The sequence below is a fragment of the Chanodichthys erythropterus genome, chromosome 19 (assembly GCF_024489055.1).
Source record: "Chanodichthys erythropterus isolate Z2021 chromosome 19, ASM2448905v1, whole genome shotgun sequence".
Taxonomy (NCBI): Eukaryota; Metazoa; Chordata; class Actinopteri; order Cypriniformes; family Xenocyprididae; genus Chanodichthys; species Chanodichthys erythropterus.
The window spans coordinates 30086283-30230461 of record NC_090239.1 but is presented as its reverse complement, the minus strand read 5'-3'; the positions used below and the strand labels follow the sequence as shown (position 1 = coordinate 30230461).

At 35.8% G+C, this 144179-nt stretch overlaps 8 protein-coding genes across 14 annotated transcripts in view; 3 read left to right on the top strand and 5 right to left on the bottom strand.

The window, feature by feature from the left end:
- The window catches only part of uqcrc2b (ubiquinol-cytochrome c reductase core protein 2b), an 11512-nt gene extending 6979 nt beyond the window's left edge, over positions 1-4533 (bottom strand). The window contains exons 1-6 of one of the 2 annotated variants that reach the window (XM_067369052.1): positions 4404-4533; positions 2602-2688; positions 933-1082; positions 777-841; positions 435-491; positions 223-347 (exon numbers count right to left, since the gene is read on the bottom strand). In XM_067369052.1, coding sequence (XP_067225153.1) covers positions 223-347; positions 435-491; positions 777-841; positions 933-1082; positions 2602-2688; positions 4404-4436 — 517 coding nt within the window. In that variant the 5' untranslated portion in view covers positions 4437-4533. Of the gene's footprint in view, positions 1-222; positions 348-434; positions 492-776; positions 842-932; positions 1083-2465; positions 2568-2601; positions 2689-4403 lie in introns of both variants that reach the window. The other variant, XM_067369051.1, reaches the window with a different exon arrangement.
- Positions 4534-4771: 238 nt separating this feature from the next.
- On the top strand, positions 4772-7691 carry snu13b (SNU13 homolog, small nuclear ribonucleoprotein b (U4/U6.U5)). Its single transcript, XM_067369035.1, has 3 exons — positions 4772-4978; positions 5158-5278; positions 7325-7691. Exons 1-3 carry the CDS (start codon positions 4976-4978, stop codon positions 7585-7587), a joined length of 387 nt encoding a protein of 128 aa, XP_067225136.1. The 5' UTR covers positions 4772-4975; the 3' UTR covers positions 7588-7691.
- A 480-nt stretch (positions 7692-8171) lies between these two features.
- crym (crystallin, mu) lies at positions 8172-15525 on the top strand. Its single transcript, XM_067369033.1, has 8 exons — positions 8172-8883; positions 8971-9121; positions 10238-10300; positions 10381-10482; positions 10562-10745; positions 13852-13973; positions 14117-14201; positions 14913-15525. The coding sequence occupies exons 1-8, from the start codon at positions 8717-8719 to the stop codon at positions 14975-14977; spliced, it is 939 nt and encodes a 312-aa protein (XP_067225134.1). The 5' UTR covers positions 8172-8716; the 3' UTR covers positions 14978-15525.
- Positions 15526-23876: 8351 nt separating this feature from the next.
- Positions 23877-31352, bottom strand: rac1a (Rac family small GTPase 1a). The gene is made up of 6 exons (XM_067368811.1): positions 31058-31352; positions 30441-30512; positions 29051-29168; positions 28437-28499; positions 27906-28065; positions 23877-25224 (listed from the first exon to the last, which is right to left on the bottom strand). The coding sequence occupies exons 1-6, from the start codon at positions 31090-31092 to the stop codon at positions 25094-25096; spliced, it is 579 nt and encodes a 192-aa protein (XP_067224912.1). The 5' UTR covers positions 31093-31352; the 3' UTR covers positions 23877-25093.
- A 1423-nt stretch (positions 31353-32775) lies between these two features.
- Positions 32776-60048, bottom strand: sun1a (Sad1 and UNC84 domain containing 1a). Of its 5 annotated transcripts, none has more exons than XM_067369451.1 (21): positions 59945-60048; positions 52598-52774; positions 52107-52306; positions 51962-51988; positions 51546-51773; positions 51150-51254; positions 49528-49659; positions 47895-47975; positions 43719-43767; positions 42984-43039; positions 42740-42882; positions 41430-41702; positions 40448-40540; positions 40179-40252; positions 39924-40068; positions 38046-38309; positions 37825-37909; positions 35080-35195; positions 34792-34959; positions 33728-33820; positions 32776-33402 (listed from the first exon to the last, which is right to left on the bottom strand). In XM_067369451.1, exons 2-21 carry the CDS (start codon positions 52699-52701, stop codon positions 33286-33288), a joined length of 2553 nt encoding a protein of 850 aa, XP_067225552.1. In that variant the 5' UTR covers positions 52702-52774; positions 59945-60048; the 3' UTR covers positions 32776-33285. The 5 variants fall into 5 exon arrangements, with proteins under 5 accessions (XP_067225552.1, XP_067225550.1, XP_067225553.1 ...); XM_067369449.1 differs by lacking the exon at positions 59945-60048 and adding an exon at positions 55034-55170; XM_067369452.1 differs by lacking the exons at positions 49528-49659; positions 59945-60048 and adding an exon at positions 55034-55170.
- A 3135-nt stretch (positions 60049-63183) lies between these two features.
- On the bottom strand, positions 63184-102509 carry myof (myoferlin). Its single transcript, XM_067368919.1, has 55 exons — positions 102339-102509; positions 102187-102242; positions 101825-101916; positions 96356-96464; positions 93375-93468; positions 92959-93092; positions 92725-92853; positions 90469-90531; positions 90312-90362; positions 90186-90216; positions 89986-90101; positions 89404-89530; positions 88285-88388; positions 88140-88208; positions 87999-88042; positions 87620-87702; positions 87451-87486; positions 86030-86158; positions 85812-85921; positions 85549-85726; positions 85329-85453; positions 82836-82945; positions 82479-82671; positions 82082-82237; positions 81855-81986; positions 81602-81765; positions 80412-80526; positions 80099-80201; positions 78791-78930; positions 78538-78708; positions 78343-78445; positions 78163-78240; positions 77875-78056; positions 77453-77611; positions 77262-77363; positions 76907-77068; positions 76568-76733; positions 73158-73234; positions 72992-73048; positions 72185-72193; positions 71953-72051; positions 71498-71626; positions 70779-70934; positions 70569-70660; positions 70311-70481; positions 70075-70223; positions 69840-69979; positions 69651-69739; positions 69480-69575; positions 67296-67437; positions 67116-67215; positions 66830-67017; positions 63944-64053; positions 63688-63835; positions 63184-63589 (listed from the first exon to the last, which is right to left on the bottom strand). The coding sequence occupies exons 1-55, from the start codon at positions 102424-102426 to the stop codon at positions 63551-63553; spliced, it is 6195 nt and encodes a 2064-aa protein (XP_067225020.1). The 5' UTR covers positions 102427-102509; the 3' UTR covers positions 63184-63550.
- An 8710-nt stretch (positions 102510-111219) lies between these two features.
- The window catches only part of tubgcp2 (tubulin gamma complex component 2), a 58951-nt gene continuing 25991 nt past the window's right edge, over positions 111220-144179 (bottom strand). The window contains exons 1-18 of one of the 2 annotated variants that reach the window (XM_067369059.1): positions 129017-129152; positions 128670-128853; positions 128461-128589; positions 126485-126664; positions 126241-126400; positions 125582-125789; positions 125214-125413; positions 123657-123846; positions 122697-122842; positions 121816-121996; positions 119852-120032; positions 118836-119008; positions 114305-114433; positions 114100-114220; positions 113625-113768; positions 112003-112086; positions 111681-111844; positions 111220-111492 (exon numbers count right to left, since the gene is read on the bottom strand). In XM_067369059.1, coding sequence (XP_067225160.1) covers positions 111417-111492; positions 111681-111844; positions 112003-112086; positions 113625-113768; positions 114100-114220; positions 114305-114433; positions 118836-119008; positions 119852-120032; positions 121816-121996; positions 122697-122842; positions 123657-123846; positions 125214-125413; positions 125582-125789; positions 126241-126400; positions 126485-126664; positions 128461-128589; positions 128670-128819 — 2616 coding nt within the window. In that variant the 5' untranslated portion in view covers positions 128820-128853; positions 129017-129152 and the 3' untranslated portion in view covers positions 111220-111416. Of the gene's footprint in view, positions 111493-111680; positions 111845-112002; positions 112087-113624; positions 113769-114099; positions 114221-114304; positions 114434-118835; positions 119009-119851; positions 120033-121815; positions 121997-122696; positions 122843-123656; positions 123847-125213; positions 125414-125581; positions 125790-126240; positions 126401-126484; positions 126665-128460; positions 128590-128669; positions 128854-129016; positions 129153-144179 lie in introns of those variants that run through there. The other variant, XM_067369060.1, reaches the window with a different exon arrangement.
- The window catches only part of LOC137007554 (galanin receptor 2a), a 31098-nt gene continuing 22557 nt past the window's right edge, over positions 135639-144179 (top strand). The window contains exons 1-2 of the mRNA XM_067369092.1: positions 135639-135958; positions 141305-142555. Of these exons, the coding sequence (XP_067225193.1) occupies positions 135639-135958; positions 141305-142555 (1571 nt within the window). The remainder of the gene's footprint in view (positions 135959-141304; positions 142556-144179) is intronic.

Genomic DNA, 144179 nt, shown 5'->3' with positions numbered 1-144179 from the left:
TCTTGGTTGATTTGTAGGTTGTACCCCCCGAAAAATTGCTTGTTATTTTTCATTTTTCCCATTCAAGTTTAACTATTTTTAAGGCCTTTTTTCTAAGTCATCAAATGTGTTCATATAGCAAGTGCCACAAAAGTCACCAAGTTTTGCACATTCAAATTAAGTAAACAATTAAAAAAATTCATAAGGTCTAAAGTTACCATCAGAGGGTTAAAGACTTCATACCAATCTGTGGAGTCTGCTTGGCAAGTTCCTTATCCACTTTCACCCTGGCAGTGAGGTCTGACACTTCCCAATGACGAAACTCCGGTGCAGTGGTCACATTGATCAGATACTCCATTACAGTGTCACTGTGAGAGGACACACAGAAAACATGTTTCCAGTGAAACACTAATCTTTACACATTATCAGACAAACTAATCATGTGTACAACTCACATATGATCTCTCAGGCAGTCTACGGTGTACACCATGTTTTCCCTTGAGCTTGACACACTGCACATAAAAAAAAAATATTATATACATTTACTCACAAAATATACCATAACAGATATGCTTTGTGCATAATGCACCATATATATTATGCCAGTTGTTCTCAAATGCTGGCTTGCAAACCAAAAGTGGGTGGACTGATATGGTCTTAAAACAGCATAAGGGCAAAAAACAGAAGTTAAACCTGGATCCTGAAGCGAAACCAGTTGAGAACCACTATATTATGCCACATATTTTATACATAAAAGAAGTTCAGAAGACGGTGTTCTGTGACATTGTTGAACTGACCTTAAGCTTCCCCCTACAGCCTCAACACCGCGGCAGATCCTGAAGGCAGATGCTCCCTTGGTTGTCTGGAATCAGCAGTATAGAGAAGTGAATGCTAACAAGAGTCACTGTACACTAGCAGTACAGCTGTCAAACAGAGTCATGATTGATGTATACCAGAGAGGCAGCCAAACGAAGCATGTGTGTAACACCGAGGTTGTCAATTGCCTCATATCGGCTTCCGGCCCTGACGAGCACACCAATCCGAGAAGCAGGAGAATAGTTTTCCAAGGAAGCAATCACTAGCCCACTGGGCAACTTTGTCACCTGGAATGGGGAAAAGAATGAGTGCATTTACACCAATTTGTACCAATTACTTACTCACATCATTGTTTTGGCATTTTCAAGTTAGGCTAAACAATAACACGTTAACTCAACAAACTGATTCAGCTAAGTTGTAGAAGTGTACTGATTTCGTTGATTGATGTCACACTATTTTGTTTGACTTATAAAAAAGATGTTAAACTGTCACTAAGTTTTAACAACATTATTTTTGTAAACTCTTTTTTATTTTCATGTATACATGTATATTTTCAACAATTGGAGGACCTCATTTTGTTGTGTCCAAATGGGGATACTAGATTTAAAGCACAGGTGATGGAAAGACTTTCTTGATTGTTGTCATTATTCATCTCATTGCAAAAGCTAATGATAAGCTGCTTTTATTTATATATATTATTAAAACAACTGGTGTGTGTTTTTTTATTGATGTTCCAACTGGGATACAGAATTTGCCATTCTCAAGGAGTTTAAATGTTCATTTTATATTTTGGTTGTATATATGAGTTCATTAAAATGTAACTATTGTGTAAAAATAGTCACATAATATCAATATATCAATTGCAGGGCTCTACTTCTTATTAAATTGCAATCATATCACAGTATGTTTTGCACTATGAGGATAAATATGGCTAAGAAAATTGATGAAATGTTCAGTTTATATCACTAGTTCAGTGGAATTTTCCAATTTAATTCAATATTCCACTATAAACACACAAATAACAATAATACTTAAAAAAGCATCCATGCAATTTGGATTTTTTTTATAAGGAATGTGGAATAATGAATAATTTAATTTCTCAGGTTTAAATAAACCATAAACGCAATCAAACACACAACATAGGAATCTAGAAAAAAAAATATTAATAATCATCAAATAACACTGTAAATGCTGTTTATAGAGATATAATTCACATATATTTTATAATATTAATTCAATTAATAATTAATCAATTAATTAAAATGTAAATTAATACTTAATCCTCATTTACAGAAAAACATTCACTGAATTTATGGACTATGAAATTATCTAATGTTTAATATTAGTGCACTTATATAGCTCAATATATTATGCAATCAATATGTTAAAATATTGATGTCAATATTTATTTTTATAAAGCTACCTGAATACAATATGACCAAAAAAAAATAAAATTTCTTTGGAACATATCTGCTCGGTTTAAAAAAAGTTGTATTGTACGTTTCAGGGAATAAATAAGCATAATTAGTTTAATCACAAAACTTGCATTGGTCTAATGAACATCTTTCTGGGATTGCAGTGCAAATTTCAATTCACCATGGGCACGGCAAATTTAATTCAAATTCTAATTCGTAGTCAGAGCAGAAACCCTTCCCAGCACCCACACATACATGAACATCCTGGTACGTGTGAGGGGCACCTGCCGAGACCTTGACCCCCGACAGAGGCACAGTCAAGGGCTGGTCCCTTTGAGTGGCCGCATAGAAGCGTCTCTGTGGAAAGAGAGACATATCATCATCCACTGACCTGCACTTCCTGCGGCAGAAACTTTAGTGGCTCCGCGGCTGCCGCAACCTCCACCTTACGGGCAGCCTGGGCGGCATAAAGCCTCCTCTGAAAATCAGAAAAGACATCACGCCTCTGAAGAAAGAATGTGTGCAAAAAGAGTAGAATAAAGAGGGGAAGTGCGAGGCACGGGATGGCTACTAAACCCAGGTTTCATAACGGGTAAATAAGAGTGCTACAGGCCAAGTCATAATGACACCAGAAATATGCAATTAAACATTCTAGGCTGTATAAAGTAATGGTCTCATCTAATAGAGGTAAGAAGTTAAATTATCATCACAATGTTGCTACTCCTACCTCTTATCACCCTATAAAAACGAAGTCATGCTCATTAAGGCTGCATTTATTTCATGATAAAAACTGAAAAAACAATAATATTGTGAAATATATTATTACAATTTGAAATTATGGTTTTCAATTTTAATATACTTTAAAATATAATTTATTTCTGTGATGCAAAGCTGAACTTTCAGCATCATTACTCCAGTCTTCAGTGTCACATGATCCTTCAGAAATCATTCTAATATGATGATTTGATACTCAATTATTATCAATGTTGAAAACAGTTGTGTTGCTTAATATTTTTTTGGAACCTGTGATACTTTTTTCAGGATTCACTGATGAATAAAAGGTTAAAAAGACAGCATTTATTCAAAATATAAATCTTTTCTAGCAATATAAATCTTTACTATCACTTTTTAACTATTTAACACATCCGTGCTGAATAAAAGTATTAATTTCTTTCAACAAAAAAAAGAAAGAAATATACACACAGTAGTGTATATTGTTACAAAAGATTTCTATTTTTGTTAGATTTCCAACATTGATAATAAATCAGCGTATTACAATGATTTCTGAAGGATCACGTGACACTGGAGTAATGATGCTGAAAATTCAGCTTTGCATCACAGAAATAAATTATATTTTAAAGTATATTAAAACAGAAAACCATAATTTTAAATTGTAATAATATTTCACAATATTATTGTTTTTCTGTATTTATTATGAAATAAATGCAGCCTTAATAAGAATAAGAGACTTTGTTCAAAAACATTAAAAATAGTAATGTTTCCAAACTTTTGACTGGTAGTGTGTGTGTGTGTGTGTGTGTGTGTGTGTGTGTGTATAATATATTTATTATATTTATTATTGATATATTTATTTATTAGGGGCAACAAGGTTTAATGAATTGCATGACAATTAAGATAAGTAAACCTTTCTCTAACTAAATTTTTATTCTGTTATTCTTCCTGCTGTAGTACTGCTGACCTGAAAGTGCTGTCATCACACTGGAAATCAGTGTATAAGGGCCTATGGAAATATAAATGATAGATAGATAGATAGATAGATAGATAGATAGATAGATAGATAGATAGATAGATAGATAGATAGATAGATAGATAGATAGATAGATAGATAGATAGATAGATAGACTAAAAAGCCATACATTGAACAGTACAGTACTATAGTGAGTATAAAAATCATCTTTGGTCTTTAATACAAACAACTAGATATAAGGCTTTTAGGACGTGGTTCTGTTGCATTGAAAAGACTGAAAGCCGCTGCTCTACATAAATGAATTTAAACCAATTTGTTAATAAATTGACATGTTGAGAGAAAAACTGACAACTGTATCGTTATCTCTCATCTTGAGAACCAAGGCCAGCGTCTGTTTTATCTGGACCGCCTGCACAAAACAAGACCCAAAACTATGCAGCAGAACCTCTGATAGTCATCGTTAACCCCGTTAATCAATGTCTCACCGGTAACTGGCTTATTCCCCGGATCCCCCTCATCTTCTCTCTCTCCTTCAGATAGACCACAGCAATATGGCTGACCTAAAGATGTCCTACCCAAAATCCTTCACTCTCTGCTTCTTTACGTCGAAACCAAAATAAAGCGCAAGTGCATACTGCCACACGGCGACTCGGAGTAGTGACTACTTCCGTTTGCATAGCGTACGCAGTACATATCTGAAAATAGAAAAGTCTTAGCGCTTTTAAAATATTTTATTATAATAATTTTTTAAATATTATTTTGATGTTTAATATTATATAAGCCATGACTTTAACATAAAATGTAAAAAAAAAATAATAACTACAGGAAGTAGTTTGAATTGTGCGCATGCGCAGTGTGTCTATCACAAACACGTGTTGCGAGTCGCGGTTCTAGTGAAGATCTTATAGCTGCGTTAGTCATTATAGCGATTTCTTTTGTTTATTTGCTAAATTCTCGACTTTTTCTGTTTAGTTAAATAGTACTGTCCTCCGTGAAGCTATTGCCGAGAGGACCCGTGTGTATTTACGTTAAACATCGGTTAAACACAACAAACACGATGGTGAGTATCACGTGTGGGGCTTCTTACTATTTCTCATGTTGGGTCACTACAATCACTGTTTAAAAGTGTTCATACACCGAATCTTATATTTTGCGTTATGTTTTTTAGTCGCTGTTAACTTAATGTAGTCGGGTGTCTTGCTAATAACTCTTTGCTCTTGTCTGTCCATCTTTACACAGACTGAAGCTGAAGTGAATCCTAAAGCCTATCCTCTGGCAGACTCCACGCTCTCCAAAACCATTCTGGACCTGGTGCAGCAGGCTTCCAACTATAAACAGCTGAGAAAAGGGGCCAATGAAGGTAAAGTTCCTCCACATGATGAATGTTTCTCCATTAGGACCTTTAACAATATCCATGATGAAATAATCTTGCATTATTGTCTGCTGGTGATGGACGCTTTTGAAACTCTTCATGAAGCTTCGAAGCGATTTTTTTTTTTCTCGAATCAGTACTTCCGAAGCTTGTATGAAACTCGCCAAACGGCGCTATTTCAGCAAATTATCCTTAATTACCTCGTGCTGTTTTGAACCTTGAATATTTCCAAATTTTATTTGTTTATATGCATGTTATTCAAATAAATAAATTGAAAAAAAAAAAAAAAAAAGAGAGAGAAAAAAAAACTTCCGATGGCGCGCCGGTGGATGGCGTTGGTCTGGGACGAGTGTCTAATTTTTTTAACTGATCTCGGGTCAGTTTTATAATGTAGATTAATACATTTTAATACTTAAGTGTTTAAAATACCAAAAGGGTAATATTTAAAGGTGCAATATGTAAGATATTTGTAGAAATCAGTAAAATATCCAAAAACCACTAGGCCAGTGTTATATATTTTGTTCAGTTGAGAAAATTGCAATTTTAGGCCATGTCCACACTAATACGTTTTAGTTTGAAAACGTATATTTTTCTCTCTGTTTCTCTTCGGTCCACACTGAGACGGGGTTTTAAGTCAACGAAAACATAGCTTTTGGAAAGCGCTCTCCAAAGCGGATAAATTTGAAAATGCAGTCTTCGCGTCGTAGTGTGGACTGTGAAAGCGGAGGCTTTTGAATACGATGACGCATTTTTAGTCATGTGATTCAGTCATATGACCAATTCAGCCAAGACACGTCTCCCAGTCTACATTCTCGCTTGCTTTGGCTACGTTATACTCCTGTGTTACTCGCAGCAACAACTCCACCACACTGTCAGTCCATTTAAAAAACTCAGTGCCTTTCCTCGACATTGCCTCAAAGTTTCAAAGAGCCGGAAAGTAAATAAACGCCTAGCGGGAATGATGCAGGTCGAAGCTTTACTCATGCGCAGTAGGGGGGTGTAAGCGTTTTCATACGTTTCAGTCTGGATGAGCAACTTTTGGAAAGCGTTTGAAAATGATAGTGTGGACGCAGAGCGTTTTTAGACAAACTCCGTTTTCAAATATATATCCGGATTAGTGTAGACGTAGCCTTAACCAAGGCTCTGGGACGTGTGAGGAGTCGCCTGTCAGTTGCGTCAAACCCGCGTTACCCTCGGTTTCCGGTTTTGTAGAAACTATGAACACCAAAGACGCTTTAATATTTACATGTTTTAATAGACAAGGGAACAACTGTTTGGTTGTTTATAGACAGAAAACTAATTATTGTTATATAGCTCATCACATTTAGTCTTATTGTTTAAATCTAATTTTCTTGTTGTTTTTTTTTTTGTTTTTTTGCGAAAAATGTTTTACCATTTTACACTATTTTGTCAAGTAGCTACACCTTTTTGAATAGGCCTCTAGCGACCCTCACTGCAAAACACTGGAGATCCAGGGGGCGGAGTCGGGTTGGTTAAGGGAAACGTAAAGTGGGAGGAGTTGGATCTAGATCCAACCCCACACCCTGGATCTTGTGTTCTGCAGTGAGAACCATCTCTTTAATTGACCTAATTTGCCAATCTCTACCAAATAACACAAAACAAGCACTATACATTAACAAAAGAACATGCTTCTTAGATTCTTTATATTTAATGTATTATATGTAGATTGTAGGTAATACATTTGTTGCATTTACATTGTCTAATGATCATTGTCATTATCAAAAATACAAGTGATCAAGCTCCTGCTAATAACCAAAGTTTGAATGAGTGATTTGCTTGTCTTTTGTTAGTGTATTGATATACAATGATACAAAAAACTTGCACTTTCAAGCTCTTTGGTGTCAAGTCAGAATGAGAGGAGAAAAAAAAAACTCCAATAACCAAATAAAATTTACACACTTCAGTGAAATGGGTAAATTATTAAATATAAAGTAATATAATATAAGATCAGATAATTATCTACGTATTTTGAATGTTACTTTTGCCTGCACTGATTTTCGTTGTCTTTCACAGCCACTAAAACTCTTAACCGTGGGATTTCGGAGTTCATTGTCATGGCGGCTGATGCTGAACCTCTAGAGATCATTCTGCACCTGCCGCTGCTGTGTGAGGATAAGAACGTGCCGTATGTGTTTGTGCGCTCTAAACAAGCTCTTGGACGTGCGTGTGGAGTGTCAAGACCTGTCATTGCCACATCAGTCACCATCAAAGAGGGATCGCAGCTGAAACCTCAGATTCAGTCTGTGCAGATGGCTATTGAAAGACTCCTAGTTTGAGCTCATACCTTTTACACTTTTGTTTTCCCTTTTTTTTTTTTTTTTTAACGATGATCTCTTTGTACAATCCTTAAGGATTTTTTTTTTTTTTTTTTTGTATGTTAAAATCAAACAATGTTGAGTTTCTGACAGCCGAAATAAAGTTCGGTGAAAACAAAATGACGTTTGGTTGTTTGTGCAGTATGAACATTAATCAAATGCTTCTAACATTTAAAAAAACAATGGTGTTTTTCAAATAGAATATGGTCTTCTATTTTTCTGATGTTATGCAATGTCCTGTCACATGACACAGAAAATTAAAAAAACGTATAAAAACTTGTTTTTAATTTAAATTAATCACAAAAAAAAGTGATTAATCTAGTTCATTTTTTAATTGATAGCACTAACAATTTTTTTCCCTCTCCATAGTATAGGGAATATAAAAATACAATAAATAGTAAGATGCACACAAATATATAGGTGAATAATGCATTTTAATTGTTTATTAAACACTAGAATTCACTGTAGTGGAATTGAGATTTGAAGAATTTTTTTTTTTGGTACATTTTTAATCTTGTATTTTATACTTTATCCTAGATAACTTTCAAAAGTTACCCAAAATGAAAGTAAACAAAACTAAGAAGCATTTAATCTTACTTCCATTAAGTAAATGTTTTGTCTTCAGACAGCGTTTGCTCATATAACGAGTAAAACATCTTAGGTTAATTGTCAGAGGGTTTTGTCATTTTTACTTTTTTGTGCATTGCATTTAATTGGGTTTATATGGAAAAAAGACCAAGACTCAGTTTTATTTCGATGTACATTAAGTAATGTGGTTAACAAAAAGGAAACTATATTGTTTTTATATTTTCGTTACATAACTTTGGACTATAGGGTCCGACAATGACAAAGTGCTATTCACAAACAAGTTGTGACGTCACGTGTTCTGTGGAGGTATTAGTATGTGGATTTTTGCATACTAGTTTAATGTAGCAATTCAGATTTTGTTTTGTATGAAGAGGTTTTTATTATTTTTATGTTGATACAAGATGAAAAACGCGAGCTGGATTCGAACGAGCCACGTGACTGAGGAACTAAAGTCCAAAACAAACCGAGAAGTTTCTGAGCAAGACAGACGTGTGAAACAGCAATGGCAGAGTCTCCCGTTTTATTAAACAAACATGAGGTGGAACGTTTGCTCAGTTACGATGATCTGATTCCCAGACTGGAGTCTGTCATGGGAAAGTTTTCTAAACGGGACAGTGCAGAAATAATTCAGCCTGTGAGATCTGTGGTCCCAATACAGCAACACAGTGGGTATGAATGAATCCATGTTTCAGAATATTGCTATTGTTTACTGACATAAATCTATAGAAGTAAGTAAACTCTTGATGCATTTGTCAGGTTTTTAGGCGTGATGCCTGCATATATGGCCGCTGAGGGTATTTTATGCACTAAGATGGTGACTTTTTACCAACGTCCAGAGGGCTCCAGTTTGCCATCAACTCAAGCCACAGTGTTACTGTTTCATCCCGAGCATGGGCATGTCACAGCGGTGAGCCACACAAACATGATTTATTTGGCAAACAGATTCTGACTTCATCTCCTATGCACATCTGTTTATATCTGGGTCAATCACATAAGAGTCTACAATAAAGAAAATGAAAATAATATTGAAAAAATGTGTTTTAATAAAACATGTACCTAGACACATTCATCTTTGTTTCGTATGGCTTTGAAAAACATACTACATTTTATATATATTGTATTGTTAGATATTATATATGTTATTAAAAATTAGTAATTTTTACTCATGTGTTGGATACATCTGAGAATACTGCAGGTATTATATTAAAAAGTGTTTTTGGTTGAAAGGTGTTTATTTTTAGATATATACACACACACACACACACACACACACACACACATATATATATATATATATATATATATATATATATATATATATATATACATATTATTGTTATGGCATGTTTATACACACTATATTATTGTAATTACATGTTTAATGGCATTAGTTTGGTGTAATAAGTTTTTCAAATATTAATAGTAATAGATTTTTTTTCTTTTACTTAGCAAAGTTTTTATTTTTAAGAATGTATTATTTATTTGGTTTATTTTAATATAGAAGTTAAAATGTTATATTAAAATTACTGAATGTATGAACTGCATTTTTATTAAATGCCTTATTGATGAATGTTATGTGGTGTAACCTTCAATAACAGAATGTTGGAACCATTAAAATAAAAATTTATAAAAATTATTTTTATTATTGATTAATAATAAATTGGTTAATTGATTTATTTCAGTATAGAGGTAATTCATGTTCATCAGAGAAGAGGTATATTAAAATCATTGTATGTCGGAATTGCATTTTTATTTTAATTTATCCTCCCAGCCATCCATTAGTGATCAGTCCCAGACAGCAACATAATGCGGCCCAGATCTGGCCCACATCTGGTACATGTGGATTACACGCGGACCGGATATGGGCCTGATCTGGGATGACACTATGTTGCTGTCAGGGATCATTTTACTGTGAAGGATATAACTGTGTAAATTCAGAGTATATTAATGGAAAGTAAATGTTAGAACAGCATAATTCAGCTCTCTAAATGCTTTAGTTCTGTAACTGTATCTCTAATGTCAGATCATGGATGGGGAGGCCATCACAGCCAAACGAACCGCAGCAGTGTCAGCCATATCAGCTAAAGTAGGTTCCTCAACAGACCCCAAATTTTTTATGGTGTAATGTATAAAGTCTCTTATTCTGAATATATTTTCTCTCTCCAGCTTTTCATGCCAGCTCTTTCAGAGGTATTGTGCATCCTTGGTTCAGGGCAACAGGCTAGAAGCCATTATGATGTCTTTACAAAGGTCTTCAAGTTCAAAGAGGTAAGTAGTCTGGACATGGGAAATATGTCCAGGTTATTGAAAACTATTTGTGTGTCATCCAGTGTTGTGTTTACTTCAGGTCCGTGTGTGGAGCAGAAGGAGAGAAATGGCTCATCGGTTTGTTAATGATCTCCAAGGCCCTGTCAGAGTTTGTTCTTCGGTGAAGGAGGCCGTGATGGGAGCTGATGTTATAGTCACTGCCACAGGTGCTAGTGAACCCATACTCTTTGGCGAGTGGATCAAACCAGGCGCCCACGTAGCAGGTCAGTTGCCCCACAGATTTCCAATAGAGATATTTTGTGAGTTATCTAAGCAGTATGCTACAATAGACAATGGCATATTGTGAATATACAGTATCTCACAAAAGTGAGTACACCCCTCACATTTCAGCAACCATTTTAGTATATATTCTCAAGGGACAATACTATAGAAATGAAACTTGGATATATTTTAGAGTAGTCAATGTGCTGCTTGTATAGCAGTATAGATTTACTGTCCTCTGTAAATAACTTAACATACAGCCATTATTGTCAAAATAGCTGGCAACAAACGTGAGTACACCCTAAGTGATAACTGATGTACGTTGTTTAACCATGCAAAGCCACATGTCCTATTCATCATGTTCATGATTTTGTCTGCTTGACAGGACCATACAAATGTGTTGATCTTGTATTAGAGCATTTAAAATGGGGTACTTTGAGTACAATTCTCTCATACTGTCCACTGGATGTTCAACATGGCACCTCATGGCAACACTCTGAGGATTTGAGAATTAGAATTGTTGCTTTCCACAAAGATGGCCTAGGCTATAAGAAGATCGGTAACGCCATCGAGTTACAGCACAGTGGCAAGGGTCATAGAGAGAGGTTTTCCAAGACGGGTTTCAATTCAAGCAGCTTTCTGTTGGTCATTGTGGCAAATTCGCTTCACCGACTTGAACAGTTCAGGGAAGAAGGAGCAAAACAACAAAGCAAAAGTAAAGCAGAAGCCATCGCGGCATTACTCTCGCCACTGGCCTCGCTCCGTTCCCAAAACTCTCGGCCCCGTCCTGCTTCTCGTCACATACCCCATCACCCTTAGCAGGCCAGGAGGTATCTTCGAGACTGTGTTCTACCAAAGTCCCTTTCAAGGAAAGTCTGTTCACTCAGCGGCCATTTTTGCAACGCCTCCGGGCTGCTATTTCAGGCATCCAAGACCAAGTCTTATCTACTTGAATGGGGGAATCCTGACTTCTCAAAAACTGTTTGCCGAACTCACAATTAAATTACATATTAGAAAACAGCAACAAAATCTGACATTAACTGTCCCATAAATGTGGTTTCTCATGCTCAGATAGTGTTAAAAAAGCTTATTTTTCAGGCTAGATGCGCCAGTGCGCATGTGCAGTCCCAAGCCCGAGTCTCAGGTTTTTATGGGAACCGGAGCTTCTAAGGGCAGCTTCTATAACGCAATGACTTTTACAATCGGAGATTGGCTCTTTTGCTTAGAAGGTGGAATGCTTTCCGCCATATTGTTTGTTGAAGTTTCTCCCATTCATAAGTAATAAGAGTGAACTGTCTTTCTATATCTATAGTCTTTGGTCCAGCCCCAGTCACTCCATCCCACCACCTAGAGCGTCCATGGTGGACTCTGCTCAGCCCTATTCGATGATACCGCAGATTTCCCACCGTGGCGAGGGCTCTTTGACTGTGTGTTCCTCCTTTCTCCAAGTGAACTTAACTATATAATTATAATTATATAAAAATAAACAACAACACAAAAGTTAAGTTTTAATCTTTTCATTCTTGCAACTGGGAACAATACAAGTGGACACCATTATGACAAAGTTTGCTTAGAAGTATTTCCTACTATAGCAAGATGGTATTTGACTCTGGTAAGCTTAGCAGACAGGTGGGAGTGACCTTGGATGGCAACATGCCCAGTGTATTATGGGTATTATGGGAGTTTTCCTGCCTGTTTAACAAAAGGGGGAAGACAGCAGCCTTATTTTTCTTTTTGTCTAGTCAGGTAGCACAGATTTCAAAAAATGTTTCACTTTTCTACTGTATAGGCAGCCAAGTTTTATTGAAAGCCCATTTTGCCAGCGGTGAAGTACCCCTTTAAAGTCGGCATAAAATAAAAATTCACCATATTTTCTAATTGCATGTTATAGATCTTATTTTTCATCCATGTTTAATTTAAAGGTGCCGTAGAACATCTTTTAAAAAAGATGTTCTACGGCACCTTTAAATACCTTTAATACACCTTTAATATAAGTCTAAGGTGTCCCCTGAATGTGTCTGTGAAGTTTCAGCTCAAAATACCCCATAGATTTTTTTTGTATTAATTTTTTTAACTGCCTATTTTGGGGCATCATTAAATATGAGCCGATTTAGGCTGCGGCCCCTTTAAATTCTCACGCTCCCCGCCCCCGGAGCTCGCGCTTGCCTTAAACAGCATAAACAAAGTTCACACAGCTAATTTAACCCTCAAAATGGAACTTTACAAAGTGTTCGTCATGCAGCATGTCTAATCGTGTAAGTGTGGTATTTATTTAGATGTTTACATTTGATTCTGAATGAGTTTGATAATGCTCCGTGGTTAAAGCTAACATTACACACTGTTGGAGAGATTTATAAAGAATTAAGTTGTTTATGAATTATACAGACTGCAAGTGTTTAAAAATGAAAATAGCGACGGCTCTTGTCTCCGTGAATACAGTAAGAAACGATGGTAACTTTAACCACATTTAACAGTACATTAGCAACATGCTAATGAAACATTTAGAAAGACAATTTACAAATATCACTAAAAATATCATGATATCATGGATCATGTCAGTTATTATTGCTCCATCTGCCATTTTTCGCTATTGTTCTTGCTTGCTTACCTAGTCTGTTGATTCAGCTGTGCACAGATCCAGACGTTCTGCCCTTGTCTAATGCCTTGAACATGGGCTGGCATATGCAAATATTGGGGGCGTACATATTAATGATCCCGACTGATATTAATGATTCCGAACAAATGAGATTTATATAAGGAGGAGGAAACAATGGAGTTTGAGACTCACTGTATGTCACTTCCATGTACTGAACTCTTGTTATTTAACTATGCCAAGATAAATTAAATTTTTAATTCTAGGGCACCTTTAAAAAAAATCCATTAAACTCATATGTACTTCATAATATGGAAAATAATATCCATTGTAAATTACGTTTCATGGTGACTTTAACTAGTATTGAAGCAGATTTTTTATTTATTTTTTTCAAAATAAAAAATTACATAACCAGAATAATTTCGCTGACTTAATAGTTGCCACTCTGAATGCTGTGCAGTAATACAATAGCACTACATTGTGTTTTTATATAATGTGGTGCTGTTTTGTGACAGCGATTGGTGCTTGTCGGCCAGACTGGAGGGAACTGGATGACGTCTTGATGAGAGCGGCTGTGGTGTATGTGGACAGCAGAGAGGGGGCTACAGCAGAGTCAGGAGACATCATTCTGTCTGGAGTATGCATCACTTCCTTTAACACTGTCTGATCAATAAAATACAACTGATTTCACCAACATTTCTTTGAGTTACCTTATTACCTTACAATACATGTGATATGCCCAAATTCCTGAATGTTTAAATGCTCATTTTTTTCCCTCAGGCTCAAGTTTTCGCAGAGCTCGGAGAAGTTATAAACGGATCTTTTCCTGCTCGGCGTGAGAAGACTACGATATTCAAGTCACTTGGTAACTTGTTGTTTTTCCACAGCTGTGATCAAAAAATCAAGTTCAAGATGTCCTGAAGATTTAAAAAAAAGCATTCTCATCACTGATAGAAATTCATAGTAGCTGAATGTGCCTTAAAAAGCTTGATGTTTGCATTTCAGTCCTCTCAAGAGACAAAAAAGGAAATATTTCTATTTATAACTTTTATTATGTAAGCTCAAGCAACCCCTACTTAGCCAGAAAATTGGGCCTGTCATGACAGCTATAAAACACAAATGCGATCGGATTTGATTCTGAATTCAGTGAATATCATTCTACGTCAAAATTGAGGAACGAATTACAGAATTTTTAAAGGCAAAAATTGATGTGAAAATGGTATGTGTACGCCAACTGAAGAGAATGCATACAAACCTTTTGTGCTTATCTATACCAGTAATTAAAATAAATAAATGTAAAGATAAATAGACAATCACAATATGCATTTTTATTAGTTGTAGTGAACTGCTTATATATATACATATATATATATAGCCTAGAGAGAGAGAGACTTACACATACAACATCGATACCCATGCGCTTGAGTTTAAGATGATTTATAAAGTGAGATGCATTTAGGAAAATTTTTGTGTGGAAATTGTTGTACATTTATGTTTAGGGTCATTGGCATGTGTCAGAAAACTGGAGGAAGCTATTTGTGATGACTAGCTGAACATTTTGCATTTTTAAATGCAGGCATGGGGATACAAGATGCTGTCTCGGCCAAACTTGTGCTGGAGAAGTGGAACAGCGAACACTGAACAACCAACCAGCACGATTTCCTCCACTGATTGCACAATTGTCTTATCTACCTTTTTTCTTTTTACTTTCAAAACTACAGAATTCAACAGAAATTTCTTGACAAATTTCACACATTTTCACATTTTGTAAATATAAATTGAAACAACATTAATTTAAATAAAAAGAAACAAAAATTAAAGGGCATCACGAACGTGTAAAATGTAATTTAGCAAAGATACAGTTCTTTGGGCTTTTCGATTTTTGGTAAACTTTACAGATTCTAAATAAACTTTAAAGGCTGTTTGAAGATGAGCAAAATTCGGTTTTGAGTTACTCCATTTAGTTTGATGAATATAAAATGATCCTAATAACAAAAATAAATCGATAATATATATTTTTCTTTTGGAAAAGTCATTCATTTGAATGAAATAAAACACAAATAAATGCATAATAGACTCTCTTTCACAATTACAAAAAGAGCAGTTGTAATCAATATCCAGATGAAAACGCTCTCTTTCACAGGATATATTCTGTGAGCAATTTTAATTAAGATAAATAAATAAAGATAAATGCAGTAACCAATCGATTAGGTCTCTTTTTGTTAATATCTCTTCTCCTCCATCTAAATTTGTTTGGTTTAAAGGTGTACTGTGTAAAATTTAGGAGGGTCTATTGACAGAAATACAATATAATATACATAACTATGTTTGCAGTGGTGTATAAATACCTTACATAATGAACCATTATGTATTTATAACCTTAGAATGAGCCATTTCTATCTACATACACCAGGGGTCCACCCTCCATGTCAAGTTGCCATTTTGCGGCGGCATGTTTCTACAGCAGCCCTAAACGGACAAACTGCTCTGCTGAGCGTGTCTCATCTCAATGTTCGTTGGTGTTTTTAGAGGCAACTTGCATCCTCGCTACTTTGAATACGCAGGAAGTAGTAGTAGTAGTCGTCCGGTTTATTAGAAGCAGACCGTTCTTTGTTAGAAGTAAGAAGAAACCTCATTGCTTGCCTGGCTATCTGCTGTCTCAGACAACAACCTTTTTGTCTGTGTCGGCCACCGTAGCTTCTCTAAAAGTGCTTAGTGAGCGCAATTCGCAGCCTCACGGCTAGATGCTGCTAAAATTTACACACTTACGTACACACTGCACCTTTAATACATTTCCCTCATGTGAGTGGGAACATTTTTGGGGAGTTCTTAGCTGATATTGTGTAACAAAACCAAAGAATTAATGTCGGCCATGGTGGTCACGTCATCTTTACCTCAATTAATGATAGGGATGTCCCGATCACGTTTTTTTGCCCTCGAGTCCGAGTCCGAGTCATTTGATTTTGAGTATCTACCGATACCGAGTCCCGATCCGATACTTCTATAATACATGAAAAAGAATAAAGAAGGGCGAAAAAACAGATCCAGGAACAGTGCTTTTCAGGTTTTTCATGTATCTAACAGTCGTTTTCACGTACAGAAAATGGATAAAGTAATCAAATATAAAATATCACTGCAAATTATCTTTACTGTATAAAATAAATAAAGATTAATCATTATTGAAGTTACAAAAACTATTCAGTCAAGAGCAGTAAGTAATTTCTTTGTTATTTGTTGTTTTATTTAACATTAAATACAGGCAGCAGGAATAGTTTTTCTCCCTTTAAGACATGCATAATTCAGTACATACCTATACTGTTCCACATGCGTTGTCTTTCTCGACTAATATACGTTCACTTAAGACATAACCGACTATGTTTGCTAGGATACTCGCTAGGACGGGCATTTTTAAATAATTTTTGTATGAATTTGTACGCTGAAGCGCAAGACGTGAAAGAGAACTCAGTATTTGCGCGCTGACTGGAATAAGCGTGTGCGCGCTTCGGAGGAGCGCACACAAATCTTCTCACAGCGCGTGCGAGTTCTCTTTCGCGTCTTGTTCTTGAAGGTTTAAATTAAATCAGCAACTCTTAAATTAGTTAGTTTAAACACAGATAGCAACTTGTGCTGTTCAGGTCTCACCTGTATCAACACCCGGGTGATGACGGCGTAAATGACTGGACATGAGAGCAGACGGCACTCGCAGTTAACAGTTTACGTAGAGTACGGCGGTAAAGTTAGTTTAACGTTTGACATTCGTCAGACATTCGGTTTCATACCCAATTAAACTCTAAGCACATTTCACGTTTTCAACCCAAACCAACTCAGATATGCATAAACAAATGTCCTTTGCATTGCACAAGGCTTAATTTCACCAAATAAAATATATAATAATTAGCCCTATAAATCAATTAAACAATTTAACTATATGACATTATGATATCAAACTAATGGCAAAATGTTCAGAAAAATATCCCCTTTATTGCACAAGGCTCTGTTTTTGGAATTAGCATTTCACTTTTATAATTTTTTTTTTTTTTTTTTTTAATGTATACAATACTGTAAATCCATTAAACCACAACACCATTTGACCTGAAAGTATCAAACCAACTGTAAATTACTCAGAATATTATTCTCTATGATGCACAAGGCTTATTTTCCAGAGTAATAATCTGGTATTTTTTATACGTCTTATTTTCCAGATTATTAATCTGGTATTTCTCATATACAGTACTAAACCCATTTATATCCATTAAACTACAACACCGTTTGACCTAAAACTGTCAAACCAACTGCAAATTACTCAGAATATTATTCTCTATGATGCACAAGGCTTGTTTTCCAGATTAATAATCTGGTGATTTTATATTCAGATTATTAATCTGGTGTTTCTTATATACAGTACTGTACCCATTTAAATCAATTAAACTACAACACTGTTTGGCCTAAAACTGTCAAACCAACTGCAAATTACTCAGAATATTATTCTCTATGATGCACAAGACTTATTTTCCAGATTAATAATCTGGTATTTTTTATACGTCTTATTTTCCAGATTATTAATCTGGTGTTTTTTTATATGCATTACTAAGCACATTTAAATCCAATAAACTACAACAACGTATGGCCTAAAAGTGTCAAACCAACTGCAAATTACTCAGAATATTATTCTTTGTGATGCACAAGGCTTGTTTTCCAGATTTTTAATCTAGTGTTTTTTTTTTGTTTTGTTTTGTTTTTTACAGTACTAAATCCATATTAATCCATTAAATTACAACACCGTTTGGCCTAAAACTGTCAAACCAACTGTAAATTACTCAGAATATTATTCTCTATGATGCACAAGGCTTCTTTATTTCAAGATTAATAATATTATGGCTATTATTTTTTTGACGGCCCGCTTTTACGGTTTGATAATGAGGGGCTCTTTTAGGCTCTTTTAACCCTAGATTCTATCCTTTCATGTGGAAAATGAGGAATCTTCGGTCTTCGAGCCGCAGGAAGGTAAGCTGGGTATATATTTTATATTTTAAAATATGTCAACCTTGGTTTTCCTGTATAGTTTTTTTTCTGAACATGTAGACAGCCAGGAGGCTGGTCCATCTCTAGCTGAGGCTCAGAGACAGGACCAGAGGTCCAGTATGGCCGCTCGGGCGCCTCCTCTGTCTTGGAGCAAGTCACAAAGATGGCGGGACCCGAGGTGGAAGAAGCAGGTTATAAGGGAGGTGATCGATCACAGACGCCAGCACCGTCGGTAATCGATTCCCTCTCTTTGCAAGGGTGACTTCACACCTGCCCTCGCCCCTTCTTCCTCCGCCTCCTGGGTTTTGGACTCGTTTAACATACTCAGGCACTTCTTAAACAGTCAGGCTGAAGGCTGGGCCCTTGATGAATATTTTTCTAAAGGCCTGCAAAGGGCTTGATAGTGAAAGAGGCTCTTTTACTCTTCAAAGAACCCTAGATTCCATCCTTCCTTGTGAAAGAAAAGGAAAAGAGGAATCTTTGGTCTTCGAGCTGCAGGAAGGTAAGCTGGGTTTATGTTTATGTGTATAAATATATTGACCTTGTGTTCCTGCTTGGTTTTCCTGAGTATGTAGTCGGAAAACGTTAGGGTTTTTTGGGCAAAGTTTGTTAGGTTGGCTAGAACGATATTTGTGCAGGCCACAAAATGGCCGCCTCTTAGCCACCATTGTACAGAGTAGGTTCTCCTCTGGTGTTAGCTAGAATAAGTTTGAGTTAGCACTCGTCACATCAGTTAATAGTTATGACTAGTGTTGGCCTTAATCAGCCAACTCACATTGTTTGCATGTTGAGTTTTGCTTTATTTCCTCTTATTTGGCTCTAATGGATTAAGCCTCCTTCTAGTTTAGCAGCTTGTTCACAAGTGTTGTTGGTCATGAGTTTTGCTCACTTAGTTTAGCACTGCCAGAGGTCTATGCTCGTGTCAGTTTGAGGTAGTAGGCCATTTGTAGCCCTCCCTTAGACCATGATAGCATTTCATTCATCCCCTGTAACTGTGTAAATTCCTGTACATTTCCTGTTGGAATGTGCAGACTTAGCTCAGGTTGTGTTGAGATAGTTTCCCACAACTGTTTGTTGGGTTTAGAGCCCTTTGAGCTTTATCCCCTTTATAACCACTAGCTGGCGCCATGTGTTGTTGAAGTTGTAGGCCCCATTAAGGCCTCCTTTCAGATTACATGTTGGCACAGTTCTGTGTTGGTTTTGTATGGCCCATCACCGCCACTGGCCACGCCCCGTCTCTGCTAAGAGTAGGTCCTAGGTAAGGCCTCTCTCAGAGTATTGTGGTGGAGTGTGTACTCCTCTTGTTTTAAGAGTTTAGGAGTTTTACTGAGTGCATGAAATACACTCAGTAAAAACTGGTAACTGGTATGTTCATGATTGCCACTAGCAGATGCCATGTGTTTACGAGTTGTAGGCCTTCTGGGCCTCCTATGTTGCATGTTGGTGTAGTGAACAGCACATTCAGGGCCCAGTTTATGGCTGGGCCCCACTCTGTCCGTAACAGCAGACAAAGGTTTGCTACATTTAGATTGGATCTTGGTGGACTAACACAAACAAACTGTCCAACTCCATCAGATAAAGATGTAAGGACAACATCAAGACTCTCTTAGAGGGCAAGAAGAAGACCTCTTGTACCAAGCCTAGGAAGGACAGGACTTTGGTCCACAGGCAGTTTCTGCCCTTCACCCATCTAGAGACTACCTCCTAAGGTTGGCCACAGACCGCCATAAAAAATTCCACGAGACCTTAGCAGCAATAGGTGAAACAAAGAGAAATCACAAAGATCCATCCAAATCCATTCAAAATGATGTTTGAAAACCTTAGAACTGATGCAAACTACAAATCAATTTCATACTTATTCAAATAAATAAGTATTCTAAGTGACAGCTATTTGTAGTGCAACATCTGACACAAATTCAGCTGTTAATCTACAATTGAATGACAGTTCAATCTTTTTTCATCATGTTTAGTCTCTATTTGTTTAGAATATTGCCAAATGTATTCTGGTGGTGGTTTTGAAAGTGAAAAATGCATTGGTAAACTTTAAAGACACTGTAAAGACTTCCAACTTTGTGCTTTATGCAAATGATTTCCACAGGGGAGAGAGGTGTGGGGATAGACATACAGGGATAGACATTAACAGATATACCAAGTCCCGGCTTGCGAAGCTGAGACACTAACAGATACAACACCGTTCTGAGCCTCTGGTTCATCCAGAGATACAACAACATATCCCATGATCTGAGTCTACAGCTTGTGAGGCAGCAACAGAGACGACCTCGTTCTGAGCCTCTAGCCTGTGAGGAAAGAGACATTAACAAACACTACGTTCATAATTTCTGTCCAGCGAGACAGTAACAACATCTGCAACAAGGTTAAGCTCAGGAGAGCACACCTTTAATCCAAGGTACCTTTGTCTGCGTGTTCCAGATTGTTAAGGACCTTCTGCACCTACACCAGATGCTGACGCCACGTGTCTGTCTGAAGTTGTAGGCCCATTTTTGGGCCTCCTTTAGATCATGATGGCGTATGTTGTACTCCTCTTGCTTTAAAGAGTAAAAGGTGCTTTTACTGAGTACACTGCTTGTTGGATTGTGTTAGGTGGACTGTTATGTGGGCACTTTACAGTCTTATCTGTCTTGTAGTTATTTCTTGCTCCCAGCAAGATTGGTGTTCAAGGTGAGTGGCCTTTACAGGCCGCCCTTGGATTTTCCCACTCCCACTTCTGGGGTTGTGACTTAAGCAGAATGACATGTATGAGTTTCTACTCCATGTAGAACTATTGTCATGTTGTAGGCCCCTCTCTGGCCTCCGTGATTATGTGCCTACTGTATGGTCTATCTGTTAGGTTGAGCTTTATACTCCCCTGCTAGGGTTGTCTTGTATAGTCCTTAGTTCCCTAAGCTAATAATTGGTTGCAGGCTTCCATGAGGCATCCCGTTAAGGATCAGCCCCCCAGACTGGTTTGTGCTCCCCTTTATCAGGATTTCTTAGCACACAGCCTGCTCAGTGCAAATAATCAGGCGCTGAGTAGATCCTAGGATTGAGCAGAGTATACTCCCCTCAATAAGAGGGTCCATAGCACTCAGCTGAGTTCTGCTCTACAGGATGCCTGTCTCTACGTGTAGGTTTGAGTTACTTACTGCTTTTTTCAGTCACTCTCACTTGCTGTCTTCTCTGAAGAATGCATTGTTGAGACTCTGTATTCAGACAGGGTTGGCCAAGACTAAGTTTGTCCTCTGTCAGACCAGGTCGGGACCATCTTTCTTTGGAAGATTTGGTCCCATAAGCCTTGGAGCAGCTTTGGTAGGCTCTCTGCGGAAGGCCTCTTTGAGGTTCAGCTTGGGCTATTGGCCATAGGGATACTGTCACTGACAGCCTTTGTGTGACCTGAGGGTGAGTTGCTATCTGGCATTTCTTTTGAAACTGCTTGACGTTTGTCTAGCCATCTTTGGCATGCACTCTCCTCAAGCATGGCGGCGTGGGAATATCGTTCCCCAAATGCGGTAAACGCAGAGATGAGTTCCCTTTCGAAAGGGAATGTCTCCGGTTACGTATGTAACCATGGTTCCCTGAGAACAGGGAACTAGACTCTGCATTGCTTAGCCATGCTTCGGGGCTGCTTGCTGAACAGATCTTATCGTCTTATCAAGACAATAAGATACTGACTGATTCTCTAGGCACTCCTTATATAGATCCGGGTCACGCTATGATGATGTCATAGGCTGTCGCCGGCTAATAGGATTGGAGAGATTTGATACTTGGCTTTCAGACATCGGTTCACGTGTGACGTTCCCCAAATGCGGTAAACACTGAGTTGCAAGCCTTGTGCATCATAGAGAATAATATTCTGAGTAATTTACAGTTGGTTTGACAGTTTTAGGCCAAACGGTGTTGTAGTTTAATGGATTTAAATGTGTTTAGTACTGTATATAAAAAACACCAGATTAATAATCTGAAAAACAAGCCTTGTGCATCATAAAGAATAATATTCTGAGTAATTTACAGTTAGTTTGACACTTTTAGGCCATACGTTGTTGTAGTTTAATGGATTTAAATGTGTTTAGTAATGCATATAAAAAACACCAGATTAATAATCTGGAAAATAAGCCTTGTGCATCATAGAGAATAATATTCTGAGTAATTTGCAGTTGGTTTGACAGTTTTAGGCCAAACAGTGTTGTAGTTTAATGGATTTAAATGGGTACAGTACTGTATATAAGAAACACCAGATTAATAATCTGAATATAAAATCACCAGATTATTAATCTGGAAAACAAACCTTGTGCATCATAGAGAATAATATTCTGAGTAATTTGCAGTTGGTTTGACAGTTTTAGGTCAAACGGTGTTGTAGTTTAATGGATATAAATGGGTTTAGTACTGTATATGAGAAATACCAGATTAATAATCTGGAAAATAAGACGTATAAAAAATACCAGATTATTACTCTGGAAAATAAGCCTTGTGCATCATAGAGAATGATATTCTGAGTAATTTTGGTTTGATACTTTCAGGTCAAATGGTGTTGTGGTTTAATGGATTTACAGTATTGTATACATTAAAATAAAAAATAAAAATATTATAAAATAAGTGAAATGCTAATTCCAAAAACAGAGCCTTGTGCAATAAAGGGGATATTTTTCTGAACATTTTACCATTAGTTTGATATCATAATGTCATATAGTTAAATTGTTTAATTGATTTATAGGGCTAATTATTATATATTTTATTTGGTGAAATTAAGCCTTGTGCAATGCAAAGGACATTTGTTTATGCATATCTGAGTTTGTTTGGGCTGAAAATGTGAAATGTGCTTAGGGTTTAATTGGGTATGAAACCGAATGTCTGACGAATGTCAAACGTTAAACTAACTTTACCGCCGTACAAAGAGTGACTGTTTTGTCCACGCTTTTTGATTATCGTTTTGCGCATCCATCGACTGAAACATACATTATTTGAACTCTGTCTGTCTGTTTTCCACGTTGCTATTTTAAACAAACCATACGGTACGGTTCGATTTTTTTACCGAGAACCGTTGCACCCCTACATCCGAGTCCTGATCGGGAGGTAACGTCCGATTCCGATCGAGTCTGAAACCACGTGATCGGGCCCGATTTCCGATCACATGATCGGATCTGGACATCCCTAATTAATGATTATGTGAACAAACAGCTCTCACTCTTTACATAAATGACTTATAGTACAGTAGGTTCATTTGGTTTGAAACAAATGTTATGAATGAAAATTGAATGCATACTGTTTTATGAATACTATTGAATTCGGCACACTGCTTGGCTCACAAACTGTTTTTCACCTACTATATAGCATGGAAGACTCATTCAGATGCAGCGTTAGTAATAAAAATACAAGGGCACACTAATAGCATTTATCATATAATAGCAAACTATCATGTAATGGTATAGACAACCCTGTATCCTAACCAGACACGACCTAGACAAATTACTGCTTACGACTCAGTGTAATGTGGATAAATGAATGACAAAGGACAAAGACGTATGTTTTTAGATTTCTATTTCAGACATAAAGGTTAATACATTGTAGTTTTAGTGGAGACCGTAAAATCATGAATAAGCATTTCAAACTGCCATTGTTACAGGATTTTCAAAATGAAACATTTCATGCGGCAAATTACAGCCGTTTCCTTTTTTCTTTCTTTTTTTTTTTTTTTTTGGAAACAAGACCAATTAGAAGTTTAATACTTGATGTCTGCAGCCTAACAACAAATCAGTTAAATTACTGTTCTTAAGAATCCACTACATTTAGCACAGTGTTCATGGGAATCTTTAGAGGACATGAACCCCATGCCATAGTGTCTAGAGTATAGAAATTTCTGACACTCAGCTTTCCAACAAAATCCTGGTCTGATACTAGGCACTGGTAGATCTGTAGTCTAAATACAATACTGGGACTGTAAAATGCATAAAACACTGCCAGACTCCTCCAACAGACTGACTAAAATACAGAGAAAGATTAAACAAGAGGTCTGCCCTTCTGAATATTCAGATACAGTAGTGAAAATATGCTATATGCTGAAAAAAACAATGCTATTATATGCATTTTAACTAGGTTTGTTTCCTATACAGTTAAACAAAATAAACTCTCCAACATGGGAACCATAACACAGGAACCAATAAAGTGTTTTCTTCATCTGTCCTCTAGTAAAATAGTTCCTTCAATATTACTGCAATCTCCGTCTCTTACAAGTACACATGATTAACACCCCCCACCATTTAGGAATAAAAAAAAAAAAAAAAAAAAAAAAAGAAGAGATTGTTAGTGTGAGCAAATTGAAATCCATGACATGTAGGTTTAACTTTTGGCAATAATTCATTTTCTACAAAAATGCAGATTGTAAACAAAATATATGGGCTCACTAAGATGGAGAAACAGAAACTGAAAGGAGCATTTAGTTTCTTAACATCAAAATGAGGGGGAAATAAAGAACATCATTAGAAGGCAGCAGGAATCTCTTCGTGTATGAGGGGAAACAACTATACATGCCATTCCCATTTCTCAGAAGCAAATACTCTGGCGTCTTAACAGCTAGTTAGTGGCGTAATTCTAATTACAATGCAAGAGAGAGAATATCTGTATGCATACACTGTGCAGACTGTTTCTTCTTCCCCAACACACATTTCCCATCATCCTTGCCTCCATTGTTCTCCTCTCAGGTGAGCTCAGATTGCAGCTGTTGCTGTGTGTGCAGTCATTTCAGAGGATTTTACACTTCCTCTTTCTTTTCTTCACCGGCGGCGGGCACAGGACCGCGCGGATGGCTTCATCGAACACCGTCTTAAGGCCGCGCTGCGTTAAGGCTGAGCACTCCAGGTACTTCACAGCTCCTGTGGACAAAAAAAAGAAAAGTTTGTAAAGTGGATCCAGACAGCTAAGGCAGGGCAACTTCAGGCCAGGGTATACATCATTTTCCATGTTCCGCTCCGTGTCATATCTGCACAGCTTTCAAAGAATACTAAACCGGAGAGGAGTGTGGATGGGTGAGTTCGACATGCGCAGTACAATTGCTTTTTAATACTCTACCAGACATCAGAGGGCAGCACTGAGTCGTGTCATTTATAGGACATTCGTTCGAAAGGATAGAAGAAAAGTAGCGGATCCCGTCATTGCATGCAAGTTTAGAACAAGAACCAAAACAATGGAAAAGGATAAGCTGCTTTGTATTGCTCTTTAAACACTTCTTCGACTACTGCACAGTACATCACAACTGTGCATAATGCCACCTAGTGGACACCTCTGTCTGTGGACCTTCGGATGATGAATATTATGTCATGCGGTCTATGGATGTCAATTTGACATTCATCTTAGAACTCACACTGCAGGACTGTGTGCCAAATCTTCTGACACTGCCAGAATTTTGTCGGTGGTAAAATTTGATCTGTGAACATGTCAAACTAGCGATCAAAGACTATAGATTTTAGCCTAGAATTATAGGAATCTTTTAGGATTTGCAAAATTTATCTCAGACAACCAAATCGTGGCCAAAACCTCACAGTGTGTACCCGCCTTTAGGGATGTGACAGTGAAAAAATTTCCCCACCGGTTAATCGACGTGACAGTTTTTCCTTTATGTTTGAGTTTTTCCTTCTTTTGCACCTTGCTTTTAAATCGCTAATTCAAAAGCGAAAGTAAAATGCGAACAGGCACTCATTCATTAGCACCAATTCGGGGGAGGCAACTGCCCATTGAAGGTTCCCTATTAGCATTGGGTTTAAATCCAAAATACTGCCAAATAGGCGCTTTTATGAGAGATTCGTTGTGAGTTCGCAGGAGTGTATATCTCAGTGAACAGGTGCCTAAGTGATTGACAGCTTCAGTGATCATAAAGGGAGCCCTCTTTCCTCTTAAAAGTTTCTAGATTTATTGTATTTAAATGTATGATTGAATTCAAAACAACGACTGATAGTGATATAACCATAGCAACAGACAGGCCAAAACATCTAATACTGTACATGTATGTCAAAATAGATGTGCAAACTAACAGACTTGCCACTTGCTCTATGTCATGTGTATGTTTCTTTGTCCTTCATATTACAATTTTCAGATATCAACAGTATGGTATAAGGAATACATAAAATATTAGGTGATGCAACAAATGATTTTTACAGAAACTTCATGACTTTTTAAATAATAAATTAGACCTCACTAAGAGGTTAACTAAAAATATAATGAATATGTAATATAGTGCATATATATTTAACTTTTTTTTTCTTGCTAACTAGCAAGCTATGGACATTGAATGGCTATCCTGAGATAAATTCCTGAGGGTTAAGTGACATTGTTTACGAGCCGTTTTACTGACGTGTTGAAACACTGATTGAGTGATTACATGACGCATATGTATTTCAGTAAGTTGTACTGTATCTTTCAACATACCTACTGACATTCATTAAAGGGATAGTTCACCCAAAAATGAAAATTTGATGTTTATCTGCTTACCCCCAGCACATCCAAGATGTAGGTGACTTTGTTTCTTCAGTAGAACACAAATGATGATTTTTAACTCCAACCGTTGCGGTCTGTCAGTAAAATAATGGGAGTGAATGGGAACTTGGATCAATAATAGTCGAAAAACCTTGCATAGACAAATCCAAATTAAACCCTGTGGCTCGTGACGACACATTGATGTCATAAGACACGAAACGATCGGTTTGTGCGAGAAACCAAACAGTATTTACATCTTTTTTTTTACCTCTAATACACCATGTCCAACTGCGTTCAGCACTCGCTTAGTGAGGTCTGATCACGCTCTGACAACGGCAGTGATGTCTCACGCATATACTTCAATGAGTGCAAAACATCACTTCCATTGTCAGAGCACGATCAGACCTCAATAAGCGAGTGCTGAACGCAGCTGGACATAGCGGTAAAAAAAAAAAATTATATACTGTTCAGTTTCTCACACAAACCGATCATTTTGTGTCTTAGGACATCAATGTGTCGTCACGAGCCGCAGGGTTTAATTTGGATTTGTCTATGCAAGTTTTTTCGACTCTTATTGATCCAAGTTCCCATTATTCAGCTGACAGATGGCAACGGTTGGAGTTAAAAATCATCATTTGTGTTCAACTGAAGAAAAATTCACCTACATCTTGGATGCCCTGGGGGTAAGCAGATAAACATCAAATTTTCATTTTTGCTGTAACTAGTAGTAAAGACAAAGAGATTACCCATATTATGCAGCATTAAAGAGCAGTATTTAAATTTTGAATGTCACAAAATTGACAATCTGAAAGCTGAGACGGTTTCATTTCAAAATAAAGCACAAGGCTTATTGAGATTACTGGATGTTAGACGTGCTACAAATAATGTTTGTTCACACATCAAGTGAAATCAGCAAAGACTAAAAAGAATGATTTTGTAAGTTAAGAATTGATATCGGTCCATCGAAATGAAGATTAAATAAAATTGATTCATCGATATTGTAAACCCAGCCCTAACATACACATGTGTAAAGACAATTCAAAAATGCATTTAAAGGCCAGTGTAATAATACTGAAGTGCTGACCTATTTCTTTGGCCATAGCGAGGCCTTGAGGGTAGGTGATTGGAGTGAGCTTCTTCTCTTTCAACTTTTCAATAGTGTCCTTGTCGTCTCTCAGATCAAGCTTAGTCCCAACAAGAATTATGGGAGTGTTGGGGCAATGATGTCTGACCTCTGGATACCACTGTTGAAGAAATCAAAACAGACATGTTGAGCTTCCAATTGCTAATAGCATGTTGTTGTGCCATTTCCAAACCTAACCTGTGTTTTACCCATGGATAAACACAACCTCCTCCTACCAACAACAGCAAATGTCACTTGATCCTTATATCGAATATGGAAATATCGCTGGATATTGTGCAGACAGATTAAAAACGACTTTCTGTCTGCTTCATTACAGCATCAACATGCTATTTTGAGGCTTTTAAACCACATTTGCTCAATCTCTCAAGCCAGACAAACTATTCTTAGAGCTTCTTCCTCTTTTCCATTCATTGTGATCATGTCGAAAGTCGTCTACATTGACTTCAACAAAATATCTGAGGGCTTGCTTACCTTCGCACGGACATTCTCGAACGAGGCTGGACTCACGAGAGAGAAACAGATCAAGAACACATCCTATAAGAAATGAAAAACACAAATCAGACAAAACCCTCCTTTCATGCTGCCTAATGTTCAACTATTTTCTTTTACAATTATCTGTAAAACACAGCATTGACTAGACTTTGGCATTAATGAACTGTAAATCGACTCCACTTGTTTCCCAAGTGAAACAGAGCAACAAAAACACAGTGAGGTTTGTGCCTAAACGACAACAGCAAACAATTGAGCCATTCACTCTCGCAGCATCAGTAAGAGAGACAACGACAACACAGAGCTGCCATTAATGCTCTGAGCAACATAAGAAATCACTTTAGCCTACCAGGAAATTAAGATCTGGGCTATTTTTAAACATTTTACCGTACTAAGGCTTAGTGTTTATTACGCTTCTTAAGCAGTATGTCAAAGTAGTTTGGAGATCCTTCCTGGTCTCATAACTTAAAGAGTTATAACTCTCTCAAATATGTTGGCTTTTTGCGGTTACAAAATAAAGGGTCCTCTGATAAAACCTCAAATAAACATCTAATTAATAAAAAACCTATTGTGATACATGTGTTTTAGTTCTATACCGTCTGAGGGTAGGAAAGCGGCCGAAGCCTGTCGTAATCCTCCTGCCCTGCTGTATCCCACAGTCCCAGGTTCACCGGCTTTCCATCGACCATCACATTGGCAGAATAATTATCAAACCTAAATGAAAGTTAATAGCATAAAACTTGAAGTGGAGGGGTTAAAAAGAAAGCGATTCAAAAAGAACAGTTGTTTTAGAGGCAGAGCTAGATATTACATTTAGATGAAAGTTTAAAGACAAGCACTTTTTTTTACTTAGAATAACATGCACAGATGAAACTGGCACAAAAAGGACAGTTCACCACAAAAAGCCTGTATGATTTACTTACTTTCATCTCAATATGCAGGGGGAAAAAAATTCTATATATTTTTTTTTTTTCAAATGCTTGTTTTTAAGATATTATGTTTAAAACCTAATGGAGATATAATTAATTTTGTGGTTTTATTAAGTGTTAATAATGAGATTATGTGGTTTTATAATCAATTAACACTGCTTTTGTCATTTTTTTAAAAGATGGACAAAATTTGTCACCAAATTTGTAATTCGGTTTAACCAAAATTTCAGTTTTACCAAATGACACTTCTGGTTATAACGAATGACGATATTTTCAAACAATACTAACAGACTGAAATCTAGCTAGCTTGCTAACAAAATGACAATCAAACATCTTATATTTAGCAAAAGTTTTAAAATATTACAACATTTTCCATGTTTTATACCAGTTGCACTGAATGACCTGATGTTTTGGGACCAAAATGGTCCCTTTACTCCTATATTGGTTACTCCGAATGACATCAGTGAAATTCATTTTTCCAGACATTCTTTAGGTGCGTCCCAATTCGTGTACTTGTGAACTCTTCTATGATGTTTTTAAGAACAAATAGTGTGAGTAGTGCGTTCACACAGAAAATTCCAAAAAGAAAAAGACTCCATTGTTTAATGACAAAATAAACATGTAAAATTCATACACTACATGGATGAGTACATAGTGTATAAGCGCATAGTGCGTCATTTGGGGCGCAACTTTTCTTATAAAGCAATGAATTCTACACATAATTTTGCACTATGATGAAATATGATGTTATAAAATCATGCTAGAATTTAAAAAAATATATACATTTATTACATTTTAAGGTATTTTAATCACAAATGAAATGCTGTATTGGCCTTTGGACAGTTAAACTGAATGACCTTTTGACACTTCAAAATCTTTAAAATACCTTTATATGTAACAAAAAGTAATTAAACCTTTGAATTCAATAAAAGAGATCTAGTTGTACTACCTTACATACTTTGGATGTCATATCTTTGTTTTTTATATATAACATGATGACAATTTTTGGCTGAACTGTCCCTTTAAGAAACTCGGGGTAAGAGTGAGGTCGGCTTACACTGTGGGAATGTACTCCCCAGGAAAAGCATTTGTGGTGTAGCTGATCAGGAGGCATGTTTTTCCCACAGCCCTGAGGAAAAAAAACAACAACTCAAATCTCACTCATACATCCTTATGCAATATAAACTGATGTCATCTCCTATAATCGTTTTTTCAACTAAACAATGATTCATTTCCAGATTAAACAGGTCATACAATTATTTTAAACATGATATTGTTACTCGTATTAATAATAAAAGTGGGTTTGGTTGACTTGCTCAAGTTTACTGTATATGACGTAACATTTAAAGGAAGCTGAGGGAAGGGCAGTTTAGCAGTAATGAAAAACATGAAACAGTTCGTCTCCAGTCTACAAATACATGGACTTTTAAAAGCTTAAGTCTAAAGTTATTCATAAGTATCTTTCACTACTCACAAAATAAAGTGAAAGGCAAATTTAATGAGCAATTTCAGCGCTTTTAATATATCTCTGTGAGCTAAGACGCCCAAAAGTTCCCAAATCAAGGGCCTTCAAGTTATCTCAACTTAAAAGACGAGAGCAAACCAAGAAACGTCTGAGAAGTGTACAACTTTATTCCACAACAATTATAATACTGAAAATAGGGGTAAACTCACCCGTCGCCGACGACCACACACTTTATGGCCTGCATCTGTGTTCCCTTAGCACGCTATCCCGCTAGCTTTATCTGTGAATGAATCAATAAAAGCTGCTCCGACCGGGATAACCCGCCCTCAAAATTCAACACGCACAAAACAAGAGCGGAGTCGATAAAAGATGAATGACGATGTGAAATTTCGCTCAAACTCGACGGAGTAAAGTTAGCTAGCCGACCGCATTCCAGCGCATTTACTGCTGCTGCTCCAGTTAAACAAACAGCCACCACCCTAAAATCTCAGATCCCGGTCTACATACACAGATCCCGTCCCGTCCCGAACAATAAACACGCTCTCTGCTGCCTCCTGATGGACTGGAGCGGCTCTGCGTCTCGCATGCATCTAGCGTGCGATTTCAAATATTATCATCATTAAAAGTTTCATGTCTTGAAATAGAAAAAGTGTATTTTAGTTTCAGACTTTTTAAACTCTGTACAGCCTGCCGTATGAAATAATTGCTTTGAAATTGAAGGTTATTTAGACAAAATGTATTTAAAAAAAAAACTAAAGCTTGCATATTATTATTATATATATATAATATAATTTGATGTATCAGGCTTTTATGGCTTATATAGTAAGTATGATCAAGGAGAATATGGAGTTCACTCAAGGAGGCAAAGGACACAAACAAAAAATAAAATAAAAAGGATTTATAAGGCCAAAAACAAAGGTGAAATTCTTGAAATATCCTGTAATGTAAAGCATTACTGCGAGATTTCTATAAAAGTACAGCAGATTTACATCAAATGCATATAAACATCATCTGTCACTCTATATTCCTAATAATATGTCTTGATATTTAAATGCTTAGTTTTTTTATTAAGGTTTTGTAGTTTTAATTGCAGGGTCAACACATTTAATGCAATGTGATGATTGGAATAAATGTTCCTCAAAAGCTTGATGCATCATATTTTACTTTTTCCCTTTAAAAAAAAATTTATCAAATAAACCAGCTGCTTCAGTCCAGTAAACATTCAACATTAAAAATATAACAATATAAAAGTTCTTATGTTTATTAAAAAAAAAAAGTTTTCACAGCAAAAAGTCATAACCTAACCTAAAAGGCCCTTTACTTGCTAAAAAAACCCCAAAACTATAAACTATCAATCAGACGACAGAAGGCATGCAGTAGATTGTGTACAACAGGTTTTCAGAAAAGCTGATAATTTAGAGACCTTAGAAATTCACATATCAAATATAATACAGTAGACTTTATATGGTTAAATTAAATTTGATTAATAAATGACACTGAGTATATTGGGAATGAATTTAGAGAGTTCATTTTTGATGTAGATCATTTTAGAAAGTCTCAGTCGATCCATTCTAAGCCCTCTTAGTGCATGTCTACTGTTAGAGCACTTGACCTTTATAAACTTAAGATTGGTTAAAAATAACAAAGCTGCACATTAATCATAACTAATTCTTTCTTTTGTTGATCAGGTGGCAGTGAAGTACCACAAAGCAGAAAGACGAGTAGGCCATTTTCTGCTTTTCCCCCTTTGTCAAAAATGACTGCTCTGCCTTATCCATAATAAATGCACACAATCCTTTTTTAAAATGATTAAAAAAAAATAGAATTTTATTTCAAAAGCCAACCTATGAAGATCACATGGCAGTTACAAAATCCTTTGCATAAAGATCATGAAAAGCATTTACAAAAATACACAATCCAAACTCGCCTATATCAACTTAAATACAGAAAAATAAATAGTGATTCTTATCCAGCCTTTCTTAAATAGGGCACGTCAGCTAGCAAAAAACAGAAAACAAAAATAAGCACAAAACTGAAGAACTTATTAACAAGATTTACATTTAGTCTAAAATACATTCTTCACTTGTTTGTTTGTAGAATTGTCATGCATTTGTTGCTGGTGAATTCTAACATATATAATATTTATAATAATAATAATAATAATAATAATAATAAATAATAAATATCCAAAGAAAAAAGCATTACCCTGATGACTGACAAAAGTGGAAACAGTGTGCTGCATCAGAATGAGACAAGAGTGCAAGTGCTGAGTCTGGCCCTGAGGCCTCACAGTACATGGACCAGCATGCAATCATGAATTACCAGTGTAGCTCTATGGCACATTATTTGTTTCTCAATAGCGACTCCATTCCTCTTTTTTTCCTAGTGCATGACTGACAAATTGTCAGGAGTTCATAATGTCTTAAGTGACTGCAAGTCATTCATCAACAACCTTCCCATGCACCCGGAAACGGTACACACAGGTGTATTCAGGATGACCCCAGTTAGATAGCACTCTCATCTCAATGATCTGAAAAGCTTGTGTGACCTCCTCCTGGAGGAAGACAGAGATACAGAATTACAAGATTACAATAAAGATTACAAATAAATAACACTGCGTCAACACTGAAAGTGTTAATAATTAATACAGCAATACCCCATATAAAAATAAAAAAAAAATAAATAAAAATAAGTCAATTGTGATTTCATGGCAACTTAAAGTATCCTTCTCCATAAACGTTTTTCAAATAAATCCCTATATTGTGAGAAATGTTTTTGCTAAATAATAATTAAATGGATTTATTTAGCCAAAGGCTGATTAAATGACAGAAATAACAGAAAACAACAATATACAGGAAATTGTGAGATACATTACTTACAGAGACCAAGAAGGTTTGCAGAGCGTCTCCATCTTCTTCATAGACAAACTGTCCGAGCAACTGCCCCTCTTCCTGCTGCTCATCATCAAGACCCTTTAACAGAACAGAAAAAAAAAAAAAAAAAAAAAAAAAAAAATTAAACTTTCAGTGCTGGGTAGTAACTGATTGTGTAATCTGGATTACGTAATCTGATTCCAAAAATTAAATACTTGTAATTAGTTTATATTACCTTTTAAAAGACTCAAAATAGTTTTTTTTTTTTTTTTTTACTGAATATATAATTACTTGATATTCACAAAATGGCAGTAAATTATAATCATAAATGTTTTTTTTCTTTTTTGTATTGTTTAAATTACATGGTAAATTGAGCTGCACAGCATAAAATATTTAATTTAAGTTAGGCTTTTTATTTACTTATTTCTTATAATTTAACTTGATTTAATTAAGCTTTTCATTAATTTATGAACCGCTGCAGACCCTAGTTTGGGAAATCCTGACATAATGTAATGTTTAATGCACTTCATGTTGATAAAAAGAGGCATCATTTTTCTCTCTCTTTGTCTTTTGTTTATCAATATGGTACATTATTATATTACATTATATTCATATTATTCAAATCAGGGTTATAAACAATTTAGGTCAAAAGTAACCCAATTATACCATTAAAATGTGTAATGTCCATGTATAACCCAATGTATAATTGGGTTGCTTTTAATTGGGTTAAATTATGTTAATAACTACAATTTTTATCATTTGTAATCAGTAACCGACTAAATTTGTAGTTCATTTGCAAGTAATGTTCCCAGCATTGTAAACAGTCATGAAAACCAGGAAATATTAATTTTAAAATGTTGACTTCTAGGTTTGGGAAATTATGGATATTAATAAAAATTTTTAGTGGATAAACACTACTGGTCAAATAAATCAAATCAAATAAATACAGTCTTGAGCATAAGACACTTAAAAAAAAAAATCATAAATAATTTTTTTTTTTTTATTCATTAAATATATTCATTGGATAGATGTAGAAACCCTGATATGATTTGAATTTCATGTGGACTTACATAGACATTGAAGTCTCGAGGGGCACTGCTAATGTTGCCGGTGGGTGACAGGGATTTGGGCACATGATCCAGAGAAAAGGCTGTAGGCACAATCTTCATGGACAAGCCGATCACCAGATAACCATACGAACCTTTAAATGCCCAGCAGTTCCCAGGATGCACGTCTGGCTGTAGGGACAAATGGAGTAAGAAACAGTGATTAAAAACAGAAGGGAAGAGCCATTAGAAATCAAAGCTTGACTTTGAGAATTCTGATTTCATGTGCATTCATTTGTAAAGGTTTCAGACCTGTATGACAACACGTGGTGACTGGGAGAAGTACCACAGCGGGAGGCCAAACAGACTCAACAGTGCCGTTTTGGTGTTGAAGGACTCTGAACAACGAGTGCTTATGATGCTGCCACCTACAGACACAAAGAAATGCAGATCTTGTCATATTTAGGCTAGTTTCATCCTCAGACGTCATGCCCACAGACTGATGGCTGAATGGTCTGATGCATAGGGCACACAAAATGGGAAACACTTCGGGAGTTTCAAAGTCATTGGATTAGTTTAATTCAACAGGATTTCAGGGAGACGTGCGTGTCGCATTCTTTAATGGTCCACCTGGAAACAAAGCCGTTGTGATGCCACACCCCCTCATGGAAGAAGAAAGCAGTCACGTTTACAACTGAGACAATAAGCGCTTATCAGGATCTCCATTGTTGCAGTAAACTCGCATGATGTTCTAGAATGATATGCATACCGGTCTGTTATTGTGGGGACATCGACATTTTCAAGCCCCTAAACATGACGCGGAACAAAACAAAAAAACTGATTGGTTGCTTTACATTTCGGTGAGACGTCCTCTTGGGTAGACCTTGGCCAATGAAAGCCGCAATGGAGCCATCAGTCTGCCTACGTGAGACTATCCTTGTATCCCAATGTGCATTCTATCTGCCCTAAATAGTATTGAATATTAAATATCACATACTATTTAGTAATGAATAGTATGCACATTGAGACACAGGCTATGGCTACACTCAAAAACTTAAGCAGCTGACTTGTTGCCTCGCTGCCCTATCAGGCAATGAGTTTGCAGGCAGTGTTTGGCAACAAGGAACCTCACAAAACTCACCTCACAAAAGGCACCTTTGGACAATGTTACGGTTTAATGGTCTACAGCAAAATGGAGCGAGCCTTGGCGATAACCAAGCGAATATTTAATTACTACAATAGTAATTTCTCGCTAGAAATGACATCAAAAGTGGAAAACGTTGGTCAAAAATGTACATTTACACACAAACAATCAGATGAAGGTATCTCAGGAGACAGGAAGTAAAGCTAACATTGGACACACCTTCCTACCTTGAAATGCAGCCTCTGAAGGCAGCATTTTGCAGTTTTTGGACACAGCCTATATTTGGGCTATCTGAAAGCTAAGTGGTGTAGTGTGGTACATTTAAATGCAAGATTGCAATTTACATTTACATAGGGTCAGGTGATACAGTTGAAGCATTTTTCAGTATTTTAACAGTACATTTAAATATTATTCACCAATCAAATAAAAATCCATTTCAGCCAAACAGCCACTGTAGCAAAGCAGATTAACAATGCTTAAAGGGTTAGTTCACCCAAAAATGAAAATTCTCATTACTTACTCACCCGCATGTCGCTCCACACCCGTAAGATCTTCGTTCATCTTCAGAACACAAGATATTTTTGATAAAATCCGATGGCTCAGAGAGGCCTGCGTCGCCAGCAATACCTCAATTTTTCAAGGCCTATAAAGCCACTAAAAACATATATAAAAGTTAATGTGACTACAGTGGTTCAACTTTAATATTATAAAGTGACGAGAATACTTTGTGCGGCAAAAATAAAAAAATAGCGACTTTATTCAACAATCTCTAGTGAAGGGTGATTTCAAAACACTGCTTCATGAAGCTTTGAAGCTTTACAAATCTTTTGTTTCGAATCAGTGGTTCAGAGCACCAAAATCCCATGATTTCAGCAAACAAGGCTTCGTTAAGTCATAAGTGTTTTGAAACATTAATAGTTCACGTGACTCCGAACCTCTGATTCGAAACAAAGGATTAAACTACGAAAGCTTCGACGCTTCAAGAAGCAGTGTTTTGAAATCATGCTAGTCGCCATTTTGTTATTTCTGCCACACAAAAAGTATTCTAGTCGCTTCATAACATTAAGGTTGAACCACTGTAGTCACATGAACTGTTTTAAATGCGTCTTTAGTAGCTTTCTGGGCATTTGAAAGTGTTAATTATCTTGCTGGCAATGCCACCCTCACTGAGCCATCGGATTTTATCAAAAATATATTAATTTGTGTTCCAAAGATGAACGAAGGTCTTACGGGTGTGGAACGACATGAGGGTGAGTAATTAATGGGAGAATTTTCATTTTTGGGTGAACTAACCCTTTAATACAACCAAAATGCAAAATGGTTTCCACACTGCTTGTAATATGTACACACTAACCATTTACACTACACAATGTGACATACCCAGGTAAGTTAATAGATAAAGTGGATAACCTCAACTTTCAGTTCCAAAAACTGATGTAACTTTCAGGTTATGCAAGTGTATTACTGATTATTATGGAGCATTATTGATGCAACTTTTAGGGTATGCTGGTACGCTAGAATCACTACCGATACTGTGAACAAAACAGAAGTGCCGCTCTGCCTGCACATACACCGGGACGTGCACGGTTTGTTTTTAGACTAATTTATAGTCAGGTAAACAACATGTAGCAGTGTTTTGTCATCATTCATTCCTCAAGCCTGTGGAAACACAGGCAGTTTGCAACAGGTTCCAGTTCGCCGGGCTAAGAACTGGCCGAGAGCCGTGTGCGGCACAGGGGAAAAGGTAGTATAAAGTGCATAGCATATAGGAGGTCATTCTTGAGTCCTCTAATATCCACAAATACTTCTGCAGGGAATGCATACAATCTCTAATTCTGTGTTGCACAATCCTACAATAAGTGAAAAACATGTTTAAAAATAATTTAAAATCTATCCCGTTAACATTACTATACCTCCAGATTCCAATGCATAGTCCACCAGACCAGTGCGGTCTTCAGAGTAGAGCTTCATTGCATTATTGACAATCAACTGTACATGCTGTGGAGGAAGAAATAAAACACAAAAGTAGCATTACATATATCTGACTATAATGGGTTATTTATTTATTTATTTATTTATTTATTTATTTATTTATTTAATAGCATTCTTAAAAGACAAGTTCTCAAAAGCTTACTTCCTCAGAGAGGCCTGCCTCCCCTGTGGTATGTAGTACAGTCTGGGTGATTGTCTCTTTAGAAGGCGACTGGCCCTCCTCTATCTGAAGGGACAGGTTACCCAGAATGCTGCTCTCCAGCACGCTGAGTGAAGCCTGCAGTTCAGTGGTGCTCACAAAGTGATCAGAGAGCCACTGCAGGAGAGATTCAGGAAGCTCCAGCTCTTCTGCTCTGTCACTGCCATAAAACACAGACTTGATTTCCCTTTCCACCTGCTCAGACACCTGCGAGAGAACAGACCCAGGAGTTATGTTAACGGTTAATAAAATACAGTTGTTCACTGTTTGTTCATCTTGGTTCACAGTGCATTATGTTAACACATAGAACTTGATTTTAATAATGCATCAGTAAATGTTTAAATTAACATTAACAGATTAATTAATGCTGTAGAAAAATACAGTTTCATTAGTTCATGCCAGCTAAATGTAGTTAAAGGGTCATGAAACCCCCCTGGTCGTTCACACCTCTGAGCTGGAAAAACTGTTAAAATGGGCGTGTAAAGCTCTGGAAAAGTGGGAGTGTAGAGAGGGGAAGAGAAGAGCGAAAGCTCTGGAAAAGTGGGAGTGTAGAGAGGGGAAGAGGGGAGAGAAAGCTCTGGAAAAGTGGGAGTGTAGAGAGGGGAAGAGGGGAGAGAACAACCAATGAAACACAGTCATAGAACACACTCATTATACAGAATAATGAATATTAATATATGAGCACAGAGAAAATGACAACAAACTCCCAAGCACAAGGGAGAAATGCGAAATAATATTTAATAGGGCTAATAATAGGCTACTTTGATTACATTTACGAGCACTGCAGTCTCAAAATCAGTCTTTTGCCAATTAGAATAATTGTGTCGTCGCGTTCAGATAGGCTACACCACTGTATCAGTGTCAGTTTGCACATATAATTCATTTGAAGAAGACTTGATGAAATATGTGTGCATAACTACACTGTGCTGGTTAATGTTTGGTGCAGGAGAATGTGTGAGATAAAAACTTTAAACACAGATACTTTATTCTGTATGAGCTATGTGCCACGTGGCTAGTGTTATTAAACTCATCGCGGAGCTCCGCGCTGAAACAGATCATATGCGTGCTCCGCGTGTACAATCATATTTGTCATGTGATCGTATTCAAACTCCAGTTCTGACTGCATCGCAGGCAAAATACAAACACGTGCTGCTGTGCTGAAGGAAACGGCCTACGGCTCACGTGTTTGAACGTAGCAAGAGCAGGCAGAGGTGAATGAGCGCACTTTTGTGACATTTGAATTGCACTCGAAACGGTCTACGTCAGCATGTTCAACCATGCCCATACTTGGGCCGAAAGTACACAATTACGTTGCTTTTCAAACCTGTGACAGAAATCGCTCTGAAAAATGCAAAAAACTTTTTCACTTATGAATAACATTAATGAGTACCTTTAGTGTTTTCAATGATGTGCAGCCTATACATAACTGTTTAATCTCAAAAAAAAGTGTTTTGGGGTTTCATGACCCTTTAATGTTAACTAATGAAACCTTATTGTAAAGTGTTACCTTTTTTCTATGAATTTGTTTTTATTTTATTAGTAAAATAAATATTACTCGAACACTTTCAAATAAAATATTTTATTTGACTAAACTCAATTTTTCAGGCTGCAATCGTTCATCAATAAGTAGATCTCCTTTTTCAAACCCACTTTCCTTTTTCAAATTTAGACATCTTGATCTTTTTATCATATGAACTACAGCCTAAAGGGGTGTAGAGCAAAAGTTCTGATTATTTGTGTAATTTTTTTTTTTTTTTTAAATGTCAGGTGTAAAAAACTAGAAACTGCAAACATAGATAACAGATGGCACAGAGCACTTACTGAGCTTGAAAAGGAGTCCAGCTGTTCACATTTGTCTCTGCATCCCATCAGCCCCTGCACATCCTCTCTGATGCGCTCCAAAGCCTCCTCTAGCCTCCTCACCTCTGCCAGCAAAACCTCACTGGCACTGCTTTCATCCTCCTCGCTGAAGAGAAACAGACATTCATTACTACATCCATTTACATAAAGTACCTGGATTATCACTTAAATGGTCAACAGTGATGCCTCTCAATCATTAAACCAGAAGATATTAACCTGTGAGGATCAGGGGTGGGCGCCTCAGCCTCAGGAATCTTTCTAAATGCGGGCTCATGTTTTCTCTGCAGCTCCTAAATTGAACATTAAATTGAATCATCAGTCCGGCTAAATCTGTTGCATGTTGCTTGTTGAATCAGAGGTCATTAAATCACATTTAAAAAGCATGTGTACTTTCGGCCAGTGGTTTCCAGCCTTCCACTACAAAAACAGAATCCTGCATGCTGAAATAAACCATGTGTTTTACTAGCACAATTTGAATGTCACACCTCGGTTTTGCGTGCCAACGTCTGGAGCAGAGCCTCAGCTTCGGCGAGTCGAGTGTTCTCTGACTGACGCTCTTCTGCATGCTTTTCCTGATGCTGCAAAAAGATCAGATCAGGAACAGATTACTTTGCTAAACAAGGACTTTCAAGCATTCTTCAATTTACTGAATAATTTATCACCAAAAAAAGATCTTACATAACTGGAAATTAAGAAGTTAATGCTATTAAATCAACCAGTGGTTCAATCTCGTTTCAAAGCATCTGAAATGCTCTTTATGTCATTCTGTAATGCCCAAGCAAGGTCTGTCATTAAAGTGGTTCAGTATAATTCCATCCCAGAAGCACCTCACACAATTGCATTCACAAACATCAGTATCTGAATGCAAGATAACATAACAGCATTTGTTTCATCTGCATGCTTGTATTTATCAGAACATTCTGATCAAGCAACAGTATAGCAGTTTCTTGCATAAAATGCAATATCAGTTGTCACTCTACTGTATATCTCCCAATAATATGTCTTAAGATTATATTTAAAATGCTTAGTTTTATGATTAAAAGTCTTGTTTGCATTGAGGGGATCAAAACATATGATGCAATGTAATGCAATGATGATTGAGAGATGTACAAATTAACATTTCTCTAAAGTCTGATGCATCATATTTGATACATTTAAACATGATTTTTCTATAAATGATGTATGAATAATAAAAATAAACAAGTTGCTTCACTCCAGTAAGTGGTCATTTTGAAATATCTAGTTTTTGTGTTTACATTATAAAAATCTGTTTCACCTCAAAAAGTCATGACATGACACGGTGGACATCTGCTCTTTTTTAAAAAATATGAACTATCAGATGAAAGGCGGCATGTAGGAGATTGTGTACAACAGCAAAGTTTTGATCATGCTGATAATTTAGAGGTCTTACAATTTTGCATATGAAATATGATGCAGTAGGCTTTACAGGGCTAAGCGTGATGTCACCTGCTGCATGTTCTTGGCCTCTTTCTGCACCTCTCCCTTCATCAGGCTGAATCTCTCCTCCAGCAGGTCTCCTATCCACTGGCCCAGGCTCTCTCTGTCTGTGTGTCTGTGAAACTCTGATCGCAGCGTGTTATACAGACTGAGAACTTCAGTGTGCTGCTCTTCCTGCCTGAGCAAACCTCCTGCCACTCGATCCCACAGCTGAGACAAGCTCTCCTCCAAACGCATCAGCCTCTCTGCCTCTAATGACGCCATTGACAGCACTGAGGGCTTCTGGGAGGAGTGAGACATGGTAGGGTAAGATGAGGGAAGATTCCCTCCTTAAGAACAATGTGTATTTGCTTGTTAATTGTAACATTTAGATACACATTTAGCATGTACAGGATAATGCATCAACCAAAGTGTTATTAAAAGGAAATAAACATTTGCTCATTTACTTGACATAGCACAAATGCAAAATTATTCGAACAGGCCATATTACCCCACAACTGCGATGAGATGTGCCACTACCTGGGGCAAGAAGCCCCCCGGCTCAACTTTTACACAATGCATAAATGACTTTAAAAAAAAAGAATTTATAATATAATATAATATATAATATAATATAATATAATATAATATAATATAATATATAATATAATATAATATAATATAATATAATATAATATAATATAATATAATATAATATAATATAATATAATATAATATAATATAATATAATATAATATATAAAAAAAGAATATAAAGTGTTATTAAATGTTAAATGAATCAATTAAATTCAAAATTAATTAAAACTGTCATTGGTTAACTAAATTGTCAAAACACAAAGCAGATTAATCTGAAAAGGTAAAAGATTCATCTTAAAAGGTCAATTCTATTGTTTATATATAGGCATGCGTTATGCCTATAGGCATAATTTTAATGAAGTGAATGTCTGAAATGTACATCTAATTCATGGAGTTACTGAATAACCCTGTGAATTACGATGCACATTAAATAAATAAAAATATTAGTAACATGGCACTCTTCTGTGCCAATTCTTCTTAACCTAAAATGTGTAATTTTATCTGTTCACTAAATTCTACAAATCCCTCATTAAATAGAAAAACACACAAATAAATTACCATAATTACATATATTACCATTTTCACAGGATGAAGTGTTATCTTAACCACAGTGGCATCATATTCGATGACATATGATGATGTTCATCTTATTTCGACCAATCTGTCAACTTAACATTTTGGTATTGGTAAAGTTTGCTTAACCAGCTACAATACGCTAGAAATACATTGAAAGCTAAATACTACCTGAGAGTCTGTGTCAGTGGGAGTTTGTCCGTTCTCCGATTCGCCCATGGTTGGAGGTGTGAGATAGGATGAGTCCCTCCACTCCATCACATTAGCAGCAGGAATCATGGCTAACAGTCCAGAGGGCCCCCAGTAGCACAGAGCTATCAAGAACAGCACAGAAGAAACATGTGGAAAAATGATGATGTAGAATCTTCTTTCCATTTAGGCAAACAGCCAGTCATGAACAGTATGGTATGCTCACCGAAGAACAGAAGGAAAGGTACAAGAAACAGAACTTTTGAAAGCATAGGAAGAGACCTGGAAGAGAAGATGGGGTCAAGTTAAAAATTTTTAGTCACATTGTACTTCAACAGTACTTTAACTGGCAGTATTTTGGCCACTGCTCAAATGATGAAATTATTCAATTAATGATAAAATTGTTAAAATAAATCACATTATGAATGACCATTATATAATGACACTGGATGTGCAATAGTCACTAGCTATGTTTCCATCCACCTATTTTTAAGTTCATTTCAGAATATTGCATTAAAAAAGAAAAAAAAAAAAAAAAAAAAACATGGTGGTGGACTGAAAGCGAAGATGCACAAATTCTAAAAATAAGCATAAAACACATAAGACAATATTCTCATAAACCACAATGAAAACATTTACCAAATAAATTAATTGATGTGCAACAAAAATCTCATGTGACTGTCTCAGAGGATGTGATTGGATAAAGGGACTAACCAGCAGACCAAGAGCCACAGTGTCTTCCGACTGCAGCAACTTCTTTTTTTAATAGATATTTTGAAACAATTTCTCAGGAACTGACCGATTTGTTCTCTAAACACTTTTGAATAAAGCACAGTTTCCATCCCGTGTGTTCAAGTTGCGATAATCCAATTTTGTGCATCAGTTAAATTTGCAACTTTGGATGGAAACATAGCTACTGATAGGTATAGAAAATAAATAAAAATAATAGAACAAAACTTACTTTGCAAAGAAACTGTAAAGCCACAAGAAGCTTTCTGAGGTTGTCCTCCCTGTAAAGAGACACACAGTAAACTATGAGTAAAAACTGACTGTGTGCTAATCCAGAGCACAGAGTCGGGTTAGGATGCAGAGTTAGAAATCATGCTCATTCATGAGAGATTGGGGGGAGGAGGGAAACGGCACAGATTTTGCACTTCATAATATTCATCCTGTAAAAAGACAGGCCTCCTAAAATTAGAGTAAATGAAACCCATACAGTAAGGTCCAGACAGCTGAGAATGAAAATACTTCCATTTTGCATTTTTCTAAATAAACAAATGTAAAAATAAAAAGTCATCAATATAGTCCAAGTGAAAACATGACAAATTAAATTAATGAACTGCACACTTATGCCCACCTTTTGCCTTAAAGGTCTCATGTTATGAGGAATCAAATTCTCCTTTATTTTTTGAGTATGGTGACTGTAATATGAAAATAGTCAAACTTCTAAATGTCCGCCTCCATCCATGTATTGAAATCAGGCTGCTAAAAATGTCTCTCTGAAGCAGAGGCTGAAATTAAGGGACGGGGCAGTTCAAAATGATAACACCAAACTCACTTCAAGTGCAGCAATGTACTCTCATTTCACATGCAAAGAGGATGTTTACATAAAGGCACAACAGCAAAAGTGTGCCAGTTTACATTTAAGACATTTAAGGATCAGACTGGGTGGAAAAATTGTCATGTGACAAACGTAAGAAAAAAAAAAAAAAAAACACCCTGTATAATAATAAAATCTCCTCAAAGAGCATTTTGTGCTTCAATTGAAGAAAATACAACAGTCTGATTAAAAAAAAACTCATTAGCCCAATGTCACTATTTGCTTACATTTGAGTGCTGACTTCAACAGAGCAGCATATTGAATAGGCCCATCTCCTTCATTTTGCCTCATGATGTTGTAATTGGTTAATATATATAAACTATTTCCAGATTTAAACTGGGGGCAATCTTTTGCCATGTCAGATTTTGGACCCCACTGTATTTGTAAACAAGATGTATTTGTAAACAGATAAACATCAAATGTTCATTTTTGGGTAAACTATCCCTTTAAGGACACAACCCACAACTAATATGGTCCTGAGAGCAAAACTGAGAAGGACGACAAAGAGTGGACATGTAGGTGATTCCCAAATGGAATCCGAGCAACAGAGCCATGTAAAGTTTAAGAAAGAGAAGAGGAAGCAAAAAGTAGCCATGCAAGGGTGTCTGAAAGCTCTTCACCAGGGGGACTGCTGGAACTGCTGGGGAACAAACTGCCCTGACCACAACCTGGAGCTCACAGCAGCATTAACTAGCTTGTCAACCATTTCCAAACCAGAAGCTCTTGGAAGGACCAAGCTTGAGTGTAAGAAGTGACGAACATATAACCTGTAAAAACTATGAGCCACCATAAGGTCCCTACAGGCTTCTGCTCCTGGGAAGACTGAGTGTCCGTTGCAAAATTGTGTTTCCTTTTGCAGTCATCACCTGTTAGGATCAGTGTATGGTTGAAAGTGAATAACCAGTATGCTAAAGTTCTACAGCATTTGTTGTGCTGCTGTCTTCATCCAATGACGTGCACCACTGCAGACATTTTTAAACAGAGGCTGTATACAGAAGTTGTGTGCAAACACTGAGCCTGTGATATCTACCACAGCATTCATTTATGAATTATTCTACCATTATACATGAGGGTATGCAACTGGCTGTGACAACCTAGTGAGTGAATCTAGCTGCATCCAACTTCTAAAGTATAATTCAAACTAGACTTTTTTTTCCAGTGACCAATGTGGATGCACAGAAAGTGTGGAAAGTGAGGGCTGATTAAACTATATTATATCGGTAACACTTTACAATAACAGTACATGAATAACTATGAACTAATACATAAATTAATAGTTACTTCAACATGAACTCATGATTAGTTAAGATATGAACTAATGAAGAGTGATCCTTAACTACGACAGGAGTCATAAGGATTCATGCATGAAAACTGCAACCTTAACTACGCGTTAATACATGTTTGTTAATTAATGCATTAATTGACATTTAGGGGTAAACTAAATAAATCAGCCTCCATAAGAACAAGAAGTACTCTGAATTTGAATTAAACGTGATTTAATACTGTCATAATTTACACTGTAATATCATAATCTGCCATCTGCAGCTTTGTGACAAATAATTGCAATGGCACATGATTATTTAGCCATTAATTACATAGATCTGTCTAATCAAATGTGGAAAATAGACTAACTACCACTAATAAATTTAATTTGATCTAAACTGTTTTCTGATTTTTATAGTTCATTTACATTTAGTCATAGCTAAATAGACATAGGCCTAGTTTATTCCCGGAACTAAAGTATGAAGGGTTTGTTTCTGGCGGGACACTCATTAGTGGCGCACACTAGGTGTTCTCTTGGCGCGTTTGTTGTGTTGTTGGCATTTTAAACTAATAAATGTTGACTGCTTTGGTAAGCCGAATTAATAATTAAAGACATATTTACATGTATGTTTTATTGGGGTTTTCAGGAGGTTATGTGCAGTTATTAACTGTATTTGTATTTTTGTCGTTTAAATGTATATGCTTTGATTAGCATTAGCTTGTGGACGCGCGCAATTTTACATGTAAATGTGCCTTATGTGTGTCTTTACAGGTATGTTTATGGCTTGCTTTCAAGTCCATATATGTTTAATTATATAAATAAAAGTAAAATACAAATACTTTTTATTTTAGTTTTTTTTTTTTTGTACCGGGGTGTAAAGGAATAAGGATGGCACTCTATAGTGTTTATTCATGTATTAGTTAATGATGTGTGATATGTGCATCATGTCATGACTTTACTTGAGGGGGCACAATCATAATTAACTCATTAACTAAGCATATACTAACATCAACTAATGGTTTGTTAATGTATACTTATGTCATGACTTTACTTGAGGGGGCACAATCATAATTAACTCATTATTAACTAAGCATATACTAACATCAACTAATGGCTTGTTAATGTATACTTATGTCATGACTTTACTTGAGGGGGCGCAATCATAATTAACTCACTGTTAACTACTTACCAAATTCAGCTCATGATTATCATTAACTTACTATCAAATACACATGTAACACAACTATATAAGTATTCAGCCCAGTTAAGTGATGTGTGACTTTTCAAAAAGTCAGAGAATGGAGGTACAGTATGATCACGGCCTGCGTCTGGATGGAGAGTGAACTTCTGATTCTGATCCCAGCAAACACTCCCTGACCTTAGTTCATGTTTCCTGTTTGGTTATTTTTTTGGGAACCGTTTCTTTAGGAACTGATGCAAGTCACAGTAGTTTAGTTTGATAGGAAAGAATATCACAAAAAATGTTAAGACCTTTTAAGATAAATAGTGTATTTAGTATTTTATGTTTAATAAGGAGGGTCAGTGAAAATAATGGCAAACTAATCCTGTGCCTTTCAGTGATGTTTATAATGAAGCTGCTGATGTCAGTAGTTTAAATTCTGACAATAATAAATTGTTTAAATTTATTTCAAAGTCCAAATATGTATTATTCCTTCTTATAGAGACTGTTTGATTTAGTTTACCCTAAATGTTAATTAATGCATTAATTATCAAACATGTATTAACGCATAGTTAAGGCTTCTGTTTTCATGCATGAATCCCTATGACTCCTGTCGTAGTTAAGGATCACTCTTCATTAGTTCATATCTTAACTAATCTTGAGTTCATGTTGAAGTAACTATTAACTCAGGTATTAGTTCATGGTTATTCATGTACTGTTATTGTAAAGTGTTACCATTATATCTACACTGAGAAATAGACTGTCATGCAAATTTGGCCCCTTACCCTGGCCAATAAATCAGGGCATTTTGATGCACTGATTATAATTGTTTGATTCATTTTAAATTATAAAAACAACATTTCTATTCCATTTCTCTTTGTCCAACTCAATGTTTTATGTGATATGGAGATAAGGTATCTAAACAGGCAGCATAATTAGCACAATTAAAGGGATACTTCATTTCCACCCCCCAACCCATCTTTACTCACCCTAATGTCATTTCAAACCTGTATGACTTTTTCCCTATAGTAGCAACTTTAAAACAAAACCTAAGTTTTGGAAAAATATCTGAAAGTCAAGAATGTGTACTTACACAGTATACCGCTGAACTTTGGCCGTTCCTTTTGAAGCACTACCTCTTTAACACTCATACTGCTGTAGTACTTCTCATTGCCTATGACGGATCAGAAAGAGAACAAACAAACTTCAGATAAAACCAGTCTCTCTCCATCCCTCCAATCATAGCTCTGCAAAGACAGACTCGAGCAGAAAGATTTGCATGTAACCAAGGCAGTGCTTACAGTGGAGGCGCACATTTGTTTATGCATGGTGTAATCATGCTTCGCAAAACATCTGCAGAAAAAAAGTTTAAGGTTATAATGGATGTAGGAGGTGAAACACCATGGAATGAAGTGAGAGAGGGTGAGAAGGGTTCATCAATAAATAGCTGCTCAGCATACCCCTAGACACCATGGGCCAAAAAGGCCACAGTAGCCCCTCCTGAAAAAGACCTTCATAAAAGGGAGTAACTTCAGAAAGAGAAAGACAGGTGCTCAAATGCAAATCCTGGAGAAAAAAAAAAACAAAAAAAAAAACAAAAACAACGACGAATAGTGATTGTCACACAGTGTCCTCAACCAGAAACGGATCTAAAGCACAAGTGTTCGTTTTTTGTTTTTGTTTTTGTTTTTTGTGAAAAGATTCGGAAAAACGAGTTACAGCCCCCAGATTGTAACCAGGGTTTGACATTTACAAATACCCATTGCTTCACTTCAGAAGGCCTTTATTAACTCCCCGGAGCCATATGGATTAATTTTATGATGGATGGATGCACTTTTTTGGGCATCCAAAAAAACCCTTCACTACCAGTATAAAGCTTGGAAGATCCAGGATATTTTTAAATAGATCTCTGAATGCGTTTGTCTGAAAGATGATATACACCTAGGATGGCTTGAGGGTGAGGGTGAGTAAATCATGGGATAATTTTCATTTTTTAGGTGAACTAACCCTTTAACCCTATTTGTGGAAAGTGCTCTATATACTACACTTAAGAACAGATAAATATGGGAAAGTGATAAGCCTTTTGATTAAGGCTACTAATGTTAACAATGGTTATGTTCAACGCCACAAGTGACAGTAGATACACTTCACCTTTAGGGTGACATCAACATTATGTGATAACATGATAGCACGGTGATAAAAACCACTTACTAACCTGGGTTACGCACAGTTATATCCATTATCGCAACTTCAATTTCAAGACGACGGAAAGCTGGTAAACTCGGTAACCTTTGCATGATGCCTGCAAGGATACCAGAAACGGGCTGTTTACATCAGGGCTCTTCAGTTGAATTTGTTTTGAGGGCCAGATTATTCAAATAAATAAAATAAATAAATTAATAGGTGTCAAAATATTTTACTGAGTATTATTCTAGTCTCAAACAAGCCCCGGTCCAGCAGTTCATGATTTAGAAACGTTCCTGTAATAATTGATCGCAGCAGTCAAAAGGTCAATCACCTCTAAGAGCCTAGTTGAGAAGCCATTGATTTAACAGTTCTATGAAACCCCAAAAATAGCCCCAAAATTTCCTAAATTAATAATTTTCTCTTGAAATTAACAGGTGTGACATCACAAGCAAATTTCTGGCTGTTTATAACAGCGTGCACAGTAGTTAGGTTAAGTGAACACAATCCAGTCAGCAGAAGGGTCTGAAAGAAATCAATACCTCCGTTTGCACAGCCATTGGTGGCTCTCTTCTGCTGCACAGACTGCAATGTCTTCTTCAGCACAGTGGCTGTGGAGCGAGCAACTCCCTTACACACTCGCACAAACCAGTGCAACACTGATAACAGCATGCCTGAAGAAACATGGACTGATATTAAACCAACACATAAGGTTTGATGGTCAAAGATTTCAAACCGATGGAGCTGTCCGGAGAGACCATGGACTGAGATGGTGAACGCGATTACATCAAGTAAAACATGTTCCTGGAACATCCTTCTCGATTCTAGAACATCCCAATAAGATTTGAGGGATAGGTTTGCGGTTTACATCAAGTTTACACTTACAAGAAGTTATGGGCTTCTACACCATTCTTATTCACCCATCATTTCCCTCTGATTTTAAGGATAAGTTATGGGAAGGGTTAGGTTTAGGGGTAGTGATAGAGGTTAGGACTATGTTTTTGGATGCAAAAGTTGTTCCACCATCAACAAAGTGTGTTAATCCAAGTACATGGTCTTACTCTGCAAAAATCACAAGGACCGAACATAGAGTGAGTGACAGTGGTTTTGGAGAACACCTCTTCCCCAATAGACTGCTTTGCATGCATACAGAGTGTAGCTCAGTACAGTATATAGTACACCAAGTCCCAAAACAAATTATGCAAGAACATGAACACAAGCATCTAGACAGACATTTGAATTGAAATGATCAATTCAGGATTAATTTCTTTAGTAGCTATTCTAATGCACATTGCACAATACATTATTCAAAAGTCTGTGTGAGTCTACACTTGCTCTTAGAACATCAAATCATAAGCAACTGGACTGCACACGCTGCATGCTGTTAGGCAATAGGCTTTGGTCTTAATATTGATTCAGATCATATACTTGGCTCTGAAAGAGAAGGCGTGCACAGAGTGAAGATTAGACAAGAGTTTCCGATCCTCTTCATATCTACAGAAATGTAAAGTGCCCCTATTCAAGTGAACAAACTAGTGAAAAATGTAAAAACCGTTAAAGGTGCACTATGCAGAAATTTTCAATTACTGTTCAGAAACAATTCAAACTTGGAGCCTCCTCTTGGGCAGAAAAACACCAGAAGCACACACACCCTGCCCCTGATATCAAATCAGTGCCCAGAACACACGCAGCCTGACTGACTCGAGATTTTGCAAATATCGTGTTCATCATGCATAAATAGCATTTGTGTACATAAATGAAGTTAGGCCAAGTTAGATGGCTAGATGCAATTTGCGAGCGAGTTTAGGCCTCTTCAGTCTAACTCGCTAATAAACAATTACAGGAAAAAGTAATTAAAATGCTTAGTAATCTGTAGAGTTACAGATAGCGGTAAATAAGGCATTAGCAAAATTTGCAAATCGTTTTGTGTTGAGATAAGAGGACTTAATGGAGGGCAATGTGTCTGTAAGCACAAACACTCTTCTAGTGGATCATAAGTGATGATTAATTTTGTGTGAGTCCATACTTTTTCAGCATAGTACACCTTTAAGTATTCAGTTGTTAGTTTCATGTCCGGACAGTGAAAACATGTAGCAGGTGAAAGACTCCCAAACAGGCATAAACCATTCAGTGAGGAACACCACAGACTAACCAAGACTGATACCTTTGAGTAGAGCCATCTGCATCAGCAGTGTGCATATGTACACCACAAATGCAGCAATTTTCCTGCTATTATGAAGGCACATCTCAGACAACATCCCCAGTAACCCTGCAGACACAATGAAGTCAAGCCTGCTCATTTCCTTCAATATTACTTATAACAGACATCTTATCAAAGCAGCATCCAAAGAATGGAAGGACTCGTGAGGGCTTGTTTCTCACGACATAAATGTGACAAAAATGACAGTTGAGTTTGCACTACATTAACACACGAATACTGTATCCCACAATGTAATGTGATCGACATGACCAAAAAATTTAAAATAAAGGAAGACAGAAATACTCTTACACTGCAGATATGTAAAAGACCACTTTATAGAGCGTTTTCAGACTCTCTCACCTGGCTTGTGTCTGCGATTCTTGTCCCTGCAGTACAATGTAGTGTTTGGAAAGGAAGATGTGCTGGGTGCCTCTGTAAAAGACACCTGATGCCCAGTAGCATTATGAAGGGAACTGTTGTTCTTGGAGGGAGAGGTGATGGTGCAGTCTTTGCAGACGTAGCCGTTCTGTGCTGAAGAAGTCTGTGTTTTGGCCTCCACTGTGCTGTGGTGTGCAATGATAGTTTGCTCTGAAATAAAAATCCAAAAAAAGTTCAACCAAAACCAACCCCAAGATCTTTCCATCCATCCATGGCTTCAATATAACCACGTTGCTAAAACATCCTATGAACTCATGATAAGTCTATCTTTATGTTTATAGGCTAATGTTAACCTATATTTTAATTTTTTACGATCTGAGAGTATGCATTCAGCTTACCCTTGATATCACAGTCTTCATCCAAACCTAATATTAAACAAAAAAGAAAATGTACAAATCAATGCCTCAGCTGTCCATCGATCTCAGTTCATTTAAAATTAGAGTATAACATCGGAGGGATCACAAAATGACTGCTGGCACTGACCCCAGAAGCTGTCAACTAGGGTGTGTTCCTGTATGGAGGACTCGTCTAGCAGAGAGGACAGCAGAGAGGCATCACTGGGCGCACAGCTGTTGAGGGTGCTGTTATGAGCCTGCAGGAGTGACGTTGAGGCAGACCTCGGCGTTTGAACAATCTGTGTTGACCCTGAAACGGAGTGATGAGCTCTTCTGCTCTTCAGAGTCCTACAATAGAAAAAGACAGAATTAGAATAGCAGAAATAAAGCTAAAGGGAGTATGAAATAAGTGTACAATTTTCATATGCTCACAGAACCATGACATGTCTTTAAATTAGTGATAAATTAATATGGATTTTTTGATGGTCGATTTAAAGCTTGTGAGATTACACAGTTTAATTTAAACGACATGAGTGTGAGTAATTAATGACAATTTTCATTTTTGAGTGAACTAACCCTTTAAAAGTTACATTCTCTTGCTTAATCCAATGCTGATTTTCATGGGCAAACTGTACTCACTTATCACGGCTGAATGTGGCGCTGTGGTGGAGTGACGAGTCAAGCAGACTGTCGTCTCCATAGTGACTTGTGTTGGTGTGCAGACGGAGACTGCGTCTGGACATCCTGGGTGACTCGTAGACGGGCCCAATCCTGAGCGCCCTCTCAAAGTCAAGCGCTAAAGAGGAGTAGCTGGAACTGATAGAGAAGAAAAAAATAAATAAATTAAACACCAGACTAATGAACACTAAGTACTAAAGAACAGACTAACAATTATCATGGGGCTGTTGAATGCTTTATTATGAATGGCGGACAAATGTTCTAAGGTGTGCAATTATTTCTCAGTAAACACAAAGCTATGAAATAGTTCCAGGCTTGTTGCCTGCATTATAATCGCATATCACTGCACTAAATTAGTGCAGTTATCTCAAAAGGTTCTTTTACACAACCTGTAACAGCAAAAGAAAAAAAAAAAAAAAAAAAAAAATACTGACCAAGAACTATTTCAGTGTTTTCCCACCAAATTCTCTTTTATTATCTATGGAAATCACATTTTCTTTCTTTGCATGCACATATACACATAGGACTGTGCCATCAACCGTGGTGTTACACCAAACCATGAATATTATGACAAGAGAAGCACAAAGGTTTGTTTACAAAAGAAATAATAGGTTGCAACTGAATGTAACAATGTCTACAGGATGTCCGGGAGACCTGCATGTTGCGTTCTTTAATGGTCCGCCTGCAAACAAGTGCCATGATGCCAAACCCCCTTGTGATTTTCAAAAGTATGTGAAATTTGACGCTCCATTGTTGCAGTAAACTTGTTCTTGAATGAATTTATTAGATGCACGCCAGTCTGTTAGGGACATCAACTTTACATTTTCACGCAAAACAACTGTGATTGGTTGCGTGACATGTCAGTCAAATGTCTTCTTGGGCAGTCTTTGGCCAATGAAAGCTGCGATAGAGTCTGGTTACCCGAGACTATCCAGGCAAGTTTAGTTTGAGCCAACTCTTTCTCCAGCTCAAGTAGGTGGATTGGTATTTAGTGGTGTTCATCGCCTTTATAACTTATGCTACATTGCTAACCTGCTCCGGAGCAAGTTTTTTTTCTTGGTTAGACATTGCAAACCCAAACTGGACCAATCAGCTGTGAGTAAAGTGACCTGTACCTGATGCAATAAAGCCAGCTCTTCAGTGGAACTTCAGTGAAGGCACATTTATTTACATAGCACTTTATACAATAGACTGCTTTAAAAGCAAGCAGCTTTAAAGTAATAAAAAAAAGTAAAAAAAAAAAAGTAATGGAGTGGACTATGCACTTTGTTGTTAAATACTTTACAAATTAAAAACTGCTTGTGTGAACCATTAAAACATATACACCTAAAGAATCCTGCAATCACTTTATGATTTTCCCTTTACTTAGATTGCACAAAATAGTGATTAGTGATATACAGGCAAATAATATGGTCATGATTAAATAAAATAAAGTCAAGTAATGTTTTATGCATATGGTGGTATGTTCTTTATGACAGTTTAATAATCGCAATATATTCGCCTTTCTTGCAGTAGCCCATCACAATATATCATATTGTAACCCCTGAATTGTGATACGCATCTTATCGCCATATTCTTGGCTATACACAGCCCTACTTGCTGCCTCCTGCTGGTCCTTGGATCCCAGTTTGAAAACCCTGCAAACCCTGTGTGTAGATTTGAAAGCCCTTCTGTTAACTGCTCAAGAGCCAATACTTTTAATCTCTAAATGACCAAAGATCTGGTATCACTAATCAGGGTTCATAAAACCCCCAAGTCCAAAGTATGAACATTGTATAAATTGACGGAAAGCGCACTTCTTAAATGGTTTAAAAATAATGAATACAAGTTTAAACTCTGAGCAAAGGCCAAGTGGAGAGTTTCATAAATTGGTACACATTCAAAATTCTATTCTGATTGGACAGAACACAACAGCTGATGAACACAAAACAGCTGAGGAAACCCCAAACATGTCATACAACCCATTTAACAAGAAATCAAAGCAATATACTAAAAATGAAATACTCAATCGATCTAGTCATATTCTATGAGCTGTGCCCAGCCATCACTTCTAAACTCAATCTTTCCAATCAGACAGTGGCAATGGTTCATGGGCAGCAGCAACTGCCATCCCTCTAGGAACAATCCCAGCATTCACGTCTGAACTTTGGAGCTGTTCTGCTTGCTTGAGGTCTGACAGCGTGACGAAGGCCATTCAGACAGCAGCTGCTGAGCAAAACACATGCTAAACAGTAACCTGACAATGTATAATTAACTTCAGCTTACCGCAGCTAAAGTTCCAGCCTTAAATTGACTATAAAAAAAAAAAAAATTATTAAAAAAAACAGCACTAGCATTCAGGCTAATGCTTCATTATATCAATACATTCAAACAGATTAAAATAAAAAGAATACACACAGCACAGTCCAGCCCCAGCTCTCTAGATCCCACGTGTCGTCACTGGTCATCCCATGAAAAAAAAATAAAATCAAATTACAGCACGCACTGACGGGCACAAGGAGCTCTGGAAGGATCAAGCGAATTAAGAAGGCTTGTTCTACTTCCTGTGTTTAGCTCCTGTATACGTGACATGTGAGCCACTAAACATTCCCTGTCCCTCCCTCATTACCCTCAGGATCTTCGTCACTATCTACCCATTTTAAAGGTGCATTGCTGTACTTTGAACGTGAATTAAATTGCATCTGTAAAACTGCTTTAAAAAAGTAGAGGAAATCCAGAGTCAGACCCAGTTCACACCTGGTAATCTCTGGTGATCCAATCACATGTGATCAACACAGACACATCATGGTTTACACCGCACAGTAACATGCAGGGCTGAGCAATAATGATGTTGTGCTGATCCAGGGTCAGTGCAAGTGCATTTTGGTTTAGTTAACGGATCGGTTATTCACACTGGCTAGTTGTGTTATGCCTTATGTTAATGCTGGTTTTCTGAGTGTTTAAACTTTATTGTTGTAAATTGTTGTTATTTTTTAGTTTGGTTTGCTGCAATTCCAAGAAAGACTTTTTTAATCTTGATGCACTGGCAAGAATGCTTTGAAAACATTAAACCAATCACCGTTTTGCATCCCATGACTTTATTAAAGAGTTGTTTATGAATTTATGAGTCTCAGACTTAAATTATAGCCATAAAGTCAAAATATTACTAGCTTTTAATTTTTTTTTTATTTTATATATGGGCTGTCAATTTAACACGTTAGATCAATTACGGTGAAAAATAAAGCGTTAAAATTATTAACGCATTTAATTCTCTTGCCCTGCCCCAGATTTACATAGGTCATCTGACAGGTCATAGTTCATTGATGACGAATATGAAGCAGGGCAACAACCCACTGCATGATAGAACCTATAGTATGTAGTTAGAGTGTGCCTAAAATTCAAGATAGGGGGCAAAAAATGCCCCTGTATGAGTTTGTCTCATATTTACATTTACCACCACCTACTGGCAGTTTTATTTTTTTAATTTAGAGCATAATTTCATAAGCATACAAAAAAAAAAAAAAAATTTCAATAGTAATATATATTTTTTTAAAGGTATAGTTCACCCAATGATATTTTTTGGGAGTAATTTCTCAGCCAAATTTTATGTGCAATTAGTTTGATATATAATATAATATAATATAATATAATATAATATAATATAATATAATATAATATAATATAATATAATATAATATAATATAATATAATATAATATAATATAATATGCAACATCTTCCTGTCTTTATAATCATAATGCAAACAGCAGTGTAGAAGTGCATCTGCGATCACTCACTCACTGTCCACTGTTCTTCTCGACCTGTCCTGAGCCAAATTTGCAATGACAAATGGGTGGAAATAAATTCACTTGCACAAAGAACCACTCATTCTGTTTAAGGGGGCTCTGACCAGATGCCAGATGACCCAAAAAAAACTGTCATTGCTGAACAATCAGATTTTTGCCATTAAGCCACCATTCATATCTTTTAAAAAACAAGATCCACAACATGTCATAATAACCGTAATTGCAAGATTCCAAATTGTAAAAAGCATTCATGTCCTTGTAGAATTCGTAAATTACAACTTGTAACCTGGGAATTTTCTGAAAGCTCCACTCAACCACTGTACCACCTGACCACTGCATATTTAATAGTGTTACCATAAAAACAAATAATTCCCAGTCCAAGGATGTGAAGACCATTTAGTAGAATGTCACGTGTTGTCATCTCAAAATTTTGGTAATTAATACATGGCATAAACGCAGCCAAATACTTAACCTGTAAAGGCCAAAACTTCATTTTGTCCAAGTTTGGGAAAAAATGGTAGCAAACAAAATTTGAATTATTGGGAGGCTGTAAGGTGCTCGTAAGAAATTTGTCTCAGCATGCAATTCCTCTGACACAATGCAAGTCACAACCATACCAGCATTAATGACTTCCACAATTTCTCCAAAGAGGTAAAAAAAAAAAAATAACGCAATAACGCACAATAACGCACAGTAATTATTTTCTGAATGTGTTGGACAAAATCTATTTCAACCACAATGTTGAAACAAACATCCAGAGTGATGTTTCAGATTCGCCCACACACTCTTACACAGACAGAGTGAAATGAGAACCTATGACTAAGCATTACTGCAAAATTTAAAATGTAAACAAACAAACCAAAACAAAAACACTAAGAATTCCCAAACATGTATAAGAAAGGCTTTTTTAGAAAGGAAATTTAAAATAAAATTAGGACAAATAGTGAGAATCACTGAATTATGAATCATTGACTGACATTGTGAATACCAAGTAATCATTTAAAGTAACTTGTCTGTTGAATATTTTAAAATGTAATATAATCTAATTACAAGTATTTAATTTTAGCAATCTGATTATATAATTCAGATTACATATAATCAGTTACTACTCAATAGACCAATTTGGAGCAGACGTCACAGTTACGCCACTTGCATCTTTGTGCGCATAGATGGTGGTAACAAGGGGAGGAAAATGGGCAAAATCCATAGAATCTCACAATTCTGGTTTTCCTTCTAAGAATTGTGAGATATAAACTCAGATTTGCGAGAAAAAGTCAGAATTGTAAGATATAGACAATTTCTTTTTTTATTCCGTGGCTTCTAGACTGCTACTGCTGAATTGTCATTTTCTGCCACCAGGTAGTCTACGCCCACAAAAAAAAAAACATCACTGTTTGAATACACAATAGGTCTGTATGTATGTGTATATACACACACACACACGCGTGTTGAAAAAAAAAAAAAATCCAGATGTATATCCAGCAGACTTTTGCTGACAAATAAACATCTGCATGCATGTAACATGAAGAAACATTATACATATACATATACTACAGACAATGTAACAATACAGAGCTGGTTACTAAAAAAAAAAAAAAATATTGGGCAAAATTGTCCTTTTAGTGAAGCATTAGGTTTGACAGGCCACGTTCACACCAGAAAGCTCACTGGCCCGTTTTGGAAGAACATCATATATTACACCAAGAAAACAGTAAATGTTGGACTCTCATCATATATCAAACTAACTGCATTGTACTAATGCATTCAAAATACAGGACGCATGTTGTATTATAATTATCTAAAGCAAGTACAGATAGTCTGGGTCTACTTACTGCAGAAAAACAATATTCTAAGTCCTTTTTTCAATTTTTTAAACATGTTTTAAAATTATCGGTTGGTGCTCATAAGGGTCAGCTCGTAATTCCTCACACAATGCAAGTTGCAACCATAAGAGCATCAGCAACTTCCACGTGATTTCTCCTGAGAGGTTTTAAGAAAAAAAAAAAGAAAAATGACCGCAAGCTCATACGACAGCAAAAATCGTACCATAACGCACTGTAATTGTTTTTTAAACGTGTTGGACACAATCTATTTCAACCACAATGTTGAATGAAAATCCAGAGTGATGTTTCAGATTCAGACTACAAACAGTGATGAGCACCTATGACTAAGCATTACTGCAAAATTTATGGTAAAAAAAAAAAAAAGACTTCCCAAACATAAGCAATTGGCTTTTTTAGAAAGGAAAACTTATGAGAAATTGGGAGAAATCACTGAATTATGAATAATTAACTGCTATTTTGTGAATATTAAGTAATCATGTAATCAATAAAAAAAGTAACTAGTCTGATTACACATATTTTAAAGTATAATATAATCTCTATAAAGCAAGTACAGATAGACTCAGTCCAACTAATAGCTGCAGAAAAACAATGTTCTGCTAATAAAAGTGAAGTCTCAAACAAAAAGACAGACAGGACAGACACAGGTCTAACCTATAAATGAGTCTGATTTTCATAGTACAGAAAATTCTAGACAAGCTAATTACAAAATGTATAATATTTTAACAATAAAAACCACATCTCTCAAAAGACAAGCCTATTCCAGGTCTTATTCTAATTTTGTAGCACTACACTTTTAAGCACCATGTAACAAATATGCTCATTTTTCCTGTGCTATTAGCGTGAATAAACAATACAGAAGTGACAAAAATAAACCCAACACAAGTTGAAGTCTTATTAGCTTATGTGCGGCGGTGGAGGAGAGGAGGAGGGTGTGTGTACAATGACAGACACCATCTCTCATGCGCTACCTTCGGCTGTGAAATAGCAATACGCATAACATTTTTCACACAATGCAGTGTGGATACATTTCAGCTACACCAAGATAAATACGAAACCATACATACAATAAATAATGATAAATAGCAACTGTGCAGTCAATCGACCAGCAGTGTGTTTTGTTTTTACCCAAGCAGGTTTCATGATAATACGCGGTCTCGTACAAATGCAGCGTCTTCGCTTGAACAATAGAAAAACAGGAGACTTACTTAAACGTTTCTTGTGCCCTCCAACCTCAGAATCGCACCTTCGACACAAGAAACGGCAGCAGTATCGCCGTTAAACCATTATAATCCATATGTGGCCGCCTACAGCAGCTCAAATACTGGAAAGCTGCTGAATGAACCAATGAGAAGAGCATCGGCTTACCGCCGCGAAATACAAACACTGAGATCGTCCAACGTTAAATATCAGGCAGGATTTCACACAGGGATCATTTCACATACTGATTTTCTACAGGAACAAACAACTAAACGTTGAAACTCCTGTATGAAACAATTAAACCATACAATAAACGTACCAAACGCCATGGAGAAAATGTATATTTTTCTATAAAGAAAGCTAGTGATGTTTAGCAAAGAGTTTTGGGTAAATGTTGAATCAACAGAAACGTTAACGTTACCTAGTCGGAGTTGACTAGCCAGTTAACGTTACTTAGCTCAAACAGAACTTAAAATAACTTACCTGAACTCAAACGTCTTTATTTTTCTCTCAGATCAAATACAAATCTATAAAAACGGAACTGCAGTTTAGTAATGAACGTTCGTGTAGCAGCGCAGCGCTAGCGGTGTCGAGTCGCTCCTCTAATCAGGCCTCAGGTGGCTATTTAAATGTCACGTCACGCACTTGAACTTGAGAAACGACGTCATATCCGCTAAGCTCTACCTCATTACATACGCCTTGTTATCGTTTTACTTTTTTTAAAATTTGTAATTAATAATGTTTATTGTAATATATTTAATGTAACGTTTTATTTATACAGCGTCCTTATTTAATTTTATATATTAAAACATATCCATTTTTTTATGTAATTTATTTTATTTTTACTACACTTTGGTCATTACGGAAGCAATAACATAGACAGTAAGAGCAATAATAATAAAATAAAACCATCTCGAGATTAAAGTTTAAAGAAAAAAAGTCGAGATTAAATGTTGAGAATAAACTCGTTAAATTACGAATTTGTTCTCATAATCTAACGACTTTTTTCTCGTAATTTAACGAGTTTATTCTCAACATTTTATCTCGACTTTTTTCTTGAAATATAACGATTTTTTTCTCCTAATTTAACGAGTTTATTCTCAACATTTTATCTCGACTTTTTTCTTGAAATGTAACGATTTTTTTCTCGTAATTTAAGGACTTTATTCTCAACATTTTATCTCGTCTTTTTTTCTCGAAATTTAACGACATTTTTTCTCATAATTGAACGAATTTGTTCTCATAATCTAACGACTTTTTCTCGTAATTTAATTACTTTACTCTCAAAATTTTATCTCGATTTTTTCTTGAAATTTAACGAGTTTTTTCTCGTAATTTAATGATTTTATTCTCAACATTTTATTTCGACTTTTTTCTCGAAATTTAACAACTTTAATCTCGAGATGGTTTTATTTTTTTATTATTGCTTGGCCCTAATCCTCTTCCATAGGGGTTATAATTTTAACATTTAATAATAATGAGATATTAGGCTATAAGCAGTATTGTTAATTTATTTTTTTTAAGGCGAGACACCCCATGTGAATAGGGTAAAAAAAATTTAACCAATAGATATCGCCATACTTCCCCATCTGATTGATTACATTAAAAATTGCAAAAAAAAATTTGTATTACAAATTTTCTAAAATGTTATGTTTAAATATGCAAATGAGGCGTTATCTAATTAAATATGCACTAATTTGCATACATTTCTAGAACAAAAATCTGAATATTGGATGAAGTCAGGTTCAAAATTCTTGTTTATTTTTTTTTAACATATTAAATTAAAAGGTTTTTACAGAGGGAATTTTGGATATCTCTTTTTATCACTCCATAAATCAGAAAATACTATCAACAACAGCCAGAAAAAAAAAAGAAAAGAAAAAAAATCTACATTTTTTTAGGAACAAAATGTTGCATAAAATCTAATTATATATCAACAAATCCCTCTGTAAAATCCTTCAGAATATAGATAGGAATAAAACTGTGAAGTTTAATGTATATAAGTTCTGCTGAAGTGGTGATTTCTGACTCAGAATACAATGTGCCAGTTACTCCAAAAGAATTTGCCATAGTTATGGGAGCCATACCAACAGGAATCTGTATGCTTTTTAAGAATTACACTCTACATCAGTAGTATAACTACTACTTTCCCTGAGCCAATAGACACTACTATAGGTAAAATATGTTTTTCAGGAAAAAAAAGGCAGAAACAAGAAAGTTAGATTAGTTTCTTGAAGATATTATCTCGATGTCTCCTGCAATCTTTTACTGGAATAATTTATTTAAAAATTTAAAATGGAAAAAGATTTGGTCTTTACAACAAAAATATTTTCTTACCAATAAAATAAAAGAAGTGTCTTTCAAAATAATAAATAAATTTTACCCTGCTAAATATGTTATGATTAAATATAAAACCATTGATACAAGATGCTCATTTTGCCAAGTGAACACAGAAACTGTCTATTTAGATCATGTTTCTATACTGAACTACTATGGAAAGATATTGAAACATTTGTTAAAGTTAATATCCAACAAGATATATCTGTAACTTTTAAAGATATTATTTTTGGCCTCTTTAATTCTGATTCTAATAAAAACAAAGCTTGTTTTGTTATAAATTTAAATTATTTTCTTGGCAAATTCTATATCCATAAATGTAATTTACATTTATGGATATAGAATTTGCCAAGAAAATAAACAACAAACACTAACAACAAACCAATTTTTCTTGTTTTTTTTTTTTAAGAATTTAAAATGTACCTTAACACTATTTCATGCTTCAAAACATACCTAACCAGCATATGCTGGGTTTTTTTCAACAGGGCAGTCCTGCTTTGAACAACCAGCCCAAAAGTAAGATGGATTGATCCTTGATAGCAAAACATGCCATTCAGTTAAATTTTCCTCATTGAAAAGTACTTTAGGAAGGCATGTGCAAATCATGCACACAAGATAAAAGTTCCAGTTTTATCTGTAGCTGAATAAATTGTCTAAACTCTAAGTCACTTAATATTAACTTCTTGTTTATTGAACGGTTTTATGAACTCAACATCACATTTTCAATGATGTGGAAGTTTGGAAAAACAGCACCTGTGCCATATTTATTAACTATGTAATGATATTAATATTTAAAAATCAAGAACTTGTACAGGGACATATAACAAATAATATAATGTATTTTTTTTTTATACTTTAAGAATGTTTTTTTCACTGATAAAATATATCATGTTTGTGTCCCATTTTCATGGATAAAGTAAACTGAACTAGGGCTGTAGAACGATTAATCACGATTAATTGCGTACAAAATAAAAGTTTGAGTTTGCCTAATATATGTGGGTGCACTGTGTATTTATTATGTATATATAAATACAAACACATCCATGTATATATTTGAGAAATATTTACAAGTATATGTATTTATTTATATTTTTATATAATTTATATTATATATAAATACATTTTTTGTATATAAATAACATATTTCTCTTAAATATATACATTTGTGTGTATTTATATATACATATTATTTACACATTACCAGTGGCGTTACTCACACATATTATGCAAACTCAAACTTTTATTTTGTATGCGATTAATCGTGATTAATCGTTTGACAGCCCTAAACTGAACATGACAGTTTATCATCATCAAAATGGTAAAATAAAGTCTAACTGAAGTTTCTGAAAACAAATGGACGCAATTTAAACAAACATATGTCTTTATTTAACATTTTTATATTTTTAACCAAGAAACTTTAAAATGATCTGAGAATATAATACAATAAAAGATTTTCACAATAGAGAACACTTTGTGGTTTGTGTACAAATGTTTCCAAATGTCAGAGAAACCTGAACCAAAAAGTGAAAATTCATGATTACATTTAATAATGGTGCAAAGAGTGATTAATTGTAAACAACCACATGAAAAATTAACCACAACAAAACAAACTGTATTAATTAACTGTATTAATGGTGTGTATATCATTAAGAAAATGAACCATTTTGTATAACTGCTTTCACTGTGTGAAACCCTGATCACACCAATTACAATCACAGGGATAAAACAGAAAAAGCTGAACTCCTCTTGAACTCAATTGAAGGGTTTGACGATTTTCATGGAGATGTAGTTCTGGAAAAAAAAAAAAATAATAATAATTAGCATTGTACATCTCAAATGAAAAGTCTAACCATAAGCTTTGTGAAAGGATTGATGAAGTGCATCCTTACTGGTAAAGAATACAACAAGATCCCAATGAATAATAGTACTAAGATTAGCACAATCAGGCCGATGAACAGCCACTTAAATCTTCGCCACACTATGAACTTGCATGTCTTGCATGGATTTGAGAACCAAAAGAATGAGGTTTCAGGTCGCCTGAGAGGTTTAAAAAGAAGAAACAAATCTTGTGATGATCTTCTGTTAACACATATAACAATAAACATATTAAAAGCAATAAAAAAAAAATGTAAAAAAATCAATTACTTGGGAGGATCCAGTTTCGGATTCATATTGGGCTCATCTCTGCCTTTTCCAGCAGGTCTCTCATCCGCTTCCTTCTCGTTCACAATCTCCAAAGTCATCTCCACCTTTCCCTGAAACAACACATCAACAAAGCCCAATTAATCAAGCTTTAAGGAAAAAATGTCAACATGAAACGTCATTCAGAACCCATTTTATCAAAATATCATGCAATTCTAAGAGAAGCATATTTAAAGGGGTGCGGCAGGTGCAATGATATTACGCAGCGCCTCTCACAAATGTCTAACGGTCTAATCAGATCCAATGAACTATGCTAAGCTATGCTAAAAGTGGTACCACCAGACCTGGAGATCGGCTGAATGGATTCGAAAATGGTAAAACTCAACTGTTTAACTCTAGGGGAGGTGGAAAATGAGCCTATTTTCAAAAAAAAGGGAATTGTTCCTTTAACTCAGACTGAAAAGTCAAAAATGATTAAATAAGGATGCAATGCTAATACTATACTAGAAATTGCAGTTAAGGCATGACCAACGGACAATGAAATGCTCATTGGGTAAGCAGGGTCAGACAAAAATGGTGGAGAAGAAAAGACACATGTTAACTGCATAAGAACTAAGATCAATAAAAGCCTAAATTCAATCTGTTCATCATATAAAGAAATCATGTCTCTTCAGAAAATTTGGACTAAACCACTCATATGGATTTCCTTTACAATCGCTTTATGAACTTTTTGAAGCATCAAATTGATAGTTGTATAGCGGTCTATGGAGGGAGAGAAAGCTCTCAGATTTCATCAAAAAGATCTTCATTTGTGTTCTGAAGATGAATGAACGTCTTGCGGGTTTGTAAAGACACGAGGGTTGGTAATTAATGAAAGACAAAACGCAATAAAGTTATCTTGCTTTCAGAGGCGGATGCCTGCTGTTTGAGAACACAGTCAAGTCAAGTCACCTTTATTTATATAGCGCTTTTTACAATGCAGATTATGTCAAAGCAGCTTTACATTGATAACTGATACATAAATTTTGGCTGCACAGCAGCTCTTAAAAGGTGATAGAGAGTATTTTTTAATCGACGGAGAATCCAAAGACTGCTAGTGAGTTTTTGAAATGGGGAACGCCTCCCAAAACGTGCACGAGTATCGAAACACGAGTGTTTACCACTGGCATTTGCTGTGTTGTGTTAGTGGATTCATTATGTCGGACTCACCGCAGGTAACTCATAATCTGCAGCTGTTACTCCTGTCTCCTGACAAAAACATTGCATGCGGCGCCTGTGGAGTGTGGAAAGTTACTGGAGCGCGCAGCCACGCTCGTCTCTCACAAGGAACGTCATGGCAGTGATTGACAAGCCAGGGGGCCAATCGTTTATGCGATGATCGCGTAAACGATTGGCTGACGTTTTTAAGGCCCTACCTCGTGCACAGATGATGTATATTAATATTATTACTTTCAGTGCACCTAGTAAATAGTCTTTTATCACTTAGTAAAGACAGTTTCATGTAATATTGCAAAAATGTATAAAACAAAACATCCTCTTTACCACCTTTAAGGAATAGTGTCAATGCAGGCAGATCAGAAGCACTGTTGAATAAATGTCAAGAATACTGTTGAATATCAAATGTCAAGTCAAATGTCAAGTGTCCCCAACTAAGCAAGCCAAAAGGCGACAGCGGCAAGGAACCCAAAGTCCAACGGGTGACATCAGGTGGCAAACAAGTGGCAAATAGGTGTTAAAATGGAGTGAAAAAAAACCATGGGAGAAACCAGGTTTAGTCAGGGGGCCATTTCTCCTCTGGCGAACAGTGCTTTGTTACGATTCAGGTTGCTATCATAAGTCTGATAGGATCGCAACAATCAAAGTATTTATTTCAGTTCCATCTAGTTGAGGATCGTATTCATCACGCCGGTATGGACGGTTTGTTGATGGTTTGTCCTCACAGTTTGTTGAGGAACTGTGCTACTGGCAGTCGTGCAAGACAGTTCTGGGACGTAATTATACTGAACCACTTTGACAACAGACTTTGCTTCAGCATTTCAGAACAACTAAAACATTTCAGATGCTGTGCAACGAGATCGGTCCGCTGGTTAGTACAGTCACGTCTTTTTTATGCGCATCAAGGAATTTATACGGTAAACGAGTTTCCATCGTTTCCATCCATTTATACGCATGTTTTCTTAACAGATAAAAAGTTTCAGACTCAGTTGAGCATATACGGTTTTTAATGTGCATTTTTGAATTTACTGTATGCTCATTTTGGAGTTTCAGTGCAGAGTTTTATATGCAATATCCCAAAATGCACATAAAAATAGGTGGATGGAAACATAGCTAGTGATTTAGAACAAATGGAGGGGAACAAAAACAGAAAGAAACTGAAAAGGAACAGGGAGCACCTTCTGCCCAATCCCCTGAAGCAAAATGTTGTTGGGTACAGGTAAGAAAGTGGTTCTCTATTTTACCATAATGCTGTGTAAAGAGTAGACAAAGAAAGATAAAATTCTCTGTGATGAACCTGTTCTTACAATAACTGTTTTGTTAATAACCCTCTGTTGATCTGACTGTCTGTTGGCAGGGATACAAAGATGCTTAAAACATAAGTTTAAATTTTCCCCAGAGCAGTCAAAAATCCAAAATGTGCTTAAAAAAAAAACGTAATTTTCTCAGTCCAGGTAACACAGAGAAAGAGTAAACATTGTTCATTTACATATACTTCCAACATTGCAACAATACAAAGCGGGTTGAAAATTGGCATACCAAAAAAAAAAAATAAATAATAATGTTAATATCCATTGGAATTTGACTGGATCATGGACAATTAATGTCATACTGCACCATACAGGGACACATAAAAAAAAGAAAGACAAAAGACATTGCATTAGCTGTACTTACACCAAGCTCCCTCTTCCCATCTTTATCCATGTAGCATGGCCACCATCCTCTAACTGACTTCTGGTCAAAAAGAGACTTGAATTGGTCTGATTTTGGATGCGTAGTTCCATCCGGCACCATCCTAAGGTCACATTTCTCTGGTGTTTTGGAAGGGTTGATGAGGTGGTGCAGATCAAGTTCAATAGCACCTGTAACACAAGTGAAATAATACACAAGAGGACCCAAAAATGTAAAGAAAAATAAAATTCCTAAGAGCTCAGAAAAGAGCTGCATACAGACATCTCACCTAGATAATCATCCAGTGAGAATTTGTCATTATCCCATATTTGAACAATCAGTTTGGGTGGGATTCTAAACTCTGATTTGTCAAGGTTCCAGAAGTGTTCCTTTTTAATGTAAAAGAAAAAGAATTTTTTAATACTTCCAAGTGCTCTTCATAACATATTAAACAGTCAATCTATATTACCTTTTTAGATACAAGACATAGCTGCTCCGCAGGTAGGTATTCAAATCCAAAGACAAACCTCCAGTTGAAATTTCCATCGCCATCTAAAGATCGATAATGGACGTCTGTTTTTTGCTTATTTTCTTCCATACCTGGCATCCAACTAATCAAAGACACAAATGCATGCATTATGACAAATGCTACAAAATTTATTAGTAAAACACATTAAAGTGCCCCATTACGCTTTTTCGGATATTACCTTTCATGTAGTGTGTAATACAGGTGTTTGTTAATATAAAAATTTCAAAGATCAAAGTGCACAATAAATGTAGTGTTATTCTCTCCAAAAAGAAATAACCAGTTCCTGAAATGAGTCATCAGTAATTCCAGCCTTACTTCCTGCTCAAACCTACAGCCTATGACCAGCCTATGGTCTTCAGTGGATGCAAATTGATATGGTAAAACTAACGGCATCGTTACTGTTCATATCACTGTGCATACAAGCACTGAGGAAGCCTCCAGAGATTAAATTTAGACATGGTAATGGGTGTTTCATTTTCAACAAACGCTGTAAGAAACAGACCAATTACAACAGCCTGGGCCATCTGACCAATCAGAGCAGAGAAGGCTCTCAGAAAGGAGGATTTTAGAGAGACAGAGTTCTTGACTGAACCGTTTGACATTGTGAGAAAAGAGGTGATGCTGCAATGTACAGTACAGTCCAAAAGTTTGGAACCACTAAGATTTTTAATGTTTTTAAAAGAAGTTTCGTCTGCTCACCAAGGCTACATTTATTTAATTAAAAATACAGTAAAAACAGTAATATTGTGAAATATTATTACAATTTAAAATAACTTTTTTCTATTTGAATATATTTCAAAAAGTAATTTATTCCTGTGATGGCAAAGCTGAATTTTCAGCATCGTTACTCCAGTCTTCAGTGTCACATGATCCTTCAGAAATCATTCTAATATGCTGATCTGCTGCTCAAGAAACATTTAATGTGTACAATTGTACAAAATATTTGTGTACAATATTTTTTTTCAGGATTATTTGATGAATAGAAAGTTCAAAAGAACAGTGTTTATCTGAAATCTAATCTTTTGTAACATTATATACATTATATACATTATATACATTTGATTGATTTAATGTATCCTTGCTGAATAAAAGTATTCATTTCTTTAATTTCTTTTCAAAAAAATAAAAATAAAAATTCTTACTGACCCCAAACTTTTGAACGGTAGTGTATAATGCTACAGAAGCTTTGTATTTCAGATAAATACTGTTCTTTTAAACTTTCTATTCATCAAGGAATCCTGAAAAAAGTACACAACTGTTTTCAACATTGAAAATAATCATAAATGTTTATTGAGCAGCAAATCAGCATATTAGAATGATTTCTGAAGGATCATGTGACACTGAAGACTGGAGTAACGATGCTGAAAATTCAGCTTTGCATCACAGGAATAAATTACTTTGTCAAATATATTTAAATAGTACACACTTATTTTAAATTGTAATAATATTTCACAATATTACTGTTTTTTACTGTATTTTTAATTAAATAAATGTAGCCTTGGTGAGCAGACAAAACTTCTTTTAAAAACATTAAAAATCTTAGTGGTTCCAAACTTTTGGACTGTACTGTATATTGGGAAAAATAGTGTTTTTTGATCTTGGATGCATGTAACTATGAACTCATTTGCAGACATTTCCATAACAAAAGATAAACAAAAGATAAAGCCAGGTTCAAAATTTTTGTTTAATTTTGTTTACATATTAAAAGGTTTTTATGTAGTGGATTCTTATCTCTTTTTTATCACTCCATAAAACAGAAGATACGGTCAACGGCTAGAAAAATAAAAATCACCATGTTTTTAGGAAATAAATGGTAAATAAATCCGACAGCAAATGATAAATGAACAAGACCCTCTGTAAAAACCTTCAGAAAATAGAAAGGAACAAAACTGTAAAGTTTTGTGTAAGTGCTACTGAACTGGAGAGTTCTTTAAAGATATGGACCTGTTATTGAAATCTACAGACATTACTGAAAAAAAAAACAAAAAAAAAAAACACTTAAATGTGTATTTTGGCTGTTTTCTTTCTGCTAGTCTGAAATAACACATCTTAAAGCCTAAAATCTAAACAATGGTTTTGCCTGTAGTGTCTTGTCTTGAGAGACAGCAAAGATATTTTACATACCCCTTTACATAGACGTCACTCATATTTTCACCAGTAATGCTGGTTTCATCTAACACTACGTCAGTCGTGTTCCAAACGATGACGCGCAGAAAGTACCTGATAAAAAGAATGAATGTGAGTCTATCATCAATCAACATAAAAGCATAGCTGAAAGTACCAGTTTATTCTCACTTTTTTGCTTTGCGTGGCGATATGTCAAAAGGAGGTCCAGGAGGCCCAAGGCTTTTGGGGAAAATGTCAACCCACATCTGGAGTTTTCCCTATAAAACAGATAAAGCAGTGTTTTGAGCTTTCTTTCAAACAAAAAAGGGGTCTATAAAGTGTATCACAGGACGAAGCAGCTAGTGAGCAGCATCACACCTGCGGGAGAGTCGGTTGGAAGCTACTGTAAAGAGTTCTGGTTTCAACATGCTCCGGAACCAGGCCTTGAGTTCGGAGGACGTGCAGAGCGATCCGTTCACTTGGTGGACCAAGGTGTTCGTGAATTTTCTGGTTCGCTTCTAAAATGCATACATATATTTTATAATATAATACATTAACAGTTTGTCAAGCCACCATAATAGTTTTCAGAAGAACAAATATCACTTTAACTCACCAAAGTCAGAGAGGTAATACAATCGGCCACCAAAGGATAAAGTGTTTCCATTGTCTTCACTTCTAGGTGGACTCAATCCTTTCAAACGGGCATGATGTTCAAGAATCTGAGATGGTTTGTTTTGATCGCGCCACTGGTTTGGTCCAGAACTATTTAATAAATAATACATTAGTTAATTAATGTTGTCCTCAAAGAAAATACTAACTTTGTATTAAATTATATTGTATGGGTCTCACATGCAGTATGTCTGGGCTAAACCACAATAAGAACCAAAGTGAGAAAGGAAGCGGTTTTCCAAGTCAATCACCGTCTCCCCAACTTTCTCATCACGGCTGAGCAAATCGAAGTCATAGACGGCAATTTTCAGGTCTTTGTCTTGTGGGAGGAAGCATGTCATTTCAAACATTCTGTTGAGTGACAGAAAACGGTTCTCAGTCAGTCCTCTTCGACAGTCTGAATGCATGATAAACTCTCTGATAAATCTCTGGCATTACCTTCCAAACACTGGGTTAAGAGTGTACGGTATATAGTTGTCTCTGTCATCAACAGACTTTTTCCCCAAAGAGATTTTGATGTATGGGTCACACTGAAAAAGAAAAGGAGCTTTGCTTTTTCTTTTTACTTAAAAGGAATTCAACAAATTGAGCAATTGAAACTCAAAATTAGTTCTCAGGTTTTCTAAAATGCTGAACGATAAAAAGTACTTTGCCATTGTTGTCTTTGGGTTGCAGGTCGATAGCTTGAACTACGTAGATTCTGACCACACACTCCTGAGAGACGCTTTCGGGCAGCTCTCTGAACTGACGTGGCGGAGGAGCCACCCCTGGATCATCTGGCAATGGGTAGACCTTAAACGAGCCCTGAAAACAATCAATTAGAATGATTGGAATTAGAATCAGCATAAGCACATTAGAATGATTTCTGAAGGAACATGTGACACTGAAGATTCAAGTAATGGCTACTGAAAAAAAAAAAAATAAAATAAAATAAAAATTATATATATATATATATATATATATATATATATATATATATATATATATATATATATATATATATATATATATATATATATATATTATATTATATTATATTATATTATATTATTATATTATATATACACACACACACACACACACACACACACACACTTTGTTTTACTTTTAATAAGAGACTTTTCAAAAACATTAAATAATAATATTTTAATTAAATAATTAAATACATTTTAATTATTCATATAATTATATAATTTCATTTAATAACATGTTACACAACCAAGACCAGAAAAAATACAAGTCAACATGAAATGCTGTTTTCAAATGCGTAATGCGACATTTCCAATTGATACGGAATACTCAACAAAAATGTAGGGTGTTAAGTACCGAATCCATTCATTTTTAGACCAAATTAATACAAATCTTGCCTTGAATTCCCCAACTACAGCAGGATCATCATCGTCACTTTCATTTTTGCCACGTTGCAATTTGAAGGTTTTGCAGAAATCTGTAAGACCCATGAATTCCTTGACATTTTCAAGCTCATGGTCATACACCTATGAAAACCAACAGAAAAGAACATGTTTACAATTACTAAATAATATAGGAGCTTCAGTAAAAATTAACTTTTGTTGATTCAAGTATTCTGAAGTCATACAATAGCTTTGTGTGAGTAACACACCAAAATTTAAGCTGTTATTCAGTGAAAATCTTTCTCTCCAAAGTGAGTTGTTAACCGCTCATCCAGATCACTAAATCAGTTAACTTAAGGTTAGAATACACTACACGATTTACAGTCTGGACAAGTTGATTCTAGTTGCCGAAAGTCAGAGCCAGATTTAGGCATTTATTAAATGTAATATTAAATAAATATTCAACTCACTTTCAATTTGTCATAACCTTTGTCAAGGTATGGGCGGCATTTCTCACTCTCTCCAACTGAAGCATAAAACTTACTCCACCAATCAACAGTCTCTTTTTCCTATAAGGTTAAAAAATAGACAGTTTCATCCTCATGATAGAGCCAATATAGACATATGATAAATTTAAGAGCATTATCCAAGACCAAACTTAGCTTAAGTGGAAAGTGTGTAAATTTAAATCACAGAACTCACCTTCTCACGCTGTTGAAACACCAGGAAATGTGCAAACAGACACAAAAAAAAAAAAAAAAAAAAAAAAAAAAAAAAAAGAGTTAAGATTTGTTAAGATGAATTATTATTATGTAATGTTTCAGTCTAATCTCAACTTTATCACTATAACTTGTAACAATTTAAAAGAAATTATTTTTTTCAAAAATGTAAACTTGTAAACTGAATGTAAACATAAGTAATAAATGTAATACTTTAAATTTACTACTACTTAAAGCCTCCATTATTAAAATGCCTTTAGTACACACAAGGGAGTTCATTTTAAATTAATCAATAGATAAAGTTAGTTAATAAATGTAAAGTTGATTTGCTTATGAATGCAGACATTCAAATTTTGAATTCAGAAAGGCAGTAGAGAAACGGATTGTTTAAACGGCACACTTCAATGAATTTTAGTATGATTTCATATATAGAAGGTCAGCTGTACAAACATCGCCTGAAAGGGAAATGAAATTGATCATTCTGAGCACAACATATTGATTAGATATTCCCTCTATTTAGCCCATTTCTAATTACAGAAGTACAAGATTTCATACAATCAGCCTGAGCATATAGGTATAAGGGATTAGGGAAAATTAAATGATTGTGTTGAAATATGTAATTTCAGTGCCTCTAGTGGCACCAAACAGAATCTGTTTTCTGATCAGCCAGCCAGGCATAACCACACTGGCATCGGTTTGGTACTTTTTTGCTGAAATTACACACTTCAACCTTTAACCCAGAATTAACTTTAATTACATTTTGATTTAAGTGCCTTATTACTATACATACTTGAAGTTGACTAGCAGTGCCCATTTTGTCAACAGCAGCTGAGATGCCATACATATACTGAAATTCACAAAGTTAAAAATCACCATTACATAGTTTTTCTCTCACAAGGTGAGGCTCAAGTTCCTAAACCTACAAACTACAAAGCCAAATGACTTGGCACCAGTACCTGAGCTTCTAGAAGTTGCTGTCTGCCATCGTCAATGTTTACATGGAGGTCTCTTGGACCAGCTGCCATCAAAGACACTGTAAGAATGCAAATATTCTTTCAAATTTTTTAAATCAGCAGTAAGGCGACTTTTGGAGAGACATAATATCAATCACAATTTAGTATGCAAATAGAAGATATTCCATCACACTTCAGCAGATATATTACACGCATACACACACACACACACACACACACACACACACAAACACACTAATGTCCCAGTTACACTTAATGTTGTCACATTTTCCTAGTTAAATCTGCAGTCCATAAGTTTTGCCTCTGTCACCATCTCTGTTTGAAACCTGCAATTGCAGTTATTTGCGGAATTATCATCTTTACGTGGGTTGTGCATCAGCACGGCTCCTCAGCATGGATAAATCTAATGCTAGGGCTGGACAATAATTCAATATCAATATATATCGCGATATAATTTTTTTCGATAACGGTGATATGATTTTTAAACACATTTCCGGTATTTCGATATATACATTACAACATTTCTCACTTACTTGAGGCGCAGCCGTTAGAAAGAGCAGAACGCGATTGGCTATTTGAGTGATGACGTACACCACAGACACGCTGCCATCAGCGTATCTATTGGTTAATATGGTTTGTTTAAAATAGCAACGTGGAAAACAGACAGAGTTCAGATAATGTATGTTTCAGTCGATGGATGCACAAAACGTTACAACAACGATAATCAGAAAGCGTGGACAAAACAGTAACTCTTTGTAAACTGTTAACAGCGAGTGCCGTATGCTCTAATGTCCAGTCATTTACGCCGTCATCACCCGGGTGTTGATAGCGCGCGAGCGCAGGTGAGACCTGAACAGCACACGATGCTATCTGTTTAAACTAAACTCATTTAAGCTTTGCTGATTTAAACCTTCAAGAACAAGACGCGAAAGAGAACTCGCACGCGCTGTGAGAAGATTTGAGCGCACACACGCTTATTTCAGTCAGCGCGCAAATACTGACTTCTCTTTCACGTCTTGCGCTTCGGCGGACAAATTCATACAAAAATTACGTCAACATGCCCGTCTTGGCGAGTATCCTAGCAAACATAGTCGGTTATGTCTTAAGTGAACGTATAACAGTCGATAAAGACACATATACTGTGTAACAGTATATGTAGCTACTGGATCGTGCATGTCTTAAAAGGGAAAAAAAATATTCCTGCTGCCTGTTTTTAATGTTAAATCAAACAACAAATAACAAAGAAATCACTCACTGCTCTTGACTGAATAGTTTTTGTAACTTCAATAATGATTAATATTATTTATTTTATACAGTAAAGATAATATGCAGTGTTATTTTATATTTGATTTCTTTATCCATTCTGTACCTGAAAACTGCTGTTAGATACCTGAAAAGCACTGTTTATTTTATTTGAATATTTGCTTTATTGTACTTATTTGTGATGTACTTATTTGCTTGTAGTTTGATCATTTGTTCTTATTTTCTTTATTTTTATTTGACAGTAGTCAAATAAACAGTAGTTTTTAGGGTCACGGTTTCGGTACGTGCTAATAGCACATACCGAACTGTACCAAAACCGTGACCCTAAAACCGTGATACGAACCGAACCATGAGCAATTTGAACCATTGCACCCCTAGTGTCATCAACACTCAACAATGTTCCTGCCCCAGCAATGTGTTTTTGTTGTTTCTCACTGTTTTTTTTTCTGTTTACTTTTCATGATCTTTATCTTGGCTGAAGCACTTTTGTTTTAATCTATATTAAGGATAATAAAATCAGCCTACGTTATAGTTTAATGTTAAAGATATTAATATTACAAAAGTGAGTGAGTCTTATGTTTATTTTTTATGTTTGTATGAAGGCTAAATACAAATAAAAGCTGAACATAAATTTATTTGTACTGTTTTTATTTCTTAAATATTATATAGTTTTATAGGAAGAGATTTCATAGATTTGGCAAATTCATTTTTCAGACGTTGTGGCCGTTCTTGGCAGTTTTTCTGAGGCTATTATATATTTCATATCGATATCGGAATTATATCGTATCGACCGAAATTAAGAATTATATCGTGATATAAATTTTGGCCATATCGTCCAGCCCTATCTAATGCTTTGAGGAGAATGTGTGGCTGTCAGTCACCGCACAGGTTGATACTGTACTTCGGAATCAGAGATTGTAGTCTTAGAAGTATGACCAAAATAAGAATTTGGAAAATGTCATGTCAAATCAGCAACAAAAAAACAAAAAAAACAAACAATGATTAAATCTGACGATCACTTAGCTCATATCACATCCGTGTGATATGATAACGATCCAAATTATTATTATTATATATATATTATATAATTATTATATAAATGAGATTTTTTTCTCAAATTGTTAATATTAACAACATCAGCATAGCGTGACTACGTGTATTTAGTGTGTATTAGCGTAACCTGTAGATTTCAATTTCTGTACACAACTAATCCCGAAAGTTAATTTGTCATACCATACAATCCGTCAGCAAAATTATAAGTTTAATATATATATAGCCTACTAGCTGGAACTCTTATGTAAACAGATGCTCGAATTTCCTGTGGAAACCTACCAGTACCACTCAAATTACAAAACATTATTACAAGCTTACCATTGTGAACTGAGCTAAGGTAAGGAGATCATTTTGAACACTGTCCAAAATCAAACAAGCAATTACATAATCAGCCAATTTTTAACAAAAAAAAAAAAGAAAAAAGAAGAACCCACTGACAAACCATATACAACTGTATGCAAATAGAAGAAACAAAGACATTCAATCATTATATATATATATATATATATATATATATAAAATAATACTTTAATATATATAAAATACTTATAATTGGCTATGAAATACATTGTTGTGTCTGTGACCACTGATTTTATATACGTGGATATATATATTATAAGCAATCACATCCAATCATAGCGCGAATGAGGCATTGCATCCTGTCACATGGCTTTCCCCTATTCATTCACAATTACACCCCACCAAACCCACTGCACACTTTAGGGGATCTGTTAAAAGTCAATGGGCTCAGGAGAGGCACGAGAAAGGCGGCGTCCAGCTATAAGTTTACCTGCTGGTCTTGCTGCTGGACATTGTTACTTTGGAAAAACTAGTGATTTATACACGTTTTAATGTCACATTTAGTTATATTTGCATTGTTTTATTTTTGTAATATGGATTATTTTCTCATCCTTTTTTTTGCCAAAGTTTAATAGTTAGTGTTAAAAGGTTTACAACATACTCAATATTTAAAGAGAATGTTTAAAGAATATCAATATATCACATCACCTTATGCACATTGTAATTGTCTCTCCGTATATAAATCATATAAATAGAAAATGTAAAAGGGGATGTACCTTTTGAAGACATGGCAACTTCAGCTACTGTGACATAAGGGTCACATCGAAACTCTTCCAGGGTACATATAGTGCACTGACCCACCACAGGTTTCCGTCCAAAGGGTCTGTGGTCGATGACTTTCAGTACAATAGGGGGAGCATACATCTCTTCTTTGGGTAGAAGCTAAAGTTATAAAACAAGACACTGATGGTATATGGTCTATGGCCTCAAAAAGCATTTGGAAAATTAAACCACATTCAAATGTCATTGTATTAGACAGAAAAATATCAAAGCAAGTAGCATTTATTTTAAAGAATTAATATGCCTTTTCCCAACAGGTAGAGATGGATGCTCACCACTTTTAATAAGAGGACATTTCCTTGGAAATTAGGGCACTTCTTCATATTTTTGATGACAGCTGTCTGAACTCCCTCTCCTCCGCATTCTACCACCAAACTGGGTGACGTTACTGGAGCCAACTGATACGTCTTCATGTTACGCAATCCCCAAGCTAGAACCTGCAAATATCAAACATCAGTGTGTACATATTGCTGTCTGTGTGTATGTTTTAATTCAATAAATGGCCTTTTGGACTGGAGAGAAAGTTAATATAGTACATTATCTTGACAGATTAAATCAATTTTGATTCTTCGTGATATAACCTCGTTAAAACAACTCCCAAAAAGGACAACACACAGAGATGACACTGACCTCTATGGCAGTGAGCTGCACCACCGGTCGCACCCCTTGTGGAACCATATAGAGCTCCTCTCCTCGTTTAGGAGGAGCAAGGGGAAGTTCAGTGTCATTTCCCTAGAGTAGACAACATAAGAATTATCAAGCAGAATTTTTATTGGAAACACAGCAGCCATAATTGACCCAAATTCCATGAAGAACCATACCTTGGTCTTCAAAATGAGCTCTGCAGCCACTAGAACCTCCCCAGCAGGAGCATTTTTGTGCATCACAGGCTCCCAGAGGAGTTTAGGTGATTCATCCATGCCTGGATTCAACTTCACCAAAGGTACACATGTACTTCTGCCAAGCATTTCATCTTTACCCTAACAGTTGAACAAATTCAAATCATTCAGTGTTGTGGCACTTGCATTCTAAAAAGGAAAGTATATAGAAACGCTAATATTTGTTTGGTTAACAAGTACAAATTCTCTTTATATGTCATTAATTTTTTAAAAATTCACTTAATTATTCTTGTTGTAAATGGTGAACTATTTTTTTTAATTTAACAGGCATCCCGAGACACCTTGAGAAGCCAATGTTTTCAAATGTGTGAAGTAAAGTAAGGGTATAAATATATCAGACCAACCACTTGATCGCTGTCAAAGATTTCCATAACCACTCTAGGTGGATTCTGGGCGAGAGACTGGGGATCACCATAGATTTCCACATTTTTAAATATAAGAGTCTGATCCCATGTCGGGTTCAAGGTGCTTTTGATTGTTTCTGTTGTTTGACTGTGATGCAAGAAGGACACATGGACGTATGGATCTGCAATTTAAACCAATATGATTTTTAGTTATAATAAAAGCAGGGGAATTTTTCCAGATTATTGGAATTTAAAGACAAATCAGCAATATCAAATCTGCTATGAGACCTGAGAAGCTGTCTTTGTCCAGAGCAATAAGGTTTCTGGCCTGGTAAACATAGACTCTCAAGTGGTACGCATTGGATCCTGCAAGAAAGTCAAGCTTAACGTTAATAAAATGGATATTCTGAAAAAAAAAAATAAAAAAAATAAATGCCTTTCTGAAATCTCTGTCCTTAATGAACTCACGGTCAAATGTGCATGATACAGTTGGCGTATTTGCACCAAACTGCTTAACTGAAGCTTCTGTTTGGGTGCCTTTTTCATCACCTTTAGATTCCATGTCGACTCCCTGTCAAGCAAATCAACAGTGAAGAAATCATATGAAGAATATGTGGGCTATAAAAAGTATTAGGATAATATATAAGAAGCTTTGATTCTAACCAGAGTCCCCTCCAGTTTGAAAATGGCTGATGCTCCAACCCGATCAGCGGGTGCCATCTTCCTTCTCCAACGCCGCCGGCGGAACGTGTCAGAGGATCGCTGCTGCCTGTGAAACTTCCAGCCAATGAGTGAGGAGTATTCCCATTCTTCAGCATTTCCTATATCCTTCTTCTGCATGTCAGACAATTAGAAATACATTTTAAAAAAGGCACAAATGTAACAGAATTGTTTAAAATGCACAATATACACTTGCATCAGTGGTTGTTTTGACACCAGGAATCCTTTTGCGGGGTCGGATCATTCTTCTGCGACGATGAACATGGTACATCTTCTCAGCTGCCACCCAGGATTTGGGCTTATCATCAGGTGGAATTGTGACACCATATTCCCAACCTAAACTCACAAATACACATCATATAACTGCCAAACCAAAGCTTTAATTTGGATTACCTGAAAATTAAGATTCTGTCACTGTCATTTCAAACAGATGAGACTTTCTGTTGTGGATGCCATTTTTGATGCATCACATTTTTCACAATGAAAGAAAACCAGGGGCTGCAAGGCTCCAGAAAAAGGCAAAATATACCATAAAAGGCATCTTAAAGCGGTCCATTTGATTTGTGCACTAAATTCCAAATCTTCTGAAGCCATACAAGAGCACTGTGTGATGAACATATCCATATTTTTCATTGTGTAGTGATAATCTTCTCCTCTGACTAAGCTTTCATATATCATTTATGTTTGCCTATGTTCATATATAGAGCATGAAGATGCTTTGTGACAGATTTGACATTAACACCATTGGGTCACAGTGTACATTTACATACATATATGTTTTTTATATAATTAACTACAAAAAGTGTCAATCATCACAGTATGGAGTTGCTACTGCCAATAGTTACACAGACACACTGCTGTGAGAACATAAGCGGTATACTGCTGTGGCATGAATAGGTATATACAGGTGCTGGTCATATAATTTGAATATCGTGAAAAAGTTAATTTTATTATTGTAAATTATTTTAAAAAATGAAACTTTCATTTATACTAGATTCCCTACATGTAAAGTAAAACATTTCAAAAGGTTTTTTTTTTTTTAAATTGTTGATTACAGCATACAGCTCATGAAAGTCCAAAATCCAGTATCTCAAAATATTAGAATATTTACATTTGAGTTTCATTAAATGACCATCCCTACAGTATAAATTCCGGGTATCTCTTGTTCTTTGAAACCACACTAATGGGGAAGACTGCTGACTTGCAATGGTCCAGGAGACAATCATTGACACCCTCCACAAAGAGAGTAAGTCACAGATGGTCATTACTGAATGTGGTGCCTGTTTACAGTGTGATGTATCAAAGCATATTAAATGCAAACTTGACTAGAAGGAAGAAATTGGGTAGGCAAGGGTGCACAAGCAACAGGGATGACCACAAGCTTAAGAATACTGTCAAGTAAAGCGATTCAGACACTTGGGAGAGCTTCACAATGAGTCAAATGAAACAGTGGGCATGAAACACAAGTCAATATTTTTAGAACAAATGACAAAGATAGACTCACCTTTTTCATCGACAGCCCTGTTGCCATCAAAAGTCCAGTTATCCTCCCACTTCCAGCCAGGCGGGCATTCAATCTCTGTAGGGCCCAGAAGTTTTTCTCCATTCTTTAAATACCAAAAGGATAATAATGAGAAATGGAACGATTTTTAAGAGATTCTACAAACTTTTCTATCTTTCTTTCTTGGTTCTAAGATGATTGAGTACTAATGCTATAGATTCTCTTCAAATACAAATCATGGAGAAAAAATAAATAAATAAAATCTATGAACGTCTAGACATCTGATATGAAGCTAAAGTTTGGCAGATTCTTTTACCACATCAGTGTAAGGCACCGCTGCAATCTTCCATTCTCCTCCTGGGAATCGCGTTTCGTTCTCATAGACCTCATCCACAAACTCTGTGTGTCCAGCATCGGCCTCGGTCAGCAGACTACCCATTAACCCAAGAAAAATACAATTTAATGACTAAACTAGAACTATTTCTGAAGGAAATATGAGTGGTGGTTGTCCATGCAAAACTTGCCATTATGTAGCTAGGCGTTGTGGTAGGTTACCCAGGCATTGTTATATGGTAAAGGCTATACAGTAAAAAGTGTGGGACTAAAGTCCTGTTCAGACCAACACAAATGTTTGGTATGAAAATTTGGTCTGATATTCACGTGTTCAGACCAATGTTTTAAAAAAATAAAATAAATAAATAAATATTTGCATCTATTCGCATCAGTTTGGTCACTGCAGTGAAGTTGCATATTTAAAGCTAGTGACATGAGAACACAAACTGCATCGTCATGCAACTGACAGAAAGAAACAAATAAGAAACTCATTCGATTCCAGTTCTTTTTTTCTCGTCACGGGAATACAAATTTTGTATCATGTTCTAAAATAGAAGCAAATAAAGTGTGAGAGTATGCATGCATACAACTTACATGTGTCTTATTTCAATATGGCCCTTTGTGTAGATATTTAAAGATGGCTATCTTTAAGCATAACTTTTGATTTATATGAAATTGTAACAGTTTACAATAAGAGTCCATTTGTAAAAGTATTGCTCATTGTTAATTTCAAAATTTGCAAATACATTTTAAGTTGTATCTCTTAACATTAGTTAATGCACAATGAACTAACAAAAAATGATCAAGGAATAATATTAATATTTTTAATATTTAAAAATACAGTAATGGTTAAGTACTATTTTTCAATTTTTGTAATAAAGTTAAGCACTATTTTATGTGTTATGTTTGTTTTCATTCAGTTTCCATTTTAAAAAATGATCAGTTAATCAATCGGTTGTCAGTCAGTGTGGTCCAACCTAGTTATCGTTAAATCCATTTTAACAAATGTAAAAAGTTACCAACTGTCACATTAATGGATGCAAATGTTTGTGGCAGTCTGAACAGACACAGAAATGGCTATTCATTTAAATTATAATGTCTACTGCAATGAATTTTTGCAATTAAAAAAGATTTTTGCACCCTCAAAATTGTTGAGGGTGGTGGACAACTCACTTTTTCTCTGGATCAACAGACCAATCACCTTCCCACTCCCAGCCAACAGGGGGCATAAAGTACTCATGCTTCAGCTTAACTTTGCCTGTGACGTCAGAGAACTTGCTGCGATTTAGCAGACCGGTGGTGCCCCATTTTCCCAAAACCTGAGCCTGGTTCTCATACTAAAAAAAAAATAAAACTTTATTAGCTCCAAACTTATGACTGCATCTCTCCAGACCTCAAAGCATTAAAAAAAAAAAAAAATCTTTACCAGTTCTGCAAATACATTGAAAATCCCCTCAGCATAATGATTAAACTTCTTTTCTTCTGTTGCCAGCCCAAGCCACATGTTCACACGTATCTGGACAGGAATCTTCAAACCTTTTTTGATGTCCATGGGATACTGTTAGGAAACAGTCATCATGGGATAAAGCACATTTAATAAAGCAGTTTAAATATGATTTTTGCCTTGTGTTTGAAGAGCAGCATAGTACAAACCTGCATAAAGACAGTCTGAGTCTTCCCGCAGTATTGGCCACATGCCTGCTCACAGTAGGATGAATAGAGCACTTGATAGGCTGGGATGCGGGTGTATGCTACCCTCTTCTCTCCTCTCAACATCCAGATGATCACATCAGGCATGCTGTTCTGAGGCTTTGGAAAAAGATGATGATACAAATTATGTTTAAATGTGAATTAATTTAAGTCTGATTAACAAAAATTAGCACCTAAATTACAGCAAAAGGCAAAAAAAGGGGTAAATGAGAATGCACAACTGAATATCCACTATTGGTTTATATTCAGAATTGACTAATTAGTATGGATTAGTTTACAAAAAAGAAATCTCTGTGTATACCTAATTGCATCTCCATTCTTACACAAAATTAAAACATACCTCCTCTGCCAGTTGCTTGAGTTTGTCGAGCCAGCCTTCAATGATGCTCAAGCAATTATTAACATCTGTGGCCTCCTCAAACAAGTGTTTGGCCCCCTCCATGATGCTCTTCAGAGCACTGTCCCGCAACTTCTTTATCTGAATATCCAGGGTTGTGAGATTTGGCTTTCCCTCCAGGTCAGGAATTTTGATACTGAGGACACAGTTTGTATTTAGTTAAATCATGCATTACACAAAACACTTTCTCTTTACCCTACATACAAGAAAATCTCCCATATTTCAACAGACAACATTTAACAACGTATTGATGACTGCTGATCTAAAGTTGATCTAAATAGGATCTAAAGTGGACATTACCTGCTGATATCTTCCATTAACTGATTGATGAGCTTCAGCCAGATTTCTTCTAGTCTTGCATTTGTAGCTTTGGACAGCACTGCAGACTTTAATATATTGAGGTTTGTTTGCTGGAAAAGGAGGAATCGTATTAAGAAGTCTGGTGCACAAAGAATTATATTCACTTTTTTGGAAATTGATATTGATATTGCCATTTACCTGTTTCAATGTTGTTATTTGTTTCTTTTAAGTTAAAGCCATATATGCTTGAATGATTATGAAATTAAGTAACTGCAATACTTCCTTTATTTGTTATAAGATAAGATGACTAAGCAACAGTTGTGAAAGTTACGTTTTTGAGTTTGACATTTGTAACCAACCACAAAGGTCAACAATAAGGGTGAAGAGAGCATGTTGCAACCTCAAGCGGAGGTGAGCCAGACGAAGACTTCAGTGAAGAAGAGGAAGAGTGCTAAAGACAACATCGTAAGCGAAGAGGAAGGACATCCGGTTTAGTAAGCAAGAGATACAGAGATTTGAACGCCTACAACAGGAAAATTGGATCATACAAGGCATTGATCAATTGACGAGTTATATGAAGTTGTGATTTCCCAAAAAGTAGTATAAAAGTCATTCTACGTCATTCCCGAAAGACTCTCGCTACCCGCGAGACCTAGAGAAGGATCTAAAGGGGCTTTTGAGTTGAAAAAACCTGTGGTAGGGGACGCTCTACTATGGCAGGTAAAAAAGCCCAGAAAAAAAAAAATCCAGTAATATCTTGATTCAAGCTTATACTTGGGGAAACCACCAAGTAATAGCATGGGAGAAAAGGGCCTTAAAAGGGCAGAGTCCAGTGAGAGTCCAGAGTCCGGTTTAACGTTTGGTTGACCAATCAGCGGAAAGGGGCGTTTCATTCCTGCCCACATGTAGAGATCAAATATTCAAGTTGTTTATTCATTTTCTACCCCTGAACAAAATAAATAAATAAATAAATAAATAAATAAATAATTATATTATATTATATTATATTATATTATATTAATATATAATGAGCAAAGGTGTTTTTTTTCAATTAAAAGGAAAATGTGTCTTGCAATAACCTAGCACAATTGTAATGATGTAATAGATTCTTGAAAAAGGTGCTTGACATGTATGGTATACTACGGAGGTGTGGAAAAGTCAGAGCCCCAGAAAGGAATTGGTGGCCAAGGTTTTGCTACAGACCCAAATCCAAACCATTGGACACTGTAAAAAGTGTGAGAGTTGGGAGAGGACGTACCTTTATTTGTCCTCACACGGACAGATATCCAAAGGATATATCCAAAGACAGAGCACATGCCAGCATGAAATAACTATTGTGGCAAAGTTTTTACAGTACCTTACCACTGTTAAGCAGAGAACAGAAAATTGGCCCCAAAATGAAGTGTTAACGGATAGTTATAAGATGATTTGTTGAAGCCAAAAAAGGGAAAATTTTAGATCAAAATGTAAGATTAAGAAGTGTTAACGATTGAAATGGCAAGAAGGGGGTGTTTTGGAAGTTGATATTGCTATATAACAGTTGTGAAAGTCAGGTTTGAGTTTGATGTTTGTAACCAACCACAAAGGTTAACAATAAGGGTGAAGAGAGCATGTTGCAACTTCAAGCGGAGGTGAGCCAGACGAAGACTTCAGTGAAGAAGAGGAAGAGTGCTAGAAGACAACAGCGTAAGTGAAGAGGAAGGACATCCAGTTTAGAAAGCAAGAGATACAGAGACTGATACACCTAGAACAGGAAGATTGGATTATACAAGGCATTGTATATGTTATATGAAGTTGTAATTTTCCAAAAAGTAGTATAAAAGTCTGAAGAATAAAATGCCTCCTCAGATGCTGCCTGCATTCAGTGCAGAAGGACACCTGATACCCTATCGAGGGGCGCTTGACAGCATCTCCAATATTGCTGGATAAAGCTAGGTTAAAGAGCTTTTTAGCTTAAGCTGATTTAAGTTATATTTTGTTTTAATTGTTTGAATAAAAGAGGTATTTTTATTGTTACGACTGCCTTCCGTGAGACTTCACTGATTTTTATTTTAATATATTTTAAAAGTAAGTTATTCCTGTGATGGTAAAGCTGTATTTTCAGCATCATGACTCCAGTCTTCAGTGTCACATGATCCTACAGAAATCATTCTAATATTCTAATTTTCTGCTCAATAAACATTACTTATTATCAATGTTAAAAACAGTTGTGCTGCTTAATATTTCTGAGGAAACTGTGATGCATTTTATTCAGGATTAAAACGCATGCAAATAATAAACTTTAGTTATCGTGAAGAACTGCAATGTCAACCCTACCGCCACATTGCTAAACATGTGATGTAAATGCATGACGCATGCAACACATCGTAACTGCAACTGAGAGAATGTACACTATAGCACAACACTACAGATGGAGATAATTTAAACGTTCACAGTCTAAAATCGTGATGTCGCACACTCCAAATTTCATTGTCATACAAAACATTCACTTACCAAACGGTTAGATATATACAGAATGATGTTCAGTGAGTCTAACCGGTGATTAATATCCTCCCAAAAGGATGTAATGGAAACCACAGGCTTAGTGTTGCCCCATGGCAGGTAGTAGTAATTATTACCTGGAAGGACCAAAGAAAAAAACTCAATACCACACATCCTATTTTCATCACCTCAGTACCTTTAACAAACACCAATACTTCAAAATGTGCATCACCATCAAAAACAGCACAGGTGTACTGTGTGGTCGAAGCCAGAGGTTTGCACGTTAAGTCCATTTTGTTGCCATAGTTGCCGATGCTAACTTCAAACTGAATGGGCTCCCCGGGTTCTTGGATCATAGTGGCACTGTGAAACACTGCACACAGACAATACTTCCTTCTGCGCTGGTATTTCTATGCAAAGAAAAGAACACAAAGCTGTAAATAAAGGCTTCAAGAGAAAAACTACTCTGTATGCAAACTCAACAAAGAGCCACACCTGAACAACCAAGATATCGTCGCTTGGTATTTCTTCCACAGACGTGTCAGCTTTTCCATCAAGTTTAGTAGAGAGTTCAACAAGAATTCTCCCTCGATAAGCCGCCCCTTCTCCCTGCAAAATTATTCAAAAATCCTTCAGCGCATTTGAAAATGCATTTTTACTGAAAATAAATTCTCATTACTTGGGAATGGAAACATAAAATGAATCATCACTACTTGCCTTGCCCAAATTAAGGTCGTCATATGAGTCAGGTAATCCTGAGAACTCTCTCAAGCTGCCATACAGACTTATATAGCAAGGCCCAAAAGTAGGCAGGAAGCCCATCTCAGATTCCCCAGTTTCTCCTGTGGAATAACACATTCAATTAAAAGTTTCCAGTGACATGATATTAGTTAGACAGACAGAGTGAGATTTGTTAAAGAATCACAAAAGCAGTGTTCTTTAAATTAGTATTATTAGTTATTATGAATCATTTAAAATACATACAGAAAGCCATGTTTAATTTAATTATATACACTATTATTCAATTCATGCTGCGATTTCAACTACATGGATAAACAATGTTAGTGATTAATGTCAGCACAATATGATTTCACAACTGAAATATTACATATTTATATAATTTTTGGAATAAATAAGCATCTCTTATGCTCACCAAGGCAGTTTAAAAAAAAGAAGAAAAAAAAAAGAAGAAAAGGAGTAAAAACAGTAATATTGTGAAATATTACAAAATGTAATTTTATTCCTGTGATAGAAAAGATAAAAAAAAAAAAAAATATATATTATATTGTATATATACAGTCATGCTCAAAATTATTCATACCCTTGGTAAATATGACCAAAGAAGGCTGTGAAAATAAATTTGCATCGTTAATACTTTTGATCTTTTATTTTTATTTTTTTAAATCTACAAAAATCCAACCTTACATTGGAGAATAATAATTTTAAATGGGGGGAAAATCTCATTATGAGAGAAATGTTTTTCTCTAATACACACTGCTCACAATTAATCATACCCTTTTATTCAAAATTTTTTGCAACCTTTGAAACATTTGAAAAGTAACTGACACTACTGGAAATCCAAACGGGATGGGTTGTATAGTCAGTAATTTTGAGCACAACTGTAATAAATATATATAATTATTATTTGATGCCAAATGACATTTTAAAATAGAAAAGTTATTTTAAATGTAATATTACACAATATTAATGCTTTTTTTACTATATTTTTGATCAAATAAATGCAGCCCTGGTAAGCATAAGAGACTAAGAGACTATTATTCCAAACTTATGTTAGTGAGATGATTAATTATGCCATGCCATTTTATTTAGGTGATTAAGGCTATCATAAATTTCATCGTTTAACTTTTTGTCACATTGCATTGAAAAAAATAAAATAAATAGCATAATCGCTCCATGCTTATGCCAATTCGAAAGCGTGCGTAGGAACAAATTAACTGCAGCCCCTTGGGTACCGCATACTTTCAGAACAATATGAATAAAAACTTGCTTTGAGAGAATAACCTGTTAAATAAAACTTAAAAGAATTGCATGTTAACTAGAATTTTCTTTAATGCCTATATTGTGTGTTTGGACACAAGGGACTGCAGACGTGGAATTAGCGCAGATATTCAACCTTTATTTGCTGAAAATTCATCTCCTGGGTGATCCTCTATCACAAGGAAAACAAATAAAGATGAATAAAAGAATATTTGTTTTGAATTTCATACTACAACCTCAAAAGTTCAGGACCCTTTAATAATACAAAAGTTTGACATGAAAATAGTGTATTCTGTATTTTATACCTTCAACTTCACCACCAGAGGATGCTATTTTGGACAGATCCAGAAAAGTGGTGCCTATGGCATCATTCCCAGTGAGGCGATCCCTGAGAAAGAGGGGGAGTCAGCTTAAATGTTCCAGTGTGTCATAGAATCAGTCCAGCTAGGGGACATCTCAGTTTTTCCACTGTTCCCTAAGCAGCTGTAATCTGGTTTATGGGGAGGAATGCATTGTGGGAGAGGGTGGGACAGTCCTGCTATGACTCATACTGCCTGCCTGTGTCCTCCCAGCTCAAAACACTGACCAAACTTTGACTCCCAGCTCACATTCCAAGACTAACACAGAGGATTCTCTGAAATGTTCATATCCGCTGAGGCCATACAACTTTACACTTATGCTCACCAGTCAAATACACTCAGCTTGATTCTTTCACACATGGACGGGAACTGTAAAACAAGTCAAAAGTGTTCCCAATTAGAAACGTCTGTGGACTAACAAATTAATAAAGTGCAAAATCAGAACTTTCCCAATCCAGCCAATTACCTTGACCTGCAGATTGAGCTGCTGGTTCCACTCTGGGTTTGCATTCTTCTCAATTATTTTTGTGCAGAGCTGAAATACATGTAACTGTAGTTCAGACAAAAGGTAGAAGAAATATGTGTGTACAGTATGTCTGGGTGGACTGTACCTTTTTGCCTGCAAACCAGGCCTCAACAAATGGATCCACTAGATTTTTCTTGTTTTCTTGACTCCCAAATGCTTCTTTTATACTCTGGGTGATGGAGTCATCCACTGAAAACAAAAAGCATTTTAAAGTTACATCTTACATACACTTTAAAGTCAGGTACATTGTTTCACAGTCTGAGAAAAGAATAAAAGTTATTAAATACAACTTATTTTGCTATATTTAAAAGTACAACTTAATTATATCTGCAAGTTAAACAGTAAGACGCACACAAACAGCATTTAAAAATTACAACTTTTGGAGCCTTCATCTTTCCCTCGGGTCATTTTGACCCGAAATTATTTTTTATTATCATTTATTTATTTATTTATTTATTTATTTAATTTTTTTTAAATCTAGTGTTTATCGGAGTGGTCCAAGACCTAAGGACTTTTGTCGCACTTGGAATTGGAATACACACAAAAAAAATTGACAATAAATTGGCTGAAATTAAAAAAATAAAATAAAAATAAAATTACTATATTTTAATACAACTTATCTAAATATTTTCAACTACATCTGCTAGTTAGGCAGTAAGTGAAATGTAAACAAACAGCATTTCAATGTTTAAACTTCCATCACTTTAAAGTGGAGTTTATTCTTTCACAGTCTGAGAAAAGAAACTGTTTGGTACAACTTACTAAATACAACTTAATTTACTAAATTTTATTTACACCTCATCTAAATATTTTAACTACATCTACTAGTTAAGCCATACTTAACCATTTTTAAGCACAAAAACATTCTGTATGATCATGAACAAAATAAAATACCATCATAAACAAAATAATACCAGCTTTCTCTGATTTTTTCAGTCATTAGCTTAACTGAAAGACATTTGAGAATCAGAGAACTCTGTGCATGTGTTAAAAGTCACAGACTCAACAGTTGATGGCAGGGAACCGTTTCATGTAAGCTAGTGTGATACCACCTTGAGGTATCGAGAAGTGACTCAATATGCCAGCTCAACAAATAAATGTGGCCTTTTCCTGGGCTAACAGTAGAATTAAAATCATATCATCCAAAGAAGATTGTCTGATGTGCTCCTTTAGAAAACAAATGCAAAAGGAAAAACTGTCATACTCTGGGGCAGGTCCTCAGCCCGAAACACTTTGAGTTTAAGTGTAACCCATCGGAGAGCGATGCCAGCGGGCAGCAGCAAGTTACTCTCCACATCATCTTTATCACTGTCCTCCTCTTTCCTTTCCATCTGCCAAATAGACATTAACCAATAAGACCAGTTTATACAGCTTGTATAGCATGAGCTTACACAGTTTAAGTTTGTTTTTTTCTTCTCGTGTGCTATTGCATATTCACTAAATATAAATAAATTCAGATTTTGTCAAGTTAGACGTGTTTCTGGGTCAACATTCCTGTCTGAAAATGTAATCCTTACCATATCCCTCCCCTAAACCTAATAACTTAAACCTAAAATCAGAGGGACATGATAGGTGAATATCACTGATGTAGAAGCACCTGACCCTGGTTCTGAGCCTAAACTTGACAAACTGTAAACTTGTCCCTCAAATCTGACTAGTTGATTGGAATGTTGTTGCAGGATCCGCATGTTGATCCAGGAACATGTTATACTTGGTGAAATCAGGTTCTGCAAAAGTGTATCTACAGTGCAAAGATGCCAATATAAATTATCTTCAAGGGACGTACCGGCGGTTCATCTCCTGTTCCCACCACAAACATGCTGACTTTGATGTAACCTTTTGCTCCTGAGCTCGAGTCATCTGGGTCACTCAGGAGAACCCATTTCTTCATGATACAGTGAGCTGGGGTTTAAAAAAATGAACTTTTAATGATTATTTCAACTACAGATAAAATGTAATCATTATTTTGTGAGTGTCAGATATTACCTGGTTCATCATAGATGTAGCCAATATCAAGCTACAAAAAGAAAAATTCATAAGTTAATTTTGAATTGCACTGTGCGTCTAGTATTTTTTTATTTTTTTTTTTAAAGCACTTTTTTACTGAATTACCTTGAATTCACCCATGAGACAGTCTGATCTAAAAGAAGAAGAGTTATACACCTGTAGAAAAGAAGAACAACATCACAGATAATAACATTAGATCCCTCTGTTTTGTGATATTATAAACATGAAAAAAGAAAGGAGGGAAAAATAGTTTGTTTCTTACCCGGAAGCTTATAACCTCATCGAACAGTTCAGAGGGCAACATGTTGATGTTAAAAAAGAACATCTGCAAAGAGTGATACATACAGTATTAAGTGATATTCTATTTATATTTTAGTAAATGATGGCTTTTCAAATAATCAGGAATAAAGTCTAAGGCACATCACTAAAGCTACAGGCTTTTTTCGCTCATGTGTGACTCTGATCTGATTTTTTCGATTCTGATTTAGGCCACTTCCATATGTGGTACTCCGTCCAATACAGTTCAGATGTTTTGCAATGCATCCACAGTCTTAACAGTCATTTCAGAATTTGTGTGTCTTTTACGTAACTCTAAATTGACATTTGTCACAACTCTGCGCTGACGGGAGTGACTCCAAAAGATTTTATGGTATTTTTTTGGTCAATCGGTTAAAGGTGCCCTAGAATTAAAAAAATTGAATTTACCTCGGCATAGTTAAATAACAAGAGTTCAGTACATGAAATGACAGTTGGGGTGTACGCCCCCAATATTTTTAATTTTTAAACACTTGCAGTCTGTATAATTCATAAACTTCATTCTTCTTTCAAATCTCTCCAACAGTGTAGCATTAGCCGTTAGCCACGGAGCATAGCCTTAAATTAATTCCAAATCAAATGTAAACATCCAAATAAATACTATACTCACATAATCCGACGCATGCATGCAGTATGCATGACGAACACTTTGTAAAGATCAATTTTAGGGTTATATTAGCTGTGTAAACTTTGTTTATGCACTGTTTAAGGCAAGCGCGAACTCAGGGGGCGGAACCTGAACCAGCGCATTTCTAATTATGCCCCAAAGTAGGCAGTTAAAAAAATTTATTAAAAAAAAAAAAAAATCTATGGGGTATTTTGAGCTGAAACTTCACAGACACCTTAGACTTATATTACATCTTGTAAAAACACATTTGATGGCACCTTTAATATGGAAGACAGCCGTTCCTGTGACGGTAGTCAGTGGAGGGACAGTGTTTGTTATTATTCTTTTGCAAATGCAGGTCAGTTTGGGACTGTGATCAGTTCACACTCGAATCTAATATTGGCCACATAAAAAAGAAAAAAAAGAAAAAAACTGAACAATAAATCAGAATTGAGCACTAAGGCTTGCAATGTGAACATAGACTAATATTTTTTTTGTCAAATTCTCTTCCGGCGAAGATTAACAATGAATTTTATTACAAAAATGTCATTTTTTAACACTTTAGCTAGCATTACATTATATAATCACATTTTTGTTCATGCAAATGCTTCTTGTGTGAATAATAACCATTCAAGCACAACAAGACACAAAATAGAACACACTGTCTGAGACATACACATGACTCAAGCACACAGAATGCCCCTTCATTTACACAACAACGATGTACTAAAAACGGAAACGTTTTTTTCTTTACATGGATGACAATGTTTTCAAAACCATCCTGGTTCACACGGATCTGCACTTTGATATTCTTCTTGTTATTTCCCTGTAGTGGCTAATAAATCGTAAGTCTCACACATTCACATAAAACACTTTATTTCTGCATTGAAAAATAAGATTAATAGACTAAACACATAATATGCATGTGCAAGACATAATCGTTTTCACAGATTCATGTTTTTTCCACTTTGAAACACGTTTTCAAAAGTTTGCGTTTTCAGGCCACCAAAACGTATAAAAAGTTTTCTGTTTTTAGTTGAAAACGGTGTTGTGTAAACACCTTTTGTGCTTGAACAGACAAAAAAAAACAAAATTATGCCAGAATGCCAGTAACCTCATAAGGATAGTCTTAAATGAGTTAAATAAAGTCTTAAATGAATGTAAAGAGTTGTGAAGAAAAGAGATGCGTGTCAGATCTGTGTCAGGTCTTAAAGTGACACAGGGCCTAATAAACCTGCTGCAGTCCCTCATTAAGGATTAGCTTTAATAAGGATTAATATATATTAATTTTTAAATTAATCTATATTTAATTTATAATGTATGCAGTGAAGACAGAAGTGTTTGAAAACTTTATTCAATTTTGTATATTTCATACCTTTTCGATCAAATATTTATATTGTCTTTTTGTAGTTTCTACACTAATTGAGAATAAATGTGAATTTATTACAATATAAAAATATATTAAAAACTTTAAAGTTAATTGTGATTAATAGTAATTAAAATCACAGAAAAAAAAAAAACATGATTTTTTAATCAAATGACAGCACTTATAAATTAATTAAATAATAATAATGCAAAAAAATGTCAACTGTGTACCTCATCAAAATATGGGTTATTTCCTTTCCTGATCCTAGTTCTGTGTGTTTCTCCACACACATGCACTTTGACCACAGGTTTGATGTTATTTCCAGGCAACTGACGTCCCTCAATCACCCGCACACGTATCTTTGACAAAAACAACAACATTTTAAAATGACTAATAAAACAAATGCAGTCAACATTTAAAATGGAAGAGACATTTGTAAAGATGACTACAGGAGGCTGCTGTACCTGAAAATCCTGAGGTTTGTTGGCCAAATTATGACGTTTCCTTGTCCTAGACCGAAGTTTCTGGCCAGGCTCACCAGGGGATGTGACAGCGCCCGGTACCCCAGCATCAGTGGCGTCTCCTTCTTCACCCCCAGCTGATCAATGCACATCCACAAAGAAAAAGAAACACATAATGCAGCATGTTATTGGTCAGACTTATTGGCAAACATGCAATTCACATATTCAAAGCTAAAGCCTTTCACAAAATGATCTTCACAGATTCCTGTATTCGACATATAACCATAAAGTATCTGAAAAATGTATTTCTTTACAGTTCATTTTTACAGTTCATTTTTACACACCATCAAGCATGTCATCTGTAAAACACTCCATTGCAAGATCAAACAGAAAAGCACTGAGCCACACACTCAGCTAACCTGTGTTTCCAGCCATGCTGCCATCTTGTTGATCTTGTGGATTTGTCATAGCACCCGCAGGTGGCTCATAGCCAATCACCATGCTGATGGTCCCCTACAAAAGGACGCAGCTAATTATCTCATAATAATGTGTCAAATAGACTACATAAATACTGAAAGTGCCTCAAATGTGAAAATATTGACACTGATGCTATAATCACAAATTTCATCACAGCAAATGTTTAAGGGCTGTTTTAATATGCCTCTCAGATTTAATACATGTGATGACCTAATTAAAATTAACCAGTCAATTAAGCCTGTAAATAAATGGGAGCAAATGTTTTAAACTGAGGTCACAATGGGTCTCATTCAATATCACTGTGTACGCACAAACGATGAAACAAATTCATCAGAAACTTTCATTCTAAAATGCATTCAAAATTCATGAAAAATGTAGAAACAAACATACATAAAAAAAATAAAATCACATACACTTGGTGGACCAGATGAAATTTTAATGAAATTTAATCATATATATGCATACACAGTAAAAGAGTAAGAAAGGGTGCGTTATAGCTTAAGCGGCCTCTGCATAAAGACGCAGATACATGTATATACAGCTGACTAATAAGAAATCAGTAATCTGGGTCAATATTAAAGTAGTTTATTGTGTTTGAACTTGTTTTGCGGATGGCACACTTGGCATTGCTTGAGGATCTTGCTGTGAGTGCTGTCAGGCAAGAGAGTGACTTTAGAGGGCGTTGTGTTTGCTAAGAGTAACAAAAGGAAATGGTGTGCAGAAAGTCTGTATATGGACATGGTTTGGGTGTGTTTTATACACATTACTTACCTTGGGCATGTGGTCGTTCATTTAGAATACACCGAATTCATTAACATTAGAACAAGGTTAAAGGGTTAGTTCACCCAAAAATGAAATTTCTGTCATTAATTACTCGCCCTCATGTTGTTCCACACCAGTAAGATCTTTGTTCATCTTCGGAACAATATTAAGATATTTTTGATGAAATCTGAGAGCTCTCTGATCCCTCCATGGACAGCAATTTAACTACCAAAATATCAAAAATATCTTATTTGTGTTCCGAAGATGAACGAAGGTCTTACGGGTTTGGAACATCATGAGGGTGAGTAGGCGGAAATTTTTGATGAGAAGTTCTCCTGTGCATATAAATAATAATCCATACAATTATTAGTGAATGAGACCCAATATTACTTATTTAGATTAAAGCATTTAATAAAAGAACACGCAAAACATAAAGGATATGTTTAGTGGAAATTAATTCTGCAGGTACAGATTACATGAATACCTACTTAATATATTTGAAATACAAACCCGATTCTAAAAAAGTTGGGACACTGTACAAATTGTGAATAAAAACAGAATGCAATGATGTGGAAGTTTCAAATTTCAGTATTTTATTCAGAATACAACATAGATGACATATCAAATGTTTAAACGGAGAAAATGTATCATTTTAAGGGAAAAATAAGTTGATTTTAAATTGCATGGCATCAGCACATCTCAAAAAATTTGGGACATGGCCATGTTTACCACTGTGTGGCATCCCTTCTTTTTAAAACAGTCTGCAAACGTCTGGGGACTGAGGAGACAAGTTGCTCAAGTTTAGGAACAGAAATTTTGTCCCATTCATCTCTAATACAGGCTTCTAGTTGCTCAACTCTCTTAGGTCTTCTTTTTCGTATCTTCCTCTTTATGATGCGCCAAATGTTTTCTATGGGTGAAAGATCTGGACTGCAGGCTGGCCATTTCAGTACCCACATCCTTCTTCTATACAGCCATGATGTTGTAATTGATGCAGTATGTGGTCTGGCATTGTCATGTTGGAAAATGCAAGGTCTTCCCTGAAAGAGACGATGTCTAGATGGGAGCATATGTTGTTCTAGAACTTGGATATACCTTTCAGCATTGATGGTGCCTTTCCAGATGTGAAAGCTGCCCATGCCACACGCACTCATGCAACCCCATACCATCAGAGATGCAGGTTTGTGCAAGGACAACTTGGTTTGTCCTTGTCCTCTTTAGTCCGGATGACATGACGTCCCAGTATTCCAAAAAGAACTTCAAATTTTGATTCGTCTGACCACAGAACAGTTTTCCACTTTGCCACAGTCCATTTTAAATGAGCCTTGGCCCAGAGAAAAAACCTGCGCTTCATGTTTAGATATGGCTTCTTTTTTGACCTATAGAGTTTTAGCCGGCAACGGTGAATGGCACGGTGGATTGTGTTCACCGACAATGTTTTCTGGAAGTATTCTTGAACCCATGTTGTGATTTCCATTACAGTAGCATTCCTGTATGTGATGCAGTGCCGTCTAAGGGCCCGAAGATCACAGGCATCCAGTATGGTTTTCCGGCCTTGACCCTTACGCACAGAGATTGTTCCAGATTCTCTGAATCTTTGGATGATATTATGCACTGTAGATGATGATAACTTCAAACTCTTTGCAACTTTTCTCTGAGAAACTCCTTTCTGATATTGTTCCACTATTTTCGCCGCAGCATTGGGGGAATTGGTGATCTTCTGCCCATCTTGACTTCTGAGAGACACTGCCACTCTGAGAGACTCTTTTTATACCCAATAATGTTGCCAATTGACCTAATAAGTTACAAATTGGTCCTCCAGCTGTTCCTTATATGTACATTTAACTTTTCCGGCCTCTTATTGCTACCCGTCCCAAATTTATTGGAATGTGTAGCTCTCATGAAATCCAAAATGAGCCAGTATTTGGCATTACATTTCAAAATGTCTCACTTTCAACATTTTTGATATATTATCTATATTCTATTGTGAATAAAATATAAGTTTATGAGATTTGTAAATTATAGCATTCCTTTTTTATTCACAATTTGTACAGTGTCCCAACTTTTTTGGAATCGGGTTTGTATAACAAAAATATATATTAAAATCAAATTTTTTTGTGTGGCATTTGATTTGAGAGAGAAAAAGAGAAAAAAAACTCACTCCTATGTTCTTGCCATTTTCATCCACTAGAGCCAAGTTTTTCACCGGTAGAGATTTAACTTGGCTACTGGCAAGGTCTTTCAAAGAAACTTTTGCTGAGCCAATTAACCTAAAAAAAAAAAAGGAAAAAAAAAAAAAAGATGATTAAAATAAAGACCTAAATCAAGCAGGTTAACTGATATCCCATGTTTCTGTCAAGCATAATATCGGTCTCATATACAGCATTTCAAATACTGAATACTGTGAATTATATGACTTTTTATTTGCATTGAAGTGCAGTGCACCATGAAATCAAAACTTAATTCATGTTCCTGGTCTTATTGTGAATTATTCATCAGTTAATATTATTCAAAAAAAGCAAGAAACAACAACAACAACAACAACAACAAACCAACCAGGTTTGCCTTTATAATATTTTATAAAAACATCAAAACTTGCTCCACCTCTGAAACAACTTTCTTTTTGGCTGACATCATGAATTCCTCTCATTTATATTAACCCTTCCCCTCCATAACATTATAATATAATATAATATAATATAATATAATATATTATATTATATTATATTATATTATATTATATTATATTATATTATATTATATTATATTATAATATAATATAATATAATATAATATAATATAATATAATATAATATAATATAATATAATATAATATCTGAATATAGAAGCAAAATTAATAGTAAAAATCATTGTCTTTTTCATTTGTTCTGCCGGTCCAACAAATGCTACATAAACAGAGGTGGCACATGAATTCACAATGCGTGAATATATACATAGAGAGAAGTTCTTTGTGTACTTTAACTCTGAAGTCACAAGAGAGATCTCCTCCAAAAGTAAATAATGCCACCCAGATTAATACTGTGATCGGGACGTTTAGTAGGTCAGCATCCAAAGCCCATTTTCCATCTGAGCATTGCCTTGGCCAAATGAAATATTTGCTATAAAACTCCTTGATTAACTTTGTAGCCACAAACGACAGCACGTCTACCAAATCTACCTCTACACATTTGATTAGTGGGCTACTAATCAATAATATTAATATTATTTAATATTAATATTATTAATAATAATATTTAAATAATAATAATTAAATATTATTAATAATAATATTATTTCACAATAATGATAAGACTTAAACATTAGACCTGGGGCCTTTACCATGAAGCTGGTTTAGGTGGCTAGCCAGGTATATTTGGGTTTTATCTTTTTTCAAGATTAAGTGCATGGGCCGGATTCATGAAACACCAATAGCACAAATATTTGTGTATAACATTAGAAAAGAATTAAGTTTTACAAAGTCTTAAAATTCTGTTCTTAAAAGCATTTGTGTGTAAAATTCAATGCATATTTACATGAATAGTTTAAAAAAAAAAAAAGATAAAGCAAACCACCCAGGTGAATAGAAAAGTAGAAAAATACTACCCTAATTCCTCAGATGACCGATTAAGAATTGCATACATTTTTGTATTACAAGTTTTCTGAAATGTTACGTTTAAATATGCAATTGATACATTATATAAATATGCTCTAATTTGCATACATTTCCAAAACAGAACAATCTGAACATTGGATAAAGCCAGGTTCAAAATTATTTTCTTGACAGAGTCAAAAGTTTTTACAGTGGAGATTTTGGATCTCATTTTAACAACAGCCAGAAATAAATTTAAAAAAAAAAAAAAAAAAAAAGGGTGCTATATATAGTACAAAAAGTGGTCATTTGGCTCGTAATCATAGGAGAACCACTTTAAGTGCTGTATAGCACCAAATCTTGGTGCTTCAGTGGTTCTTCACCGGTTCTTTGGGATGACTGAGGTGCTGTTAAGCCCCTGTATGGTTCTTCAGCAGTTCTTCAGTGGTTCTTTGGGGTGGTTAAGGTGCTATATAACATCACTGCTGTACAAGGAACCTGTTAAGCCCCTTTAAAAGGTTCTTTATGAGACAAAGAACCACTGTTGGTGCTGTTTAGCACCATTTTTGTTGAAGAATTAAAAAAAAATAAAAATAAAAAATAAAAAAAGCGATATGGCACCTCTTACATAGCACAATTTGACAAAGGTGCACCTTTAAAGATATGGTGCTACATTGCACCAAAAGTGGTTCCCCTATGATTACAAGCCAAGAACCACTTTGTGCTACAGTATATAGCACCTTTTTTTTTTTTTTTTTTTTTTTTTTTTAGGAATAAGGAAGTTTAGGAATAAAAGTTTAGGAATAAAATGTATAAAATCAGACATATAAACAAATTTTAAAAACCTTAAGAATATAGATAAAACTGAAAAGTTGTGTATGTATGGAATACTGAAGTAGAGATTTCTGGCTGGTGTAGAAAAAAAAAAAAAAAAGAACCCTTTAAAAGATATGTATAGACACAAATAAACCGCAATAAAATACACACTTAAAAGCATATTTTGAATGTTTTCTTTCCACTAATGTGGAAAAATACGCAATTAAATAGTCTATGATAAAGGGCCATTTACAACTAAAAATGTAAACTTCTTATATGCTTTGGCATTCTGGTGACTTGGTAACAAACTTTTGTAAACGGTTTTCAAAGTGCAAGTTTTTGAAAACGATACCGTTATAGTCTTTGTGTAAACCGCAAAAACATGAATCTGTGAAAATGGTGACGGCATGCACATGCATATTATGTCTTTAGTCAATAGGCGTGCGCATTTGGTGCGAGTGCTCTGTAAAAAAAAAATGTGTATGCGCAGATGTGTAGTCTTTCTTGACAAAGTGACATTGCCAACTACTTGTCTGGCATGCATAATGTTTTTAGTTGTTCTCGCGATGTCTGTGAAGAGGGATAGTTTTGATAAAGCGGTCATCTGTACATAGAAAAATCTTTTCCATTTTTAGAACATTGTTGTGTAAACGTACCTCATGTAAACCTGCGCTTTTCTAGCCTTAAATTACAATTTACACAAGAATGGTTTTATGAACAATTTACACTTAAATGAATTTTGCCTTGTAAACCTTTACGTATTAAACCTGCATTTAATTGTATTTAATAATTCTATGCAAAATTCATGTAATTGGTTTTCAAACAATTTACAAAGACATCAGCTCTTGTGTTTCTTGAATGATTCCCATAAGAGTCCTTGAGTTTAGTTTTGCCTCATATATTCCTATGAACAAAATTCTCAGGAAAAGCATCACAACATCCTATGACAACAAAACAATATTTGTACCGAGCAAAATTCTCAACAGACTCCAAACTAATATTCAAAACCTGATGATCTTAAGTTTCAAACAAACATGCCAAAGCAAACATATAAAGCAAAGGTAACCACACCCTCCAACATATCGCCTCATTCCATTACCTTTATGGAATGCCATTTCTGAGATCCTTAACCAGAGGTGATTCCAAGTATGATTAATATTTACTTGTGACAAACACACTCCCTGTATTTTAGCACACATATGAAAGCATTTCATTGGGAATTAAACTCTAAATGCACTGTGTGCTACAACTCTGGCCTTGCGGGAAGCAGACTAGATCAGTGCCGTGATGCTCTTCATTTGCCAGACTCTCAAACAAAATTGATTTGAAATGCTACAATGCTACTTTTGTTCCAAAGAGAAAAATACATGTGTCCCACAAGATTTTGCCAAATACGTTGCCAGCTCAACATTCTAGAACTACATTCTCAGACAGTCCAAAAGTATAATTTTATATGCCTGCCCTATCCCTAAAATCTGATTAATTGATAACAATATTGTTCCAAGACTAACAAAGATGTTGATCCAGGAACATGTCCTACAGGAAAATGCCCAACAAAATCAGTTAAAGATCCATTGAAATTTGAAATGTTGAGTTTTTAGAGCTTGTAGTTCATGTCTATTAGGTTTGATGCAAGGTAAAGGCTATTAGATATCTCCAAATTCCTGTGTGGATAGGGATTACATCAACACAGGAAAGAAAACTGCTAGTCCAGCCCTTTCATAGTCATTAAACATACAATATATTTCCACTGTCTGGGATACACCTTAAATCCCACTGATATTAGAGTTAAATTGAGCAATAACTGTGGTGCTTTACTCTGATTAGCCAATATTATCTACATATGTGCTATTCTGCAACACCATAACTAGTGTTCTTTCAACACAGCAACAGGTAAACACTTCAGTATAATGCTGTTCTTATGAGATCACGAATATAAGCTACATGTCAAGGCCCCAGATATCTGCCGTTTCCTCATAAATCTTCAATGTAATATTTATTTTACTTTGCTGACTAACGTATAGCTGTCAGAATAAAAAAGAGAGAGAGAGTAATCCTTAAAATACAACTCAGTTCATTTTACTTGGTTTGAAAGCATCTCAATGTCAGTCCAGTGTAATTTCTCAGTATATAGAAACATCACAATGAACAGAAGACGGTGATTAATACTTGGCAGCATATGATAACATATTTATATAATGTGAGAGAGAAATCATCAGGGGTTGGGGGCAAAATCTGCTTTTTTACATCCAAGTATGTCATTCCAGATTCTTTATGGGACTGTAGTTCATTATATAAAAAAATTAAAGTTTAACATCTGACACACTTAATATTCTGTCATAATCATAGTTATGGCAAACTATTTTGTTGATGTCAAAATAATTTTACCGTTTACAGCCCTATAATTATTCGAAAGAGGAAGAAATCAATAAATTGATTAAACTGAAGTATTTGACATGAAAAAAATGTAAATTTCTTCATACAAAATAAAGGATGTCTATGAAAATCAAATGGAATAAATGAAAAAGTTATGGAATAAATGACAGACCCACATGACATCAACAAGACAATTTGCATGAAATTGCATGAATGTAAATTTCTTTGTGTTCGCCACTGGATTTCCTCTAATGCTGTTCTCAAAGAAGAATCTGGAATAACTGGAAATGCATGAGATTTATAGCCCAAAATGGTGATAAAGCCCTATAAGATCCTTCTATTTATTTCTATTCTTTATGCAAGAACTGCATTTCAGACCAGCAACTAACAATCACTTATTCATCCAGTACTGCGAACCAAACGCCTCCGTTCCACCCCTCTTGGCATTATAGAGCAGGTCTGAACACGGCCGTGAGGGTGTGTGAGAGGTGGAGGGTATTACAGTATCAAACTGGGAAAACCAAGATTAACAGTGACTATTACCCTGAAATGCAGTGACTACTTTACACTGTGACATGCAACAGATATGAATCTAACCAAGAGAATGAACTGATGCAAAACTGTGCATTGAACTCTCTGTATTTTCCTGAATCGCAATTCACTATGAGTTAAAATGTGTCTAGTCCGTTCCAACAGGTCAAAACTCTTAAGCCCTATATGCTTATTAAACTTCTGTAGTCATACAACCTGTATTTGATTAGGGTGGGAACAAAATCAACACCACACTGTTTGTCTTACACTGGTTAATATTGAGTGTATGACTCAATTGAGCGGTTGAATAACACTTACTTGTCCTTGCCAAGAGTCTCGTAGTCTTTCACAAACACGTCAATGTAGGAGGAAGAATCAAGAGGAACACCTTTTAAATCAAACTCAAGTGTCTAAAGGGGAAAAGAGCATTCAAAACTTCAAAAACTCTCACAGCAACTGGAGAAATGCTAAACTGTGCCATGTAGAAGGTTAATATGCAAGCAGTCAGTCTCAGGTGATTAAAATCCCATTAAATTAACTTAAAAACAACAAATAATAATAAAAAAATTCTCATTAAACATACTGTATGTGCATTCACAGTTTATATGTCATACACAGCGAACTTGAATCTCATTCTTTTGTAATAAGCGTTAAAGTGTATAAACAAAAACTCAACAGACCTCATTCCACACCGGGTTCACTTCATTGCTAATGGACTTGGTTTTCTTCTTTTCGTCTACAATTATACGAAAACCATCAGGTCAAAACTAACAGTCGGTGCCGCTATTTTGCTGTTTTAATGGCTACATATGAAACAAAAAGGATTTCTTACCTTTAAACACCACAGATGTGATGGGGTCTGGACTGCCCAATTTCTTCTTGGGCAAACCCGCCGCAGACTCAACTGCCACGCGCAACATGACAGAAAAAAGCACAAGAGGCTTTCATTCAATGTACTTTCATAATGATGTCTCTCTGTATGTGAGAATGTGCACTCATTGCAATGCCCTCATCCATTTGAGAGTTTGTAAAGGGTGTGGACTTCACTGACACAATGTGGCAGACTGCCTACCTGTTCATTTCACTTATATTTAAGGATAGGACGCTCACATATTGCTTTTAAATTAAGAAATACTTTTTGGTATATCATTAAGAATATTGCCTGAATGCTTGCCCAAACTACACGTAAAATTCCTAATCTTATTTTAAAGTTAAGAGATGAGACACAAGCGCCACCTAGCGGTGCATTGTACGAATCACATAGATGAACAATGTTGTGCTCATCAAAAGAACATGCTGGCATATTGTAATGAATCTGGGATTGTTGTATGTGATGAGAGTTAAGTAACTGGAAATCATTCATTCTCCTACTACCTTCAGAGTGGCTGGGGTTAAGAAAATGGCGTGCACTCTTGAGCAGGTTTTTATGCGGCCTGTTGGCATCCCCTCTTCAAACAGTAGCGTTTAGTTCCGGTCCCTCGAGTTACTGCTGTCACGCCATTTGCGCTTAAAATATATTGGCTAAAGGTGTGGGCGCTTGGTATCGGTAGAAATCGTTTTAAAATTAATTAAAAAATAAAATTGTTTTCTGCAGACTCCACCTGATTCTTGTTCTACACTGTGGTGATTTTCATGTTTTTACTGTTTTATTCTTTAAAAATTGTATGCCAAAGTCATGACAAATACTATTTACCTCGCTATACAGACATATTTTTTTAAAAAAATCAACAAACAAACAAACAAAACTCTAATTGTTTTCTGTAAACTCCACCCGATTCTTGTTCTACATCTCCCCAAGTAGCCTACCACTCAGGGATGGGCAGTATTTATGATACATGTATTCAAATACGTATTTGAAATACAAAATAGTATTTTGTAATTTGTATTTGATTGGGTTGATGAAAATAGATTCATATTTTGTATCAAAATACTTTAGTGTTTTGTATTTTTGTATTTTTAAAATTTTGTAAAATACTATAGAAATCTACATGATGACATCATAAAATTGCGGCCTCTGATTGGTGCCTACTCAGTAGTTTGCAGAGACTTGTTTAGATCAGAACAGAAAATTGATCCAAATGGAAGAAGGTGGTCAAGAAACCTGCAGGCTGACAGCTTTCGATCAATTTTTTGCATAAATTGCTATAATTTTAGTAGTTCATGTTAAATTTTGGTGTTCGTTTTGGTAGCCTAGGCTAAATAGTTTACCAATTTACATAATGTTCTTGAAAACTATTGTACCGACAGCAGCCCCCTATATTTAGTATTAACAATCAAATGATTAATTGGTTAGAAACTAGTTGCCATGAATACAGGAGCCACCAGTTGTCTTCTTATGAATGACTTGTTTGTCATTGAGTCAGTGTTGCTTATGCAAAGTAGGCCCTTTGTTACCAAACACCAAGTAACTAAATTAAGATACAATTATGGGTCATTCACAAACATAAACTGTTGGTTACTTTAAAACTAAATTTCATCTGGGAGATCACAGGGATATGTGAATATTTGATCTGTCAAAGCCACAATATGTAAATTTTCCCCACTAGAGGTCGCTCATTCAGAACAAAGGCGTAGCTCGATGATGCCTTGATTTCACGGAATCAAGGGATGTATTGTCTTCACGTCTACAGCCAGTGGAAAAGAATCGGGACGGGACTCAGTCAGAAATAATGTTCATGGATGAGATTAAACGTTACTGTAGTATGAAACGGAGCATGGCGGAATGCTGTGAGAGCGACAGCAGTGGAACTTTTATTATGCCGCAGTCGCTGGTTCTGCTTCTTCCGGTCATGTGCACGTGGGGTAAAGCGTCGCTGTTTCATATTAGATACATTTGAGTGTTGAAATAGTACTACTTCGTGCATTCACTCGGCAGCTGCTATGAGACACTTGTTGCACACTGCATTAAGCTAGATCGATATCAGGCATGGTAAAACATGGTACCCGAAGTAAATCTAGAAAACATGATTTAAACAATAAGACTTAATGTGTTGAGATATATAACATGATTAGTTTTCTGTTGACGAATGTATTCAAACAGTTTCTCCCCTGTCTAATAAAACATATTATATGTTAAAGTGTCTTTGATGTTTCCAATGGTTTCATCAAATTAAAAACGGAAATCGAGGTTAACGCAGATATGATGTCATTGATAGGTGACACACAGACACAGTCCGTGTCCTCAGTAAGTAAGTACACAAGTCAACAAAATATGTAACACTGTTCAAGTGGTTATTGGATATTTTAATCTAAAATATTACATATTGTGCCTTTAACTGGTTGCACAGGTCAGATTTATTGCATGACTCGGGCAGAGAAAAGCTGGTGCAATCAAACATTGTTTACTTAATCAACTGAGTCAGTGTAATGGTGAAGGTGTCGATCAAATAGGCCAGTTGATGGAAGGTTCGTGAAGAAATTTCATGCTCACTTGTAAAATTATTTTTTAGTATTTTTAAAATACAAAAATACAGTAGTTTATTTTGATACATGGTGTGGCTGCTGTATTTTGTAGTTTATTTTGATACATTTAAAATGAAGGTATTTGCTATTTTGTTTTAAAATACATTTTGATGTATTTTTGCCCAGCCCTGCTACCACTGTGGTGCTTTTTTTTAAAGTATTTTATTCTTTAATAATTATATGTCAAAGTAATAACCAATACGATTTACCTATCTATACAGACATATTTCAAAAATTCATAAAAATATAAAATCAAATCGTTTTCTGCAAACTCCACCAGATTCTTGTTCTACATCTCCCCATGTACCACTTTGGTGATTTTCATGTTGTTTAACTGTTTCATTCTTTAATAATCTTATGCCAATATGGAAGACAGAAGATGGGAACCCACAACGGCAGGTTAGTACAAAGGTGAGTATCTTGACGGAGTCTGTTTGTGTAAGTAGAGATGAGACCAGACAAAGGAGTGCAGGTTGTGAGGGTATATATATATGATGAGGAGGTGCAGGTGCGGGGAATCAGAATTCAGGGAAGAGTGAACGAGTGGGCATGGCGTGCTGATCTGGGCTGCGTTCCAGTTCGGTTTTTAAATGCCCTTCCCTCGCTAACTTCACTCAGTCTCGTTGACTCGGATGTACGTCATTGCTTATGTTGCACGAGTGCCCACTTCTGGCGGAACCTTTGTATGGGCTGAACTGGAACGTCCTAAGCCCTTGATCACTTGGAATCCGCAATGGAGCTGATTTATTATTTATTTTTTCCCCTTACAAAATTGTTTAATACAGCATTCTATATGTATATATGTGTGTTTTAAATGTTTAAAAAATAATTAATATATCATAGAGTTGTTTGTGGTGGGGTTAATTAAATGCGATATGCGGTGACGTCATAATCGTGTTGCATTGTGGATTATGCAGCTGCCTGAAGTGTACATATGAAGTAGACTCGTTCCCTCTGTCAAAATCGAGGGAGCGAGGGTCTGTCCATATAAACTTCCCTCGTCCACTTCACGAAGTGGAACGCACTTCAAAATGGCGGCAGGGATTCCCCCGAGGGGAAGTGTTTAGGGAAGTTTGCGAGTGTGTGTCTAAAACCGAACTGGAACGCAGCCCTGGTGTTGATTGTGGTCTGAGATGGCTGCGACTCCCTGACAGTACCCCCTCCTCCACGGGTGGCTCCTGACAGCCGGATGGTGTGATGACAGGGCCTACCTCGACCATTGGGAGCTGGGTGATCTGGGTGTTCGATGTGAAATTGGGTGAGAAGAGCTAGATCAAGAATGTCATCAAGGGCAACCCAGGAGGGTTCCTCAGGGCTGTAGTCCTCCCAGTCAATGAGGTATTCTAGTTTCTGGCCCCACCTCATCGAGGATGACCTGGACCCTGTAGATCAGGGGTGACCAATCCTGCTCCTGGCGATCGACTGTCCTGCAAAGTTACGCTCCAACTCTAATCAAACACACCTGCCTTTAATTTGAATTAGTTTAAATAGTTGCTTCAGGTTCATTTGATTAGCGTTGGAGCATAAAATTGCAGGACAGTCGACTGCCAGGAGCAGGATTAGGCACCCCTGCTGTAGATGGCCTCTTTGTCTTCGAGCTTTGTAGGTGAGGTACCTCATCGCCACCAGATTCTGAGGGGAGACAACAAAGGTTCAGAGTGAGGTTTGAGGAGTGACACATGAAATGATGGTGAAATGCGGTAGTGTGGTGGAAGATGAGCCTGTAGGTGACCTTGTTGATCTGCCTCTGCATGGTAAACAGACCTATGTAACGGGGACTCAGCTTACATAGCAGCCATAGCCATAGCCAGCAGCCATATCACCCTGTAGCCCAAGACTGGTTGCCTACTGAAGCTAAGCAGTGCTGAGCCTGGTTAGTACCTGGATGGGAGACCTCCTGGGAAAACTAGGATGCTGCTGGAAGAGGTGTTAGTGAGGCCAGCAGGGGATGCTCACCCTGTGGTCTGTGTGGGTCCTAATGCCCAGAATGATGGGGACACTATACTGTCAAAAAGCACCGTCCTTCGGTTGAGACGTTAAACCGAGGTCCTGACTCTCTGTGGTCATTAAAAATCCCAGGATGTCCTTCGAAAAGAGTAGGGGTGTAACCCCGACATCCTGGCCAAATTTGCCCATTGGCCTCTGTCCATCATGGCCTCCTAATCATCCCCATATACTGATTGGCTTCATCCCTCTGTCTCCTCTCCACCAATAAGCTTGTGCGTGGTGGGCGTTCTGGCGCAATATGGCTGCCGTCGCATCATCCAGGTGGATGCTGCACATTGTTGGTTGAGGAGATTCCACCTTCAATATGTAAAGCGCTTTGAGTGCCCATAAAAGCGCTATATAAATGTAAGGAATTATTATTATTATCATTATTATTACGGCGGGGTAGGCAGAGACGGATGTCCCGTGTCAAGAGCCACACCTTCCAACCTGGTTGGTAGCGAGGGGTCGGTGTTCTTCGGGTGTCAGCCTGCCTCTTGTGTCTCTGCACTGCCTGTTGGAGATGCACATGAGCCACATGCACTCACAGCTTCAGTGTTTATAAAAAGAGGGAGAAACGCGGTGCTCGCTTTGTGTAATGAATTAGAAGAGTTATTGTTTTTCATGAGATTTTGTGGGTACCTTATATTTCATTTTGACAAAATGTATTTTTAAACCTAGTGATTGTATAATGTTTATTATTTATTCAAAAGTGAAACTGAGTGGAAAGACTATTACAGGAAATGGCTAATGAAATCAAAATTTGTTTATTCGTACAAAATACAATAAAGTTGTTCAGTGACACATTGGAAATCTTTTCTTTGTAGTTTTGTGAGTTAAATGGAGGTTCGAGAGAATTAACAAATCGCAGATCCTTGATTTTATTGCATTTTACAAAATGTCCCAACTTTTCTTGAAATAGCAAATCAGCATATTAAAATGATTTCTGAAGGATATCATGTGACAATGACGATTTTAAAATTCAGCTTTAATCTCATGAATAAGTGACATTTTACTATAAATTCACATAGAAAATAGCTATTTTAAATGTAGCTAATATTACTATTACAGTTTTTACAGGCTTCTGTCAAAAACATCGAAAAGGTCTTAATTATTAAATTATTATTTCAAACTTTCGATCGCCAGTTATAGCTATAAAATAATGCATGTGAATTAATTAGCAAATCATATTTTATTTCAATGTATGACACTCACTTTCCTAATCACGGGACATGAAAATGAAGTCGTCAGATTTAGTTTTAGTTTGAGAATGATATTTTATTAATCATTTTCTTAGACAAATTAAATTAGCCTATGCCTACTGAAGAAAGCCTGGAAACATACAAACATTCTCTCTAGGGTGACCACCTGCTAATAAGCCCAAGGGGGGACAAGGGCTATGTTTCTGAGGGACAATGTGGGACACTGCCTGGCGAGGCGGTGACTCCACCCCATGGGCAGACTCACTGATAATGGCTTACTCATTTCTAGCACATACCACCTTACATGATATATTAATAATGCCCTATTCCCCTAAACATGTGTAATTTTATGCTCATGAATAAGCCAACCAATGTGTATTTTTTTCTCTAAATGTATGTCCTATATGTATATACATATACATACATGCAAAATCAATTGGTAGTTATTAAGAGAATAATGAGGACACAAACATTTACATTGAGTCGCATTCGGTCCAATTTCTTTGCATACACATACCTACACCGTTTTAGTTCCAAAGTGTGCACATTTGTAGAAATACACATTTTGCATTCAGATTGCATTATGGTTTCATAATTACCAAGGTCATAAAATATAATTCGCTAGAGGGGTTCGGGGGCATGCTCCCCCGAGAAAATTTAGATTTCTCTGGTGTACATATGTGCATTTTTAAGACGTTTTAAGGCCAACAAATTGGATAATAATAGCTTTAAAACCATGTTAACAAATACATGCATTCACAGTTTTGAGGCAGCTTTAATCGCATATGTGGGATGACTTAACTTACAACAGAGCAATGACGGTCATTGCTCGTATTCTTTTGGGCTTTATTTAAGCTATAATAAAGTAATAATGCAGCGCGCGCCGGCGCATTTGCGCATGCAATTCTTGAGTGCGCCGCTGATCTGTTAGATAACCTTTTCTTTGTGCATTGTGTGAATAACGTAGATGTCATTGAGACCTGATGAATTCGAAAAGGCCAGTAGCCTAGTAGTTTGCATCCCTGTGAATTAATGTCTGCCGTTTGACATTTTATCGTAAGCAGTAGGCAAATATTGCTCTTGTCTCGTCATGTTCAGTTGCTTCCCTCGCATTCAAACAAAAGCGCTGTGCTGCTCTGCTTTGCTTCTGTGAACAGTAAATCCCGCAAATCCAAATTAGGCAAGTGTGATAACTGCATTGAATATAAATACATTAATTAAAAAAGTTAACCATGGATTTGTGTCGATGTACAGCGAGTTCATAATGACAGCAGTTCACTGAAAATGCCCAAACTGATTAACGAAAACCAGCAAAAAAAAAAAAAAAAAAAAATATATATATATATATATATATATATATATGAAACCATATAAGATAAGGTCAAAGTTAAAACTCGTTAAATAATGCACGTTTGTATCATGTACACTTTGTCTATTTATTAAGCGGTAGTTCACCAAAAATGGAAATTCTGTCATTACCCACTCTCGTGTCGTTCTAAACCCGTAAGACCTTCGTTCATCTTCGGAACACAAATTAAGATTTTTTTTATTAAATCTGATGACTGCCTCCATTTGCGGGAAGATTAACACTTTCAATGCCCAGAAATGTAGGCCTACTAAAAAAATATAAAACAGTTCATGTGACTACAGTGTTTCAACCTTATGAAGCAACGAGAACACTTTTGTGAGCCACAAAAGTTTATTCAACAATATCTTGTGATGGGCGATTTCAAAACACTTCATGATGCGTCGAAGCTTTACGAATCTTTTGTTTTGAATCAATGGTTTGGAGCATGTTGGTGCGTTCAAGTCCTGCTGTGAAGTTCGTATTTAACGTTACGAGGTAGGAAGTCGTGTGTACGACGATAGGTGCATTCAAGTCACTTTCGTCTGAGTATGATGGCGGTGTACCTTCTTTAAATTAATTACACAAAATTACAACACTTCTACTTGTAGAAAATGTAGCTCAAGAATATGCATTGGTTGTATGTTGCTTTTTTGTGTTTTTAATTAATTTATGAAGCCATCGTTACATATACATTTTTATATTATGCTATCGTATTTTTTGCTGGGAATCAGCTTACTTCGTTGTGAATAGAAAAGCCTGACAGTCACTGCTAAATACCTGTAAGTATTGTGATATTTCGCCATGTTTCTCACTGACACGTACGCCCCCAACTCGTTCAGATCGTGGCTTAAAGAAAATCCCGATCTCCCACTCGTATTCACGACATTGTGGTTGCGTTCTTGTGCGTTCAGCTCATAAATACGATCTTTCCGACATGACTTGAACGCACCATGTATCAAACTGCCAAAGTCATGTGAACCATTGAAATTTCGAAAGGTTTCGAAACACTTATGACATAACGAAGCCTCGTTTACTGAAATCACGTGACTTTGGCAGTTTGATACACGCTCCGAACCACTGATTCGAAACAAAAGACTCGTAAAGCTTCATCAAGCAGTGTTTTGAAATCACCCATCACTAGATATTGTTGAATAAAGTCGTAATTTTGTTTTGTTTTTTTGGCGAAGAAAAAGTATTATTGTTGCTTCATAACATTAATGTTGAGCCATTGTTGTCACATTTTCAGTATGTCTTTATTAGCTTTCTGGGCACTCATTCATTCATTCATGTTATAAAAAATATGTTAATTTGTCCTCCGAAGATGAATGAAAGTCTTACGAGAGCGGAAGAACATGAGGGTGAGTAATTAATGACAGAATTTTAATTTTGGGGTGAACTAACCCTTTAACCACAATGAAGATTTTGTCCCCATGAAATAATCCCCCAAACAGCTGTGATAAATATGTATGTTGTTCTTTACATACTATTTCGAGCACTGGTCATTTGGATTTGGTTATCTGGAAGTTTGTATCTGGATCATCCAATCCTATCCAATACTTAGTTTGTATTGTCACAGACATATTCAAGTATAGCATCATGTAAATACTATAAGCACACTGTGGCTCCACCTTCTCTTGTTAGTGAAAAGTAATACATCTGGGTTTAGAATAAGAGGCAGAGAATGAAAAAATAAAGAACAGCAGACAAAGCTACATTTTTACTTTATTATATTGGGTTTTCAGTTGGGTGGAATTTGTATAAGACCATTAAATATATTCCCAATAGAGGAGAAACTCTTAAGTGCTTTGTTACAGCACCGTGTAATAGTACTACATTTATGCAAGTGAAAAAGAGGCAACCATCAGCACACTGAACACTTTAAAAACATTGCTGATTTTTATGATGGACTATGCTACGCTGCCGTCTTCTGGCTCCTTTCAATGGCCATTCGCTCCAGTCTCTCAGTGTAAAAGCCATTGAAGTCCAGCCTATAAAAAAAACAAAAAAAAAAAACTCATTATTCATAGCACCTCTAAGATTGAATTTAAATGAGGGTTATATAAGCTCTTCAAAAGTAAGAGATTTCAAAATTGCTCTACACATTTCTATTGTCACTATTAAGGCCAGGTTAAACCAGTAAGCACTAATACATGCACTCAAATGTTCCTTCCTCAACCTGTAGATGATGTTGATCATGCTGTGTTCACAGTCATTGGTGCTGTAAATGCTGAGCTTATCCAAAAGATCCAGCAATAAGGTGCTGAAGTTACTGTCAAACTTGCTGATGGTCCCCTCAAACCCTGAGTCCGACTGGAGGGCTTCCACATGCTCAGCTAGGAACTGAGATAAAGACCAATAGATTATATATATAAAATGAGTCATTTGTTTGTGGTTTATTATCTTTTGGCAGATTATGGCATGAGTGATGGCAGCATGTTTTTAAAGTGCCTTTTTATTTTTGGTATTGTATAATAACTGATTCAATACCAATGACTCACTTTAGAGGCCAGTCTTTTTTTCTCTGCCTCTTCTGTCCGCTCAGCCTTCATCTCGCTGTCTATCCTCATGCTCTGAGTGAACCGCTGCAAAACAATCAACATGAACTCTCCAGCATTAGTCTGACATTAAAGGCCTGACATTGCTGTTATCTTCATTATGAAAATAACAGCAAATTTATGCATTTCATAACATGTAGTCTAAGACACAATTCTGTTATAGTGACCATCAGAGATGATAAATTATATAAGTAAGCAATAAGGTATGAGAGGCTGTGCTATATCAATGGTATATATGCTATATATGTGTGCTACATATGGCCTGCAACCCCTTCAGTCGTGGCTTATTCACGATATAACACTAGCCTCGAGTACCTTATTGCTTTTATAAAACGGCTGCCACACAATACAAATATTAAAGCCAAAAAATATGTATCAATGCAACTTTCATGAAGTAGAATCACTAAAAGCCTTCCTTCCGCCGGAAAAAATAGTCCATGACCATGAACAGCAACAGAAGTTACATTATTACGCCATTAGGTGGCGGCAAAGACTCTTTATGACTGTGTCAGTCAATTGCAAAGACTTTTACATTAAAAAGACAGAATTGTTGTGAACACGGAACAAGACGCAACTGAAAAATGCTTTGACTAGCGCTGTCAGTCACGGGAAAACCCCTTAACTGTTAAAAGGACAAGATATTGCAGCGGACATAAATTTTTTTTTAAATATTTTTTATTATGAACATAGGACTGACCTGAAGGAAAATGCTAAATCTGAATGCAGGTAATAAACTCTTTCTCACAATACTCCTCTACATAATACAGTAAGCTTCAATGAACAATATCAATTGAACATGCAGTTAATGTTGCTAGGAGTGGTTGCTATGGATGTTGTGTAGTGATACACAGAACCGCTGGGTGAAGCGGTCATAGCCGTGTTTTATCGTGAATAAAACTCATCTATTGCCGTTTTATAATTAAATATAAAAGATTAAAACAAAAAAAATGGTACTAGAAAATGTAATTCAAATTATGTACACTATCATTCTGTTTGGGGTCAGTGAGATTCTTTTTTATATAAAGAAATTATTACTTTTTTGTATTAAGCAAGAACGTATGATCAAAAATGAAAGTCAAAACACTTATAATGTTACAAAATATTTATATTTTTCTATAAGTAAATGTTGTTTTGAACTTTCTATTCAGAAAATAAAAAATGTATTGTGGTTTCCACAAAAAAAAAAAAAAAAAAAAACATTAAGCAGAACAACTGTTTTGAACATTGATAATAATAGTAAATGTTTTTGAGCACCAAATCATCATATTAGAATGATTTCTGAAGGATCATGTGACACTAAAGACTGGAGACATGATGCTGAAAATTCAGCTTTACCATCACAGGAATAAATTACATTTTAAATGTATTAAAACAGAAAACAATCATTTTAAGTTGCAATAATATTTTACAATATTTGCTGTATTTTTGATCAAATGCAGCAGGCATAAGAGACTTTCAAAAACATTTAGAAAAAAATCTTACTGACCGCCAGCGTTTGAATGGTAGTATATTTGCTAACAGGTTTTTAGTACTTTTATCTCTCTCCATGATGTCTGTATTTTTACCTGCATGCAGTTGGTGAACATGACACAGACAGACATGAGCTTGGAGAAGATCCGAAGCAGCTCAGGATTGGTGAGCATACAGTCCTTCAGACAGTTATCCAGGAAACTGGTGTGATGACACAGCACATCATCAATGTTTGAGGCCTAAAAAAGACAAGTGATTTAAGCACACACTGTGAATTCATTTAAACTTTTGTGCTCAGCCAGTCCTATCACGATTATTACATAACAGCCTGATTACCATTATTTGAGAGAATCATGATCATCGTGCTCTTTACATTCTAACCACTAATGGTGTTTATATAAGGATAGACAGACAGACAGACAGACAGATAGACAGATAGACAGATAGATAGATAGATAGATAGATAGATAGATAGATAGATAGATAGATAGATAGATAGATAGATAGATAGATAGATAGATGGATAGATAGATGTAGTGGATGTAGTTGTTTTTTGTTTTATTGACTCACAGACTTCAGGTTGTTCTCCATGATGTGCCACGTGGGCTCCATAACCTCAAACATCATGTAGTACTGAATGTTCTGAACAAAGTTGAGCATCCGTTGTCTTAATGCAAAGGCAGCAGCAAACCTACAATCAACAAGAGCTACTTAATAAGATGCTCACTTGAAATGACAAAGTTCAAAGTCAAAAACTAAATATATATAGTCTCACCACTTAGCACAGTGAAGTGAATATTGCTTAGCTGTTTTATTGCTGATCCACACATTACAGAGCAGCCTTTCCACATGCTTGCAGTAGAACATGTGCCTGAAGAGCATCTGGTATCGTGTCAGGGCTTTCCTGTACAACAGAGCATTGTGTTAAAGGAGTAGTTCATTGTAAAGGTGGCGTCACATTAGTGAATTTTTGGTGAAATTTTGCGGAAAAGAAAGGTCCATATTTTATTGTCAATAGTGTTGCATATGAAGTTCACAGAGAAGTCACTTTCAAACCAAGCAACATCTCTGATCAAAACATTTCCGATCGCACAGAGTGTAACGTGTGAAATTTCTGATCACATTTTCGATCGCATAGTCTGTAACGTGGGGCATTTATCAAAACATTTTGAACTGCATAGTGTGTTACTTGTGACATTTCTTATCACAACATTTCAGATCGCGTAGTGTAACATGCAACATTTATGATCACAATTCCGATCTCATAGTGTGTAACGGCCAACATTTCTTATCAAAACATTTCAGATCGTATAGTGATTATACGTGCGGCATTTCTGATCAAAACATTTGCGATGACAGTGTGAAACGTGCAACATTTATCAAAACATTTCTGATCACATAGTGTGTAACGTGCAACATTTCTTATCAAAACATTTCCAATCGCATTGTGTGTAACGTGCAACATTTCTGATCAAAACATTTTCAATTACGTAGTATCTAATGTGCAACATTTCTGATCAAAACATTTTCAATTACGTAGTATCTAATGTGCAACATTTCTGATCAAAACATTTCCAATCGCATTGTGTAACGTGCAACATTTCTTATCAAAACATTTCAGATCGTATAGTGATTATACGTGCGGCATTTCTGATCAAAACATTTCCAATCGCATTGTGTAACGTGCAACATTTCTTATCAAAACATTTCAGATCGTATAGTGATTATACGTGCGGCATTTCTGATCAAAACATTTCCAATCGCATTGTGTAATGTGCAACATTTCTTGTCAAAACATTTTGAATCGCGTAGTATGTAATTTGCAACATTTCTGATCAAAACATTTCCGATCACATAGTGTGTAACGTGCAACATTTATCAAAACATTTCCGATCACAGTGTGTAACGTGCAACATTTATCAAAACATTTCCGATCACATAGTGTGTAACGTGCAACATTTCTTATCAAAACATTTTCAATTACGTAGTATCTAATGTGCAACATTTCTGATCAAAACATTTGCGATGACAGTGTGAAACGTGCAACATTTATCAAAACATTTCTGATCACATAGTGTGTAACGTGCAACATTTCTGATCAAAACATTTCCAATCGCATTGTGTGTAACGTGCAACATTTCTGATCAAAACATTTCCAATCGCGTTGTGTAACGTGCAACATTTCTGATCAAAACATTTCCAATCGCATTGTGTAACGTGCATCATTTCTGATCAAAACATTTCCAATCGCATTGTGTGTAACGTGCAACATTTCTGATCAAAACATTTCAGATCGTATAGTGATTATACGTGCGGCATTTCTGATCAAAACATTTCCAATCGCATTGTGTAACGTGCAACATTTCTTATCAAAACATTTCAGATCGTACAGAGATTATACGTGCGGCATTTCTGATCAAAACATTTCCAATCGCATTGTGTAATGTGCAACATTTCTTGTCAAAACATTTTGAATCGCGTAGTATGTAATTTGCAACATTTCTGATCAAAACATTTCCGATCACATAGTGTGTAACGTGCAACATTTATCAAAACATTTCCAATCACAGTGTGTAACGTGCAACATTTATCAAAACATTTCCGATCACATAGTGTGTAACGTGCAACATTTCTTATCAAAACATTTTCAATTACGTAGTATCTAATGTGCAACATTTCTGATCAAAACATTTCCAATCGCGTTGTGTAACGTGCAACATTTCTGATCAAAACATTTTCAATTACGTAGTATCTAATGTGCAACATTTCTGATCAAAACATTTTCAATTACGTAGTATCTAATGTGCAACATTTCTGATCAAAACATTTTCAATTACGTAGTATCTAATGTGCAACATTTCTGATCAAAACATTTCCAATCGCGTTGTGTAACGTGCAACATTTCTGATCAAAACATTTCCAATCGCATTGTGTAACGTGCATCATTTCTGATCAAAACATTTCCAATCGCATTGTGTGTAACGTGCAACATTTCTGATCAAAACATTTCAGATCGTATAGTGATTATACGTGCGGCATTTCTGATCAAAACATTTCCAATCGCATTGTGTAAAGTGCAACATTTCTTATCAAAACATTTCAGATCGTATAGTGATTATACGTGCGGCATTTCTGATCAAAACATTTCCAATCGCATTGTGTAATGTGCAACATTTCTTGTCAAAACATTTTGAATCGCGTAGTATGTAATTTGCAACATTTCTGATCAAAACATTTCCGATCACATAGTGTGTAACGTGCAACATTTATCAAAACATTTCCGATCACAGTGTGTAACGTGCAACATTTATCAAAACATTTCCGATCACATAGTGTGTAACGTGCAACATTTCTGATCAAAACATTTTCAATTACGTAGTATCTAATGTGCAACATTTCTGATCAAAACATTTCCAATCGCGTTGTGTAACGTGCATCGTTTCTGATCAAAACATTTCCAATCGCATTGTGTGTAACGTGCAACATTTCTGATCAAAACATTTCAGATCGTATAGTGATTATACGTGCGGCATTTCTGATCAAAACATTTCCAATCGCATTGTGTAATGTGCAACATTTCTTGTCAAACCATTTTGAATTGCGTAGTATGTAATTTACAACATTTCTGATCAAAACATTTCCGATCACATAGTGTGTAACGTGCAACATTTATCAAAACATTTACGATCACATAGTGTGTAACGTGCAACATTTCTTATCAAAACATTTTCAATTACGTAGTATCTAATGTGCAACATTTCTGATCAAAACATTTCCAATCGCATTGTGTGTAACGTGCAAAATTTCTGATCAAAACATTTCCAATCGCATTGTGTGTAACGTGCAACATTTCTTGTCAAAACATTTTGAATCGCGTAGTATGTAATTTGCAACATTTCTGATCAAAACATTTCAGATCGTAGTGTGTAACATGCAACATTTATCAAAACATTTTGAATCACGTAATATGTAATGTGCAACATTTCTTATCAAAACATTTTGAATCGCGTAGTATGTAATTTGCAACATTTCTGATCAAAACATTTCAGATCGTAGTGTGTAACATGCAACATTTATCAAAACATTTTGAATCACGTAATATGTAATGTGCAACATTTCTTATCAAAACATTTTGAATCGCGTAGTATGTAATGTGCAACATTTCTTATCAAAACATTTCCAATTCCGTAGTGTTTATACGCGCGGCATTTCTGATCAAAACATTTGCGATCGCATTGTGTGTAACATACAACATTTCTGATCACAACATTTCAGATCGTATAGTGATTATACGTGCGGCATTTCTGATCAAAACATTTGCGATGACATAGTGTGTAACGTGCAACATTTATCAAAACATTTCCGATCACATAGTGTGTAACGTGCAACATTTATCAAAACATTTCCGATCACATAGTGTGTAACGTGCAACATTTATCAAAACATTTTCAATTACGTAGTATCTAATGTGCAACATTTCTGATCAAAACATTTCCAATCGCATTGTGTGTAACGTGCAAAATTTCTGATCAAAACATTTCCAATCGCATTGTGTGTAACGTGCAAAATTTCTGATCAAAACATTTCCAATCGCATTGTGTGTAACGTGCAACATTTCTTGTCAAAACATTTTGAATCGCGTAGTATGTAATTTGCAACATTTCTGATCAAAACATTTCAGATCGTAGTGTGTAACATGCAACATTTATCAAAACATTTTGAATCACATAATATGTAATGTGCAACATTTCTTATCAAAACATTTTGAATCGCGTAGTATGTAATGTGCAACATTTCTTATCAAAACATTTTGAATCACGTAGTATGTAATGTGCAACATTTCTTATCAAAACATTTCCAATTCCGTAGTGTTTATACGCGCGGCATTTCTGATCAAAACATTTGCGATCGCATTGTGTGTAACATACAACATTTCTGATCACAACATTTCTGATCAAAACATTTCTGATCATATAGCGTTTATACGTGCAGCATTTCTGATCACAACATTTCCCATCACATTGTTTTTACATGCAACATTTCTGATCAAAACATTTCTGATCGCATAGTGTGTAATATGCGACTTTTGCGATCTTGTGGATTCTTATAGAAATAACTGGATCTCCCCCAGAAAAAATTTGACAAACAACAGTAAATTTGACCACACATTAATTTCATGGAATACAGGTTTTGAAACAACACGGGGTAAATGATGACAAAACATTTCCTTAAAGAGGCATATCTACAATCCCAAGCTGAAGTTGCTTGAAATTAAAGATTTACAGCCATTTAGGAAAGCTGATTACCTGTTGATTATGAGTGAAAGTGGCCACTTGACGATGTAGTCAAAGGAGAAAGCCTCCAGGCCGCTAAGTGACACCTCTGTGGGTTCTGCATTAATGATGGCTTTCTCTTGCTTGGTATCTATAGCAAGGACACGTAACAGCTGGGTGATTACATCATGGGGCATCAAGTCAATCTGGAAGAGAACACTTAAGTTAAAGATTGCATCATCAACAATGACCTGTTGCCTATTTTTGGGCACTTGCATATTTTTTTTGATTCGTGAAGAAGAATCTCAACCATCCATTTAAATAATAACCATTTAGATGGGTGGCAACAGCCACTTTCACACACAAAATGTGTTAAATTTCCAGATGTCATTTACTTTTTCATTTAGATTTTTTCTGTGTTTTTTTTATGGCTGGATGATTTACGGGAAAAAATCTTTTTTTCCTTTCTGATACACTTTTGATTAATTGCTGATTATTATTATTAATATCACAAAGTAAAAATATAAATAAAAACAAAACCAGGGGATAATGAGCTGCTCTTATATACAGTAGAAACACAGAGCCATGCTTCACTTTGAAACACCCAAAGCATATATATATATATATTTAATTTAATTAACTGACAGCCTTTTTAATTTTACAATTGCACTAAGCCATATCACAATTACGTTTTTATTCTGATTAATCAAGCAGCTGTAGTTTCTTGTGTCAGACCATACTCCTTTTTCACATTCAGTGTGGACAGACAATTGTTTGTGGCTGGAATCTTGTTGCATCATGTCTGGTTAGGACGCAGGAGTGCAATTTGAGGTTAACTGCCACAATAGTCAGTACAACATAAACAAAAAAAAACACTGAGTAACATAAACACATCTTTAGGCAAAAAATTTAACTGAACTACAGTTTGCTTCATTTGGATTTCCACTGCACAAGCAAAATGGCTCATCAACTGAAATCTACACTGTAGCATATGTATTACAAAGTGCTACTTTCAAAGTAATTATAGAGAACACGGATGAGCATTCAACCTTTAAATCATCTTTGAAGGGGTCTGTGTTGGCAGTGCTCATCCTCAGGGCCAGCTCCAGCAGTGCCTCCAACCGCGGAGGAATGATGTCATCAACCGGCTTCTTCAGTTCCTCCTCAGTCAGGTCCATAAAATGCACGAAAAAGTCTCCTTTATCCATTAAGAAGTAATGCTTGATTGACCTGCACAACAAATGTAAGAAATTATGTGATACTGAGATATTCAGTTAACAGCTGTTAAACAATGCTAAATAATCTGTTTCTCATATTAAGCCCAAAGTATACTTCAGTTTTTTGTGTGTGTATACGTGTTTCTCAACGGGTGGGTCATGACCCGTCATGGGTCATGGTCGCAGAGTGTGAAGTCAGAGAAAGAACAACCAAAAAAGAGCAATTCTAATGTTTTACTGGAATGAGACTTATTTTAAAAGTTGTGCATGGAAGCTGTTGACTCTTCTGTCAGACGCAGTTTAAGTAAAGAGTGCCTGAGAAATACACGTTGTCCTGATTCAGTATCTGAGGTCAGATGAGATGTTGTCAGAGGTCAGTGTCATTATTATAACATTATTTTTTGTAACTTCTTGCGAAACCCTCAGGTTTTTTAAAAACCATTAGGCTTTCGTTCATCTTTAAAACAATCATGAAGATATTTTTAATGAAGCCTGAGAGATTTCTGTCCCTCCATTGAAAGGCCATGTAACCAAAACTTTTAATGATTCAAAAAGTTAATACATTTTTTAATCATCTAAATTTTGGTTACATGGACTTGCAATGTTTTGAAGATGAAACGAAATGCTTATGCGTTTGGAATGACATGAGGTTGAGTAAATGATGACAGAATTTTCATTTTTGGGTGAAATATCCATTTAAAGGTGCCCTAGAGCTTTTTTTTAAAAGATGTAATATAAGTCTAAGGTGTCCCCCGAATGTCATTTTTTTAACTGCCTATTTTGGGGCATAATTAGAAATGAGCCGATTCAGGGTGTGTGGCCCTTTAATTCTCGTGCTCCACGCCCCAAGAGCTTGCGCTTGCCTTAAACAACATAAAAAAAAGTTCAAACAGCTTATATAACCCTTAAAATGGATCTTTACAAAGTGTTCGTCATGCAGCATGTCTAATCGCGTAAGTACAGTGTTTATTTTGATGTTTACATTGATTCTGAATGAGTTTGAGGCTATTCTCCGTGGCTAACGGCTAATGCTACACAGTTGGAGAGATTTATAAAGAATGAAGTTGTGTTTATAAATTTGTACAGACTGCAAGTGTTTAAAAATGAAAATAGTGACAGCTCTTGTCTCCGTGAATACAGTAAGAAACTATGGTAACTTTAACCACATTTAACAGTACATTAGCAACATGCTAACGAAACATTTAGAAAGACAATTTACAAATATCATTAAAAATATCATGTTATCATGAATCATGTCAGTTATTATTGCTCCATCTGCCATTTTTTGCTATTGTCCTTGCTTGCTTACCTAGTCTGATGATTCAGCTGTGCACAGATCCAGACATTAATACTGGCTCTTGTGTAATGCATTGAACATGAGCTGGCATATGCAAATATTGGGGGCGTACACCCCGACTGTTACGTAACAGTCGGTGTTATGTTGAGAATTGCCTGTTCTTCGGAGGTCTTTTAAACAAATGAGATTTATATAAGAAGGAGGAAACAATGGAGTTTGAGACTCACTGTATGTCATTTCCATGTACTGAACTCTTGTTATTTAACTATGCCAAGATAAATTCAATTTTTGAATCTAGGGCACCTTTAAGTCTGATGTCTCTAATCTCATGTTTGATTTCCTGTTCACTAGGGTCTAAAGTACATTTTCTATAAAACTACCTTGAAATGATATATGTATTGCTAAAAGTGCTATACTGTACAAATACACTTCACTTGATTTGAAATGACTGCAGGAAACACTGTAAAAAAACAACCAGCTTCAAACCTTCAAGTTTTACCTCAGGCGTGAAACAAGCTCCTTTTCCTCCATCAGGAAGTCAAGCAGAACCTTGCTGGCATAGTAATATGCTTTTTCGATCTGCTCCACATACGCTCTCTCTTTAAGTGTGTAGAGAACCTCTTTGGCATCTGGACAGGTAACGTCACGGCCGCACTCTCGCACAACATTCAGATACTTGCCTGAAATTAGAAAGAAGTTAGGACCGTTTATGAAAAAAATGCAATTAGCTACTCTATTGTTTTCAGCTGGGCATTGCAATCATTAGAAATTGTTAGAATGTTTCTTTTGACATTCTTACCATTGTTCCAGAATTGATTTTTCTAGTAGACATAAATCTTATGCTGTTTACTATCTACATAGACAGATGCCTTCTATTAATCTATTAGTCTTAAAGGGTTAATTCACCCAAAAATGAAATTTCTGTCATTAAGTACTCACCCTCAACGTGACTACAGTGGTTCAACTTTAATGTTATAAAGTGAGGAGAATACTTTTTGGTGCACAAAATCAAAACAAAAATAACTACTTTAACAATTTGAACTGTTGTTTTTGCGCACATGAAGTATTCTCGTCGCTTCATAACATTGAGGTTGAATCACTGTATTCATGCTGCCTATTTTAACAACCTATTACTATTACAACCTTTCTGGACCTCAATAGGTGAAATGACATTGCTGCCTATGTGTGGTTCAGATACCCTTGGATTTCATCAAAAATATTTTGTGCTCCGAAGATGAACGAAGATCTTACAGGTGTGGAACGACATGAGGGTGAGTAATTAATGGCAGAAATTTCATTTTTGGGTGAACTAACCCTTTAAAATGATGTCTAGTTAAGTTTTGGATTTGAGCTAACACTTTGTATTTAAAAATGCCTCACCTGTGTTTAAAATCTTATCTGCCATTTTCTGAAGGAATGATGGGATCCTGTGCTGGACAATAGTGTATCTCTGATCCCAGTATTTGTCATTATAATCCTCCTGAATCTTCTCTTTTTGCAGCTCATGCTCCTCAACCATGAATTCACTATAAAAGCAACATATATATATATATATATATATAAAGAGAGAGACACACACACAGACACACACACACAAACAATTTCAATTTCAATAGGTGGTATTTCTTAACATATCTTACTAATGTCCTCAAATTTTTCTGGAAATACTCAATCGACCCTTTTCACAGACTGCAATGACGTGTTTTCAGTTATTAACATTGTAAATCTAGCAATTTTTTAATATTCATTTTAAAAAATGTAATGTACATTTAGAACACTATACTTTGTTATATTACATTAAATTTATGCATTAATAAATTTATGCATATATATGCATTCAATTTCAGAAAAACTAGTTAACGCTGTATCTCTAACACAACGGCTGAGGGAGTAAAAGCACATTTGAAATCTTTCTCTTCTGACCAACATAATCAATCTATTTTATTATTTAATTTTTGGAAAGACTCAGAAATGCTATCATAGATTTTTTTTCTTTTGCTATTGGAGCAAATGGGAATGCAAAAAATATATTTGTTGTAGTTTCTATTCACCACAAAAAAAAGTCTACCCAACTATGAAGTCTTCTGCTTCTGAGAACCCTGGAAATGTGAAAAGGGTCCATATGTTGTGTATATAACATGTTTATTGGTAATTCATACTAAAAACTGAAATGTATTAACAACAACTGCCCTTACAGCAGTTACACATTAAATTCAAAACGCTATTAAAATTCAGCATCCTTTGCTACCTTGATTTAAATTCAGAATCTGTAATTTAATAACTGTTCTCAATAGAGCTCTGAATGGATCAAAGCCCTGTTGGTCAGGGGTCACACTGTACCTGTATGGGTCTTTAATGATGCCCCTATAGATCCACTTCTCAAGTATTTCAAAGTAGGGGACACTGGCTGCTTTGGTCAGATAGAGGCAGAGCTCTTGAGCCTGGCTGTCTCCGGTGTAATTGAATGTACGATCATGAAGCAGACTTAGTGTCGAGCCACCCATACACTCGCCCTTGTCGACAGAAGTGGCTGCATGAAAGAGACCAGGGAGAAAGCGCATTAGCATGAGCACGTCAACAATATTACTTTATTTATTTACTTATTATGTTGGCTATCTATCCATCGGTCCCATTTTATATTAAGTGGCCTTAACTACTATGTACTTATAAAAAAATAAGTACAATGTACTTATTGGGTTCATATTGAATTGCAAAACACTTTTGCTGCTATTGAGGTGGGATACGGTTAAGGTTAGGGAAAGCTTTGGTGGTATGGGTAGGTTTAAGGGTAGGGGTCAGGTGTAAGGGATGAGTCAACAGTGTAATTATAAATGAAATTACAGAAATTAATTACAGATGTAATTACATGCAGGTGTTTTTCAAATAGAAGTACAATGTAAAAAATTGTATGTACACAATAAGTGCATTGTATCAAATCATGAATTTGAATGTAAGTACATAGTAGTTAAGGCTACTTAATATAAAGTGGGCCCTTTCTATCTATCTGAACATGCTTGGAATACGCTTAAACATGTTAGAAACAGTTCACCCAAAAATGAAAATTCTGTCATTTATACTTACCCTCATGTCGTTCTACACCCATAAGACCTTCGTTAATCTTCAGAACACAAATTAAGATATTTTAGTTGAAATCCAATGGCTCAGTGAGGCCTCCATAGGGAGCAATGACATTTCCTCTCTCAAGATCCATAAAGGTACTAAAAACATATTTAAATCAGTTCATGTGAGTACAGTGGTTCAATATTAATATTATAAAGCAACGAGAATATTTTTGGTGCGCCAAAAAATTGTCATTGCTCCCTATGGAGGCCTCACTGGGCTATTGGATTTCAACTAAAATATCTTAATTTGTATTCCGAAGATCAACACGGGTGTAGAACGACATGAGGGTAAGTAATAAATGACAGAATTTTCATTTTTGGGTGAACTAACCCTTTAAACATGTCAGAAAACTGCTAATTCGGTGATGTGTTAATGCATTAGAAACATGCTAGACTCAATGCTAAACATGCTAGAAACGTTAGCAACATGTTAGTATTATGTTCAAAAATGGTAGCAACATGTTCAAAAATGCTAACAACATCTAAATCACGCTATCAATGCCTAACCATCAAACTTTAAACTTTATTTAAACTTTCAGAAACCAACAGCAAAGTTTGCCTTGAGAAAGTTTACTTCTCTAGTTGACCAGAATGCTGTTGCAACTAATAAAGGTAAAGAATTTAGAATATGAACATGAAAAATATATCATATCAAGACAATTTACAAGAGCAAGAACCAGCTCGAAGTATAAAAATGAACTCATTACTTCTGTTCACACATCCAAAATGCTGAGTGCTGCTTTTTTAACAGTAACCACACAAGTTGACAGCTTACCAATGGAGGCCAGGATTTCCATGGTGCGCATGGTGGGCTGTATGTAGAACCAGAGCTTCTGCAGGGAGAGCGTGCCCTGTCTGTGGAGATGCTCCAGCTGTGTCACCAGGATGAGATACTCTTTCATCAGAGTCCTCATGGCTGCAGTCAGGGCGTGATTCACCTGACCGTACTCAAACGATGACTTCTCTTCTGTGAAGCTGGACATGGATTATGCAAATGTGAGCAAGCCATGCAAAATATCAATGCTTTTCAGAGAATCATTTCACTGGGCCAAAAAAATCCCCTGACATTATTAACAAAACTGGTTTAATATTAAGGTAAACACATGACTATTATAACTAGTAACCATAATATCGTTCACCGACCGTGTGATAGTGGAGTAACAAGATGCGACCGGCAATATCCGGTTGACCAGCTCTTTGACGGACGTGTCGAGGGAAGGATCTACTATGAAGGAGCGGCTCTGTTTGCCAAGCACAGGCTGAGCTGTGATGTCTCTCCCATCGACACAAATCAACACAAAAAGCAGGTCCTCAACCAGAGCTTGTTCCTGTGCAGCCAGCGGCATTGTACCTGTAATTAAACTTATTTAAGTCACCATGAATCAATTCAAATTGACAATTCTTATTTTTTATGGAATATTTCGATGTTATAAATGATTTATCCGGGCACATCTTCATTCATTTTTTTTATTCATGTCCCTTCGTAATTTAATCAAAAACATTAATTTCTCCTCCTCATGAAACAATATCTCTTCTCTGATGATACTGCCACAAAGGTGGGTCAATAAGCCCTCTTTTCCAGCAACAAGTCATTGACATGAAATTAAATTTTGTTCACCTTGATGTGAACACTGATGTCATTAACGTATGCATTTTCTGAGGAAACTTCTGTGTGAAAATGTCTTCCGTTTCATGGCATCTTTTTCAGTCACAATCTCTCATCAAAATCTATAACTAGTTCTACCTCTGTAACAATTCTCTATTCATCTAGGGCTCTAATTTTGGAAAGGCCTGTCACGTACCAATAGCCACCACGGGATCTCCCACAGGGGTGGGGCTAGTGATGAAATCCCCAATCAGAGCAGGCCGGTCATATACCCAGTTTGGAAACACAGGGTTCGGCTGAGTGGGGTTCTTTTTATTATGCCTGTCCCTCAGCATTTTACGGATTCCTTCAGAAGACTGTGCAGGAAAACAAAACCATTGTTAACGGATGCAATGTACAGAATTAATGGACTTTAATGTCATCTTTGTGTTTCCTCATACTATCTGTGGCACAATGGAGCTGGCTGTGACATTTCCCAGCTTTTTCCGCAATTCCTCTAGTTCTTGCATGGACATTTTGCTGCTGGTTGCAGGAATGCTGTACGACGTGGTGGTGCTGGACGCTGCATTTGCAGACATTTCCGATCTTTCCTTGGCATTCTGCTGCAGGAACTTCAAAGTCTGAAGAGTAGAAGCAGTTGTAGCTTAGAAATAAGGTCTAGGTCAAATTCCACAATATCAAAAGAACATTGCAACATTTTTATGACAATTAAAGGTGCAGTATATAAGATTTCTGTCCGCTAGAGGCCTATTCAAAACAAAGGCGTAGCTTGATGACGGTAAGTTTGAGCGTGGAATCTTGGGACATGTGGTCTTCACATCACTGCCGGTGGAAACATTTGGGATTGGACTCAGGAAGAAATCATGTTCATGGATGCGATTATTAACGTTACTGTAGTATGAAGCAGAGCAGCAGAACTTTTATTATGCCACAGTCATTGGCGCCGCTTCTGCTTTTCTGGTTATGAGTATGAGGTAACACAGCTCTGTTTATCATATTAGATACATTTGAGAGTGTTGAAAATGATGTTATAATGTTACTCTGAGCGTTCACTTGGCGGTTGCTGTGAGACACTGTTACACACTGCAATAAGATAGATTGATATTAGATTATCATATTAAATGCTGGATGGCTTGTGTTAAATAATTAATCAAATCATTTTAAAATGTACTGTATGATGGAGAAAATTCTGTATTATGGTTACTAAAAATAAAGCTGCATCTGATTATGCTGTTAGCTACTTGACAAAATAGTGTTTTTCTCTGAGGCATGATAAAGCATGGTACTCGCAAAAAAATTAGAAAATTAGATTTAAACAATAAGACTAAATGTGTTGAGCTATATAACAATAATTAGTTTTCGGTCTATAAAAGTAACCAAACAGTTGTTCCCTTGTCTATTAAAACATGTAATATATTAAAGCGTCTTAGGTGTTTCCATGCTATTTACAAAATAACACCGGAAACCAAGGCAGACCGAGGGTTAACGTGGGTATGACACAGTTGAAAGGCGACTCCTCACACGTCCCGGAGCCTTGGTTAAAATCGCAATTTTCTCTCGATTTACAAATATAAATTTACAACATTTGGGATATTGAAAGTACTCAAGTGAACAAAATATATAAATCTGGCGTAGTGGTTTTTGGATATTTTACTACAAATATCATACATATTGCACCTTTAAAGTTAAATCAAAATGAACAATTATATTTTTTTCATAGAATATTGCAGTATTTATTATAAATTATTTATTTGTGCACATCATTACTTTTGAAAAATCACGTTTCCTCATACTCTTTAACCAAAATAACCTCCCCTCCCTCTAGCAGCAACATCTCTTCTCTTCTCCGATGACACTTTTAGTGAACAACCTGTCACTCACATCACATCACCCCAAACCACAACCATCCAACGATTCGATTAAATTTCTGATTAATAAAATCACATCCCGTCCTATATTTATTCTTGTTCGAGAAGCAGTTTCACTTAAAAATATGTCACAACAGGGAAGAAAAGACAATCGTAACTTCTGTTTCATGCTGAATTTACATTTTTCCTCCAAATTCTAAATTCTATATTGTTTAAGTATCTTGAAGTTTTATTTTTGTAAGCCCAGTATGTTTTTATTACTGTAATTTACTACTGCAAGTTTTAAATTACAGTATTACTGTAAGTTATTACGGTTATTACTGTAAAAATGAACACAATCCATTTTTATTTTAAATAAGCACAAATTAAAGGCAGTACAACAGATTGCGCCATGCTTAATTAAAATAATATATCATATTTTATTAGCATTACTGTAATGACAATTACATTTGGGGTGAAATTATGTGAACCAGTCATATTCTTGACAGGGTTTGGGGAGATTAAAATATTCTTGTTCAGAATTTAATAATGAGTTTCATTAAACAAACCTCTTTATCCTCAGTGAGTTTGGAGAGCAGATACACCAGTGGATCAAGGTTGCGTGCATTCTTTGACTTCAGTTCGTCATATTTCCTCAAGAAGTCTTCAGGTGTTTTGGAGTGTTCTGCCATTTTGACCTGTAAAACAATGTGAATTAGTCTAGTAGTAGACTAGTGCATTCAGAAAAAAAGTGTAACGGGAGATGAAACGCATTCACCTTAGCACTGTGTGCAGATACTGTAGTGGTCACATATCCAGTCCTGTTCTTTTGCAGTAAATCAATATAAACCTCAGCACCATCTCCTCCGCGGACATTAAGGAGCCCGAGAAGCTCATTAACATCATGGTGAATTCTGAATTCACTCATGATGACTTCAGATGAAACCAGAACCTGAAATCAACTGAGAAACGAGAACAAGCTCAGTGAATGAATGAATGAATGCATCAGTTACACAAACAACATCACTAGATTTAGATCGCCGAATTTGCTGATGCTATTTATTTACAGCTAACGTTAGTCATCTGTATATATATATATATTCATAAATAAAACGTTTTGTTTACCTATAATACTACCCTTTTTATTTTATCTAGTAGTAGTCTAGTTAGTCCTTCTGAACAGCACGTAACGCATCTGTTGATATAACAGTAGGGAAACTGACAACACCATAATAACAGGAAGTCAGAAACTGTGCATTTGTAAAATTCCGCCAAAAGGCTTTATTTTTCAAAATAAAGGTCCTTCCCTTGTAATCCTTCTACTGATAAAATAAAACAGATTCTATTTTTTTGTTTTGTTTACAGGTATATTTACAAATAATGATATCGAGATTTTTACAGTCAGTATAACACGCATTTTATACTGATGTTTGTAATATTTTATAAAAATAATTTTAAAATATCCACCTAGTTACTAATCATTACTTGTTTAATTCGTAGAATATGTTGGCTTAGATTTGTTATATTTACAGCATTAATATAATAATACACATAATAAAACATTTTATATGATGATGATAATAATAACAATTATTATTGTTGTTGTTTTATATAATAATAATAACATAACATCATAAATTATTATTATTATTATTATTAAAATACCCCCATGATGTATGTAATTATCATATATTAGCCATATAGTTAGCCTACACACACTTCAGTACTTAGAGATATAGACCTGCTAGACACCAGTGTTTTAAATGTAGTTTTATTAATATTTAGAATTATTAAATTTTAGTTTAACTATGTGTTTTGTTTTTAATTTTATTGGTTCTTTTTTTAAATCTTGCTATTTGGTTTACATTATTTTTTACTTTATTCATGGGCAAAAGACGTAGATTTTTATCTCTCTATTTGTAAGAGAATTCTTCAGTCAGAATAGGCATATAAAAGAGTAAATAAATTGCGGTAAGGTTTAATAAGACTTTTGGATTTACAAATTAATTGATTAAATAAAATAATTGTTTATTTAATTAATTAATTTGTCATTTCAAAATACAACCATGAAACAAGACATTCTCTCATGTTCATTTTGAACCTCCAAATTCACCACAAACACCCAAGAGCTTGAAGACTGTCAGCTCCATCAATCACAGTATTGATTCTGAAGACGCGTCTCACATCTGGACAATCTGAGTTTGCTGTGAACAGGACCCTGAGGTGATTATCAGGAGACATAGAGGTGAAAAATTGATACCCATCCAAAACAGATCCAGAAGGTTTTTTCTCTCTGGCCTCCCAACTAACCCAGCAGTTGTCATTTTGCACTCTGGTGTTATTCTAAACAATGCAGATGTTTCAGGCCAGAAGATTACTCATGTCAATGATTCTCTTCTAACTTCTAGCACAGAGCACAGCTCGCCAGGATGAGAAACACAAAAAATGACTCACCACTAAAGGCATTACCTTGCGAAAAAAAAGGGAAAAAAGTGCCATCTCACCAATCTAATCTAAATGTCCTATGTCGCTTTGGAATGGATCCTTTGATGAATAATGCCTGAAAGAAGCGAGTGGTGAATGAAAAATAGAGATGGAGGCGTTCTCGAACCACAAATAATCTTGAAACTGTCAGTGGATGGTGAAAGAACTGAAGTGCTGTTGTTGGTTTATAGTTTGAGGTCACTAGTCTGGGAAATGGAACCATCTGTAGAGATGAAACCTGAGCACTTAAAAACAGGAAATCACAGAAAAAAAAAAGATGCCTTTTAATTTCACATGACCCTTTTGACTGCTGCCGATTGTGCTTCTCTAGAGTACTGGATTAAAGGAATGATACTCCTACACTGCTCGACATATAATTAGGTTTTTGACATTGTGTAGCTTGAAGATGCGTGACAAATTTGTCTTATTTGTTGAGGGAAAGTTTCATGTCATGGTAATACACATAATTGCCCTTTTTATTTATTTTATTGACTGACTGATTGATTGATTGACTGACAGACTGACAGGCAGGTAGACAGACAGAAGGCAGACAGACAGACAGACAGACAGACAGATAGATAGATAGATAGATAGATAGATAGATAGATAGATAGATAGATAGATAGATAGATAGATAGATAGATAGATAGATAGATAGATAGATAGATAGATAGATAGATAAACAGACAGACAGACTGATTGATTGATTGATTGATTGATTGATTGATTGATTGATTGATTGATTGATTGATTGGACAGGTAGGTAGACAGAAGGCAGACAGACAGACAGACAGACAGAATGACTGACTGACTTTGATTGATTGATTGATTGATTGATTGATTGATTGATTGATTGATTGATTGATTGATTGATTGATTGACTGATTTATAGGCAGGTATACAGAAGGCAAAATAACTGAGAAAAATGAGAATTAGTCCTCAGATGTCATGTCCAAAATCTAGCATTACTTTGATCTCAAACAGATTAAAAAAAGTTATTACTCCACCACCTGCATGACATCAGTAACCAACATGGTTGAACAACAGATTTGCAGCAATATGGTTTCGGAAAACTTATTTCGTGATTAGCTAGTAGATTCCTTTAACAATGCACTATGATGACTAAAGTTCATGCTAGCCCTGGTGGTACAAACTGTCATTTTCCACACAAGATTTAATTTTAGATCAATTTCTGCAATCAGAAACTGATATGAGCCAAGATGTCAGCCTGTCATGTGCAATTTGTCCATGAAATTGTTTGTATATCAGGTAAATTTCTAATATTTTAAATCAAATTGTCAACATCCTGCAATAAATTGCTACACGAAAAGAGTTTCCAATTATAAAAATTCTCCAAATCTAGTGCTGATAAATAACTCTGTTAAGGTTTCACTATGTAATTCAATCAGTTTACATCCAGCAAAAAAGTCATTAATTATCATTTTAAAAAAAATATGGTAACACTTTAAATTTGTTAACTTTAATAAATTCTTTAAGTATATCAATTAACATGAACAGTTTTAAAGCAATAACAATCTTGGTTAATGTTAATTTCTACATACATTTTAATGTGTCATTTTATGCATTGTAACATTAATTAAATTGAGTTATGGAAAATTAATGGTGAAATATTTCATTGGTAACTGTAACACTTTACAATAAGGTCTCATTTGTTAACATTAGTTAATGCATTAACTAACACCAACTAACAATGTGCATCATATTCTTCATTTATTAACCTTTGTTAATGTTAGTTAAATAAAATGGAAATGTTCTTGTTAGTTCACAATGCATTAACTAATGTTAACAGTTACAACTTTTGATCTTTTGAGAGTATTAGTAAATGTTGATACTTAACTAAATGGATAGATTGATAAATGCTGTTCAAGTGTTGCTCATTGTTAGTTTCTGTTAACTAATGTAATTAACTATGTTAATAAATGAAAACTGTACAATGTAAATTTCACAATTTGTTAAAGTTAATCAATTGACCTTATTGTAAAGAATCATCAAAACCTTTATTTTACATTAATTCTTGAGCCTAAACCTGTTCTTTAGTAAATTTCATAAGATTTTACATTATTCCCTCATGTTGTTGCATCCAGTGAATGCTGCTTTTATTAATAAAAATGGAAAAATGACAGGAAACTGCAAAACATAAGTTAAATACAGAATTTGCATTATAATTTACATTTAAAGGGATAGTTCACCCAAAAATGAAAATTTGAGGTGACTTTGTTTCTTCAGTAGAACAGAAATTATGATTTTTAACTCCAACCGTTGATGTCTGTCAGTCTTATAATGTTAGTGAATGGTCACACAGAGTCAATAAACACGCACAGACTAATCCAAATTAAACCCTGCGGCTCGTGACGACACATTGATGTCCTAAGACACGAAACAATCGGTTTGTGTGAGAAACTTTTTTTTACCTCTAATACACCACTATGTCCAACTGCTTTCAGCATTCGCTTGGTGATGTCTGATCGCGTTCTGGCAACCGAAGTGATGTCTGGCACTCATTGATTGAAGTATATGTGCGAGACATCACTTCCGTTGTCAGAGCGCGATCAGACATCACCAAGCGAATGCTGAACGCAGTTGGACATAGTGGTGTATTAGAGGTAAAGAATGATATAAATACTGTTCGTTTTCTCACACAAACTGATCGTTTCGTGTCTTAGGACATCAATGTGTCGTCACGAGCCGCAGGGTTTAATTTGGATTAGTCTGTGCATGTTTGACTCTTATAGATTGTGTGACCATTCACTCTTATTATTTGACTCACAGACGGCAGCAGTTGGAGTTAAAAATCATCATTTGTGTTCTACTGAAGAAAAAGTCACCTACATCTTGGATGCTCTAGGGGTAATTAGATAAACATCAAATTTTCATTTTTGGGTGAACTATCCCTTTAATATGTAATTTAGGCAGTGGAAAGGAGTGATACAAATACTTTTTGTGAAGGATGACAATTTTCTATCACTAACAGAAGATAATCACTGTGACCAATAAATGCAATGAACTTGCTTATTGAGTGGAGGACAAACTACACCACTGCAGTGCATTTAGATTAGGCATTGCTTTATGATGTAAAGAAAGTAAAAAATATGTGGGCTAAATCTATTTGTTCCATCAGGTGTGATGGAAATTGTCGAATGAATCTTTTTGCAAGACAGTGACGCTCAAATCACATCATTTGCCTTCCTATACTTTACTAAAGCAGTGTCTGATATGACGAACAAATCATTATTAGTTCTCAAATTAGTCATGTTGTAGGTTGAAGCTGACATGTCAGCATGATGTGAATGAGTGAATAAAAACACTTTGACAGCAGGCCGGTTATGTAAGTCTGTTCATCACTGCTGCTTGGTGGATTGGAACACAATGTGTTAGTTTTGAGGTGTGTGAAGAAGAAATAATAAGGATTTCTGTTCTTAAATAATAAAATAGCAAAGGCAATTAAGGCAAATGTACAGTCATGTTATGATTTGTTAAAAATGTCATATATAAAATGTAACAACAGGCATAAGAACAAAACGTCTTTGAGAACACATTGTAATGTGGCCTTGAGTGGCTTATTGCTTTCATAAATGGTGGCAACAGCAATATGATAAAAGACACAAATGTTCAAACGATAATTACATTTATTCATAATGAACGATTCTTCTGCCAAGTGAAATAGCTCATTAGCCTCTAACAGTGGCTGTTTATAGCAACGGCTTCGAACATGACTAATGCAATGAGATTTTATAGACGGAACTAATGATTTTATATTGTTTTTGCATTTTCTTATATGTGCTTGAAAAATCATCGCTGCAAAATCACTGTAAAAAGTGACAACAAGTTGATTGACCTTTTTTGATGACCTAATATTGAATCACCATTTAGTCAAAGACAAAACCAATCACAGTTTTTGTCAGGCACTTCTGCACCACGCAATACGTAATCAAGTTGGAAAGGTCACGCGTGACAATGGCGGAAATACCGCGCAAGTGTTTACAAAGCAAATGTGCGAAGATTAAGTCAAACGGCCTTAACAAATATAGGTAAAACAACGATGTCGGATGAGTTTTTCGACCTACTGCGGTACGCCCTTTCCATGTAAATGCAAGGCGCATCGCAGAACTAGTGCAAGACTAGCATTTGTGGTTAAAAAGTATATATATATATATATATATATATATATATATATATATATATATATATATATATATATATATAGAAAATGAGGGATTGTTTCGCTAGATAAGACCCTTATTTGCTATGTAGAGCCCTTTGAAGCTACACTGAAACTGCACTTTGGACCTTATAAGTCCACTATATGGAGAAAAATCCTGGAATGTTTTCCTCAAAAACCTTAATTTCATTTCGACTGAAGAAAGAAAGACATAAACAGCTTGGATGACATGGGGGTGAGTAAATTATCAGGAAATTTGAATGTACATTTTAGTGCCATCAGAATGATAAGTCCTTGTGTCATTGTTCACAAAGATAGTCAAAATGCTTAGCCATATTGTCAATATAACAGTACTCTGATAGTATTTCATGATGTAAACTGATGATGACGGTTTTGCTGACAGTGATTGTAAATGCACAAGACAGCATTTTTTTGTATGGCAAAAAATATTTTCAGCAGTACAAATTTACACATTACTGTAGGAAGGGTATTGATTGGAAGAGACTGGTAAGTTGATGATGCCGGTGGGAAACTCCAGTTGCACGCTCCAGCAATACATTGCTATGTCTGGTGGGTTCCCCCATGATGATGGGGATGGTCGAAGAGGTCTTTGACATCATCACCTGCATGCCCACTCCTCATGTTCCAGGATGTCCACCCAGAGGACCTCACACCTGAGCCCACCGCAGACTCAGAGCCAGTGCCCACCACGAAACCAGTGCCTAAGCCCGTCAAGGACCTAAAGCCAGAGCCAAGGATTGCCAAGTCTGACCAGTTGTATGAGCCGGTGCTTACGTCCTTCCAGGAGCTTTCATCCCAGAGCCTGATCCTGTAATGGAGTCTGACCAGGTGCAAGAGCCAGCAACAATGTCCATCTTGAAGGGTGTGTTAGTGGAATTTGAAGGCATGTAGTGGAGTCCCATCCATCCTCCCATCACTGAAGTGAGTGTGCTGTGCTCGGTTCCCATTGAGATATTTGAGAAACTGGAAAGGATCTGTTCCCTGAGTCTCCAATCCCTGCAGATCGCATCCAGTCTCCAATCGCTCCTGGTCCCACCTAGCTCCAAGTCTCCTTTGTCAGTGATGGTCCTGTCCAGCCTCCAACTCCCTCCTCCTCTGCCAACGGCATCCAGTTCCTTGGCCCCACCTCCGCTGACTCCCTTCAGCCCTTTGGCTCCTTCTTCACTGGCTCTGCCCTGCTGCTTGCATCTGCCTTGGGCTTCCAGGTCTCTAGCTCTGCCCTGGTGTTTCAAACTCCTAGCTACACCTCAGGCCTCCAAGTCCTCCGGCTTCACCTTGGCTCTAGTCTCGGGTAGCCAGACCTTCAGACCGATAGCAGAAGGTCTGGACTTCATCGCAGCTTTCATTGACCAAGGACTGCCCAAGAGAAGTTTGACTGATAAGTAATGCAACCAATGTAATGCATAGTTAAAATGTTGTTGCCCAGAGAGAAAAACAAATGTGTGGAGCTTGAGGAAATAACACATGTGAGAGGAAAGTTGGCGTATTTTCTCTGGTTTTAATAAAATTACTTAAACATTGTAACACTTGTCCGCATACATGGGGATTGAGTGAGACAAAGGATACGAATAAACATTCAACATTTGTCACAAATAGTAAAAGGAATAAAAGGAAAAGAGTACAAGGTCAGTAGAGTGGTTATTTTAGTTCTCCTGCTCACCATTCACATCTTTCTCAGATGCACACACTCTAAGCACAAGTGCAGTTCTCAGTCTACCTCAAATTACTGTAAATGCTCTAAGTGACCATTACACCAATCATAGTTCATTTTGTTTCACGTCATATTTTGGGGAGTGACAAAGTTCAAAGTGTCAATTCGATATCCCTACAATAAAAGACATGTATGCATCCAATAAATTATTCATTCAAGAATGTTGTGCTAGTTTACTGTAACAATATAACCGCAAACTTCACATACATTTGAAAATCCAGCGTTTAGTTGATCCTGGTAAGTACTCATTATCACAGTTGTAAACACGACACCGTTCTTCTTCCATGATGGGGTTTGGCGTCACACATTTGTTTCCGGGTGGACCGTTAAAGAATAGTCTGTGGGCATCTGAGGCTGAGACTACCTTGGCTCCACGCTCGATGTGCTTCACCGTGGTCCCTCATCCCTCCGTCTCTACCTTGGTCAGTCATCTCCCTCCGACGAGTCTGCGGTTCTGCCTCAGCCTTCCAGTCCATAGGTGTCGCCCTGGGTCTTCGTCTCCTTGGCTCTGCCTGGGTCTGTACCTCTCCCAGCCCCACCACAGTCAATCAGGCTCCTGGCACTTCCTCACCCCTTCGGTTCCACCGTGGGCCTTCGTCCTGATGGCTCTGCTCGGGGTTAATCCTTGGCTTCTCCCTCTCTCGTCTCCTCTCTTGCTCCTTCTTACATCATCTCCTCCTTGATGACTCCCTCTGTCATTCTCCAGAGCTCCCATTCTCCTGAGCATTCCTTGGCTTATTACAGTTTTTCTCAATCGCTTTGGCTCAATTCTCGAAAAATACTTTTTTTTCTCTGAACAATTAGTCTCTTGTTCACATCAGATTTGGATTTCTTATAGATTCAAGACATTTGTGTTTTGGCACACGTGTGCAAAAGAGTAAGTACAATTGTATATAATTTACACAATACTAAATGCACATGGATTGTTGATCAAAATTGATGAGTTGATTCTCAGTGAAACTGTCAAACTCTTCACAACTTCCAAACATTCTTTTATCATATGAGCCTTCACATGCAAAATGATCCATTCAGTTATCAAAATCTATCAGACATGCATGTATATTCCATAAATACCTATGAAATGGAATATTTATAATATCTGCTGAATTGGCAAATGGCCTACCATTTTAATGAAATAGGAATAACAATCTTACCAATCAACCAATCAAGTTTGGAAGCACATAGGCTCTATGAAGTTTGCCCAACACAATCACTGCACACAATCCCTAAACAACTTTCAATTTACATGTAACACATTTCTACAAAAATAAATGTGCTGTATAAGTAAAAATGTTTGGTCCCACTTTATATTAGGTGTCTTTAACTACTTTGTACTAACATTTATTGTAAATCATTTGATACAATGCACTTATTGTACTTATTTAAAAAATAAAAAATACAGTTGTAATTACACTGTTGAGCCTTCTGTTACCCCTTAACCCACCCTTAAACCTACCCATACCACTAAACATGTTTCTATCCACCTCAATAGCAGCAAATGTGTTTTGCAATACAATGTGAATACAGTAAGTAAACCATACTTTATTTTTGATGTAAGTACATAGTAGATAAGAACACATAATATAAAGTGTGACCGAATGTCCATTTTCTTTTTGACTTTTCCTTGTAAATTTTTACCTACTGCTGATACACAAGAGCATTGAGCACTGACATTATTGTACAGTGTAGAAAACATACAGTGTCAACTAAAAAGTAGAAAACACGTGCAATTTGTATATTAAAGGTGCCCTAGAATCAAAAATTTAATTTATATTGGCATAGTTGAATAACAAGAGTTCAGTACAAGGAAAGACATACATTGAGTTTCAAACCCCATTGCTTCCTCCTTCTTATATAAATCTCATTTGTTTAAAAGACTTCCGGAAAACACGCGGATCTCAACATAACACCGACTGTTACGTAACAGTCGGGATTATTAATATGTATGACCCCAATATTTGCATATATGCCAGCCCATGTTCAAGGCATTAGACAAGGAAAGGCAGTATTCACATCTGGATCTGTGCACAGACAAGGTAAGCAAGCAAGAACAACAGCGAAAAATGGCAGATGGAGCAATAATAACTGACATGATCAATGATATCATGTTATTTTTAGTGATATTTGTAAAATGTCTTTATAAATGTTTCGTTAGCATGTTGCTAATGTGAAATGTGGTTAAAGTTACCATCGTTTCTTACTGTATTCACGGAGACAAGAGAGCCGTCGCAATTTTCATTTTTAAACATGTGCAGACTGTATAATGCATAAACACAACTTCATTCTTTATAAATCTCTCCAACAGTGTAGCATTAGCCGTTAGCCACAGAGCATAGCCTCAAACTCATACAGAATCAAACGTGAACATCAAAATAAATACTTTACTCACATAATTCGAAGCATGCATACAGCATGCATGACGAACATCTTGTAAAGATCCATTTGAGGGTTATATTAGCTGTGTGAACTTTGTAAATGCACTGTAATATAGTCGACAGCTCGTGTGGCAGGGAGCAGGCCATTTAAAGTGGCGGCGCGCTGCCAAAATCAGTGTATAGTTAATGATGCCCCAAAATAGGCAGTTAAAAAAATTAATTTAAAAAAAATCTATGGGGTATTTTGAACTGAAACTTCACAGACACATTCAGGAGACACCTTAGACTTATATTACATCTTGTGAAAAAGCATTCTTGGGCACCTTTAAGATTATATAAAGCTTCTACAGATTTTGACCAGTGTGGCTCACACGATGACAAAAACACTTGTTATTTTGGTGGCACTGGCCAATTTACTGACAGAAAAACTAGGGTTAGAAACATGAATTAAATGTTTTAAGTAATTTTGCAGACATGCAATAGCTTTCTGATGTTTCAGCGGACAGTTGTGACAATTGCACTTACAGTTTAGAAAATGTTAAACCTGTTGCAGAATGTGCCAAAACAATTGAGAAAAACCGTAAAGACAGTTTATTCATTTAATTCCGGGTCAAACTCCTCTTCTACCGCTTCCTCTGTTTTGCCTCTCTGCCCTTCTAGCATGCATCCTTACTCCTCTTTTTCTTCCCAACTGTTGACCCTGTTCATTTACTTGTTGTTCTTCCATTATCACACTGTAAAAAATGACCGTGATTTTAACAGTAAAAGACTGTAAAAATGCTGCGGTGAAAAACTGTCAATTGGTTTACAGAAAGTTTCCGTACTATATACGGTGAATAACTGTAATAGATCTAACGGTACTTTTAATGTAATTTTACGGTAAAATACCATTAAATTCACAGTTTTTGAAAGTGAAAAATAACAATTCATTGTAAAATTTACAGTGAAAAAACTTAAATTGGCATTCCCACAATTCCCTGCGTGACACTTCACATTTGATATATTTTTGTTGAAATAACTCTGTTTCTTCTTAGTTTTTCTCATTTTTTTTCTAATCAGTTATGTACATTAGGGTTTTATGTTACATCTAATGTTGTTAAATTAATGTTTATTGCATTTTTAAAATTTCATGCATGTTACCATGATGGTGTTTAGTGTGTGTGTGAATGACACTGTGTGCTCCTTCTATATATTAGTATTGTCTTCCTCAGCTTGTGGAAAAGCTGCTTGTGATGAACTTTGATTCATCATGTGACTTTCATCACCACTGTGTTTGGTGACTGTCAGTGTATTATAAAGATACAAAACAGATATTAGTACTTCATTAGATTGGTAAATTAACATTATATCAGTTAATGAAATATGTTATTTTACCGTAAATTTTACTGGGATTTTTTACAGTGTACTGAAATCCAAAGTTAAATATACATATTTAAAATGTAAAATTCACATGTAACTCCATAAGTATGTTTACGGTTTGATGTCATTTTTACAGTATTGTTCTGGTAACCACAGCTGCTGGTATTTTTCCGTAGAAACAAAAGGATTTTTTTTACAGTGCAGAATTTGCATAGTGTCTATGTGTTTAGCAAATGATGGGTCATGAAATGACCTCTGAGTTATTTTAGAGAACTGATTAATCATTGGTTGATATAATGCTTTACATTTACATTAGTTAAATTCCAGATTCACCTGTGCAATTCATCAAATCAGGACACATTTACAAAAAACAGTCTAATTGAAATGTATAGAAAATACGCTTAATAAATTAAGACTAGTTTAACCATTTTGCATGTAATGATTTATGCTATGAATTAATGAATTTTGGGGAAACTATTCAACAGAGAACCAGTATAATATTTGATCAATACGACAAGCAATTGTTAATGTAGGAAACGGCAGACAGTTGTGTATAATCAATAGCATGAATGTACCAAAGCACCAGAAATGTGTTCAATAGAAGGAGAAATTGCTTTTATGATGTGCTCAAGTGAGTAGATGGTGGAGGATGAACAAGTAATTTTGAGAATTCCAAATGTGATTTGAGAAATATACCAAAGCGACTGTGAAAAACCTGTAATTTAGATATTACATGAAACACATTGCAGGTTAACTGACAAAGCATTGTTGGAGTGAATAATTTGGGGAATATGTGCTCATGACTGAAAATATATTTTCATGATCTTGTTTATCATACACTTCTACATTTGGTTAATAACTGTCAGATGTGAGAAAGAGTAAGTGAGAGACATTAGTGTGTGTGTGTTCCTGTGTGGTGGCTGTTTGCCTTTAATGAAGGTGTGGAACAGTATCGCACACTCCCACAAAACACATCATTTACTTAGCTGTCTAAATGAGGACATTTCATTTACTTTTATTGTATTTATACAATGCTAATTATACTTGCTATTTAACAACTCTTATCCACAAATAATATTTTGTGCATATTTAGAATTTTAAAAACATTTTATTTCACATTTCATTATATTGTATTGAGATAGATAGATGTGTTACATATTATATGAGAACATATATATATATATATATATATATATATATATATATATATATATATATATATATATATATATATATATATATATTCCTTTGGTGAATCATTTCTCTTTTATCATGTTCCTCAGGGTGGGGGCGTTATGGAGATCCTCAAATAGCGGATGGTCAGATGAAATGGCACACAGAGGAAACATGAACACCTCGAGCATTTACGGCACATTCGGACGCTTGTTCCCTAACAACTTTTCTCTTTGGGAGCACCTCCAGAAGAACTGGACTACCCATGGTTTGACGCCTTTCTCCATCGACTTTCTTTTTGCGGGACATGAACCTGACACAATAGTTTTAATGGTGATGTATATGATATCATTCGTGACCGGACTGGTGGGGAATATAATGGCTCTGTGGGTCCTGACGCGCCGGAGGAATCGCTTGTCTGGAGCTTCAGCCACCAGAAGACTCCTGGTCAACCTGGCGGTGTGTGACATGATGGTAGTCTGCGTCTGCATGCCGGTTAATTTAGGACATCAGGTGTATAACGCGTGGGTGTTTGGCGACTTTCTGTGTCGAGCTGTGCCGTTCGTTCAAGCGGTATCAGTCTCTGCCAGTGTTCTGAGTCTGGCCGTGATCAGTTTGAACAGATACTACAGCGTCCACAGTCCCCTGCACGCCAGATCTTTCTTTACGGCCAGGAGAATGATATGCATGATAGCCGTGGTGTGGATTGTATCTTCTGCACTATGCTTGCCATTGTTTTTCATGAACACGACTAAGACGCTTTCCCTGCTAGACGGACTGCATACAGTGACCGTGTGCGTGGAGAGCTGGTCTAAAGTCAAACTGCGCCAGGGTTACAACTTTTTACTCTTCTGCGCGTTATATGGATTCCCAGTGGTCTTTAACCTGGTCATTTGCTTTTTGACCTGCTGGAAATTGAGTAGAGGTGGCACATCATCAATATCAGATCCCAACCAGCTCGCGCTAACCTCTTCAACATCGCGCCTGCAAACGCGCAAGAGGATCGCCAAAATGGTCTTTGCGCTCGTGCTGCTGTTCACTTTCTCCTGGCTGCCGCTCTATGCCGTGGACATCTGGATCGACTCCCACATTCCCAGCTCTCCTGATCGACATGATGAGCTGAGCAACGTTGAACATAATTGGATTCTCCAGAGCAGACCCTTTGCGCAATGGCTGGGTCTCACCAACTCATCCCTCAATCCTCTTTGCTACTGCTTTGTTGGAAACTTGTACAGATCGGCCAGAAGATTTAGAGAAAGCTACAGAGAGAAGATTTCATCTGTCATGAGTCTGACCAATAAGTCTTCAATGAGAAATTCGTCCTCTAAAATCCAGCAGCGCAACTCTGGCTCATCTGGGAGGTTTGCTTCAGAAACGAGGAGCGACACTGTTTTCAGACTTACCAGAAGTAAAAGCTTGTCTGCCACGACTGTGTGTGAGAGTATTTGACTGGGGGAGAAGGAGAATACAGACAGACTTGAAACCATGGGAAAAGGGTGATGCTTTATAATAACTTTTATCGATAAATCATTAACAAATATATAATACTTAATAGAATAGTAGTACATGTACATTTCAATATATTTTTTAAAGGAGTAGCCTAATAATAGTAATTATTCAAAGTTATTATAAAGTGTTACTGTGAATTATCTTGGCTATTTTGTTGTAATTATTTTCTGTTAAATAAATGACTACCAGATTTGTTCTGAAAATAGTGAATGTGAGTGGAAAATTGCAGTCTGATATGGAAGGAAACCCAGAATGTGTGGCTCAAGCCAGGATTAATGGTACCGCTGAGGGGCTTTAGCCTTGACATGTGGTTGTCTGTTATTCCACCAACTACTCCCCACTAGAAATTGAAAGATCCCTGTATAATAAATATTCTGTTAGCCTATACATTTTGACTGTACCACATTTACAGTCTTTCTGAAGACACAAGAAATTTAGATTTATAGCTCTTATTTGGTGGGCAGAACAATTTTCTTACAAAAAAAAGGGTTCTTTATTGGAATCTATATTGTACATCTATGGCATCTTTCCAGTCCTCCATTCTTTCCCAGCTAACAGGGAACGTTCTCAGAATCTTGGCTTTCGAATTTAATGTTAAAGTTCATTAATGGAACATTCGTTCAAAGTTATCTGGTCTAATAATGTTCTCAAAACATTAGCACAAAAACATAATTTTTTTTTTTTTTTAAAGTAATGTTCTCATAATAACTGCTGAATGATAAATTGGAATATTTCCTTAACTTTTGCATAGAACGTTTTAAAACATTTTTAAAACATTTTTTAAAAAAAAATGAGAATATTCAGAAATAATGTTTTCATAATGCAATGGGAACATCAGCAAAACGTTCTTAGAACATTTATTGGTCCCAGGTGAAAAAAAAAGTTCACTTCTATAATGTACTTAAAGTGCTCTATTTTCGCACACTAATTTTGTACTTAATATACTAAAAAAAATCTTCTTTAGTACTAATTAAGAAGTGTAATCGTGTGCTATTTTGAGACACCATGTCTAAAATGAACTAAAATGTGCTTTAATATACTATCTCTGTATTTAAAAAATGTATTTAGCTACCACTTGTAGTACACTATGGGTTCAAATGTAATGTAAGTGGTATCTAAATACTTTTTTTAAATACAGAGATTAGTATATTAAAAGTACAGTTTAGTTCATATTTCATGGTGTCTCAAAATAGCACCGTTGACTACAGTTAGATTTTCTTAAGATTATCTTAAGAAGTACTAAAGAGGAAATTTTAGTATATTAAGTACAAAATTAGTGCACGAAAATAGAGCACTTTAAGTACATTATAGAAATGTACTTTTTTTCACCTGGGGTTTCACTTTATTTTGATGGTCAGCACATTCTGTTGACTGTAACATTGCACCTATGTCTACTAACTCATTAGAGTGTTAGTAGACTTGTAGGGTTAGTAGAATAAGTTGACATTCAGTAGAATGTCTGTTGGGTGACCATCG

What these genes read in the sequence shown, in the direction of transcription:
- snu13b (XM_067369035.1), top strand. An exon ending in GAGAAAAGGGGCCAATGAAG is followed by an intron (nt 5,279 to 7,324) that starts GTAAAGTTCCTC and finishes TGTCTTTCACAG; the next exon opens with CCACTAAAACTCTTAACCGT.
- crym (XM_067369033.1), top strand. Translation starts at nt 8,717, where the DNA reads ATGGCAGAGTCTCCCGTTTTATTAAACAAACATGAGGTGGAACGTTTG. An exon ending in CCAATACAGCAACACAGTGG is followed by an intron (nt 8,884 to 8,970) that starts GTATGAATGAAT and finishes TGCATTTGTCAG; the next exon opens with GTTTTTAGGCGTGATGCCTG. An exon ending in AGCATGGGCATGTCACAGCG is followed by an intron (nt 9,122 to 10,237) that starts GTGAGCCACACA and finishes CTCTAATGTCAG; the next exon opens with ATCATGGATGGGGAGGCCAT.
- rac1a (XM_067368811.1), bottom strand. Translation starts at nt 31,092, where the DNA reads ATGCAGGCCATAAAGTGTGTGGTCGTCGGCGACGG. An exon ending in CGCTTTCCTACCCTCAGACG is followed by an intron (nt 28,500 to 29,050) that starts GTATAGAACTAA and finishes CATTTCTTATAG; the next exon opens with GATGTGTTCTTGATCTGTTT. An exon ending in CGCTATGGCCAAAGAAATAG is followed by an intron (nt 25,225 to 27,905) that starts GTCAGCACTTCA and finishes TTTTGTCCACAG; the next exon opens with GAGCTGTGAAGTACCTGGAG.
- sun1a (XM_067369449.1), bottom strand. Translation starts at nt 55,083, where the DNA reads ATGACCAGTGACGACACGTGGGATCTAGAGAGCTGGGGCTGGACTGTG. An exon ending in ACCTTTCCTTCTGTTCTTCG is followed by an intron (nt 42,883 to 42,983) that starts GTGAGCATACCA and finishes TGTTCTTGATAG; the next exon opens with CTCTGTGCTACTGGGGGCCC. An exon ending in TGGACTCCTTTTCAAGCTCA is followed by an intron (nt 38,310 to 39,923) that starts GTAAGTGCTCTG and finishes GTTCTCTCGCAG; the next exon opens with GTGTCTGAGCAGGTGGAAAG.
- myof (XM_067368919.1), bottom strand. Translation starts at nt 102,426, where the DNA reads ATGTTGCGCGTGGCAGTTGAGTCTGCGGCGGGTTTGCCCAAGAAGAAA. An exon ending in AGTGACGTCTATGTAAAGGG is followed by an intron (nt 67,438 to 69,479) that starts GTATGTAAAATA and finishes GTCTTTGATTAG; the next exon opens with TTGGATGCCAGGTATGGAAG. An exon ending in TATGTCTTGTATCTAAAAAG is followed by an intron (nt 67,216 to 67,295) that starts GTAATATAGATT and finishes TACATTAAAAAG; the next exon opens with GAACACTTCTGGAACCTTGA.